A 144179-nucleotide genomic window follows, 5' to 3' on the forward strand; every position below is an offset into this window, starting at 1 on the left:
CCAGATCAAGCCATAGAAATTTCAAGACCTCAGAAGGTTTTCTTTATGGTCCCTCCCAGTCAGTAATCCCCAGCCACACCACTGTTGGACCACTCTCAGCATGGGTTGATTTCTTGAACTTCATCCACCTGGGCTCATGGGATGTATGCCACTCTTGTGCCTGCAGTGCCATGAGTCTCAGGTCAGCCCTGAGTGTATGGCTGTGGTTTGCTTGTTCTCATGCTGTTTATCACGTGAATATACCATAATTTATTTTCTCATTTTACTCTTGATGGCAGTTTTGTTTCTAAGCTGTGATCATTCTTGTATGTGAGCCCTTTTGGTGGACATATGCATTCTTTTCTGTAGGGTGTACAGTGGGAGTGACATTTTTGAATAGGATAAATTTATGTTTAGATTTAGTGGATTCCACCGCAGTCTCCTAAGTAGTTGTACCAGGTGTATGAACTTTTATTTTTTAATTTTAAAATGTTTATTATTTATTTTTGAGAGTGAGAGAGCATGCATACACTCTAGTGGGGGAGGGGCAGAGACAGAGAGGAACAGAGGATCCTAAGCAGGCTCCAGGCTGACAGCAGGGAGCCTGATACGGGACTGGAACTCATGAACTATACAAGACCATGAAGTGAGCCAAAGTCACTTAACTGACTGAGCCACCCAGGTGCCCCTGCATAAATATTAAGAGAACCATCCAAGTTGTTCCCCAATTCCATACCAAATTATACTCCTACAACACTGTATGATATTGTTACCCCCACATTCTTTCCAACTTTAAAATTTTTGACATGATGGTGAAAATATCTTGTTGTAATTTGTATTTTTTGATGGCCATAAATGTGATGAATCTCACTGCTTTTCAAGTTTTCTTTTATGTCCTTCAGAAAAATTATAGAGCTATTTTACCTGTAAAAACCTATCCTTTTTGGTTTCAGGTTTATTGAAGTCTATTATATTGTTTTTCCTTTTGTGTGTGTTTTCAGTGGGAGAACCAATCAACCGTGAGGCCTGGGAGTGGCTCCACAAGGTGGTGGGGGACGGCAGATGCACTCTGGTGGACACCTGGTGGCAAACAGGTGACAATGCTCCTGAGGAGAAGGGGACCTGATGGCAGGGCTCACTCACTGTATGTGACAGCACATGAGAACATGTGGCTAAGCCTGAGTCTTGGAGGGTCAAGTGTGAGGCTCTGTGAATACCATCCAACACCACTAACACCTCAGCCCCTCAGCATATGTGGTGGTTGAAAAATCCAGTGTCTGGAGTGAGAGGCAGAGGTGGCTGCCCTTTTGGAGCTATAAGATGTGTAATGACTTCTCTGGGCCTTGGGTTCCCCATTGGTGAAATGGGGGCGCTCCACTACAGGCCCTGGTAAAGATGGAAAGAGATGATAGTACTGCTGCATGTTGCCTACTGCTGACAGGCAGTAGGTACTTAGCAAAATGTTCATTTTCCCTGTAGGGTCCATGTGCCCAAAACAAATACATCTGATGCAGATGGGCCCTGCTGTAAGGGATCAGAGTCTAAATTTATATTTTAGTGGGAAACACATTTTTTTTCTGTGTCATTTTGTTTTTCTTTGCCCTCTCTGCTCTGGTGTATCTGACTTATTAGGGTGTTCAGAGTAAGAGATCACCACCACTGCTGCAATAAATGTAGCCAACTGGGGTCTCATTCTCCAAGAAGCCAGAGAGTGAGGTATTGCAAATAGCTCTGTTCTCCTCCATTTGGGAAGGCTCAGGATAGACACTCCCTAGAATTGAGTCTCATGAGGCATTTCCATGCAGATGGATAGAGGGAAGTACCAGAGATGTGAGAACAGAATTGTGAGCATCGCTTTTCATTGTTTGGTGTGTGTGTGTGGGTCGGGGGGAGGCACTGGCCCAGAAACAGTTCTTTTTCTCCATCTTCCTGTGCAAGTAGGTGGGTTCTGCCCTTTCCCACAGACCAAGGATGAGGGGAGGAAGCCATAGCTCCTGGGACTTACCCCTCCACCTTGGGTCTCCATCTCATTTCTGCAGATAAGAGGACTAGAACCCAAGTCTGGGCTTGCCTCAGAAAGAGGTCTGTGTGTCACTGGGATCACTTTGTTATTTCCTTATTGCAGACAGGGGCAAGAACTGGGAGAGTGCTCCCACCCTGGGAGACCACTTGTGTGTCTGTCATGGACACTTCAATGGCAGGGCCTAGATAAACATCCCAGTACATGCTAGGCCCATCTTGCATTTCTTCCCCATTCTCCCTGCAGAAACAGGTGGTATCTGCATCGCCCCACGCCCCTCAGAAGAAGGAGCAGAAATCCTCCCTGCCATGGCGATGAGGCCCTTTTATGGCATCATCCCCGTTCTCATGGACGAGAAGGTAAGGGCCTTGCAGAGGTGTCCCCGTCCTCCATGCCGAGCTTCCTCCCTACCGACTTCCCAACACTCCTGTCCGCCTTCATGGCCTCCTCTGCCCACTGTCCCACATCATGTGTGCCAGGCTCTTGTAGGTGGAGGAGGGCAAGCATTCAAAGACATGGTTGAAATTGCCCATGGCGTGAGCCCTAGGTTCTCTGGGAAGCCCATTCCAGGCTGGTTCCTTACAGAGGAGAAAGGCAGTTCCTTTTGGGGCCTCCTTGTCATTTTTCGTATTTCTGTTTTCATGCATATCTCTGACACTTCCCTCTATCATTTTTCAGAAGAATGTTAGTTTTTGCCTTCTGAAGCACAACCTGCCACTTCTCTCACATGTGTGTCTCCGGGTCTGTAGGGAAATGTTGTAGAGGGCGGTAATGTCTCTGGGGCTCTGTGCCTGTCCCAGGCCTGGCCAGGCATGGCCAGAACCATCTATGGAGACCACCAGAGATTCATGGAGGCCTACTTCAAGCCTTATCCAGGTGAGCTGGCTAAAGTGGATCATGTCATGCATTTTTACACACACTGGGAATCATAGGCTCAGAAAATGATGACTGAGTATAGAGCAGTGACACTTTGGAGTTGGAATCCTGCCCCCTTCACCTCCCTAGGCCCCTTGGTCTCTGGAATGGTAAGAATATCTGGGGGTTAAGTGGGGCTGCACGCAGAGCCCAAGGTGCCTGACTGTGGTGTGCATGCCTTAGGCTACTAAGAGAGAAGGGTGAAGAAACCACTCTGGAAAACTGCCATGATGGCTCTGAGTTTTCTTCCAGTTTACTTTTTTTTTTTCCTGCTTTGCTTTGTGCTGCTGAGTTGGAAGATTATATACACAATGTGCCTGTTGGAACCCATCATCTTCAGTCTCAAGCTTGTGTGAAAGAGACTCACTTTTGGGCACACTTGGGTGGGCTCCTTGTGTATCTTCTGTTCCCCAACGTTTGCAGTCATGACATGGTCAGAATTCTGACTCAGAGCCACTGCGCTATCTCTAGCACACAGCCAGATGGCACTATCTAGAGAAGTATCTCCACAAGGGGTTGCAAGGAGGGTGAACAGGCAGGAAGTCAGCTGAGCTGGGGCTTCAGGGCTTTCTCTTATAGAGAGAGTCAGGGTATGGGTACTACTGTGTCCCTCCTGGAGGGAAGGGAGCCCCGCCAGGTCCTGGTTCAGTGGTATTGGTGCTGAATTCTCCCATTGTGGTGCAGGCTACTACTTCACCGGAGATGGGGCTTACCGGACTGAGGGCGGCTACTACCAGATCACTGGGCGGATGGATGATGTCATCAACATTAGCGGTCATAGGCTGGGGACCGCTGAGATTGAGGATGCAATGGTGAGCATGGCCTGGCCTCCTTGGCTAGGGCACCTCTTCGAGGCCTCAGATTTACTTGTGTACTGACTCAGGGGGTTCACCTTCTGCATGTTTTGCTTTGTGTTCTGCACAGGCTACCCACCCTGCTGTGCCAGAGACTGCTGTCATTGGCTACCCCCATGACATCAAAGGAGAAGGTGAGCACCCACCAAAGGAGCTCCTCATTGTCTTACACCCATTGTGGGGGGTGGGTGGTAAGGGATTTTTATGGGTCAAGCTGTTGCTTCCTTCTGTCTCACATGGAGATATTGGGTCAGGAGACTTGATTGCACACATGTTATGTGAGGGTCAGATTTCTGAAATGTCCTAGCTGTGCCATCCTTTAAGGACATGAGGATACACATCTACAAGCAGCCAGAACCTATTTGGCCTCTACTGAGCTTGGGAGTTTCATCTATCTGTGTGCATGTGGTGGCCTAGTTACAGAGGGTTCACATGAAATGCCCTGTCATGCTCAGAGCGTCTCCTTGCCCATGCTTGGTCACAGCATGTGGTGCTGGCTTGCAGCTGCCACAGGAACTGGCAGACAGGAGTGTGCTCTGGAGTGGACTTTTGCTGCTCTGGAGGAATTTGACCTGTGGTTCCCACTGCAGAATGACATGCCAGGGGAACGCTAAATGAAGATCAGGGTGGTCTTTATTAAAGACACACATTATTCCAAAGTCTGCCAGATTCTAAGCAGGTAGGTGAGGGAAGAGACAGGATCACCTAAGTATTACAGTGTTCAGTGCACAGTGGCTATACTTGCTTGGCCTGGCATGAGCTAGACACTGCTGACCCTACACTGCACAGCTGGGCAGACCATCCTCCACTGCTCAGCCAAGCAGCCTGGGATTGGGCACTCTCCCTCTTGCTGTCAGGGACAGCCTCTGTCACAGCACGTCCCATCGTTACCTGCCTTCCTGCCACATTTGTATGCCTCTGGTCTATTATTTATGCAAACGCCTTATCTAAATTGACTCATTGTAAAATTTAACATTTATTGAAGTTCTTTAAAAACAAAGCATTTTCAGTTGCTATGAGAAGCATGTGTTCATGAGGCTGCCACCCTTTCCTTAGTAAGAAACTGGGAAGTGCCAGAATGGGGGCAGGGATAGGAAGGGAACAGAGACGGGAACAGGTCCTTGTGTGTGACACTCAGAGGCCTTGGGCCACCTCATAATCCCATCAGTAGAAGCTGCACCTAAGTAACTCTGGGGTCACCAGGCCACTTAGTGATGGGGAGGACATGTGTGTCCATGGGTATGGTGATATACATTTTTCTGATTTCTAACAAATTTGAACAGCTATCCATTTGTAATACACAAAAGCAAAAGATGTTGGGTATCTATTTGTCCCCACTCTCTGTGTTTGCACGTGATATGACTGAGGGGAGGCTCTGGGTCTTGTCTGATTAGGACCCAGACCTGGCAAGGGACAAAAGTCCCTGCTTCATAGAGCTTTCATGCTGGAAGGTGAGGGAGTAGAGGGGAAAGATGGACAACACACAGTAAACACAATCAATGAAGAAGCTGTATAGTAGGTTAGGTGGCATGTGGCATGGGGAGAATTAATTAAGATGGGATGGAATTGATGCCGGTATACACAGGCTGCCCATATATAGGAGCTTTGTTTATGACAGGGCATTGCAAATCCATGGGAAAGAGACTGTCTAAAGTGGTTCTGAGATTGCTTATGTGGAGAAACAATAGAATTGGATCCCTGGGTCCCACATATACAAGATTATCCCAGGTGGATTGAAAAGAAATGTAAAGACCTGTGGGAACCACTGTTAATCCTTTCTGGAACCTGGAAAGATACTGACAAAACTTAGTATTTATGCTAAAATATTGATTAGTCAGCACTGCCCAACAGAACTTCCTGCCAAGATGGAGTTTGCTCCTAATCTGTGCTGTCCAGGACAGTAGCCGTAGCTATAGGTGGCTCATGAGACCAAGGAACTACATTTTAACCTTAATTTCATTTACATTTTAATAGCTACTTTGGCTAGTTCCCACCATGCTATACATGTATGCACAAGATTAGTGCAACGTACTGTGTTCCCATGCACCATCTCACAGGAGAAAAATAGCATTTTCCTGACATTATGGTCTACTTCACAGATGCAGGGACAGTGGAAGGGGGTTAAGTTATGCCTCCAAGGTCACACCCCCCAGCCAGTCAACACAAGAGCCCCAGAGAGCTCTCAACTAGATGTTGGCTTTGCTAGGATGTTCAAAGGAGCTGTTAGAATTGCTTCCGCTTTGGATGAAATGGAAGTGCGTCTTTAGGGCTACAATGAAAGAAAGCAGCTGCTACAAGGTCACCAACATATGATTTAAACATCTTTAGGATTTATGGTGACTATATACAGTGGTCTGCCTCAGGAGATGGTTTGTGGTCTAATACACCCCAAACCTTTGCTTCCTTCCAGCTGCATTTGCCTTCATTGTGTTGAAGGACAACGCAGGTGACCCAGATTTGGTGGTGAAGGAGCTCAGGTCAGCAGTGGCCAACAAGATTGCCAAGTATGCCGTGCCCGATCAGATTCTGGTGAGTGGCACCTGACCCTCAGGTGTGATGGTGCTGCTTGTCGTAAGCCTCCTTTTCTGCTTCCCACAATTAACATACAACAAGTGATCACTTTCATCAGCAGAAAGTTAGCTGTTTGGCTTCCAGGGAAGTAGGTGGGGATGGTGAGTTGCCATATCCTCAGAGAGAGGGGGAGGTCAGAAGACCTGGCAGCAAACATTTACACAACTCACCTGTTCAGGGGACCATGCTGGGCAGGATTAGGCACTCTCTTACTTTGGCCTGTGGAAGCTAGTTATAGAAGCAGGTCTGAGTGGTGAAGAAAATTAAGAGATTTTATTTATTTTTTAAAAGTTTTTATTTCAATGCATTTAATTAACATACAGTGTGATACTAGTTTTAGATGTACAATATAGTGATTCAACAATTCCGTATTACTGTGTTCATCACAATAAGTGCACTCCTTAATCCCCACCACCTATTTCACCCATCCCCCTACCCCCCCTCCCCTCTGTTAAGAATCTGTTTCTTGGTTTGCCCATCTCTCTCTCTTTTTTTCCCCTTAGCTCTTTGTTTTTTTCTTAAATTCCACATATGAATGAAATCATATGGTATTTGTCTGTCTTGTGACTATATANACCCACACACATACACAGCCCACATCTTCTTTATCCACTCATCAGTTGATGAATTCTTGGGCTGTTTCCATAATTTGTCTATTGTGGATAATGCTATAAATATCAGGGTACATGTATCCCTTTGAATTAGTATTTTTGGATTCCTTGGGTAAATACCTAGTAGTGCAATTGCTGGATCATAGAGTAGTTCTATTTTTAACTTTTGGGGAACCTCCATACTGTTTTCTGCAATATCTGCACCAATTTACATTCCCAGCAACAAAGAAGGTTCCCCTTTCTCCACATCATCACCATGACATGTTGTTTCCTGTGTTGTTGATTTTAGCCATTCTGAGAGGTATGAGGTGATGTCTCATTGAAGTTTTGATTTGTACTTTCCTGATGATGAGTGATGTTGAGCAAATTTTCATGGGTCTATTGGCCATCTGGATGTCTTTTTTGAGAAAAAAAAGTTATTTGTTTTTTGGGGGGTTGTTGAGTTGTATAAGTTCTTTATAGATATTTGATATTAACCCTTTATCAGATATGTCATCTGCAAATACCTTCTTCCATTTCATTGATTGCCTTTTAGTTTTGTTGATTGTTTCCTTGATGTGCAGAAGCTTTTTATTTTGATAAAGTCCCAATAGTTTATTCTTGCTTTTGTTTCCCTTGCTTCAGGAGACATATCTAGAAAGAAGTCAATGGCTCATGTCAAAGAGGTTACTGTCTGTGTTCTCCTCTAGGAGTTTGATGATTTCAGGTCTCACATTTAGGCCTTTAATCCATTTTGAATTTATTTTTGTGTTTGGTGTAAGAAAATGGTCTAGTTTCATTCCTTTGCAAGTAATTGTACAGTTTTCCCAATACCATTTGTTGAAGAGATTGTCATTTTCCCATTGGATATTTTTTCCTGCTTTTTTGATAGTTAATTGGCCATGTAGTTGTGGGTTCATTCTGGGTTTTCTATTCTGTCCCATTGATCTGTGTGTCTATTTCTGTGCTAGTACCATACTGTTTTGATTACTACAGCTTTGTAATGTACCTTAAGTCTGGAACTGTGATGCCTCTAGCTTTGCTTTTTCAAGGTTGCTTTGGCTATTTGGGCGTTTTGAGGTTCCATACAAATTTTAGGATTGTTCTAGTTCTTGTGAAAAAGTGCTGTTGGTATTTTGATAGGGATTGCATTAAATGTGTGGATTATTTTGGGTAGTATAGACATTTTAACAGTATTTGTTCTTCTGACTCATGAGCATGGAATGTCTTTCTATTTCTTGGTGTCATCTTCAGTTCCTTTCATCAGTGATTTACAGTTTTCAGAGTACAGGTCTTTCACCTCTTTGGTCAAGTTTATTCCTCTGTATCTAATGGTTTTTGGTGCAATTGTAAATGAGATTGACTCCTTAATTTCCCTTTCTGCTGCTTCATTATTGGTTTATAGAAATTTAACGGGGGTGCCTGGGTGGCTCAGTTGTTTAAGCATCCAACTCTTGATTTCAGCTCAGATCATGATCTCACAGTTCGTAGGTTTCAGCTCCATATTGGGCTCCACGCTGACAGTGCAGAGACTGGTTGGTATTCTCTCTCTCCCTCCCTTCTGCCACTCCCTGGTGCTCTTTCTTTCTCTCTCTTTCACTCAAAATAAATAAATAAAAACTTAGATTTCTGTATGCTGAGTTTGTATTCTGTGACTTTACTGAATTTGTGTATCAGTTCTAGCAATTTTTTGGTGGAGTATTTCAGGTTTTCTATATAGAGTATCATGTCATCTGTAAATAGTGAACATTTAACTTTTTTCTTTGCCGATCTAGATGCCTTTTCTTTCTTTTTGTTGTCTGATTGCTGTTTCTAGGATTTCCAGTACCATGTTAAGTAACAGCAGTGAGAGTGTATATCCCTGTCTTGTTCTTGACCATAGAGGAAAAGCTCTCAGTTTTTCCTCATTGAGGATGATGTTAGCTTTTCATATATGCCTTTATTATGTTGATGTATGTTCCCTCTAAACCTACTTTGTTGATGGTTTTTATCATGAATAGATGCTATATTTTGTCAGATGCTTTTTCTGGATCTATTGAAATGATTATATGGTTTTTATCTTTTCTTTTGTTAATATGGTGTATCACATTGATTGATTTGCAAGTATTGAACCACCCTTGCAACCCAGGAATATATCCCACTTGATCGTGGTGAGTAATTCTTTTAATGTATTGTTGGATTTGATTTACTAGGATTTTTTTTGAGAATTTTTGTATCCATGTTCATCAGGGATATTGGCCCGTAGTTCTCTTTTTTAGTGGAGTCTTTATCTGGTTTTGGTAAGAGAGTAATGCTGGCCTCATAGAATTGGAAGTTTTCTTTCGTTTTCTATTTTTTGGAATGGTTTGAGAAGAATAGGTATTAAGTCTTCTTTAATATTTAGTAGAATTCACCTGTGAAGTCCTCTGGACTTGGGCTTTTTCTTTGTTGGGAGTTTTTTGATTACTGATTCATTTTCTTTGATGATTATTGGTCTGTTCAAGCTTTCTATTTCTTATTGTTTCAGTTTTGGTAGTTTTTATGTTTCTAGAAATGTATGCATTTTTTCCAGGTTGTCCAAATTGTTGACATATAATTTTTCATAGTATTCTTTTGTAATACTGTTTGTATTTCTGTGTTGTTGGTTGTTATTTTTCCTCTCATTTGTGATTTTATTTATTTGGATCCTTTCTCTTTTCTTTTTGATTAGTCTGGCTAGGGGTTTATCAATTTTATTAATTCTTTCAAAGAGTCAGTTCCTGATTTCATTGACCTGAGCTCCTGGTTTCATTGATCTGATCTATTGTTTATTTTGTTTTATTTTGTTTTCATTTCTATACTATTTATTTTTTCTCTAATCTTATTTCCCTTCTTATGCTGGCTTTAGGCTTCATTTATTGTTTTTTTTCTAGGTCCTTTGAGTGTAAGGTTAAGTTGTTTATTTGAGATTTTTCTTGCTTCTTGAGGTAGACCTGTATTGGTATATACTTCCCCCTTAGAACCACTTTTGCTGCATCACAAAGGTCTTGGACCAATGTGTTTTCATCTTCATTTGTTTCCATATATATTTTTTTAATACTTCTTTGATTTCCTGGTTCACTTATTCATTTTTTAGTAGCGTGTTGTTTAATCTCCATGTATTTGTGGTCTTTCCAAATTTTTTCTTGTGGTTGACTTCTGGTTTCATAGTGCTGTGATCAGAAAACATGCATTGTATGGTCTCAGTGTTTTTGTACTTGCTGAGGCATGTTTTGGGACTGAATATGTGATGTATTCTCGAGAATGTCCCATATGCACTCAAAAAGAATGTGTATTCTGCTGCTTTAAGATGAAATGTTCTAAATATATACGTTAAGTCTATCTGGTCCAGTGTGTCATTCAAAGCCATTGTTTCCTTGTTGATTTTCTGTTTAGATGATCTGTCCATTGTTGTAAGTGGGGTGTTAAAGTCCCCTATTATTATTGTATTATTATTAATTCCTTTATTTTTGTTATTATCTTATATATTTGGGTACTCCTAATATTGGGAGAATACATATTTACAATTATTATATCTTCCTGTTGGATTATCCCCTATATGATTATATAGTATCCTTGTCTCTTGTTACAGTCTTTGTTTTAAAATCTATTTTGTCTAAAATAAGTATTACTATTCTGGATTTCTTTTGACATCCATTTGCATGGTAAATGTTTCTCCATCCCCTCACTTTCAATCTGCAGGTATCTTTACCTCTAAAATGGGTCTCTTGTAAGCAGCACATAGATGGGTCTTGTATTGTTGTTTTTTTATCCATTTTGTTACTCTATGTCTTTTGATTGTTTAGTCCATTTAAATTCAAAGTAATTTTTGATAGATATGTACTTATCACCATTTTATTACTTGTTTTGTCATTTAATCTAGAGATTTTCTTTGATTCTTTTTGTCTTTGTCACTTTGGGTCCTTCTTTTCCGCTCAGAGTCCCCTTTTAATATTTCTTGCAGGGCTGGTTTAGTAGTCAAAAACTTCTTTAGTTTTTGTCTGTCTGGGAAACTCTTTATCTCTCCTTCTGCTCTGACTGATAGCCTTGCTGGATAGAGTGTTGTTGGCTACAGATTTTTCCCATTAAGTGTGTTGAATATAGCATGGCCTGCCAAGTTTCTGAGAACAGATCTGTAGCTAGCTTTATGGGTCTTCCCTTGTAAGTTGAGGACTTTTTTTAATTGCTGCTTTTAGGATTTTTCTTTCTCACTGTATTTTGCAAATTTAATTATAATATGTCTTGGTGTTGGCCTGCTTTTGTTGATTTTGGTGGGAGTTCTCTGTACCTCCTGGATCTTGATGTCTGTTTCCTTTCCTAGATTAGGAAAGTTTTCAGCTATTATTTTTTTGAAAAAATTTTCTGTCCTCTTTTCTCTTTCCTCTTCTTCTGGGACTCCTATAATATAAATGTTAATATTATTACATTTGATGCAGTCATATTTAGTCTCCTAAGTCTATTGCTGTGTTTCATAATTCTTTCTCTCTTTTGTTCAGCTTCGTTATTTTCCATTATTTTGTTTTCTAAGTCACTGATTCATTTCTCTGCTTCTTCCAGTCTGCTGTTCATTGCATCAAGCCTGTTTCTAATCTCATGTATTGAGTTCTTCATCTCTGGTTGATTCTCTTTTAACTCTGTTATCTCTGTGTTAAGGGTCACTAATGTCTTCTCTTCTCAAACCCAGTGAGTATCCTTATGATTGTTGATTTAAATTCTCCATCAGTCATGTTACTTATATCTGATCCACTTAGATCTCTGAACATGGACTTACCTTATTCTTGCATTTGGGATAAATTCCTCCATTGTTGCATTTTGTTTAAATCTCTGCCTTCTTCTGAAAATTAGAGATTTTAAATTGAGAAACATGTGGAAAGTACCAGTGTTCCCCAGCCCCAGTTGGATTCTGAACATATCTCCTGGTGTCAATGCAGGGGACACTGCCAGAACTTGTCTGAGGGGGGTCTGTGTTAGAGTCATGTCTGGGGAAGAATGGGGCCGACTCTCCAACCCTGTTAGGTTTCCACTCCTTCCTTTGTTAACATTTCCCCCCACAGCCTTCCTTGGGTCAAAGGAGGTCATCTAAGGTGAGAATGGCCCTAGCCTCCCCTGGTGTCATAGGAAATCAAGCTATTGGTCTGGTGACCAGAGATTCAGGGAGACCTGAACTCTATTTTCAAAAAATAGGTCATTGTTAAATAAGCCCCAAACTAAGCCCTTAGGATGTTGCTTTTGACATTAAAGGGACCATGGCTGTTTGAAAATGTTAAATGTTAAATTTTCAAATACTAAGCAAGACAACATTTTTCTATGAAGTAGCTCTTACCACTTATGCCAGCAAAAATCCACTTCGGGCCAGGCCAGCTGCTGGAAACAAAGTGCCATGGCATATACTTGGTTCTGTTGCTACCTGGGATCCCTCATTAATGTAGTGGATGGGAGATGGAGGTATCTGTAGCAGTGAGGCAGACCCAGGTATGGGCATACCTGACCTGGAGAAAATCTTCAACAAACCCCTGATGCATGGTTGCTTCTGCCCTTCAGGTTGATTTCAGCTTTAGGTCCAGATGGTGGAAAGATAAAACCAGAGACCACAGGTCTCCATGTCTTTAGGGCAGGCCTGGCATCTCAATCATTCATTCCTGAGTCCCCAGCAAGGGTGTCATCCCTTGCTGTTATCCCAATGCAGCTGGACACTGCTGGGAGTCTGGGCACCACCTGAACTTGAATTCCACACCCCTTCCTTGACAGGTTGTGAAGCGTCTTCCAAAAACTCGGTCTGGAAAAGTCATGCGGAGGCTCCTGAGGAAGATAATTACGGGAAGAGCTCAGGATCTGGGAGATACCACCACCCTGGAGGACCCCCATGTCATCACGGAAATACTGAAAGCCTACCAGAAGTACAAAGACAAACAAACTGCTGCTCAGTGATGGGCTTTGGCCAAGACCCAGTGCCCACACCCCTAACCATCCTTCCAGAATATAGCTCTCAGATTGGCTCATTTCCCACTGTCCCAGAAGCATTCCTCTCCCAGAGTGTAACCCACACTGCCCAAATGTGAAGTCTGTGCTAAGCTCTGCCTCCTTCTCTCTGCTGAGGACCTATGAAGAGATACTATCTGTTATGCTTAGCATATGTTTCTCTTGTCCTGAATTTCATTTCCTGGGATGAAAAGTTATTGTCATCTCCATTTCTGTGTTACCTCCAGACAGCACAGGAAGGTGAGGCGTGCCTGCTCAGATGACTGAGAACTAGAAGCAATCATATTTTTCCCCCAGTTGTTTCTAGATACAAAAGGCAGAAATTTTATTTTTATACTTTTATATTTTGGAAGAATAATATGCAAATACACAATGTAGTGTGCAGATTTACTTATACATGCTCTTTATAACATTTAGAGTTATCCTTTTGTGCCTTTGCTCATGGGGAAATGTGGAGAGGGTCAGAGGGTGCCTTTTTAGTGTTGGCATACTGGGGAATCTGAATTCAAAATGTTTGTACCTCTATCTAAATATAGCTATCTTGAGAACTTTCAAGCTTGTAGCATCATTTTTTGGTATATAGTTCTATTCACCCTGGCTTATGTATAGTGAAACCTAACTCTTAAAAGTGATGGTATGAATGTGCTCCAATTTTAGTTCTAGAACCACTCATGTATTCTGTTTCTTCAAGCTGTGATGTGGAAAGATTCCCCTTTCCACCTCAAATGTCTCTTGGTAGAAGGTCAGCATATGTGGGGATGTCCAGGGAAGCCCATGAAAACTCAGGTGGCTTGTTAGAGCACTAATTTGGCCAGAACTGGATCCTTAAAAACTGTCTGTCCTTCATTCTGTGGTTGGCGTGGGAAGAACCACAGAAGTCCATAGATGAGACTTGGAACTCTGAATCAGATCTCTCTTTTTTTTTTTTTTTTTTTTAAGTATGCCTTAAGTCATCTGAACATTAGCAAGATGACATAAACCTTTCGGTTTGTAAAAGTGTTTACTAGCTAAACAAGAGGGCCAATGGCGTGGAACACACGTGAAGGCAGCCTGCTGAGCCAGGTCCTTGGGAACAGGGAAAGGTTGTCCTTATCTTAACCCCACATTATATGTGCCTTGCAGCTATGTAGGTGTTCAAGGGATGTCTGGGGTACTGAACACCTCCTATGGGTCACAACTATGCTGGCTTCTTTCTGACGAGTCAAGTATGCCTGTGACACCAACAGGTGGCCACTGGCTATAGTCTACAGATATGCTGAGTGATGGTCTGTTCTCTGTTGCTAAGTAACAAGCAGTGCTTAGCAACAGAACCATGCACTTAGACCTGTTGCATGTGTGGTGGACTTAGAGGACTGTAGTTATGGTGCTATTTATGAAATGGCTTGGATATAAACTTGGACAGTGACCAGGGTAGTTCAAATAAAGTTTATTTTGTTCATTCTCTTCCTTCTGTTTTGATGTTTATGATCAAATAATGATATTGTTGTTGCTGAACATAATCTCGAGGACAAAACTGAAAGGACCTATTCATTCAAAAGAGAATACTGAAAAAAATTCCATTAGGGAGGAAATCCATTACAGGGAAGAAATATACACTAAGAGCTCACCTATTTTAGACTCTTATTTGGTAAACCTACCTGTGTCTAAATTGCTGTGCTATTTAGGCATAAGTAAAACATATATACAGAATAAAGTGGAATAAAATAAAATATTCAGTTTCTCAGTGGCAGTAGCCACAGTTTAAATGCTCAATAGCCATGTGGCCAATAGGTATTGGATTGGACAGCATGGACAAGAACATTTCCACCATCATGCAAGGTTCTGGTGGTGGGCACTGATCTGGAGCACAGAGGGCAGGGAAGCAAAAATGATCTCAGTGTCACAGACTGCCTCTGTGAAAAACACAGGTTTGCCTGAGAGAGACGTCCCAGGATCCAGGTTTGTCCTTTCTCTAGATGTGGGTGGATGAGGTTTCTATGAACTGGGGCCATGGGCAATGGGATGTGAAAGGCCCCAATCCAATTGTTTCCTACAAAAACTGGACCAAAGCAAGAACTGAGAACGGCTGTTCCCAAGGACAGTGCTTGTTCTTGTGCTCTGGAGGTAGGGGGCAGGGAGGCTGGGGGGATTCCCAGGGGCCTCAGCCAGGCACTGAATGCATTGGGGAAAGACACATTTTTGCACCCCAGGATGTGGTGGGAAGTCAGGGCAGGATCACTCTTTTACAGGAATGATCTATGGCTACAGACAGGATGCAGAGATGAGCTACAGTAGGATTTTGGCTTCCCTGAGCCAGGGCCTATCTCAGAACAGAACAGCACAGAAAAAAATGGAGCCTGGTGGGGAGATGTGCAGAGACTGGTCAAGTGGTACCATATCTCTCCTGACCCCAGATGTCACTTTTCACTTTGGATTTTCTGTAATAACTGAGATGTCCTAGTAAAGACTGAGTTAGGGCCACTGAGACGCAGAAAGAAGAGAAGGCAGCTACAGTGAAAGCAGAGAGGAGACATCTGAAAGTGTGGAAACAGACAGAGTTGGACTGGAATCCAGAGACAGCTAATCTTGGCATTAAGTACATCTCCAGGCCAGCATGAAATTGGTAATAACTATAAACACCAAAGGGAAATTCCATTCAGGTTCAGAAAAAAGCAGTTTGAGGTATTTTTGAAGAATAATTCTCATTTAGAGAAGCTAAAACAAAACAAAAGTTACACTTCAAGGGAAAATTCAGCTTTTCAATATAATTAATTCCCAAAGGGAAAATGTCCCTATTAAGTCTAGAAATAGAAAAATCATGGCTAATGTTCATTACAGCAGTTATCTAAAGATAAGTCATGAGCTGATTCAGATTCATGCTTATCCCAGGTTCACAGCAGTGAGTTCATAAAAAGAAAAGGGAGTGTGAATTCTCACCCGGTGTCCTGGGCCTTACTGGAGAAAGGAGATTCAGCCATGGAATGAACCTGAGCCATCAGTCCTTGCAGAGCTGACTTTCACCCACTGCACCAACTGCCCTCACAATACCCAATGTCAGCAACACGGTAGCAATGCTTACACTGCTGGGCGCTGTGTGCAAGGAGGCCCTGGGCAGGTCACTCCATCTCCTTCTCTCATTTCATTTTGCAGAAGAGGTGGGGAAAGGGGCAGAGCTGGGGTATGGATGGGGCTGGTTTGACTGTACCCTTGACCCCAAGTTCAAACCAAAGCTGTAGCCTCTTCTTGTGAGAGCTTTGAAGAATATCAACGGCATTTTAGTTTTATTATTTTATTTTATTACTCCTTTAAGGCACCTTACTGTTGACCGCTGAGTAGATCTATCTTTGATGGGGGAAGAAGCCCAAATCCAGGTTGAGAGGAAGCTTTCCTGGAGACAGTGCTTTTGGAGGGGTGGTGATGCCAACTTGAGTTTTAGTGACCTCTAATTGGAGTTATGTAAGTTTTCCCTTCATCACTGTTTGTGAATGTTGCTGCCTAACAGGATTAAACCAAGTAAATACATACTTTCTCTGCCTGTGAATACCAATGATCCTTGGTTTTTGAAGTATTACTTTCTGGTTGACTTGTTTTTATTTGTCCTGCTTGGGCTCTGTAGGGCTTCTTGGTCCGTCTTAATCAGTTCTGGAAATATTTCAATCATTATCTGTTCAAATGTAGTTTTTGCCTATTTGGTCTCTCTTTTTTTTTTTTTTTGAAGATCCTTAACTTCTCTTATGTTGGAACTTCTCACATTCTATTTTCTAGATCTCTTATTGCCTTAGTCTCCATGGTCCTGAGGCACAGCCTGAAATTATGGCTTTCGTGCAGGCGATTTGCTTAGGAGTGTGATTCTAGGGACAAGTGTGAGGAATGAGGTTGTGAAGCAGGGAAGGAGGGAAACCAGTGTAAGCAGGCTCATGTTGGGCCAGCCAGTGCTGTGAACCACTGCTCTGCTGCACATGGCTCAGTAGGACTCTTACTGGTATGTCTCTGAACCAATTGAGAACAAGCTGTCTGAAACATGGCATGGCCTCCCAACTTTCTCCTCCGGAACTTGCAGATGCTGTTGGGGAAAAGTGGTTCCCAGCAGTGGGCTCCCCTCCCTGAGTCTCTGTCTTCCCTGGCCCAGTAATTCCTTACCATGCTCAGGCTCTCTGGTGTTGGTATGCAAGTGCTGTAAATGTTTTGCTCATCATTATCCCCATGGAAAGTGTGAGTCTGTTACTGAATTTGTTATCACATGAGGAGGAAGTCTTGCATAATGTTCCTAAAATGTGACAGATTCTGATTTCCAACATACATTTCACCCAAATGTTTCACATAAGTTAGTGTGGGCTTTTCCATATTACTCTGACTTCTTTTCTCCCCTCTAGGGTCACATGACTGTCTCCCCATCGGTAGACAGGGACCCATGTTCTTTGTAATGGCTGCACATAACAAACCACTGAATTTGAGCACTTATTTAACCATTATGAATGGATACATAAGGTGATTACAAGTTGTCTACCTTAGAAACAAGACTGAAATGGAATCCTGTACATCTTTGCACCATGAATCAAAAGATACACTTAGCTACTGCAACAATGTGAATGTTTGTGCCCCCTCAAATTCATATGTTGAAATCCTCATCTTCAAGTGATGGTATCACAGGAAGTGAGGCTTTTGGTAGGTGGTTATAAGAGATTATAAGAGGTGGTTATAAGAGCAGAGTCTTTATGCATGGGATTAATGCTTTTCTAAAAGGCCACAGAGAGCTCCTTTGTTCCTTCCATAATGTGGAGACATAGTGATGACAAGATGGCCACCTCTGAAGCAGGAAGCAGGTTCTCGCCAGACACTGAATCTGTTGGCACCTTGATCTTGCACCTCCAGCCTCCAGAGCTGTGAGAAAGACATTTCTGTTGTTTATAACACCTCAGTTTATGGTGTTTTGTTATAGCAAAACTCAGACTCAGATAACTGCCAGCCTACAAATTTGGGGTGTTTTGTGGATATGGTTCATGAATATAGACTGTACAGATAATCCTATGTGTCATGTGAATCTGGTGTAGGTGAGAAATGTGGTACATATAGGAGGACCATTGTAATATAAATTAAACCTGACACAAGGTTGTCTTTACTTCGAAGCTTAAAGAGCTGGGAATTACTCATACGGCATGTTATCAATCAGTCCACAGCTGTAGAGATAGGTATTAGGCAGTGATAAAATGCAATATGATAATTTTCAAACCATGAATTTTCTAGTCATTCCCTTTTTTCTGGAACATTTTCCCTAGAGGGTTGTAGTTACTACTTAATATAACCTTTAAGATTTGTCTCTGTATGGAACTTTGATTCAGAAATAGCCTTTATGATTTGGTCATGTGAAAATATTTTGTATAAATTTCATACTTAAGGGACAAGAAAGATATTTTATGAAATTCTTTTCCATTACATGTTTTGGAAGCAACTTCTTGTGTTAATATTTTATTTCTAAACTGTTGGGTTGGGTGGACAGTTTTGGTTTTTTGAGTTCAAGTAATAAAGACACTGATAAAAATAAATTCACTTTTCTCTCAAAAGTGGATCTAAGCCATCTGCATGCTGACTGCTATTCCAGTTGTGGATTTTTGGGTCCAGAGGGCTTTCAAAGTCCAGGTCCCCACTTGAGTCTGTGTTCATGATGTGCTGCTGGCTGCAGAGCTTGTGGTGGTTCCCAGGCAAAGTTTCCAGGGACTAGTGCCAGGCTCACCTGGATGCTTGACGACAACACAGATCCCTATCTCAGAATTGTTAAGCCTGAATCTCAGGAGGCTGGGGTTGGGGAATCTGGACTTTTCACAATTATGCATATTCAACCAGGCCCTAGTGACCAGCTTTCAGAGACCACTGAATAATCCCAACATTAAATGTATGTGTTTCCATTTAAGAAAGTGACCTGGATAAAGAGAGCTTTCAAACTAGGCAATAGCTTTTTTTAAATGTCTGTTTGTATGTTTGTTTGTTTATTGAGAGAGAGGGAGAGAGTGGGAGGGAGTGCAGAGAGAGAGAATCCCAAGCAGGCTCTGCATAGTCAGCATGCAGCCCAGTGTGGGGCTTGACCTCATGAACTGTGAGATCATGACCTGAGCTGATATCAAGAGTCATATGCTTAACTGACAGAGCCACCCAGGCACCCCTAGGCAATAGCTTTTTTTAGTTTTGGATGAAACATAAAAAACATATATATATATATATATATGGGTATACAAAACGTGAATGTACAGCTTAACAAACTGACATAAAAGAAAACCCAGGTAACTCCCACTGAGGTCATGATAGGAAACATTGCCAGCATGTCAGAACCACCCAGCCTCCCATTCGTGACCACAGTCTGTGTTCCCACCAACAAATCATAGCCCCTCAGGGTCCCAGCCCAGAGGAGGGGTGCTTGGTCAGGGTCTTGCCAAATCCCTGAAGCCCCTCTCAGCCCAGAGCTTCCTCTCAGATGTTCTTGCAGGCTGGCAGTCCTCCAGGATCCCAAGGAAAATTGGTAAAAGGGGTGATTCTTTTTGTCTCCTAATCTTAGGGACACTGGATTCAGAACCCTGTCCCCTCTACCCACTAAACTGGAATACTGTATATATTTCTCTTATTTCCTCTCTAAGCAGTGATGCTCAACTTGGCTTTTAAAAGTACTGGGGAGCTTTCAAAGTTTCCAATGCACAGCCCACACCACAGACCAATTTAATTATAACTTCCGGGGTGGGACATAAGCATTGGCATGGAGTCCATGTGGGCCTGGATCTCAAGACCCTGGGATCATGACTTGAGCTGAAATCAAGAGTTGGGCGCTCAACCAATGCGGGCATCTGCATATTTTAAAGCTTCCCAGATGGTTCTAATGTACAGCCAAAGTTGAAGAACCACTGTCTTGAAATTCAGCACTCTGGGGCAACATAATTCACCAGGGACCTGCTGAGACATTTGCCACTGCTGCCTAGAATCAGCTTTATTTTTACCTTCATGTGATGCTTTTGAGTCCAGCTGTTGACACTGTGAAGGCCACACACATTATGGTGTCTGACCACTAGGATATGCCTCCTGGCACAGGTGATTTAAGAGGAAGCAAGCTGGGAGGGCAGCACTGTAGGGTGGGAAGGGAAGGAAGAAGAGCTCAACCGCTTAGTGTTATCTCTGGTGTGTAGCCTGGACAAAGAGTAGAACAAGAAAATGTCCTTGAGAAAATGTAACTACTTAAAATCAGCATATGAACTCAGGAGACCTTTTTCTCAGTGAATTTATAAATGCCTTGTGTTCAGGACTCACTTTCCTGCAAGAACTTGAGGAGGCTCAGTGACACTACAGGAATGAAAGCAAATGTGTTCACAGCCTGTGTCTGCAGCCACACTCTGATAAACAATGCAAATAACACCCAAACACCGAGACTGATCTTCCCACTCACAATCAGCTGGTGGACTTTATTCATAGCTTAGTGTCAACTGCTTTCATCTACCACCCCACACAAACAGCAACCACCCACTCCCTGCCCTCTCAACCCACTGTGCAGTATATGTGCATCTACAGCTTGCCTTCTTTCTTGAAGGTAAGCTCCCTGAGGGCAAGATCCACCTCCAAATTACCAGTGCCTAGAGTAGTGCCTAACACATGACATGGCAAGTGCTCAGCATCTGTTGAATCAATGGACGTTACACTTGCCTAGCTGGTAGCTGGTATGTATCAAGAATGGCTCTTTGGCTTGCACAGTGAGGAAAGATACTCTGGAATTCCCCAGTGGAACTAGGGGAAGGAGCCGCTGTGAAAGAATGGCACAGGCCTGTGAAGAACATAGCCCCTGTTTTGACCAAACCCTGTGGCTGCCTGTGGGACCAAGAAAACCTTGCCTCCTGCCTTGGTTTACAAGTATCGGAGATGGGAATCATTTTGTTCTCACTTACCTTGTTCTCTGGAGGGAAAGCAGTGGGAAGAAAATAAAATAAGTCTCTATTTCTACACTCTTTTGCTCAATACCTGGGATACCTCTTCTCCTTACCTTAAGGATGTGGGGAGACTGGGGGACACTCCAAACTTGTTCCCAGCCAGCTGTGCCAGAGGCAAGCTGTGACTCTCCAAGCATAGCACTTTGAGGGTTCCATCACAATGGCCTTTGCTGAACGTGAAGCTGAATTCCTGCCCGTACTAGCCTTTATTCCAAATAGCACAGAAGGAGCTAGTTAGTGCCTCTGGCACCTGCACCATAGGGTACCAACCATGGCCAAGGAAGTGATAAGCCAGAGGGCAAAACTCCAACTCTAAATAAAGTGAGAAAGAGAAAAGGGAAGAAAGCTGTGGTTGGCTCTCCTAGGACATTATTAACTAATGCCAAGTACTAAGGAGTTTAGAAAACCTGTTGGAATGGAGTAGTTGGAATGCCAACTTCTCTTGCAAATAGGGTGGGATTTTCTTAGTAAGAGCCACCAGCTGGGTAACTCTGTCTATACTCCTTGCAGACCCAAACTTCTGCCCAGAAGCGTTCTGGATGCAAGACATATTTTGTACTGATTTCTTTCACAAAGAAGGATGTTATCTCAGCCAACCATACATCTCTTTATTTTTGAGAGTCAAGGAAACATTTAACTCTTTTATTTTAATATTTTTAAAGTTTATTTTGAGAGAGAGAGTGAGCATAAGTGGGGGAGGGCCTCAAACAGAGAGTCCCTAAGCAGGCTCATGTGGAGCCTGAGGCAGGTCTTGGGATCATGACTTGAGCTGAAACCAAGAGGTGTACACTTAACTGACTGAACCCCCCAGGAGCCCTAGAAACATTTAACACTTACAAGTATGCATATGTTTGCTCAAAAAGGCAGAGTAGAAATTGTCTAAAGGGAAATAATTAGTTGCTTTCAAGAAATGGTTTCTGGGTGTAATGAAACATCTGATTTAACATGTGACTCCTGCCAGATAGGAAATGTCAGTGCTAAGATTCCCAAAGAACAATGGGGCAGATGAGTTCACTTGTCAACAGAGATAATAATGAATGTCCATGTCCATGCAGACACTGGTGAGTGTCTTTCCCACTGAGCACCTTTTCCTATCAAGTCTAGGTCGACCTTAAGAATCCTCCTCATTAGGGTAATTAAAGAAGTTTTCTTCAGTCACCTTATTTATAATCCTTACCTCTCCCCCTTACCTGCCTACCTGCTGCTCATCGGAGCAGACATCATTCAATGTGCCATCCTGTCCTGCTTATGCGTATGCCACCTAGTCCCCTCTCTCCTTCCTCCTGAAAGTTCAGTGGAACATGGGATTCTGTCCTCTAACAGAGTACCAGGCTTGGGCATCCCACCAAAGTTGGAAACATTAGAGTCTCAATCCAGGAATCTGGACTTGAGACAAAGAGACTGTAGTTAGTTGGTGGGACACCTGAAATGGGACGTATGGAGAGCTGTGCTTGAGGTAATAGTTTCCTGCCATGGACATGTCCACACAGAGAATGTTGGCATATCAGATGAGAAGCATTCAGGTGCAAGCACAAACTGCTCAGATGCACGGGGGGTTGTTTTCCTCATGTAACCTGGAAGCCCAGGCATAGATGGTTGCTGGCAGCGGTGAGCAGCCTAGGTTTTCTGTTCTCAGTGTGTTGTCTTTTAGACCTCAAGGTGTTTTCCCACGGTCACAAGACACTACTGCCACTCTAAGCATAACTCTGGGGTTCAGAGCAGAAAAAAGGGCAAGGTCTATCTCTCCCTTTTATTGGAAAAGCAAAAACTTTTCCTAGAGGTCAAAAGAAACCCTAGATTTCTGCTTTTATCTCAAGGTCAGAATCTAGCGTAGGACCACCTTAGCTTTAAGAGCTGGAAAAGTGACAATGTATCCGGCTCTAGTAGAGGGCAGCAAAAAAAAAAGGGGGGCAGCCGAATAACAGGGCTTGCCACAGAATCATGCAGGGATGGAGAGACAAATGTGGTGAGGCCCCAGGGAGGATGAAAGGAACATTTTCCTATTTTTCCAGGTCCTTGTTCCAGTCCCTGCGAGGCCTGGCTTTACCTTCTGTGATGGAGCTCTGAGAGATATCCTCATATCGTTCTAATAAATCCCTCCCTCATCTTAAGTGGGCTTTTGTGGATGTCTTTATGGCATCTGGATGATCTCTAAGATGCTTTTTCTACAGTGAACAAGTTATTCTACATTCTCTAACTTTCCACTTTCCGAGCTGACACCACAGCTTCCTATCACAACACAAGGTAGCTTGAAGCCCTGTTTGGGGAAGACCACTCCTTCTCCTCCCCTGGATTGGGGCAGGAAGAAGGGCTCTGTTTATTGCTGCTCTTCTTGACCCCTCTGAGATGGTTCATCTTCCTTGATTACTCATAACCTGGGAGTCTGCCCTGATTGTCATCCCCTTGTTGACCAATCCGTGGCAACTCCATAGTTCCCTTTGGCCTATTTCTTGTCCTCTTTCATCCCCTCAACTTGCCCATTCTAATTTCACTGATCCAAGGCCTGGTTCACATGTCACCTCCTCCATGAAACCTTCTCTGGGCACTGCTACCTGATGGCACTTGTTCCTTGTGGCCCCCAAGGTATTGTGCGGTTCTTCCATGACACTATTTTACACTAGGCTTATCTCCCCTCTGAGATTATGACATGTCTGCATGTTGGCTCACCTTATTTCACCTTTGTTAGGTCACAGTACTTAGCTGGGCACCTGGCAGGCTTTAGGGAGATATCTGTGAAAGAAATAGAAACAGTATGGGACTGGAGTATTTCTGGTTTAAGCTGTGAGGCATGCTATTGGCTGCTTGCCCAGCATCATTGCCTCTCCTTCCATGCTGGCAGAACCCGGATTTATTTATTTATTTATTTATTTATTTATTTATTTATTTATTTATTTATAAGAAATGCCTTTCTCTATTCTTTTATTTTTTTTAATGTTTATTTATTTTTGAGATAGAGACAGAGTGCGAGTGGGTGAGGAGCAGAGAGAGAGGAAGATACAGAATCTGAAACAGGCTCAAGGCTCTGAGCTGTCAGCACAGAACCTGACGCGGGGCTCAAACCCAAAAACCGCGAGATCATGACCTGAGATGAAGTCGGATGCTTAACTGACTGAGCCACCCAGGTGCCCCAAACTCTGACTTAATTAAAATAAATTGCCCTCCATGTGGGCTTAAGTTTCAATGGAAGTGGGCCTCATCCCCAGTCTTAGGGTACAAGGAAGGTGGCTTCTGGTTCGTTAACCAGAAGGGGTTCTCGACTAGGGGCTATTTTGTCTCGCAGGGGACACTTGGCAATGGCCGGAGACATTACTGATTAGCATGGCTAGGTGGGATACAATTGGCATCTGGTGGGAGAGGTCAGGGATGCTGCTAAACATTCTGCAATGCACAGGAGAACTTTTCCCTGCCACCTCCAGCAAAGAATTATCTGGCCCAAAATGTCAGTGGTGCTGAGGTTGAGAAACCTGGTTTCACCAATTATAGTGGTCCCATCTCCCTGCTGATAGCTGGGTGGCAGCTAGGCTGGGGCCTGGGGGGAGAACTGAAACCACAAACAGCAACGTGGACCTCACCATGACTTGCAAGCAGAAATATGGTACAAAACTGTACCACCCAGCACAAATGATCTAAGCTCAGACCATTTAACTGATTTAGCTCATTCAGACCATTTGCTCCAAGATAAGACAAGCTGATCTCCCAAAAACTCCACATGGACTCATGTGTCCCAGATAAGACCACTGACTCCTCCGATGACTCTCCTAGTTTATAAATTCTGACCCATCCCTGCCAAGACCATCTATTACTAACACTAGCCCTAACCCCCACGAGGACACTTCCATAACTCCCCCATTTTTTAAGGAGCCTCACAGGTCCTCTGGTGAATTCCTTTGCTGTAGCAAGTTCAATAAACCTAACTACTACTACTACTTCTTCTTTTTCTTACTTTATTTTTATAGGTATGTTCCTGGCTGCTTTTGGTAGGTGGGCTTTACCCCTGGGCATGAAATACAAATAATCCAATGCAATGAGCTAAGTCCTATAATAGGGACATGTTCAAAGTGTCTTAGATATAAAGATGTTCTGCTTGAGAAATTAGGAGAAGGGTGTTCAGCATAGGATTAGAAAGAGCAAGCAATGCTGAGTGTCTGAAACATAGGATTCAGAATAGGAGGGATAGTCCAGACAAGCAGGAAGGGGCCAGGTCATGCAGTGCTGTTTAAATTATCCTTGATACAACAGCTATACTGGTTGTATCAGAGAGGAAATGAAATAAAATATTGCCAAGGCCTTAACTATATCCCTGCCAGTCCTGGAATCCCTGCAGAACTGGATTTATGTAAAAGCTCTTCATTTCCCTCATGCTGGCTCTTTGGTCTCTTATTAAACAGTCATGTGGGGTTCTAGTGCCATCTAACACTAAAAAGGACAATGGCATGTTTGATCAGGGAAACCTCTAAATGCAATAAGGAAATTCTTTTCTTTTTTCTCATGTTTATTTATTTTGAGAGAGTGCAAGAGTGCATGAGGGGAGGAAGAGCAGAGAGAGAGGGAGAGAATCCCAAGCAGGCTCCCTGCTGTCAGCACAGAGCTGGACATGGGGCTTGAACCCACAAACTCATGAGATCATAGCCTGAGCTGAAATCAAGTCAGAGGCTTAACTGAGCCACCCAGGCACTCCGGAAATTGATACTTAATACTTCATCCTGAACAGGCCTTTTCTAAAGATGATGCACAGTAACAGGACTTGGTTTCATCTGCTTGCAAATCCTGTTTTCCCCCAAATCCTAGTCCTTCCTCAACTCCTTCATGTGTCAAATGCTCTCACAAGATCATGTTATTACCCTCTAATTCAATTATTACATTTCACATTTTACATTTATCTTGATGATGACCTGATTAAAGTCATCTCTCATTAGTTTACTTTCAGTAAGTGAGGGGGGGACTTGTCTGTGGTTTGCTCACCATCATCTCCCAGCACCTAGAGATATACCTAGCTCACTAAAATACTGCTAATGAACGAACTGATGACTGCTTCCTGCTTTCTTAAACCTCATTTGTTGCAATTAATTATAGCTTTATATCCCACTTTTACTTCCAAGGGTAACTCTTTCGCAAACTTTTTCAAATGTTCTGTTAACAAGAAGATTTAATACTCAGTGTTCCCGATCTAAAGGCAGCATATTTGTCCCCAAATTTCCCCTCAACTGGATGTTTGTAAAAGGTCACAAAAATTTCAGGTGGGCGTTACTTGCACTCGCGTGCCTCCAAAAACACGAACTCGTTATTTTTTTTAACCCGCCTATATGAACCGGGGTCTTTTGTCATTTCACAAGCAGCGCCAACCTCTACTGACACAAGAGGCCAACACCTCAGTCCAGCACCGCGGATGTGCACGATTATGAAGCATAACGTTTACTGCCTTCCCACGGCCAGCAAACTAAAACACAGGAAGCGCAGGCGCTGGGCTGGGCGGCCCCGAGGTTAGGCTACGCGCGTTCCGAGGCCTCTAAGGCGTCCGCACTGGATCGGTACCCGTTTCCGGGCCCCGCATCCCGAGCCAGGCAGGTGGCCCCAGAGCCCGCTCCCCGAGTTAGCAGTCGCCCCTAGACCTCTCCCCACTAGTCCCAGCGGAGAGGAACCTCCGAGCTACGCCCCGAAGGTCCCGCGGGCCTGCTCTCGGGAGGGGCGGTGGTAGGACGTCACTTCCGCGCGCGGCAGGGCGAGGGGCGGGGCCGAGGGCGGCGTGGCGGGATTGGGCAGCGCTGAGCTCGCGCGCGCACTCTCCTGGGTTATGGCTGGGGTGTGGACANCGCAAGTCGTCACGGACGATGGCCAGGCCCCCGAGGCCAAGGACGGCAGGTAGGCCAGGACCCCGGACGTGGGACGCTAATGACTGGGTCGACCCTCCTACCAACAGGACAGCAATAACAGCAGTTGGGTAAATGCGTTGCCAAGTGGGGTGCAGGTGCCATTCAGTTAATTCCCCTGGCTAAGTTCATTTTACCGGGGAGGAAACAGGCTCCAGCCAAGGGGATGCACCTACCGAGTTCTTGAGACTTTGGTGCATTCTGCCCCCCAATCTCAGCATTGTTTCCCGCCTCTCGGGGTCCCAAGACCGCCTTGCTTCGAATCTGCCCCTTTCTCCTTCTCACTCCCGCCCCAAGTTCTAGAGCAGTTGCTTCCTCGCCTTTCCCTCCCCCCACCCCTCCTCCGCCCTATTCTTGCTGGCTTACCTCATCCCCGGGGAAGAGCCCCCTGGCCAGGTCCAAGGTCTTCCCGGTTCCTCGCTTGCAGTGTCCGGAAGGAAGGTCTGAAATGCGCAGGTCACGTCTCGTGTTCCAGCCTGGAGCTGGCCTTTGCATCTGTTCACCTTTCGCTGCTTGACCAATCTTTACCGTGGTTTTCAGGGAAAAATAGAGAACAGAAGTGACATTTAATGTTAAGCAAATTTTGTGAGAATTCCAGCTTGCAGATTTTTCCTGATACGGACGGAGAAGCGTAGAAACTAGTTGATGCCCACCTAATGAAGAAATCTTGGATTTTTGGCCTTCGCTTCTGCCAACCTTCTAGAATTTAAGAACAGTATGTTTTTCTAGTGAAAAACCGAAGCATGACCCTTAAACATCTATTTACATATATACTAGTTAAACTTCTTTTTTTTAATTTTGTCTCCTGAGTCTCATAACTTTGAATTTTTAGGGAAAACAAAGAGGCTCCATGTAGACCAACCTCAAAGTTGTGGAACTGATTGACTTCTAAGTTGATAGACATATTTAGTGGAAATACTAGTATGCCAAGGGATGTGGTGCATACTGAATGAAGGCCAGTTTTTGTGGGGACAGACTGAATTTATTCACTGATGGTAAGAGGACCACATTTGAAGGAGAACTATAGCAGAGATGAGTATTTTGACTCTAAAAAGGCAAATTGCTGAGAAGAGATTTTAGTAATTTTTGACTCCTGGTGCCTGTAAAAAGGTCAGGAGTATGCTGAATAAACTCCGAGGTTTCCAAGGATGCAGAACTTTCAATGCTAACCCTGGGCAAACCAGGACAAGTTGGTCACCCTCCTGATTGTGGATTTTTTTTAAAAATGTTTTTTATTTATTTCTGAGAGAGAGAGACAGAGAGAGAGAGAGAGACAGCGTGAGCAGGGGAGGGTCAGAGAGAGAGAGGGGGAGACACAGAATGTGAAGCAGGCTCCAGGCTCTGAGCTAGCTGTTAGCATAGAGCCCAGCGCGGGGCTCGAACCCATTAACTGTGAGATCATGACCTGAGCAAAAGTCGTGCGCTTAACTGACTGAGCCACCCAGGCGCCCCTGATTTTGGATATTGTGAAGTCGTGGTCTCCTGATGATGGAGGAGCTTTTTAGAGTGGACCTGCAAGGACCGGCAGTGCTTTACTCCAGAAACCATGAAAATGAGACTTGCTTCATACACTTCTACATGAGAAATGAAAGAGCAGCTTGCCCTGAGTTTGCTTTGAGTTGCATGCAGTGTGTTGAAAACCAGCGCATATAGCACCTGCAGGCACTTGTGTTGGCCCATCTTAGCTGGGCTCTTGTGACACTGCTGACCGCTGGGCAGTGAGGCAGAGTTCAATTGTTTACCAGTTTCTCTGTAGGATTTCTGACTTAGTGGCAGGATAAATTGGGTGTTCCAGAATCATATCTGCTGCTGACCTTTTCCACTGTGCCTTTTACAAAAACTGTTTTTATTTAACATTTTCTTGACTTCCCTGTCCATGAACATTGTTCTTATTTTCCTGTGTTTTCTTCTTTCTCTTACGTATTTGATCCCATTTCCATATATCTGTAATGATCTCTTTTTTCAAAATGAGTTCTCACCTTCTTTCTTATATTTAGTATTGTATATTATAGATTTATAGTGGTTTTTCTTATTTTTCTCATGTGATTCCCTATTTTTCTTTTTTTGTGTGTGATCATTTCTAGTACATTGTCTCCCTGATTTACCTTAAAAATTTATGGTTCACCATAAGACAGGGAAGCATCGTGTATAGTGGGTGAAGCAAAAGAAACTGAAGGAAATAGAAATTTGACAACTATAGAATAAACTTTAGATGTGCTAAATAGGAAAAAGAAAACCTTGAATAATATGTTATTCAATTAACAGAAGTAGGACAGTAGATTTTAGTGGAAGGGATGCCTAGTGATACCTTAGCTAGTCTCTGACTCTTGACATGAAATGTGACATTGGCCCTGACTGCTAAGGTCATTGAGATCTATGTGAGTGAAGTGATTTATGTAATGGAGTCAAAAGAGAAGTAGAAATGAATGAATAAGGATAGTATTGACAGCTGGACAATGATTGAGATGCATATTTTTAAAATTATATTTTGGAAATAAGGTTTTATACCAAAGCTCTTGAATTCCTGTATTTAAGCTATGATGGGGAATGTGGTCATTAAATTCTTTTATTCAGTGTGGAATATAGATGAACTAAGCACTTTAACAATACTCATGCAAGCTTATAATTAGTTGGCACTAGTTTCTCCATGTGCTTTAAAAAACTCTGTCAGAATGATTGTAACACTGAAACGATTCCTTCTCTTTTGGAACATAGTTCAGTCTGGAAGAGAGAATAGCTGTTTAATATCTCTATGTAACTGTTAAGGACTGAAGAGTAAATACATTGAAACTTTAACAACTGCTTTTTCAATAAATTTCTAAAGGATTTTAGCTAATTAAAAATCTCTACTACATTCATTTTCCTTTTTAAGACTGAGGAATAAGGGAGGCAGGGTGGAGACACAGATGTGGCCACTATAAAGTCATGGACATGAGGAGTCAGGAATCTGTGATTTCTTCTCAGGCCTTCACCCTGAGTGTGTGTTTCAAATGGTTCTTTTAACTTGTTTCTTATTTTCAATGCTAAAATGAAGACATCTATGGCCCAGGAGTCCCAGTTTAAAGTAATGTGTGACACCAACAAATTCAAGGTGCAGTCAGTTAAAAGGCTAGGCTGGCTGCTGTTTGACATTCTCAGATTCCACGGGTCACCTTGACACCTGGGCCTCTGTCCTCCACGGATTTGTGGCTAATAGGTTTTCCACAAAATCAGAGGTTGTTTTTGATCTCATGGAGTCTTCAGTCCATGAATGATGCTTTGCCCTGATGTTGGAGAGCACCCTTCAGGTTTGCCTGGTGAAATTATAGAGGATTTTGCAGATCATGGCTGAACTAATAGTAATTGCCAAATCATGTTGTATCACCATGATTGCTCTGTTGCCCTTAGAAATGTCGGAAGTTTCAGGGTGCAGATGTCTTCAAGGAGGTGAGCATTACTCTGAGCTATTCCAAGAGACTGGGGCAAACAAATTGATTTCCCAAACTGCACCTGGAACGGAAGTTGCCAGCCTTCTTGGATGTGTCAATACAGATTGGGAAAGAGAGTGTTGTGGGAACATGTATCACTTTGTCAGTGAAAATGGATAGGGATAAATGGAGTGTCCTTTATTTAAGCTAACATAAGACAAATGTGCAGAAGCAAGGGACAGACATGGAGGAAAGGCAGAATTATAGGTGAATGTGAGTTTGCAGGAATGAATCTTGGGCTAAAATAAATGTGGTGCCCAGAGTATGGCTACAGAAGCCCCATTGCCACAGTCACAGACTCAGATGCCACCAGGGGAGCAGCATTCCTGCAACCTACCATTTAGGGAGTGCTGTTTTTTTAATTTTTAATTTTAGAGAGAGAGAGAGAGAGTGGGGGAGAGGGACAGAAGGAGAGAGAGAGAAAATCTTAAGCAGGTTCTATACTGAGTGTAGAGCCCAATGCCGGGCTCAATCCCATGACCCCTGGGACCTGAGCCAAAATCAAGAGTCAAATGCTTAGCTGACTGAGCCACCCAGACACCCCAGAGCTTTAGATGTTACAGGCCCTGGTCTTAGCACTGCACATATATTGGTCACTTTGTTTGTGGCAGGGTCTGTAGCAGGTGTGGGGTTGGGGGAAGAGAAGAGTGTGTGTCTGTCTGAAGAGTGGAAAGCCCTGTGCACCTGCCCTGTAGCCTTAGGTTTCATAGATCTCTGCTTTTTTTCCAGAGGAGCTGAAAACCCAGATTTTTATGTAAAATCTTCTTATTTTGAGTTATAGCAGTTAAAGCCATTTTGTGGAATGATTGTTATGGTTTAAACTAGAGCTTTGCTTTGAGTTCTGGCACCACTTTTTTTTTTTTTTGAGAGAGAGTGAGAGAGCAAGAGTGAGTGTGCAAGCAAGAGTGCACATGCTCATGAGAGCCGGAGGCTGTGGGGCGTGTGGGGGAAAGGGAGAGAGAATCTTAAGCCAGCTTTACGCCCTCATTTAATGGTGAATTTTGACAAACTCTGAAACAACCAGGAACGTTCTGCAAGCTCTACCATCTGAGGAACTTCTGCAGGACTGGGGATGCTTTGCCCAAGGAGGGTGGTGTGATCATGGGCATCTGGGACAGGGTTTGCTGCCCCCGAGGGCACACAGCTGGCCCAGGCAGTGCAGGCAGAGGGGAAGTTTGTTTCTCAGAACATATTGTGTGAGGTGACCCCACCAGCCAGTGTCCCCCAAGTAAAAAAAGTAGGGAAATGCTCTGTGTTGTAGCCTTTAGGGACATCCATCCTCCATGCTGGCAGGCACTTCCCTGGCCTTCAGGGCGCTGTGGGATCTGCCCCTGACTGTGTTCCAGCAGCTTCCCCTCAGTGGCTGCCTTGGTCTTCTGTCTCTGTGGTCCCCAGGTTTGGGAATGGAGCCTTAAAGTTAAACAGCCCCTTAAAGCATGTATTCTTTACTCATGCCAAGTGCTCATTGAGTTTTCCTGTGTTACCTCTGCCTATGTTGCTCTACCTCAGGTATTTGATTTTTTTTTTCCCGGCTTCACTGAAGTCTCTGTTCTGAGGTCATCTGCTTGACCCCTGTGTGTGGCCAACCTTCCTCTATCCCATCCTTCTGCATTTTCCTTCATTGTGTTTGTCATTGTTGGGCATCTGCTTATTTACTAGAATAAACAGAGGGCAGGAAACTATGTATTGCTATCCTCTCAGGGCCTTGACTAGTACTTGGCACATGTAATAGTTGGTTATTAAATGCATGTGTGGGGGTGCCGGGGGGGGGGGCGGCTCAGTTGGTTAAGCTTCTGACTTCTGCTCAGGTCATGATCTCATGGTTCGTTGGTTCAAGCCCCGCGTCGGGCTCTGTGCTGACAGCTTGGAGCCTGGAGGCTGTTTCAGATTCTGTGTCTTCCTCTCCTTCTGCCCCTTACCCTCTCATGCTCTGACTCTGTCTCTCAAAACTGAATAAACATTAAGAAAAAAATTTTTTTATAATGCTTGTGTGTGAAGGAATGTTAAATGAGCTGTCTGATGTGCTAGCCACTTGCCATATGTAGCTGTGATAATTAAATGGACTAATATTAAAAATTCAGTTCCTCCTTTGCACTGTGGAGGGAGTGTGAGGGATTTGGGAATTGTTCAAAGAAAAAGATATGACTGAGGTGGCAATGGCCCACATGAACTTTTTTGGGTGACACTTGGACAGGTTCACTTATGGCAGCAGTCCAGAGGGGGACGGGAGTGAGGAGGGAAGGAGAGGGGCCACCTGTGTCTCAATGAGTCTCTGGGCCAGAGACCCCAGTGTCTTAAAACTTCAAGGCCCTGTCTTATTAGTGGGTAAGTGCCCTCCATGAACTGTCATAGAGTATGCAAAGCAGGTGACTCTAAATGGCTAAAACTTTGCTTGTTTGGCTATTTTAAAGATAATTGAGTATGTAAATAAACAACTCGGAGCCAATACACAGAGGCTGTCTTTGGCTCATTTATATAACATGCTGGCCCCATTTCAGGTGCTTAGCTGCCGCATGTGGCTAGTGGCTGCTGTATTTCTAGCATGACAGAGAGTTCTGTTAGCTGGCACTGCTCAAGGAGTTTAAGTTTAGGCTGCTCTTTCTGAAACTTGACCACAGAACTTTCCAGTAGATGCAGAAAGTTCCAGTAGAACTTTCCATGTGTCTCATGATCAGCCAGGGGGATGTTGATGGACTTCTTTTACCTGGTAGGGAGTTGGACAAGGTTGGTGGTTCCAGTTGCACATCAGGGACAACTGGGGAGTGTGAAAACAGAAAAAGGGTTCCCAGGCCTGTGTTAGTCCTGCCCAATCAGAATGTCTGGGCTTTATTTAAAGTTGCCCTAGTCATCTTGTATAGGCCCCCCACGGACTGGCCAGCCTTGGGAGCCCAGGACTGGGTGGCCTCTGAGTCTTTCTTAGGCTTTTTAGACTGTCATTGTAAGAAGGCAGTAGCTGGGACTCTGGCAAGGATGGACTCCCAATTTCTGGCTCTGCCTTTTTAGCTGTAAGCAACTGCTTTCAGTCCTGGATGGACTTTTTGTTCTGGGGATCAGTGAGCTCTTTACTATTATGTGAAGGGGCAACCAGATATTCAAGCAGGGACTCGGATCTCTGAATTGGGTTACTAAATTAAGATTTAAAAAACTGTGAGCTATGGTGTGGTAAAGGAGAGTTTGGAGTCTGAGACAAATGGGAAGAATGTATTTTATGTAGGTAGAATCATGTTAGGGAAAAGATAAAGTAGTACTTTGACCAGAGTGTCACCATTTTTGTTAACGACAGCTCGGTGGTGAAAGATTGCACAATGCAGCTTCCCCTGTGGGACTGACTGTACCTTCAGCGGGGGCGGTGAGGAGTGATTACATGAGCCTCCTTTTAAGGACAGGCTTACCGGAATGCTCTGTGCAGAGCAGCCACATGTGTTGACCATATGCCTTTGCATTTGTTTCTCTTTGGGATTCTGCTTTTAAAAGAATCACACAATCAAAGTCATTCCTATTACTTGGACTGGTAAATAGCCCTGACTTACTGTACAGAAACATTGTTATTTCCTTGTGTTGAAAGACTTTAGGCCACTTGAAAATTACTTTGAGTTACAGTGTCCTGGCCTCAGAGTGGCACTTTTCATAGTTGGGTCATTGACTTTTTAAAAACAAGATAATTCACATACCGTAAAATTCACCCATTTTAAGTTGTCCAGATTAGAGGTTTTTAGTACATTCACAGAGTTTTGCAGCAGTCACCACAGTCTAAGTTTAGAACATTTTCATCACTATTAACATTTTAAAAAATTGAGGTGAAATTCATATAATATGAAAATAACTACTTTAGAGCGTATAGTGATACTTAGTGTTGGGCAACACTTTCTAGTTTCAAAACTTTTTCATTACCCCATAAAAACATCTTGTACCCATTCAGTAGTCACTCCTTATTTCCCCCGTCACCCGTCATTCAAACGTCCATGAGTAGATAAACAAATTGTGTTACAGGCATACCTATGAGATAGTGTGTGTTCTGTTCCAGACCAGTTTTATCTCAATAAAGTGAGTCAGATGAATTGTTTGGTGTCCCAGTGCAAATAAAAATTATGTTTAGGGGCACGTGGGTGGCTCAGTCAGTTAAGCAACGGACTTTGGCTCAGGTCGTGATCTCACAGTTTATGATTTCGAGCCTCACATCAGGCTCTGTGCTGACAGCTTGGAGCTGCTCTCCTTCTTTCTCTGCCCCTGCCCTGTTCACACTCTGTTTCCTTCAAAATAAACAAACATTAAAAAAAATTTTTTTTTAATTATATTTGTACTCTATTAAATGTGCAATAACATTATGTATAGAAAAACAATGAACATACCTTAAGTATTGCCTAAAAATGCTAACTGCTATCTGAGCTTTCAGTGAGTCAGAATCATTTTGCTGGTGGAAGGTCTTGCCTCGACGTTGATATCTGCTGCCGATCAGGATGGTGGCTGCTGAAGGCTAGGGTGGCTGTGGCAGTTTCTTCAGATAAAGCAATGAAGTTTTGATGCGTCAATTGACTCTTCCTTTCACAAATAATTTCTCTGTAGCAGGTAATGCTGTTTGATAGCATTTTATCCATGGTAGAACTTCTTTCAAATTGGAATCAATCCCCGCAAACCCTGCTGCTGCTTTATCAGCTAAGTTTGTGTAATTAGCCTTTAATATTTTATTGTGTAATAAAATCCTTCGTTGTCATTCCAACAATCTTCACAAGATCTCCAGGAGTAGATGCCATCTCAAGAAACCACTCTTCACTCATCTATAAGAGCAGCTTCTCCCCCGTTCGGGTTATCATGAGATGCACCCATTCAGTCACACTTTCAGGGTCTACTTCTGACTCCAGTTCTCTTGCTGTTTCCACTACATCTGCAGTTACTTCCCACTGAAGTCTTGAACCTTCAACTTGTAAAAAATGCAGTATCTATGAAGTGCGGTAAAAGAGGCATGCCTTTATATACTTACAATGGAATATTGTAGAGCCATAAAAAGGAATGAAGTAGTAATAACATACTGCAACCTGGATGAACCTCAAAACATATGCTGAGTGAAAGAAGCCATTTGTGAAAGGTCACATTTTTATATGATCCTGTGTATTTGAAGCATCTAGAATAGGAAAATCATCATTAAGTTGTGCAGTTTTCAAACCCCAGCTCCAAGAGCTCCAGGTTGGGCATCCTCTCCCTGTCCACTTGTCCTTGGCAGGCAGCATTGTTAGTGGTGACTGCAGCCTTCGAGCCAGATCTGGCCCTCCGTCGTGCTCTTCCAGTTCTGGCAGTGGGCTGTGGACCCACTCGTCTCTCTCTGCCTGCCTTTCTCTTTGGAAAGCAGAGAGATACATAGTTCTACCTAACTCCCCACGTGAAGCCCAGTGCATGGCACATGATTATTGTCACTGTTTTCATCATTGCTCTTTTCATGGCTCTTATTCCTTCCCTTGCTGCAAATCTCTCAGGTTGTCTTAGCCAGCTGTCATATCCGGTTCATAGCTGATCTGTGCCATATGTGCATTTTCATGTACTGTGCTCTTGCACCCTTGACGGGTGTCAGTCACATTAGAAGATTCTGTGGCCTAGGGTTTGGAGACAGGGCTGAGAAAGAGCAATTGGCCTGATTTTTCCCCTCCTGGCTACCTGTCCCATTCCAGGAGCCTGGGCACCCTTGGCCTTTCCCAGCTGGGTTCTGGGGCGGGGGGTGGGGGGGGAACCGCCTCCATTCGCAGCTAGCAAAAGGGTAAAGGCTGATGACCTGGCCTGAACTGAGGTTTGGGCTCTGAGCCCTGAATGAGTGAAGAAAAGGAATTTAGGAATAAAATTTAATTTTGGAAGGTTAATAGAAGAAAGATAAACACAGACTGGAGTTCTTATTAGCAAAGGAGGAAATGTCAAAGGTCGAAAGAAATGCTTAGTTTTGCCCTCTATGCTGTCCTGCTCTGGAGGAGAAAGGACGAGAAGAAACCAGGCCACACCTTCCACTCTGCTTGGAAAGGCCCTCAGCTCAGCGTCCTGGCTCGTCATTTACAGGTTCTACTTTCCACATTGTTGCAGGACACAATATAAGAAAGATTTGCTCTCTTCCATTTTCTAGTAACTTGTTCCTGACATCCTTCTGAGCCCCTACCAGCAGTGCCTTCACTGTCCATGTTTCTGCTAACAGTTTGTTCCCAACAATTTAGTCATTTTCTGAGATGATGTACATTTTCTCTGCCATGCTCCTCACTGCTTTCTGAGCCCTTGCTAGCAGAGTCCTTAACATCCATTTTTCTACTCTGCCTGTTCAAGGAAATACGGAGTCTTTCTGTCCTCTTCTCAAAATGTTTCCCTCTATCTACAGCCCAATTCCAAAGCCACTTCCATGTGTTTAGGTATTTGTTACAGCAGCCCCCCACTTCCAGGCAACAAAAGTAGTTTAATTAGAAAACTGTGTTTGTTTTCTATGCCTGCCATGGCAGATGACCAGACACTTAATGTCTTAAACAACACAAATGGAACTTGTGGTTCTGGATGTCAGCAGTCCTGGACAGGTCTCACTGATAAAATCAAAGTGTTAGCAGGACTGTGTTCATTTCTGGAGGCTCTAGGAAGACTCTGTTCTCTTGCCCATTCAGATTGTTGGTGGAGATTAAAACACCCTTCAGTTGTGCTGTCCATATGTCTGCAAAGTGCTACTATGGAAGCTTCTCCCTCTCTCCTTTTTTTTTTTTTTTTTAAATTTTAAAAATTTATTTCTGAGAGAGAGAGAGAGAGAGCGTGAGCAGGAGAGGATCAGAGACAGAGGGAGATACAGAATCTGAAGCAGATTCCAGGCTCTGAGCTAGCTGTCAGCAGAGAGCCCCATGCGGGGCTCAAACCCACGAACTGTGAGATCGTGACCTGAGCCGAAGTCGGATGCCCCTCCCTCTCTCCTTTTTTGTCTTCTTTCCCTTTCCCTTTCATTTCTACCCAATAGAAACAGATGCTGTATTTTCTTCCATATTTAAATCATGCATGTCCACAATTGGGGAGGACTTTGAGGTTATCTTGCCCCAAATGCTGTTTCATAGTGGGGAACCTTGCCAAAAGAAACTTGCCTGAAGTGGAGTGACTGACTGTTGGGAAAGTTAGGACTTTCCCTGAAGCCCTCACACTTCTATGCTCTACCTGGATCAGGTTTATGCAGCGGAAGACCAGCTTGTCAAAAGTCAAACAAAACATTGTCCTTAAATGAAGTGTTTGTTAAGTGTGAATCTTCATTTTTTTCTTTAAGTCAACTTTTTTTTATATATATAAAAAGATTCTCTACCTTAGGAGCTCATGGTTTTATTTGCTTTAAGTTAATCTTGATGTATTTAATAAATTTGCACTTAAAGCAAATAATGATCCTATAAAGTTTATTTAGTAGCAAGAGGTTAACCATGCTCACTTGTTTAGCAGATGAGTAGTGATGTATGCGAAGATCGTTTTGAGACTTATTTTAGTTACCGTTGGTCAGTTGTCCAAAACTGTTACACTAGATTCCCAAGGCAGCTTTTTGATCTTTCTAAGGCTTTAGTAGTGATGACTTGGACTTGTAATTGTATAGATTCTTTTTAAGTGGCCATCAGCAACTGTCAGACCAGGTAGAGAGCTGGGATGTGCTTTTGAGTTCTTGAAAGTGTGATTGGCAAAATGATTGGGGAATTGGACACTCAGCAAGTTGTCCTGTGTTCCTTTTACTTCATGAATTTGTCTCTCTTTTATCCATAAAACTGGGAATCTTAGGGACCCACAGTACCGAGTGTTGTTGCTTTGAATCCATGTACCAGGAAATAGTGGCTTTTGGGAAATGTGTCTTCTCTGTAGGTGCATGTGTCTCCATTGCCTCCTTGCACCTCTTTTCTCCCATTTTTCTGTTTATCAATTCTTTAATTTGCCCTCTTTGAGACTCTGCTAGAGGATTGAAAGTACATCCTATCATCCTATCAAACTGGTAAGTAAGAGTTTCCCACACTGCTGGAAGATTAAAAAAAAAAAAGTACAAAGGCATGTTTGCCAATCCTAGCAAACAGTCCTAACGTGTCATTGCAAGCCACAGATGTTGGCAGCCTTGTGGTGAGACAAGGCTCAGAGGCCTGCTCCTGCTTGATGGACTTGAAGACCAGCTGAGCTTGTCCTGGCTGAGCCTCTGCTGATGACCTTTGTATATTCCATCTCTGGCAGCTCCTTCAGTGGCCGTGTGTTCCGAGTGACCTTCTTGATGCTGGCCGTCTCCCTCACAGTTCCTCTGCTTGGAGCCATGCTGCTGCTGGATTCTCCCATAGACCCACAGCCTCTCAGGTGAGCTGCCTGGCCATTCTTGGGAGGGCTTGTATGGCAAATAGAGTAGGCTGGGATAGTATCTAAACCAATTTGGTTTGAAAGGTAAGTTACTAGGGGAGAGAGATTTGTGATTTCTTTAGTGCCTGTGCTTTGTGTGGATTCAGGTATTCCACAACATATGCATGGTATTGTCCACGATACTCTCAAAAACAAACCTGTACAAACCACATACAAAAACCAGAAAAATCCCGAATATGAGAAGCTTATATGTTAGAGATAATCAAAATTTGAATTCATTTGAAGTGGCAAAAGCACACACAAAGGTTAAGTTACTTTGTTTAAAATTTATAAGTAACTGATTTTTATTTTAATTTTTTAAATGTTTATTATTTATTTTTGAGAGAGAGAAACAGAGCATGAGCAGGGGAGGGACAGAGAGAGAGGGAGACACAGAATCTGAAGCAGGCTTCAGGCTTTGAGCTGTCAGCATAGAGCCCGATGTGGGGCTTGAACCCACAAACTGTGGAATCATGACCTGAGCCAAAGTCGGATGCTTAACCGACTGAGCCACCCAGGTGCTCCATATAAGTAACTGATTTTTTTTTAACTTGTGATTAGTGTTCTATTTTTCCTGTTACCTTTCATTGGTGGGCGTCTATGAGTATTGTAGTCCATTATAACTTGAAAAAAAACAGTATACATCTAGGTGCCCCATGAAATGTATTCACATTTGTAATTATAATAGTGCAGAGCCATGCTCTTACTAGTGTGATGATTTCTGACATTGATGTTGAGGGTTGTGCAGTCTGGCTCAGTAAGTAAATTCCCCTTTCCTTTTGAAACTGCCCAAAGGTGATGCTTTCTGAAGTTTATTTTAAGTAAGTTAGTCCATGTAAGGCTTTAAAAACTTCAGATAAGAACTATTGCCCATTATAGAGTCAGTATAACATATACAATGGAATAATGTGTTCGTGTTTTATAAATAAAAATTAAGACATTATATTGGACTCAATTTACTGAGAATGTATTCAGCACCTATGCTGCTTTAGGTAGGTACCCAGCTGGATTCAAGGATATAAAGCGGACACAGTTCTGACCTCAGATTGATGTCTGTATACAAGAGTCAACTTTTTGTTGTTGGATTTAGAATTAGTAAATGTATGGGGTGATGATAAAATATAAGATTGAGATTGGGTGAAGGCCAGGGCATTCTAGACTCATGAGAGTGCTGGCTTGTAATTCCTGGTGTGCCAGTGGATCCTTGCACGTGTCTTCCTGGCTGAGCTGGGCCCAAGGGCATACTGAGTGTCCTCTCTAAGGGGGCTCCCAGGACACATAGTAGGGGAAGGTGGCTCTGTCTTGCTAACCCATCTCAACCTGCAGAAGGATGTCGCTCATCCCACCCCAAATAGAAACTGATCTGGGGTTTTCTAGGTAATCCAGTTGGCTAAGGTGGGAGTGTGAACTGTGTCCACAGCAGGGGATCAAAACCTGGGCTGAGGAGCTAGCCTTGGAGAAGAGCCGGAGAGTGGAAAGAGCAGGGAAAGATGGAGCTTCGGTGACTAGAGGCCTTTGATCTCAGTAGAAGTGAATTTATGTGTGGAAAGAGTAAAGAAATTCAAAGGAAAGATAGGTGTGTGCTTCTGACCAGAAACTGAAAGGGAACATGGCCCACTAAGGATTTGAAGTTGTACAAAGCAAGTTCTGTCTGTGGAATAGAAGAGCCTAACAAGGAGGGAAGGGAAGAGAAACCCAGTGAAACCAGAGTGGCTGACAGGAATCTCTACCATACTCAGACTTCAGGAATGACTTGCTCAAAAACTGGAGTGGCCCCAAAATGGAGAACAAGAGCAGAAGACTGGCAAAGGTGTAAGAACAGAAATGAGCTGAGGTTTGGAGGAAAATGCTAGTGACAACAGCAAAAAAAAAGGCTTCTTTCAAACTCTGTTCAGAGCAAAAAGAACAAGGAAGGGGGAAACCCACTGTCTGGAATAAGTAAGTGGTTGCAATATTGATGATGATGGAAAAGCAGAGCCACCAGCTTCTGCTTAGCTTCTCTTACCTCCATGAGCCAAGGAGTGTGGGGCATGGCAGGGAGCGGGGCCAGGCCAACTGGCCAAGTGGGAGGGCTGCTGATGGAAGTACCTCAGAGATCTACCCCTGGTTACATGAGCTCCTGTGAGAACTTACACCACACTTCGCAATCTCTGAGAAATCACAAGAGAAGAATGAAGAGGGATGCAGACCCCTCCATACTGGATTATATGCAGTTGGTTTCACTTCTAAGCAGCAGTCACCAGGAAGGTTGCAGGGCTTTGTCAGAAACCTGCCCTGCAAGGTAACCTTTCCTTCCTTGTTTCGCAGATTAGAGGACCATTGTAGAAATGGCGCGTATGACATCCTGATTTCTGGATGACGTTGGTCAGGTCTTTCAGGATACATTTGATACATGGAGTTAATGGGACTTAATATGAGTTAGCAAGACTTAGTAGGAATTAATAGGAAGTTAATAAGAGTTTACAAGTTAATGGGTTTTAACAAGGTGCTATGTGGCCTGCCTGACCATAGAGCACTGATTTGGGCTTCCTGGGGCCATTCTTCCTTGATGCTTCTGCTCAGGCTGCAGGAGTGGGAGACCTTTCTTGCCCAACCTTTACATTTTTTCATTTAAGTTTTCTTTGTGTCTGCCTATTGAGGTAATACTCAGACTTCTTGTTGTCAAGACAGTGCACAATACTGATTAGGTTGATGCTACAAATATTTCTTGAGGACTACCTTTGTGTAGGGAATTAGGCAAGGTCCAAGGACTAGGTGGTAAGTGGTTGCTGAGTATCAGGTATGCTGTCCTCTATCCCTGGCTGTATGTGCTTTTTTAGTCTTCGTGCGCACTGCAGGAGGGCTGACCTTCCCAAGGTCAGAACTTGAACCCAGCCATGTCCATCTCTGTAGCCTAGGCTCTTCTCATCAAAGTATGCAGGTTGCAGCCCTGCTCTTTTCCAAGAGTGTTTTTTTTAAAGCAGGTAGAAAGCCATAATTGGGAGGCAGGGTAGAGTGAAGTTGTGGGGTGGGAGGGAGTTTAATTCAGAGGAAATTGTGAAGTGTCCTGAGTACACACCTGACTCAGAGGAGCTAGTAGGAAGTGAAGTGCTCTGCCAGGAAGACAGGGGTTGGATAAGGTAGGGAACCTTCTCCTCATTCCACAACCTCAGCCACCCCCCCTTCTTGGTTCTCACACTCTGGTGAGCTGGCTAGGAAACTGCCCAGCTTGAGGTCAAGATAGGGAACAAATTGGGAGATATTCTTCCTCTCTGCTCCATCCTTCCTTCCTTCCCCCACTCCTCCTTGCCATAGTGTGCATTAGGAGCCTCCTGTATGCCAGGTGCTTGAAATATAGCAGTGAAAAACAGAAATAAATCTCTGATCTCATGGGCCACGTGCTCTAGTGGGGAAAGACAGACAATAAATGTAACAGAGAAGTGAGAAGCCGATAAATACTATGGAAAAAATAGAGTGGGGTAGGTAGGGGCTGGGCTTTTGGGGGAGGTATGGAGTATTATATTGGGTCCTAAGAGTAGGCCTCACTGAGAAGTGAGGGCAGAGCACAGAGGAGCTGGTGCCAAGGATTTAAGGTGGGAGGTGCCTGTTATGGTCGGGGACTAGCAGGGCAGGCTAGCAGGAACAAGGAGGGGAGGAGCTGAGAGAGGTAGCTCTGGGGGGACTGGGAAGGGTGCCCCTGCAAGGCCATAGGTTCTGGGTAAGATGGGGCTGTTCCAGGGCTGTGAGAGCCAAATTCTGTGATCTGACTGTATTTCACAAGGTGCACGGGGCTGCTGGATTGAGGATACACTATAGGGAAAAAGGGAGGAAGTGGGGGTGAGAACATGGTGGCCTGGACTAGGATGGTAATATAGGACTTGGGGAGAAGGGCTTTAAACCGTGTCTGTCTTCTGAAGGTGTCACCAGCAGGGTTTGATGGCTTGGGAGAAGCATGTGTATTTGTGTGTAGATGGGAAGGATTAGTGGAGCGGGGAGGTCCCTGGAGCTGAGTTTGTTGTCTGGGGGAGGGTCCAGGGCCCAGTGGAAGCCAGTCTCGGCCCTAAGAGGGACAGGTAGGAGGCAGAATACACCTGTGCTGGACTGTGGGCTGGTGGTGCCAGCCCCAGGCCAAACTCCTCTTATTTCTTATGTCTTCTCCTTGAAGCAAGAAGCAAGTCTATCAGCTGTGAAACATCAGCACCACTCCACTCCGCCTTAGTTAAGATTTTAATAACTGGGCAGACTGGGCAGCAGCCACTGGAAAAATAAATGCCACGGTGTGTGAATCAGAGGGTGTGAGGAGGTCTAACCTGCCTTGGGGCATTGGTCTGGGACAGGAGCTCATGTAGGTGGAGGCCCCAGGTACTCAGGTGATTACCAAAGTTCTTGCATTAGCTGTAATCATATTTTAATTTTTTTGTACTATGACGTGTTTTGATATCCTAGAATATTTTTCCCCTTGACCTTCATGTTTCTGGCAGCTAAGGTTGTTATTGCAGTGTGCCATCTTTATCAAAAACTGGGGAGTTATGCATGAAGGTCCTCAGTAAACACTTTCTTCATGTATTTCTTATAGACAAATCCCTATAATTGCATTATTTTACAGCTTCAAGGAACCCCCTCTCTTGCTTGGTGTTCTGCAACCAAATACGAAGTTACGACAGGCGGAAAGGCTATTTGAAAATCAACTTATTGGGCCAGAGTCCATAGCAAATATTGGGGGTAAGTAGTAAACCCCTGGGATTTCAAGGCTCTCTGAGGGGGGTTCTGCCAGAGCAGTTGCAATGCACTGCTCCTGGGTGGGGGGGTCCTGGACGTCCTCCTCAGCTGCAGGTGCACTGTGCTTGTTGAGCAGATACCCCTCAGCTCTCTGAGTTACAGGCCATTCCAGTACTGTGTGGTTTTGAGTTCATGTCTGTGGGGCACTTTATTCTGCTCAAGGTGTCAGGTCCATCAGATTGAAGAGAAAAAGGAAAGATGGTAACTTTGATGCTTAGCTCATTTGTCAAAGTTAGGTAGGTATTACTTGATAGGACATTGTTTCTTCGTTCAGTTTGTCTTTGCACAGATTTTATTTTTATTTATTTATTTTTAAAATTTTTTTTAATATTTTATTTATTTCTGAGAGAGACAGACAGCGTGAGCAAGGGAGGGTCAGAGAGAAAGGGAGACACAGAATCCAACACAGGCTCCAGGCTCCGAGCTGTCAGCACAGAGCCCGACGCGGGGCTCGAACCCACGAACCGTGAGATCATGACCTGAGCCGAAGTCAGACGCCTAACCGACTGAGCCACCCAGGCGCCCCCAGATTTTATTTTTGAAAAGAGTACAAATGATTCTCTGTATTTCCACTGTTATGTTTGTTTTTGTTTGAAGCTGACTTTGGTGGGTATGTTTAAGGGTAACTTAGCTGAGTGCTAAGAACTAGACGTGGCTTTGGTTCTGATTCTTGAGTCTCTAGCCACAAGGCACTTTCTGGCTTTTAAAATGAAGATTAAGCTCAGGAATCAAAAGACACGGTTAATGAGAAATTGAAGAAGTTAAAATGAGATGAGGATTTCTGAGCCGCGTAATACGGCAGTATGCCCCTCATTCTGAAGGATGGTGTGTTTCCGTGAGGCGGTGGTGGACTTGTGCGTCCTGTGTGCTGCTGAACACGGGACCCAAATCTGGTGTTGGTTTGTTTGGCTGGCAGTCGAAATTGTCGTAAGAGGGATAGGCATTTCATGATAGAACCTCATGTTTCTTTTTAAAAGACAGTGATGTTTATTAATATATTTCACAAATTTTGTGTTTTTTGGTGAAAAACCAAATATTAAGATTTAAAGCTGGAGTTTCAGGGAGTTACAGTGATCTTTTTTGTTATCTTTCAAAGTGAATGGTTTTCTTATTCCCTCCCTTTTGTCTCGGGCTGACGTTGCACCTTGCCACCAGGACTCGTCTTTTTTCCTTAACGCCCTGGTGATTCTCCCTCTGACATTTCTGGTTAGGCACAGGGGGGGCCTGTTACCCGCCTACAGCTGTAACCATAGAGAGGCCCCCAGGGAGCCCCTGCTTCCAGCTTCATCTGGAAGTTGTCCCTGGGGATTGGCTGCCATGTTGCTGGCAGTGGAGGGAGGCACTAGCCTCAGGACAGTGGCAGAGGAGAGTAATCACCAATTAACATGCTTTCGTTTTTCTAAATAGATTTCATTTTTTACAGCATTTTAGATTCATAGTAAAATCGAGGGGAAGGTACAGAGATTTACCATATTCCCCTACCCCACCACCACGTATATATAGCCTCCTTAATTATCAACACCCTGCACCAGAGTGGCTCATGTATTACAGTTCATGAACCTACACTGACACGTCATTATGACCTGGAATCCATCGTTTACCTTAGGGTTCACTGCTTGGTATTGGACATTCTGTAGGTTTGGACAAATGTATAATGACATATATCCACCATTATAATATCGTACAGAGTAGTTTCACTCCCCTACAAATCCTCAGAATTCCTCTGTGCTCTACCTTTTCATCCCGCCCCACCCTGCAGCCTCAGGCACCTTTTTACTCTCTACATATTTGCCTTCAGGAATGTCATATAATTGGAATCATGTAGCACGCAGCCTTTTCAAATTGGCATTTAAGGTTCCTCCATGTCTTTTCATGGATTCATAGCTCATTCTTTTTTATTGCTGAGTAATACTCCATTTGTGAATGCAGCAGAGTTTGTCTATTTATCTACTGAAGGACATCTTGGTTGCTTCTAAATTTTGTCAGTTATGAATAAGGGTGTGTAAACATCCATGTGCAGGTTTTTATGTGGACTTATGTTGTCAACTCATTTGGGTAGATACCATGTAACACTATTGCTGGATTGTAAAAATATGTTTAATTTTATAAGAAACCATCAAACTGTCTTCCAAAATGGCTGCACCATTTTGTATTCTGATCAGCAGTGAATGAGAGTCCCTTTTGCTCTATATCTTCACCAGTATTTGGTGTTGCTTGTGTTTTAGATTTTTGGCCATTCTAATAGGTGTTTAGTGGTATTTCATTGCTTTAATTTGCAGTTCCCAAATGGACATACGATGTTGAGCAGCTTTTCATATATTCATTTTCATTTGCATACCTTCTCTGGTGAGATTTCTAAAGCTTTTGGCCACTTTGAAAATTGCGTTATTCATTTTCTTACTGTTGATTTTAAGAGTTCTTTGTATATTTTGGGTAACAGTCCTTTATCAAGTGTATATTTTACAATATTTTCTTCCAGTCGTGGCTTGTTTTCTAAATCCCTTGACAGTGTCTTTCACAGAGCAGAAATTTTTAGTTTTAATGAAGTCCAACTTACTAGCTATTTTTTTCATTGATTATGTCTTTTCTGTTGTATCCAAAAAATAATCACCACACCCAAAGTCACATAAATTTTCTCCTATGTGATCCTCTAGGAGTTTTATACTTTTATATTTTACATTCAGGTCTGTGATCCATTTTGACTTTACTGTTGTGAAGGGTGTAATGTCTGTGTCTAGATTCATTTTTTGTATGTGGATGTTCAGATGTTTTAGAACTATTTGTGGGAAATATGATCTTTGCTCCATTATATTACAATATATTATGTAAGATTGTATTGTGAAAGATCAGTTGACTATATGTGTGTGGGTCTATTTCTGAATTCTGTTCTGTTACATCAAACTATCTGTCTAATTCTTTTTGCTATTACCACAATGTCTTGGTTACTGTAGCATTATAGTAAGTCTTGAAGTCAGGAAGTGTCAGTCCTCCAGTGTTGTTGTTCTTCAATACTGTGTTGGCCATTCTGGATCTTTTGCTTCTCCATAGAGTCAGTTTTAGGATATCTATAAATAACTTGCTGGGATTTTGATTGGGATTGCTTTGAATCTATAAATCAAGTTGGGAAAAACTGAATTTTTCACAATTTTGAATCTTCCTATTCATGAACATGGAATATGTTTCGATTTATTTAGTTTTTTTATTTCTTTTTTTTTTTTTTTTTTAAATTTTTTTTTTAATGTTTTATTTATTTCTAGGAGAGAGAGAGAGACAGCGTGAGCAGGGGAGGGTCAGAGAGAAAGGGAGTCACAGACTGAAACAGGCTCCAGGCTCTGAGCTGGCAGTCAGCACAGAGCCCGATGCGGGGCTTGAACCCATGAACCACGAGATCATGACCTAAGCGAAAGTCGGACGCTTAACCGACTAAGCCACCCAGGCGCCCCAGTTTTTTTATTTCTTTCCTTAGAGTTTTGTAGTTTTCTTCTTATAGATCTTGTACATATTTTGCTATATTGAGACCTAAATATTTTATTCTTTTGGGTGTTAATGTAAATACTATTCTATTTTAATTTTATATTCCACTTATTCATTGCTGGTAAATAGGAAAGTAGTTGACTTTTGAATATTATCCTTGAATCCTGAAACCTCGCTATAATCACTTATTAGTTCTATGAGTTTGTTGTTGTTAATTCTTTGGGATTCTCTACATAGACAGTCATATCATCTGTGAACAGAGGGATTTATTTCCTCCTTCTCAGTATACCTTTTCATTCTGTCTCTTTTGCATTAGCTAGGACTTCTGATACAATATTTTGAAGGAGTTGTGGGGGGAGGGGACAGTCTTGCTTTGTTCCTTAATCTTAGTGAGAAAGTTTACAGGTTTGTCACCAATAATTATGATGTTAGCTGTAGGTTTTTGTAGATGTTCTTTATCAAGTTGAAGTGCCCTTCTATTACTAATTTGCTGAAAGTTTTTATCATGAATGGGTGTCGGGTTTTGTCAAATGCTTTCCTGCATGTGTCAATATGATCATGTGATTTTTCTTTAACCTGTTGATATTATCGATTACTTAATTGATTTTCAAATGCAAACTAACCTTGCAGATTTGGGATAAATCCCACTTGATTAGGGTGTGTGATTCTTTTCATATATTGTTGGATTTGATTTGTTAATGTTTTGTTGAGGGTTTTTGCATTTGTGTTCATGAGAGATCTTGGTCTGTAGTTTTTGGTAATGACTGTCTGGTTTTGTCATTAGCATAATGCTGGCTTCATAGAATGAGTTAGGAAGTATTCCCTCTGCTTTTATTTTCTAGAAGAGATTGTAGAGAACTGGTGTTATTTCTTCCTTAGAAATGTTTGGAAGAATTCATTGGTGAGAGCCTTGTGCTTTCTGTTTTGGAAGGTTATTAGTTATTGATTCATTGCTTCAATAGATATAGGCCTATTCAAATAGTCTATTTGTTGTGTGAATTTTAACTGATTGTTTTTTTCAAGGAATTGGTTTATTTCATCTAGGTTACCATATTTGTGAGCGTAGAGTTGTTATGATATTCCTTTTATTATCCTTTTATGTCTGTGGTCTATCATCATGTTTCATTTTTCATTTCTGACATTGATAATTTGTATCTTCTCTCTTTTTTCTTAGCCTGACTAGAGGATTGTCATTTATTGATCTTTTCAAAGAACCACCTTTTGGTTTTGTTGATTTCTCTTTTGATTTCCTGTTTTTAGTCTCATATTAATATCAGTCTCTTCTAATTTTTATTTATTCTTTCTTTCTCTGCTTACCTTGGGTTTACTTTGCTCTTTCTTTTCTAGTTTACTAAGATGGAAGCTTAAGTTATTGATTTTAGGGGTGCCTGGATGGCTCAGTCGGTTAAGCGTCTGACTTCGGCTCAGGTCATGATCTCGCGGTCCGTGGGTTCAAGCCCCGCATCAGGCTCTGTGCTGACAGCTCAGAGCCTGGACCCTGTTTCAGATTCTGTGTCTCCCTCTCTCTGCCCCTCCCCAGCTCATACTGTGTCTCTATCTCAAAAATAAATAATTGTTAAAAAAAAATGTAAGTAATTGACTTTAGTTCTTCTTTCCTAATATATGCATTCAATGGTATAAATTTCTTCTAAGCACTGCTGCATCCACAGATTTTGATAAATTGTATTTTCATTTTCATTTAGTTCAAAATGTTTTTCAGGTACTCTTGAGATTTTTCTTTGACCTCTGTGTTATTTAAAAGTGTGTTTAATCTTCAGGTATTTTAAGGATTTTCCAGCTGTCTTTCTGTATTGATTTGGATTTTAATTTCATTGTGGTCTGAGAGTAGATTTGAGAGTCTGGGAGTATGATTTATATTCTTTAAAATGAATTTTAAAATTCATAAAATTCTTTTATGACCCATATTTTGGTCTGTCTTCCTGAATGTTCCATGTGAGCTTGAGAAAAAGATGTATTCTGCTGTATTTGAATGAGTAATTGATAGATGTCAATTGTATCCAGTTGATAAATGATGCTCTTGTGTTCAACTATGTCCTTCCTGATTTTCTGTCTGCAGGACTTGTCCATTTCTGATAGAGGGATGCTGAAGTCTTCAGTTCTTATGGAGTATTTATCTCTTTGTCCTTGCATTTCTATCAGTGTTACCGCATGGGTTTTGATGATTTGTTATTAGGCATGTACATATTAAAGCTTGTTATATCTTCTTAGAAGATCGATGCTTTATTATATGTAATGTTCTTCTTTATCCCTAATAATATCCTTTTCTCTGAAGTTGGCTCTGTCAACATTTGACTTGGTATATCTTCTTGGTGTATCTTTATAAGTGAAGTGGGTTTCCTGTGGACAACATGTATTTGGGTCTTGTGTTTTGATTTCTTCTGAGAGTCTCTGTATTTTTAATTGGTGTATTTAGACCATTTATGTTTAAAGTGATCATTGATATAGTTGGATTAATATTTACCATAATCGTTACTGTTTTCTATTTGTTCCTTTGTTTTTTGTTCCTACTTTTGTCTTTACCCTCTTTCTGGCTTTAATGTTTTTTTGTTTGTTTGTCTTAGTATAGATGACACAGTGTTATATTAGTTTCTGGTATACAACTTAGTGATTTAATAACTTTATACATTATGCTATATTCACCACAAGTATAGCTACTTTTATAGTTTTATTGACCATTTTATATGATTCCATTTTATCTTCTTGCTTAGCATATCAATCTTACCTTTTCTAAAGAATTGTTTTAGTGGTTGCTCTAGAGTTTACCTGTCTATATTTAAAAACTATGGAATGTTTATTTGTATGTCATCCTTGCACAGAGGCCATGCTAATCTCTGCATTGTTCTAATTGTATATGTGCTGATGAAGTGAGCAGTCAGTGTGCTTTAGTTTTATCCTGAGGGACTTTCTTGCAGTTTTTTCCCTTCAGTTGGATATAATCCACATCAGTGGCAGACACTCATTGGAGGTAGACATGAACACATACCCCTGAGTGCTGAGCATTAGCCCAAGAATCCTTATTCTTTTGAGGGTAGAAAATCCTCATGTTTCTTTTCACTGACTGGTGTCTGCTGGCCTCACCCTTGCTCCAATGTCAGGTTCAAGCCCACATTGTTTTATCACTGCTTGCTTTAAGAACTTTTGAAGGACTCAGACAACAGTTCTTCATCTTCATAACTGCCATTTTCTCTCTAGAGATGAAAAATACAAACAAGTCACCTCTGTTGTAGATGGCTACAACAGTTCTTAGGCTAATCTAGTAACTTTCTTATTCCTTTTTATTTTTTAAACAGATGTGATGTTTACTGGTACAGCAGATGGCCGGATTGTAAAACTTGAAAATGGTGAAGTAGAGACCATTGCTCGGTTTGGTTCAGGCCCATGCAGTAAGTCAGTGATCATCCTCCCTGATATATGTCTCTTGTTACTGAGAAAAGTGCTGAATGGCTGTGTGGAGCTAACTCTCCCTAGAAGTCAGGTTCACTCTTGGAGAAAAGAGCCCCTGACCACCTGGCAGATCAAGCCTGACCTGGGCATTACCACTAGCTCTGCCTTTGCCATGTGGTCCCTTGACTTCACAGTACCTGATCTTATAGGCAGTGGCCCTGGCACCTCCAGTTACCTCATGGGCCCTACCCCCCACCATTCCATAGTGGCCTATGTTCACCCTTGAGGCATCTTTGGAGAAGATTATAGCCATTGTCACAGTGCTGCTATGGAAGTGCAGTTGACTCTGTTGTTACTTGGAGACTTAAATGTCATTCCTACATTAGCTTCCCAGGAATTTCAGCAGTGTCATTCAAAGTGGAAACACCCTGAAGTCACTCAGGTTTTGGGAAATGAAAGTAGAAGAATCTTACCATTAAAAACTAGTAGCCCACAGATTTTTTACTAGTTATTTTTTTTTAAATGTTTATTTATTTTTGAGAGAGACAGTGGCAGACACCGACTAGAGGCAGACATGAACACATGCCCCTGAGTGCTGAGTATCAGCCCGAGAGTCCTTGCTCTTTTGAAAGTAGAAAATCCTCGTTTTTTTTTTCACTGTCTGGTGTCTGCCCAGAGAATGAGCAGTGTGAGCGGGGGAAGGGCAGAGAGAAAGGGAGACACAGAATCCGAAGCAGGCTCCAGGCTCTAAGCTAGCTGTCAGCAGAGAGCACAATGCAGGGCTTGAACCCACAAACCGTGAGATCATGACCTGAGCTGAAGTTGGACACTTAACCCACTGAGCCACCCAGGCGCCCCAAGGTATTGTTTTTTAATAGGTAGAATGTTTTTATAAAAATGATGCATTTTCATTGTAAAATGCAAACCACACAAAGGTACAAAGAAGGAAGTTAAAAATCACCTCAGAGTCTTCACAGGTGTGACTGTTAACATTCTAGTGCATAGCTTTTCAGATATCTCTCTGTTCATGGATACTCTGGTTTTGTGATGGAATCAAACTCTACATCCAGTTTTTTAACCTGACTTTTCCACTCCATATTTTGTCAGTAAGTGATCCTGCAGTAAGTGTCCTGAAGTAAGGATTCTTGTAATAAGCACCCTGGAGTAAGGACCCCACAGAAAGCATCCTGCAATAAGCAACCCTGTAGAAAGCACCCTGCACTAAGCAACCCTGCAGTAAGCAACCCTGCACTAAGCACCCTGCAGTAAGCAACCCTACATGCATTAAGCACCCTGCGATAAGCAGACCTGCATGCAGTAAGCACCCCTGCAGAAAGCACCCTGTGGTAAGCATCCTCTGGTAAACAACCCTGCAGTAAGCAATCCTGCAGAGAGCACCCTGCAGTGAGCAACCCTGCATGCAATAAACACCCTGCGGGAAGCACCCCATAATAAACACCCCACAGTAAACAACCCTGCAGTAAGCACCCTGAACTAAGAACCCTATAGTAAGCAACCCTACACTAAGCACCCTACAGTAAGTAGCCCTGCAGAGAGCACCCTGCAGTAAGCAGCCCTGCAGAGAGCACCCTGCAGTGAGCACCCTACAGTGAGCACCCTGCAGTAAGCAACCCTGCAGTAAGTACCCTGCAGTAAACAACCCTGCAGAGAGCACCCTAGAGTAAGCACCCTGTAGTAAGCCACCCTGCAGAGAGCACCTTGCAGTAAGCATGTTATATAAGCTCTCCTGCAGTGAGAATCCTTGCAGTAAGTGCTCCTGCATAAGGAACCTGCAGTGAACACCACTGCAATAAATATACATTGCCTCAGGTTTAAAAAAGGTATGGGTATTAATCTGAGGAATAAAATAGTAGCTCTCCCTTTGAGCCAGCTGGAGGGACAACTGGCAGTGCCATCGATGGGCACAGTGTTCCTATCAGGCTATTGGGATTAAACTCACAGTTCCTGAGATTCAGGGGGGAGTCTAAGGTTGGGGTCTGGCTCCTGATGATGTCCCTGAGTTAACTGACCAAGTCTCAGGATGCTGATATGAATGTGATTCTTGGGTACCAGCTGTTGTTCATATGTTCACATCCATGTTCTCAGTTGGTCTCTGGATACGCCAGACAGGTGTCATAACTTCTGAGGGAGTTGGAACACCAGGAGATGGGTCTGTCTCTAAAGCTGTGGTCTTTTTTGTGCTGAACAGCTTGATATATATTTAGGAGGAGATGCTTAGAGACACAGGTAGAACTTGGGAGCGCCACTGATTCCGGCATTTGCTTTCTTAGAAACCCGAGATGATGAGCCTGCTTGTGGGAGGCCCCTGGGCATCCGGGCAGGGCCCAATGGAACCCTTTTTGTGGCTGATGCGTATAAGGGACTCTTTGAAGTAAATCCGTGGACACGTACGTAACAGTGTCTTCTTTCTGTGATGATTTCAGATGTTTTAAACAATATGTACATAAGTGGATTTAATGGTTTTTGTTCAGTAAAACTACTGGAAACTTTGTAATATTTTCTTATTCATTGAATAGTACTGCAAGTAATGCCTACCTGTATCATGCATCAGCTACATGATGGTATTTGTCATGTACCCTAAGTTTCTATTTGTGTTTTAGCTGCAGGGTCTTACCCTCAAAAAGTTAGAACTCCTCTATCTTTATTTTTCTGTGTCTCTCTCTGTCTTGTCTTCCTGCCTGTTTTCTGTGTCTGTCTTTTCATTTGTTTGTCCACCTCCTCCTCCTGTCTTTCTCTATGTGCTTCAGCAGGGGAGTTTGTACGATGGAGAAATTTGTTATTGTGGGTAGTACCTGGGGCCTGTTTGCTGGCTGTGTGACTATGCAGGTGCCTCAGCCTCTCTGTGAAGTTTACCCATCCATGAAACAGGGCTAATGGTAGTGCCTACCTTGAGGGATCATGTGAGGGTTTAAATGAGATTATACAAAGAGAGAGCTTATTCCATAAATGGTTGTTTTCCTGCTTTCAAAAGTTTACCACCATCACTATTTCTGTACTTAAAACCAGATGAATGGAACATTTTATATTTCTCTCAAGCAAATGAAAAGAAAGTTGCCTTTTATCTAAGACTCGTAATAGATTATTATTTTTTCTTTTCTTTTGGGGGGGGAGAAAGAGAGAGAGGAAGAGAAACGGGGAGAAAGGCAGAGAGCGAGGAGGATAGAGGATCCAAAATAGGCCCTGTGCTGATAGCGGTGAGCTCGACATGGGGCTTGAACTAACAAACCATGAGATTATGACCTGAGCTGAAGTCGACTGCTCAACCAATTGAGCCACCCAGGCACCCCAATAGATTTTTAAAAGTCAGTTTGTCTTGATAAAAGGAAGAGGTCCTCATCCTTAGAGGGAGGATTCTCCCTTTAATGAAGTTAATTAAAAAAAAATTATCACCGGGGCGCCTGTGTGGCTCAGTCGGTTAAGCATCCAACTTTGGCTCAGGTCATGATCTCACGGTTCGTGGGTTCAAACCCTGCATCGGGCTCTGTGCTGACAGCCGGCTCAGAGACTGGAGACTGTTTCGGATTCTGTGTCTCCCTCTCTCTCTGACCCTCCCCTGCTCACGCTGTCTCTCTCTCTCTCTCAGAAATAAATAAAAAACTTAAAAAAAAATTTATCACCTAACACATGAAAGAAAGGAAAACAGTGGTTTTTAACTGTAAGAGGGAATAAATCTACTGGCCTATGAGAGAAGCTCATTTTAGTTTTTCCTTTTAAATCAGGTAGGCTGATTGATATTTTGAAATCATTGAGATATAGTTTCTTGGAATTAAAACAGGTCTTCTCTCCTTCCCTCCCTCCTTTTCTTCCTTCCTGCCTCAGGTGAAGTGAAGCTCCTGGTCTCCTCTGAGACACCGATAGAGGGGAGGAAAATGTCCTTTGTGAATGATCTTACAGTAACTCAGGATGGCAGGAAGATTTATTTTACAGATTCTAGCAGCAAATGGCAGAGACGAGATTATCTGCTTCTGGTTATGGAGGGAACAGATGATGGGCGGTGAGTGTTTATTTCCGATCTTCTGCTCAGTGAGATCATCAGTCAGGCAGGGTGACTTCACAGAGCTTATTTGTGAGAGTCATTGGAGTGTTTCTGAGCATAATATTGCAGCTTTTGAGATAGGACCTTAATGGCTTCTGGAAACAGGTGATGGATGCAACACAACAGAGCAAGATGTTCTCACTTTCTCCTTGAAAAATGAAATTAAAACAGGCCAGTCCATCTGAGCATGTGGTCAGTTGGCACTCTAGGCGGGACCGTGTAGGCTGGCCTGGGTTTCAGGTCATCCCTCCAAAGGGGGACTCCTTTGAGGCTGGAGCCATGGGGGCCCTCCCTGGTGCTGAGCCAACTCCCAGCTCAGTGAGAGAACTGAGTAGGGGGTTCTCAGGAAGAGGATGCCTGGGTCTGCTTCAGATGGGAAGGCCTCCAGGGGCAGCCTGGAGCCAGGCCTGGGCGGAGGACCACCAGGGGCCTTGTCACTGCAACGTGAGGAGGATCCCCTTCTGCAGGCCTCTGCTCCAGGCTCAGAGGGGAGCGAGGCTCCAGCGGGGCAGGGCCATGGACTCTCCCACATGAGCCTTAGCTGTTGGCGCCCTGCAGCCTGCTAGAGTACGACACCAAGACCCAGGAAGTGAAGGTTTTACTGGACCAGTTGCGGTTCCCCAATGGAGTGCAGCTTTCTCCTGCAGAGGACTTTGTCCTGGTGGCCGAGTTGACAATGGCAAGGATAAGAAGGTATGTGTGGTGGCCAGAGCTCACTCTGGCCTGGCCTGGGATGGGCTGGGAGATGTCAACCTACGTGATCTGAGATGCTGCAGGTCGCCTTCTCCTTTGGTGAAAGCAGTAAAATTCAGGGGTACGTTTTCCTTCTCCCCCATCTTACCCTACTTGAAAAGTTGCAGCATTGGAGAGTCTCAATTTAATGCCGACTGCATGCATCCTGGGCCCTTGTACCCATTAGATGGGCCTTCTCCCTGCAGCTGCATCGAGCTGGGCTCAGGGCAAGTGCGGGCCCCTATCAGCTACTGTGCCTTTGTTCACGATGGACAGGTTTATAGTTGTTTCCATAAATTTATTGGGACCAAGACCATTTTTGTGCTTGGCTAAAATTTTTCCTTAAATTGGGGGGCTGCTGCTCATTACCTGCTTGGGTGGATTTTTCAGATTCTATGTGTCTGGCCTGATGAAGGGAGGGGCTGATCTGTTCGTGGAGAACCTGCCTGGATTTCCAGACAACATCCGACCTAGCAGCTCTGGCGGGTACTGGGTCGGCATGGGGACCATTCGCTCCAACCCTGGGTTTTCTATGTTGGATTTCTTATCCGAGAGACCCTATATTAAAAGAATGATTTTTAAGGTAACTATGAAAACGATAATTCCAAAAAACAAAATGAAAATGCATCTAATTATGATCTTTTTTGATCTTTTTAGCTCTAAAAATTCTCGCTCTGGTTGTATTTCGTACTGTTAGTGACTTCTTTATAACACATTTTATTCTTTAGCCTGAAATGTAAATTGAAACATTTGAGCCCTTTGATGTTTTCTTTCTGGTTTTGTCACCTCACCATCATGGCCTGTCAGTCATGCCTGCCCCCTCTGTGTTTTAGGCCTTCTCCTCTCTCCACAGACCCTGGAACTAGGCCTTCATATGGGGCCCCTGCAGACCACATCGCTGCTTCTCAGATGGTCATCAGGCACACACTTACTTCAGCCCCATCCCACCCTGCGCCCTCCTACCTTCTGGAACTTTCTGTCGTGAAACTTTCTGTCTTCACACCCCATCCCCTGCACACTGTACTAGATCCCTTTGACCTTAGCACACAAACTTTTTCATTAAAAAAAAAAAAAATCCCCTACCTCCTGCCAATGACCAGCCACAGATCCTTTACAAAAGCCTTTTTCCCCAGTGAGCTCCATGAAATGCCCTCAGTGTAATTCAATATGTTTTATACTGGATGAGAAACCTGCTGATATAGGTGCTTCCATCATCCAGAAACATGCATATCTAACAAGCTCCATTTCACAGGCTGAATAGATGTTTGAAATTGATACTGGATATTGAATAGATATTAAAATGATTGTAATTTAAGGTCCTGCAAGGTACTAGGCAGCAATTACTGAGTCTGTGTACTGCTGGGCTTTGTGTCTGGACTCTGCTGAGGAGCTGTGGGCACCTGCTCTTTTGGGCTGGTCCATGGCCTTCAGTTTTGTTCCAAGTTCAGTGGGTCACTGTGTATAATCCTGATCTGTTTAAAAATAACACATTCCTCCTCTTCACTTCTTTGGTTCCAGAGGCAGCATCTGTTCTACCTGAGCTGAGTTTTGAAGAAGGCCAGATCAGTTTTGGGGCCCTGGGCAGATGATATGATGTCTCTGCCTCAATTCCTTCATCTTTTAGGGGAAAGAATGATAGCCTTGTTCTATTTCATTAAGTACTGACAAAATGTAATGAGAATATGGACATAATGCCTGTGGCTGACTTTAGTGAGTGCTCCAATTCTGTACCTTTCCGTTTCTCCAAAGCAAGAATGTGATGTGGTGGTGGTGGTGGTGGTGGTGATGGTTTGTCTCTCCCCATGATGCATGCTCCATCTTTAGTTCGCACCTGTGTTCACAGCACCTAGAGCAGTGTCTGGCACACAGTAAGCGCTCAGAATTACTGTGGAAGGAATGTGTGCTCAGAGAGCTGAAACCACAGGTGTGAGAAGGAGCCGGAGTAGTGACATATGTTACTGGTATGGAGAGCTCAGCACCTTCGTGTGGCCAGAGGGATGGCAGATTGAGTGCAGGGTGAGAGGACCACAGGCCTTGCAGGTGTGAAAAAGAGGCTAGATTTTACTGTAAATGTGATTGAAGTCATCAAGGATTTTTGTGTGTTTTTAGTTTTGAGATAATATCAGACTTAGAAGAGCAGCAAAGGACTTTTGTCCTTGAACTATTTGCAGTATGTTGCTGACCTGATATCCTGTCATCCTCAGATACTTTTGTGATTTTCTTGTAATAAGGACACTCTCCCCAGTGACCAGCCACTGAAACAGGAAACTCACATGGATAGTGGTAACCCTCCAATGCACAGACCCCATTCAGGTTTTGGCAGTTGCTCTGGTGATATCATAACAGAGGGTTCAGCTCAGGACGAGGAGTGGCCTTGACTTGTCACGTCTCTTTATTCTCCTTCAGTCTGGAACAGTGCCTTAGCCTTGATCTTTTTGAGAATTACAGGTCAGTTATGTTGCAGAATATACTTCCATTTGGGTCATCAGGCATTTCTCATGATTAGATTTAGGTTATGCATCTTTGGCAGGAAGACTATGAGGTGAAGTTGTGTTCTCAGTGTGTTTCAGGAGGCACATGTCCCATGGGCCAGCCTGTCCCATGCTGATGGTAGCAGTGTTGGCCACCTGATTCTGTGGTGAATGCCAGGCTTCTCCATTGCTAAGTCACTCTTTTTCCACTTGTAATTAACACATATTTTGTGGAGAAGTACTTTCTAAGCAAGTAAACATCAGTATGATTTCATGGTTGCATATTTTATTCAATGAGTTATAGTCTGTTACTATCATTATTTATTTTGAGGCTCAAATTGTCTGGCTGTGGCCAATGAGAGCCACTTCAGTGTGGCTCGCTGGACTTTGCACATGTCCCTAAAATTTTTGGAGTGGTTCCTTGCTTTCGGGAACCACACAATGTTTAGGCTAATCTTGTATTTTCCATGTTCCAGCTCTGTAATCAACTATTTCTCCAAGGAGCCCTGGTTCTTTCTAGAGGGGATGTGGTGTTGCATGTGCTCATTGCTTTTGGTGTGTCACTGCCACCAGGCCCCCTGAATGACAAGGCTGGGGAATATATGCATGTGTATTCATACATATATCAATACATTTGACTGTTGAACCATATGGGGGCTAGGGACGCTGGCCCCTGTGCAGCTGAAAATCTGCCTATAACCTTTGACTCCCCAAAGACTTAACTACTAACAGCCTACTGTTGACCAGAAGCCTCACTGATAACAAACAAGTGATTAACCCATAATTTGTATGTTATATGTATTATATACTTATATAATGTATTATGTACTGTATTCTTACAATAAACTAAGCTAGAGAAAAAAATATCAAAATTGTAAGGAAGAGAAAATACATTTACAGCACTATATTTATCAAAACAAATATAGGTGGGCCTGCTGCAGTTGAAACTGATGTTGTTCAGGGTCAACTGTATATATGGTATACATACCCATGTTCGCATGAATGTTTGTTTACTATTTATTTACATTGAAAACGGTAAGTAATGTTGGCATTCCTGCTTCCAGTCTCATACCATAGGATTTATTGTAGTATTTTCCACTTCCATATTTGTACTTCCCTTCTCTAGTAGTGAGAAACCTGGACCCTATTATCTTTTCTATCTATTTGATCAGATTCCCCAGATATCACTGATCTGTGGCCATTGCCCCCCATCACAGCTCCTGCTAGAGCTCTAGCATCCCACACTGGACCTTCTTCCTCCTCCCAGCCATGTGAGGGGCCTACCTTTCCCTCTCAGGGGCTCTGGTACCTGCACCAAGCTGTCCCCAGGTAAACATCCTCCTCACTCTGCCTAAGCTCTGTCAGCCTGTGCCTGATTACCCCACTGTGGGAACATGTCTCACTCTGCCTGATTTCTGTTTACCTGCTCCGTGCCACTGCCCTCTCCTTACCCACATGTGGACTCTCCCTCATCCTGCTAAAACTGACTCTTGATCTAGGCCACTGTGGTTCCAGCCTCTGTACACACCTACCCTGTTGGGCTCCACAAGGCGCTTCTTGACTGACTTGTTCAAGTGGGGAGTGATATAGCACAAAGGAAGTTTTAAGGTGATAACTGCAGCTGCGGTGTGAAGAGCAGCCTGTGGCAGGGCTCCACTGGCTGTGAGGGGCCTAGCGTGGAGGAGGATGTAGCAGCCAGGAAGGGTAGGGCAGAGCCTGGGGTGGGGGGGTACGTACACAGCAGGTGACAAGACCCCACAGAGCCTGGCTAGCATGGCCTAGAGAGAAGGGACCAGGCATGAGGGCAGGGTTCTTGGCATCAGTAGCTGGTGCCAGGGACCTGGTTTCCTCTGCTGGGGTGTCTGTCAAGTTTGAAGAGCTTTTAGAAAGTCTGCATGGGTAACGTTCATAGCAGCACTCTCAACAATAGCCAAAACACGGAAAGAGCCTAAGTGTCCATCCACGGACGAATGGATCAAGAAGATGTGGTTTATCTATACCATGGAATACTACATGGCAATGAGAAAGAATGAAATCTGGCCTTGTGTAGCAACATGGATGGACCTTGAGGGTGTTATGCTGAGCGAAATAAGTCAGGCAGAGAAGGACAANTCTGGGTGGGGAAGTGTCAGCACCGGGTGTTGGAAATTGCAGCGGAGATTTGAGAGCTTTGTGGGAAAGCAACTTAAACCAGAGAGAAGGTGAGAGGTCTTAGAGATAAGATGGAAAGAGCAGAGAAGGGAGGACCTAGCACTGAAGTGAGGTGGCATTTCACGGGCCGTGGGAAGTATTATGGAGTATTTTAACCCATAGAGCAACTTTGGTTGCCATAGAACTTTTTATTTCTTTCTTTATTATTTATTTATTTATCTTTATTTATTGTTTTAAAAAAGTTTTTTATTGTTTGTTTGTTTGTTTTTAGAGAGAGAGACACATAGTGTGAGCTGGGGAGAATCAGAGAGAGAAGAAGACACAGAATCCGAAGCAGGCTGCAGGCACTGAGCTATCAGCACAGAGCCCGACACGGGGTTCAAACTCACGAACTGTGAGATCATGACCTGAGCTGAAGTCGGCCACTTAACCAACTGAGCCACCCAGGCTCCCCAAGAACTTTTTAGAACATAGTCAACTTGTATGTCTGTTTGGACCTTTGCAAGTGCTCCATTGTCTAGGAGACATTATGCACTGGACACGTGCAGGTGTTTGGCTGTTTCCCCTTATATTAAGAGGGAGATAGGGGCACCTGGATGGCTCAGTTGCTTAAGCATCCAACTCTTGGTTCTGGCTCAGGTCATGATCTCATGGTTTTGTGAGTTTGAGCCCTATGTTGGGCTCTGCACTGACAGTGCAGAGTCTGTTTGGGATTTTCTCTCCCTTTCTCTGCCTCTTCCCCACTCCTCTTTCTCTCTCTCAAAGATGAATAAATTTAAAAAAATAAAAATAAAAAGAGGTAGACATCTGCCTATTAATTTGCACTCATTGACCTTATGCAGTGACATACTGACATGATTTCCTCCCTAGTGTCCTGCTCCGCCAGAAACTGCATGTCTCATCCTCTGGTTTCTCTACTTAAAACCCTTCAGTAGCCTCGTGTGGCCCTTTACCTGGCTGAGTCAGTGGACTCTTAGAGGGTGCCTTAGAGGGTGGAGGGGTTTTCCTCCATCTGTACGCTGGCCTTAAGCAGAGCTGCCAGGGCTCAGGGGGTAGGGAGATGCTCATTTAACCTGCCCAGGTCTTTTCTCATCAACACAAACTGCTCTCATGTGGGCAGAGCTGTGTAAGTAAAGACCTTAGAGCCATATTCTAAGTCATTTGCACCTTGCATGTTTGAAATGTTTTAAACTTAGTCGGAGAGCTTGGCGTTTATTCTAATTAGACTATGCAGGTTTTAACCCAGCATTCTGGAGTCCGTGTCAGTCTGGGTATTGGCTTCAATGTTGTGTCTTCCTAAGATGTGGGGAGCCTGGAACCCTTCTCTGGGTCCAGCTGGGTCGTCTGGAGCAGCGCCTGCATTGGGTCTAGCAGACACCATGCCGAGGGCTGTTGGAAAGCTGTAATCCTTGTGCTGGGCTAGCCTTGGCTCTGAGTGCATGTGACAGGAGGCCCCTTGGCCTAATCTGCATGAGGGCAGAGGTAGGGATGCCTGTGGAGTGGCAGGCCCTGTGCTGTGGGCAGGGAGCTGGTTTATTCTATGTGGCTTCCCTGTCACTGGAAGAGATGGGTCCTTATGAGATGGCAAGGGGCTGTGGCATCTGTTAAAAGTAAAATTCAACTGAGTAAATGCCAAAGAGCTTATTGGCTTTGATCAGTGACTGCTGAGTCAGGCAGCATCCAGTCCAGCACATAGGAGTTTGGAGGAGCTGTACAAAATGAAAGACTTATAGGCAGGAAGAGATGGGAACAAGGGGGTTACTTTGGGCAAAAATAACCAGGTTGATTATCACTAGACTATTTTCCTTTAGGAGATGGCAGGGGTCTGTCAGGCACATTACCTTGCTAGTGCTGATCAGGAGATTTCTTATTGACTCACGTAAGATTCTATTTCTGGGAGAGCCCAATCTGTAAATAAGTTAGGTCTGGTTTGGTGATGTGACTCTGAGCATAAGTGACTCCATTTGGGGCCTGTGGTCTTGTGTTTAGAAAATTGGATCTGCTTATACCACTCCCTTGGTCAGAAGTTAACCTCTCCTCATACTGTGTTTCCTTCCCAGCTGTTTAGTCAGGAGACTGTGATGAAGTTTGTGCCGCGGTACAGCCTTGTTCTAGAACTCAGCGACAGCGGGGCGTTCCGGAGAAGCTTGCACGATCCCGATGGGCAGGTGGCCTCCTACATCAGTGAAGTGCACGAGCATGATGGGCACCTATACCTGGGGTCCTTCAGGGCCCCCTTCCTCTGCAGACTCAACCTCCAGTCTGTTTAGCCAGCCTGACTGTGACTGTGCCAGGAATCCTCACACTGGGCACCACTCCTGGTCCAGGAGGTACCATGCACACAGCCCTTTCCATTTGCTGGCCCTTGGAAGTGGACAGTGAGACCCTGTGGATGTCTGGGCCCCTGTGGGATACCCCTCTCCTGGCTTTGACATTGCATTTAGAGGGAAGCATAACTTACCATAGGGAGGATAAGTCCATGTTAAATCATTTTCTCTTAAAAAAACCTTTCTAAGTTCAGTGATTCTCAGGATACTTTGTGCATTTATAACAGGCCTCAGGGTTTAGTGGATAGAGCAGTAGATGAGCTGTCTAGGGATCTTGTTTTTGCTAATGGCTGTCCTGCCAGCCGCAGTGTCTTTACTATTAAATGGGGTCATACCTGTCTTTGGGGGAGGGCCATGGGAGGAACAAAGAGAGCTTAGTGCAAACATGTGTTGAGGCCAGTGGGTGGAGCTGTGTAAGCAAAAACTTAGAGCCTTATTCTAACTCTAGATGTAGAGTTGTGTGGGACTTGGGACCTTGATCCTGGGCGTTCTTTTCCATAGCTCACACCCTCCAGCCTGCTCTGGTTCAGCCCCACTCTGAACCAGAGGCTTTTAAGACTCCTGAGTCCCCATAACCATTTAAAGGCAAGGACCCAAGTAAATGGATAGAAGCAGCAGCTCAGGAGTCCCTGGGCTCTTCTCTGTGAACAACCTATCACGTTGATGGAATGATCTAGCAGCTAGGTACTGCAGGAAAGAATTTAGGGAAGTCCTGTTTACACACCTTTGTTCCTTACCTCTAGACCCACAGATGAATAGTTCACATGCTAGTTTCATTTGTTAGAGTGTCACAAGCCTGAGGTTGCTGTATATCCTGACAGGTATGCCTATACACTGGTCCTAATTTTGTCAGGGGGACCCATGTAATAATGATAATTAAATTGACTTTTCTGCTGATTAATCTTTTTTGATGGTGTTGCCTGGGAGTTTTTCCTCTAATAAAATTATGTTAATAGGGACTGGAATTTGATTCCATTGAGAGCTAATAAGAGGGTCATTTTGGCTAGGACCTTGTTTAGGGTTAAACAGTCCATCTGGCTGGCTCGAGTCCCCCACCCCACCCTCCCAACAGGGCAGCCATCTCTAGCCATTGCCTCCTGGCAGTGGTTTATTCTTGGGCTAGTTGATGTGATACTGTGTTCCTGTTTCCAGCCTACAAAATGGGTCTAATATCTGTACCTTTCTGTCCTGTTTGTGAGAATCCATAAGAGGTCATGTCTTTGGAATTGTTTTCAATAATTTAACAAAGGAAATGTTTTCAATAGGTAATGATATTAAAATCCAAAGAGGATTGATAGCTGTGGTAAAACCTGAACAATTTGTGTGGTATTGCACTGGCTGGCACTAACCCCTTCATTCCTTTTCCTGACAGTGGCCACCCCCCTCCCATGTGCTGGGCTGGCCTCATTTTAGGGGAAAGAGGCAGGATCTGGTTGTTGGCTCATCTTGTATTGCCTGTTCAGGGATGGCTTTATGTGCAGCAGTAGTAGCACAGGGTCAGAGATTCGCTTCAGTCCAGTTAATGCAACCCAGAATGTATTAGTTGAATGACTTAATGTTATTTATATTACTTGATAGGAAAGAAAATTGAGTAGTGATTGTTAAATATTTCATAATAGATAATGGTGTACCCCATATATCAGCTCTACAGGAATAAGGTAAAGCCTGATCATTCTGCCATAAAAAGCAATTTAAATGTGAGGAGCATATATAAGTTGACTTCTTGATTGAGAACAGAGGGCTTTGCTTTCAGTGCTTACTTTTTAGCAATGCAAAGAATCTGGCAAGCTGCTTTTCAGGGTTTTCAGCAAAGGAGTCTTGAATTTGACTCAGATTTTTATTTTCTGTCTCAAAGTGTGACTTCCTGTGTTTTATCTGGTAATTTGCCATGGTGAGGTACAAAATATAGCCTTGTTAGGTTTAAATTTGTGGTATGCTTTTGTTGTAAACATGAAGTAGATTTGCTCTAATGTGAATTACTAACATGCTTTTAAAATTAAATTAAGTGATTCATTCATTGTGTGCTTCTTTATTATCTATTACAAAAATTCCATCAGGATTCAGCTATTGCCTTTCATAGGACAGAGGCCCTGTTTTGAGATTTTTATCATCAACATTCATTTGCAGAGTGGTCTGTAGTTTAGAAAGTGTTTTCACAGTGGCTCCTGGGTGGCTCAGTTAAGTGTACAACTCTTGATTTCTGCTCAGGTCATGATCTCATGGTTCCTGAGTTGGGGTTAGCCCTGTGTTGGGTGCTGTGCTGACAGCATGGTGCCTGCTTGGGATTCTGTCTCTCCATGTTTTTGTCTCTCCCCCAGTGAATGATTGTTCTCTCTCAAAATAGGTAATTTTTTTAAAAGGCTTTTCACATACACTAATCTTTTACTGATGGAAAGAGATGTGGCCTCATTTTTTAGGGGAACTGAGGCTGTAGGGAGTGATTTGCCCCAAGTCAGTGTGGGGCTGGCACACTGCTGGGCCAGGACCCATGCTCTGATTGTAGAATCTGCTGGGGAAGCTGGGAGATGAGGACGCAGAAAGGCATTCCCAGGACCTGGACTTTTGGTGGTCACCACCCACCCCAAGGGTTGGACTTTGGCTGCACATCAGAGTCCTCTGGGGTTCTTGGTCTTCTGGAGTGGCCTGGCATCATCATAGTTTCAAGCTTCACAGGTGGCCCCCAGGGCAGTTGGGGGGCACCCATCATGGCCAGGACCTGTCTGCACGCCTGGAGCAGGGGCAGTAGAGCTGAATCCCTTAGAGTCTATATAACTAGTGAGGAGGCATGGCTGGGGAAAGCTCTAGAACACTCAGGGCAAGACTGTTAGAATTTTGACTGGTTTTGCTCAGTTTTGAGATCTTGAGCAATTAGTATTTCTTCTCTTTAGTCCTAATTCTGGTATGTCATAGAATCTCAGGTACTTAACTTTACATTTTCTCAGTTACAATAACATTAGATGGTGTCACAGCTTCCCTCTGTGTCAGTCATTCCCTCCTAATCAGAGTAAAGCTCTAAGTTTAAAAAAGCAGGTAAAATTGGGGTGGCAAGATGAGACTTCAGGTCATCACTGGCTGACATCTGCTCCCTGTGGTAAGTTATACTATCTCTGTGTGGGTGTTTGAATCCTACCAGATGGCTCTCTGGTAGTCCCTTCCCAGGTTGGTCTGCAGAGAAGTCTTTCACAAGAGGCAAAGTGAATTCATGGAAAAAGCAGTGTGCCCGAAGGGCCTGCTCAGGGGCAGCTGGAGCAAAAACGTCTGCGGTAGTATAATTGGTAGACATGTCTCTATGGAGGACAGAGGTATGCCAGCTCTTGGCTTCCAATAATCAGAATAGCCTCACACTGGCTCACTGATCCAGACTCTTCCCTTCTGGTGTAACCATGGCTGGTATAAGAGTTATTCAAAGCATTGTTTTCTATGAGATGTAGTACATAATGCAGATTGGAAATGATAAAGCAGCAGTTGTATTATAAAGAGCCCCTTACCACCTGGAGTTTGGGCCCTGAGGCTCCCTAAGTAGAGAAGGTTTGCAGAAACCTGAGGTTGGGGGCCACGTGGCCAACTGGCTTCTATGGTGGCTAGTTTGGTTTAGTTCTAAGATTTCTCTTTGCTTACTTTATAGGAAGAGATTTTATTTATTAAAAAAAATTTTTTAACCTTTATTCATTTTTGAGAGACAGAGTGCGATAGGGGAGGGGCAGAGAGAGAGAGAAGGAAACACAGAATCTGAAGCAGGCTTCAGGCTCTGAGCTGTCAGTACAGAGCCCGACACAGGGCTCAAACCCACCAACTGTGAGATGATGACCTGAGCCAAAGTCAGACACTTAACCGACTGAGCCCTCAGGCACCCTATAGGAAGAGATTTTAAATACCTGGCCCCAAATGATGTTTTGAAAACTGTGGGGATAGGTTAGTATTGAAACCTGAGAGTTTAAGATGTGAGGCTTTCCTTCTCTGTCCCCAGAGGTAAGTTCAGCCCTGGCTCCTGGCTGGGCAGAGGGGGAGTTCAAGTGCAGCTCAGCTTGGAGCAGTGGTACTATGAGGCTGCTGTACCCCAGTCATGTGCATATTCTCATGTCTGCCCTTGAGGCCAGGTGAGACCACACTGGCCAGCGGGGCTGGAGGCTTAGTAATAATTTTCAGGAGAGGCCCTGGCCTTCTGTGGTCTGATCCGTATTTAAATGTAAATGAGGACTGACTGGGAGCTAGCAGGAGGTCCTCCCTTCATTTGCTGCGTCTTCTTGCTCCTTCGGCTGTGTCCAAGGCCCATCTGACTCCGAAGCTCTGACTCCCGGTGTTCCTGCCACCTCGTTAATGTATGTATGGGATCAAAAGGGCTGGGTGCACTCCTTTATCTTTATGAAAGGATGGCCTTCAGAATCATCGAATAAATTAAATGTCTTGTGGCATAGTTGTCATCACTGTCCCTGAATTAAATGACTAGAAGGCAGCAAGCCAGCAAAAATGAATAAGGATTTGGATTAAAGTAGTTCTCTCCTCAACTGACAGAAGCCAAAGAGTAATTCATTATGGTTGTTCACACTGATCAAGTTTATGACTATGTACTAAACTGTCATACATATGTAATGTAGATTTTCTGTTTCCTGTGAATTATCATATCTGTATTTTTTTTAAGGCAACAGTGTGTATTTTGCACTAATCTGTAGTTTGAAGAGACCTGGAGAAGAAGTCCAAAGTGAGAGGCTCTGCATTTGAACCCAGGCTTACAAAAGGTGGCTGGGGAGCTGTCTTCTCTGAGTGAAGCCTCTGTCTGCAAGTTCCTGGGTGTATCCGTGCCCCAGCCTTGCACTTTCCAACGCCAGCTCAAGCCATTTTATGAGGACCCCCAGTGGCTCCCAGCTCACAGTGGTCCCCTCCGTCCCCCGGCTCCCCAACACAGCACCTCCATCCCTAATCTGGACTCCCTTCTGACGGGCTGTGTGTGGTGGTCCAAGCACTCTGCCTCACCCTACCTGCCCAGGTGGTGCTGTGAATCCTGAGCCTCAGAGGCAGCGGAGAGAATTGGGTGTATGGCTCCTGGTCAGAAGAAAGCCTATCTGGGGAGTGAGTGCCCTCCAAAATGGGGTGCTGTCTGTCCTGCCAGTTCTTGATATGGACACAGGCTGGCTTGTTTATTGCTGCTTTGGTCTTCAGTATATTTTAGCTAGCAGTGAGTGGCTGGAAAAGCCTCCAAGGGGCTTTATGGAAGTCACCTAGACTCATTAGACCACTCAGTGAGGGGGTCCCCTCACAATACTCACATCACCTTTCTGACTGTCCCTTTAACAGGTAAAGCAGCATCCATTGCTTTGAGATGGTAAGTTCTTTATTCCTATTTATTCATGACTTTATTCATCTACAAAAGGTCAAGATGCTCAATAGCAGAATTGGGCCCCCTGCCCAGTGCTGTAATGGTTATTTAGTCAGAGGGATGGATCTCTGGGCTTTCACTGGTGAGCATGGGACCACAGGGTAATTTGAGTGTGCAAGAGCAGGGAGGGCATTGCTCAAGGGTCCAAAACCTGAAAAATTCCCAGCAGAGGACTGAGTCCTGTATGTCCAGACCCCAGATCTAGGGGCACAGCATCAGTAAAATGAGGTTTAGAAGAAAATGCAAAATACTTAATCTTGCCATGGGCAGTGTCTTTTTTCTTCCACCCCAGCTACTCTGCAGTGAACCCATGGGCACTTCTCTCACTGCTGAGATATTACAGAAGGTCTGAGGGTCTGTGACAGCCAGGGCAGGGCTGTGACTGAGCACAGTAAACAGCACAAGTGCAGTCTTGTTGAGAGGTGGAAGTCACTGACAGTGGAGGACGGACACCTCGAATCTCTGGAGCCAGGGGATGACCCAAACTTCAGAGTAGCAACTGAAGGTCTGAAACAAAGAAGGGCACACTGAGAATCCTCCTGTGGCAGAGGCTGCCCTCCCGACATGCTCCACAAAGGTTACGTTCTGGCGCTGCTGCCTGTGGGCTGTTAACGTGCACATATGCCTGTGTGTGCATGCATTTTCCTTATTAAGCTCTCTCCCTGCCCCAAGTTGTTTTGAGGAATTTCACATCTACAGAGAAGTTGAAAGAGTGATTCAAGAATATATACTTTTTACTTTCATTTGCAAATTAAGTTTTGCCACATTTGTTCTCTCCCTGCATGTATATGTGTGTATATAATTTCTGAATTGTTTGAAAGCTCTTTTTGCTCTAACCACCCCTGTCCCCAAGCCCATGGTATTTTCAGGAGCTGTGCCCCTCAGGGAGGAGGAAGTGTCGGGTGGGGGAGTTGAGTTGCTGTCTTGCAAATCTCCCCTCTGTGTTCTCCCAGGTCTGTGAGTGAGATTTGGAACCTTGCAGGCAGAGAGGTGATGAAGGGGGTGTTTTGCAAAGTCCTGGGGAGCGGGTGGAGGCTAGGACAGCAGTGAGTGAGTGTGAGGAGGCGAGACCCCTTTGTTTTACCCGTTGTAAGGTATGGTTGGTCTGGAAGTCACAGTTGTCTAGACTAGGGTGCTGGGTCTTCTTACAAGAAGTTCTGCCAATCTCCATGTCCAGCATGTACTTCAGGCCCTTCACAATCTAAGGGGAAAACAGGCCCAGTCGGTGTTACTTGGTCCACACCAGCAGAAGGCATGGAGACAAGGAGGAGAGGTGCTTGGACATGCCCCCTGGAAAGGGGCTGAGGGTATGCAGGCCTGTCTGGGACTGGGAGGGAAGAGAGAGCTCTGGGAGGGAAGCTGCCGCCTGGACCCCAGAGCCCTCCCTTCTTACCCATTCATGTTGTTCCTGCTCATGGCATCAGTTCTCAGTCCCCAGGCAGGACTGTCTGTGTCCTAGGACATTTCCTTCCTGCCCAGAGCTCTCCATCAGCAGGGACAGGCCCTGCACCTGTGAAGGTAAAGTGATGCCCCTCCACGCCCAACACCCACCTGCGGCCTGTGCTGACCTACCGGTTAGTCCCTGCCCTGCATGCCAACAGTGGTTAATTTTTTTTCCCAGTTTCTCCACTTGCATGTGGCAACAACCTGGTTCATTCTCCTTGTTTGTGGTCTCTCAACAAAGCCTCAGCTTCACCAAGAACCAGGTGAAATAAAGTCCCCAACATCACCTAGGGATAACCTCCCATCCACCGGCTCCCATTGTCCTTGAGCACCAGCAGAAGCACCACAAGCTTGTGGAGGTGAGAGCCAGGCTTGGGAAGATCCCACAGCCCCTCAGGTGGAGTCCCTGCAGAGATGACACTTTGGCTGTTTCCATGGCACAGCTTTTAAAGCCCACCCCACACCAGACTGCCTTTCTACAATATACTTTCTGATCATAAAAATATGCTGCTCTTTAAGAAGTTTGCAATTTTGGAGCACCTGGGTGGCTCAGTCAGTTGAGTGTCCAACTTTGGTTCAGATCACGATCTCATGGTTTGGGAGTTCAAGCCCCACATCAAGCTCTTTGCTGTTCACATGAAGCCTGCTTGGGATTCTGTCTCTCTGTCTCTGTGCTCCTCCCCTGCTCACACTCTTTCTCAAAAATAAACATTAAAAAATAAAAAGTTTGCAATTTTCAAAAAGTATAAAGATGATAAGAATTTCCAGGGGCACCTGGGTGGCCCAGTCAGTTGAGCGTCCGGCTTTGTCTCAGATCATGATCTCACGGTTCGTGGATTCGAGCCCCTCATCAGGCTCTGTGCTGACAGCTCGCTCAGAACCTGGAGCCTGTCCTCAGATTCTGTGTCTCCCTCTCTCTCTGACCCTCTCCTGCTCGTGCTATCTCTCTCTCTCTCTCTCAAAAATAAATAAAACATTAAAAAATAAAAATGAAAAAAAAAAGAATTTCCAATAATCTTATCACACAGGGGTAACCATTATTAGTATGTGTAAAAACTGTTAGACTAGGACTACTTCAGCTTTCCCTGGGGTTTGTATGTGGAGATGGGGCAGTGGTTCGGGCAAAGCTCTGAGTGAAAGAACATGACCCAGATGGAGAATGGCAAGATGTCCTTTGGGGCTGCAGTGGGGGCGAGGCAGGGCAGGGGCTCTGAGGGGCAGTGCAAGTGTGTGCACTCTGCAAGGGCAATGACCTCCTCACTTTGTTTCCACCAGGGCGGCTTTCTGCTTCTCCCCATTACCCACCCCCTCCTCCCACCCGGCAGCCTTCAGCACGCCCAGCACCAGTTGCCCGGTTCCACCCCTGCCCTCCTTGGTTCAGCTCCAAATGTGCTGTGGGCCACAGCCTGATGGCTCCACCGTGCTTTCCTAAGAGGTGGCACAGGGCCTTCCGGCTGTGCCCTGGGTGACTGTGGCTTTGACTGCTCATGGGTTGTTAGGGGCTGCTACTGTCAGCCTCCTGGCCTGCCTGGGCCTGTGTTCTAGATGGACAGGCATTAGGTGGGCCAGCCCCTGGTAAGACCGGAGTCATGGCAACCTGGCCTCTTAGGGGTGTCCTTGATGGCTGGTGGCGAGACCCAGACCTCACCTGGACCAGGGCTCTGCTGATGTGGGACTCCTTGAATAAGAATATGTCATTTGTGCAGTTGTTGAACCTTTCAACACTGTGTCTGGCCGCTTTGAGGACTGCTGGGTCTTTGGGGCTTATTGTTTTAGGAAATCCTGGTTTCACATCTGAGTTAAGGGTCTGAGAACAAAAATCTGAAAGAGAAGCACAGAACCAGACAAGAACATTACTGTTAGCAGAGCCCTCGGGCCCAGTGTTGCACCTCGTACCTTGGTTCTCCTGTCCACTCCCAGTGTGGCCTCCAGCCGTCCACCTGCCCCCTCAACCAGCCACCCCACACCCCACTGTGCATTTATCATGCATCCCCACAGTTGCTGCCTACTCAGAGCTGAGGACCACGTGCAGTGAGTGGTCTGGTGATGAATAAAATGTAGTCCCGTCACATGTAGAGCCTGCCCACACAGCCTCTTTCAGAACCCAGGTTCATTTCTAACATGTTAAAGAAAACCCAAACATGTCTCCAGGTGGCAGAGCCTCTGGGCAGGATGCAGCCCCAGGTGGCCCCCGCTCCTCAGCTTGTCCCCGACAAGTGGACCACGGGGAAGTGCTCAAAGGCCCTTCCTGCTTTCTCACTTGTGACACCGCTACTGCCCTCTGCCTCAGTGACTCTTGTCGGAATCTGCCCAGCTTCCAGGCTCTGGGTTGGCCTTCCCAGGGGCCCCAGCTCCCAGAGGCACCCCTTACCAGGCCCAGCTCCTGGCAGCAGCATAGGACCCAGTGCCCTTCAAATGCTGCCTCCTTCCATGCTGTTCTGGATACAAGTGTGAGGACCGGGGTCAGGCCTGGGCGACTCTCCCCGACCGCTCCACTGCAGAGCTGGTGCATGGTGGAGGGAGGGATGAATGGCTTGCTTTCATCCTTCCATGCTCTTCCTATTCTGGGGAGGCCCATCTTTGGATACAAGATGGGATAAACAACATGAGGGGCTTCTCCCCCAGCAGCCGCGTCTCAGTGCCTGACAAAGCCAGGCAGAACTAGGGACCCCCACACCTCTTCCTTGCTCTCCACATCCTCTGCTTCCAGCTCCCACAGAAGCAGAGCCAGGCCACACCCTGATGAAGGACCTGATTTTATATCTTTGCCCTTCTGGAACCCTCATCCTCCAGGCTCAGGGGCTGCAGAACCTGTGTTCACTGGAGCTCATATTCTGTAAGTAAACAGGCAAGACAAACACCAGAGCAGCAGGTGAAGCAAGGCAGAAGCTGTGCAGGGGTCTGTCCAGAGGAGATGCAGGATCAGGCTGTGCCATCTGCACAGAGAGGCCGGGGGCAAGCTGTGGGCCAGGAGGGCAGAGGTGTCTGAGGGCCCAGGACCCCAGAGTGGTCGAAGCGAGGAGGGTATGTGGAGAAGGGCTGAGAAGTGAGGTGTGGGTGTGTGCTAATTCGGGTTACAAACTTTGGACTTTATTATAAAGGAAACAGGGATATATTGGGTGGCTGAGCCGGTTGAGCATCCAATTCTTGATTTTGGTTCAGGTCATGATTTCACAGTTTTGTGAGTTCGAGTCCTGCATCTGTCTCTGCGCTGACAGTCTGGAGCCTGCTTTAGATCCTCTGTCCCTCTCTATCTCTGCCCCTTCCCTGCTCATGCTCTGTCTAAATAAATAAATAAACTAAAAAAAAAAAAAGCCTCACAGGCTCTGTATCACAACAAGCCAATGGTGGACTTTTCTGGTTGGTGGCTCATTTTATGGTGGATTTAGGTTTCTCTGTGATTGTCAATTTTTCTACAATATTAGTTTTTCTACAGTAGACAACTGGTGTATTAAAATAACAAAAAGTCAAAAGTTTTGGGGTAGGAAATCTAAATAAACTGGTGGGAGGGAGAATGGGAAAGAGGGTTTTATATTTGTAAATTGCTTTACTAAGACTTTCTCCCAGGTTTCCCTGAATATTAGCATGCCAGAGATGATCCTGAGCTGAGCAGTTTTATGTCATTAACTAAATTAAGCAGAGTGTGACATTCAGCTCCTCAGTAGCATGGTCACATGTCAGGTGCTCAGTAGCTACACGTGGTTGTGGCTGTGGGTACAGATAGGGAGGGACATGGTGTCCTGTGCTGCCCTGAGATTTCACTTCCCTCTGCTGTGACCTTGGGGGGCACTGTGGTGCAGGCAGCCGTGTCCAATTGGGAGGCTGAGTTTAGCATTAGGCAGAGGTGCCGAGACAGCAGGAAGTCAAGACTCGGGATGTGTAGGTAACGGCAGCACTAACCAGGCTTCCGGGCTGAGCATATGTAAGGTGGAGAGATTAGTCCTGACCTGTCCCCAGCCCACCCCGTCCCCTCCTGAGAGACAAAGTCTGCCTCAGGTCAGACACATCCAAGGGTATTTGGGTTGAGGAGGATAATGATGACAAGGCATTCAGGCTTTCAGGGAGTCAATATACTTGCTGGTTCCCTGGGTTGTCAAGAAATCTCAACTTTAGGGGAGTAAGCAGCAGTGTGAATTCAACAGAACTTTAATAGAAGCTCTGGGAGCTATATTCTAGAATGGGAGCTTTAATGGAAGCTGGGATGTTCCACTGGCGACAAGGAGTCCCCGACTCATGGGGACTGACAGAAGGGGACTGAGGGAAATGCCTGTTACCTTGTTTGGGGGGTAGGGGTTAGATAGGGCCAGTGGGCTGGCTGGGCCAAGGAACTGCTGAGCAGAATGGCGCCTTGTGCGCTGTATACCTCCTTGTGTACATGAGACCCCCATCAAGTGTGAGAACCAGGACGGGTGGGATGGGGAGTGGGTGCTGGCTGGCTGGTCTCCCTTCCGCTGTGTGTAGTACAGTGGAAGGAGCACAGTCACTGGACAGAGAAGATGTGGGTCTGTGTGTTCTGTGGCCCTGGGCGTCCCGCTGTCTGGGAAGGGAGGGCCAGCACTGCCTGATCAAGCAGGACCCCGCCTGGCAAGTGGGTCTTCCCCAGCTGGTTCCTTCGGCCCAAAGGCGAAACATCAAAAGTAAGCTCATGATTCCTTTGCAAGGCTCCCTAAGCTTTAGCAGCCCCAAGGACCTGGCCCTCTGTCCCCCGTGAAAACAGCATACTGCTGCTGTCCTTCCCAACACAGGGTTATGGCCATCTGCTGGCCTCAGTTTCCCTCGTAGCTTTTTTCCCTACAAGCGGTGGGATTCTCCTTTGCAGGAATCCAGCCCTCACAGGACACTCTTCGATTAAAGTCTCCAAAGATGGAAACTAGGAAAACTACTTGTGATCCTTGGGCGCCAGCAGCTGGGCTGGTCAGGCTGGGTCAGACCTTGGAACCTGTGTTTCCCCAGGCTGCCCACATGGTTGTGACTCATGTGGTGGTACTGGGGGGGCCTCCTGGCCCCTGCACACATGCATGCTAATGTGAGGAGGGAGGGGCCTGGCCCAGGGCTGCTCCTCCAGCACCTGTGCCTGTTGACCACAGGAAGTACAGCATGATTTTTAGTTTAAACAAAAAAACATTTTGATAGCTTGATTTCTGCTCATCAATGTAGTCTAGATGGCGAGAAAGAAAGAAGCCACCTTGGCAGAAGGATTGAAGCTCTAGTGTATTCCTTCCCTCAGAGATTAGAGGACCCCCCCCCCCCGCTTGCTGTGGATCAATGACTTCTATTTTTGCTTTGTACAAATTACATTTATCGCTTTTTCTGATTATAAGCTTACCTATTTTTGGTGGGACATTTGAAAAATACAGAATATAAGAAACAAATTAGAAGTAACTCATGGGGACTGACAGAGGGGGGCTGAGGGAAATGCCTGTTACCTTGTTTGGGGGTAGGGGTTAGCTAGGGCCAGTGGGCTGGCTGGGCCAAGGAACTGCTGAGCAGGATGGCGCCTCGTGCGCTGTACACCTCCTTGTGTACATGAGTGTGAGAACCAGGACGGGTGGGATGGGGAGTGGGTGCTGGCTGGCTGGTCTCCCCTCCCCTGTGTGTAGTACAGTGGAAAGAGCACGGGCACTGGGCAGAGAAGGTGTGGGTCTGTGAGTTCTGTGGTAACCTTTAAAAACTGCCAATGGTTTTTAAAATAAAATGTATTTAATTTTCCTTGAACAGGATTAAAAAATGAAGTGAAAATAGGTGCGGTCCAACCTCAGATAAGTGTCCTGTTCGAACATGTGATGTTAGTTCCTAAGCGATTTCAGTAATGTTACAAAAAGTTTAGGGAAAACACTGAAGTCGGGTTATTTTTATTTAACCACATGTTTTCCTAAAATGTAGGCTTCGAGTCAGTAAAGCTTCATCAGCACAGTTGTCTAAACAGTTTTTAATTAAAAAACAGAAGTTGGAAAGTCAAATCTATATTTAGGATCCTTAAAGAGAAATCAACAGAGAAAGGCTTTTCATGGAGAATCAACTTCCCAAAGAGGCAGTGGTCCTTCAGGGAAGAACAGAAACCACCGTGTGATTTCTGAGCAAGAGATGACAGGGTAGCCTGGGTGGCCTGGGCCAGGGGTCAGCCCCTCCCACACTAAGGGGGCCCTGGGCTGTCATGAGGGATGGGGCATCTAGGTGTGTGCTGCACAGCTGAAGTTTGGGGATCAGGAGAGCCAGAGGTGTTCTGTTCTTGTCACAACTGAGGGCAGCTTGTGTCCCCATTCCACCCAGGAGACTGACGTCCCAGAGGAGTGCAGAGTGGGTTTAAACCAGGTTCAACTAATTATAAAGACCAACCTTTTTTTTTTTCTCACTCAGGAAGTATTTCTTGTAGGTGCTATGCTACAGGCAATGCCAAATGACTCAGAGCCTGGGGAGCCCACAGTCCTGCGGGAGAGGCTGGGAGGGGAGATGCGCAAGCCAGGAGGCTCCCAGGAAGCTGACTCTGGGCAAGAAGAGAGTGCTAGGGAAGGGGGCTGGCAGGTGGGAGGCCACTAAGAAAGCTGTGGAGGTGACCCTGGTGAAGAGGACAGGGCTGTGCTGAGACAGGACTGCAGGGCAGCTGGAGGCTGGGGGGCAGTGAGTAAAGGCTGATCCATGCTTCAGACAATTGAACCCCCCAGCAGAGGGTGCTACCCCTGCCCAAGCAGGCAGGCCTTCCCCAGGGAGCGCAGTCCCGGAGCCTGCATCACAGCCTGAGTGGCTCTGATGCCAGCTGAGGAGTAAGTGGGGGCATGCCCAGAAGGGTATGAAGCTTGTGGGAACAGTGAGGATGGAGGAGGGCAGATGTCCCTTCGTGGGGCTTGGCCAGGGTGGCCAAGTACAGAAGGAGGGCATGCAGGCTCTGCCAGAGCAGCCCCAGAAGCAGGATGCCCCAAAAGGGACCCTTCCTGCTCTTGGGAGAGGAATAACTGTAGTTGGTCTTGAAGAAAATGACTCAGAGACTAGGCAAGGGGTTAGGGTCACACCTCTGAAGGAAAAGGTGTGGAGGCAGATAGAGAACTGGACAGGATGTTGGAGTAGGAATCATTTGGGATTTATATGGAAGGTTACATTTTTAAGCGAGGAACAGAACATTTCCTTGAAGCCCTGCCTGCCTCCCATTCTGATCAGAGGGAGAGATTTCTAGACTCCTCTGGGTGTTGAATGAAGACGAGGGCTGGTTTATAGAAGAGGATAGCAGGAGATCCATTGGGGCAGGCTGAGCAGCTGCAGAGCAGCAGCTTCTGAGCTGTCAGCACAGAGCCTGATGCAGGACTCAAACTCACAAGCAGTGAGATCATGACCTGAACTGAAGTCAGACACTTAACCGACTGAGCCACCCAGACGTCCAAGCTCAGTCTTGAAGGCTGTGCCTAAGAACTGGGGTGGTAAGTGGTGAATGTCAGGCTCATGGGTGCTGGGGTCCACTCTGCCCACCGGAAGATGTCACCCTGAGCCCCATATCCCTGTGCTCTTCTCATAAGACACCAAATTTAGTAAGTCTGGGTCACTGCCATGAATTCCATGGGGTTGGACCCACCCAGCTGTGTTCTGAGGGCTCTCAGTAAGGATGAACCCATCATTTTGAGGCCACATGTGTCCTCCTGGCACAAATTGGATGCTGGTTAGTCCTGAATTTAACCCACTGAGGCATGCTCAGAGTTTGAATCCCAGCTCTGCCTCTCTAAGCCTCTGTATCCTTCTCTGTAAAATAGGGATGTTAATGGCACTGGCCTCACAGAGCAGTGATGAGAAGACAGGAGACAGTACACATGAAGCTCTAGGGACAAATGACATGCAATATTGTAATGATTATCAAATATCAAATATGCAATATGGCAACAGCAGGGGTCTCTGAAGGTAAATAGGTGACCCCCCCATGGGGCCAGATGCAGCCTATATCACTTCCCAGGGCCCCTCCCCAAGATGCTGGGGACTCTGGACTCCNCCAGTAATGAGGACTGATGTCATCTTACAGGTGGAAAGAGTGGTGGCTGTTGGTCTCCGGGGCCTCTGTTCAGGCAGCCCTGTAATGGGCCACTGCAAGCCTGGCTAGGGGCAGGGGAGGGAGACAAAGTATGACATGGCAGCCCAGTGGAGCTTCACAGGAGACATAACAGGTGGGCTACGGACAGTGATGCAGCAATTTCCTAAGTCCTTAAGGGCTCAGCGAGAGAAGCTGCAATGGGCCTCTGCATTTAGGTCAGTGCAGTTTAGTGTCTAGGTGTGGGGAGGTCATATGCTAGATGGCACCATCATTGGGGGCCCTGTCTCACCACACTCCCCCATGGGAAGGCTCTGGAATCTGTTCTCGGAGAAGGGAAGGGAAAAGTCTTTTCGGAGCCATGGGGGCAGAATCAGGGTTGGGCTGAGTTCCTGTCTCTGTCCTTCCACTAGACAGGCCTCCAAGCCCCTTTCTGAGGTCCTTGCTGGGCCTTCATCTGGCAAATGAAGGAAGCACCAGAAGGGAGTACATCAGAGAGACAGGGGTTGGGGAGGCCACCAGCATGGCAGAGACATGGCAGAGACTCAGAGCAGGGATGTGGGTGGGTGGCTCCCAAGCACCCCAGAGCCAGTGAGAGCGCTTTCCATGGGCCACCACAGTCAGGCCTCTCCAAGGTGATGCAGTTATTTACCCATCTCATAGATGGTGACACTGAAGCTTAGGGAGGCTGCAAGTTCCACAGCTAGTAGGTTTGGGGAGCCTGTGGTGCCCCAAGTCTCTCTGCATGTAAATGTAGGCTCTCTACTTTCCAGCTGCTGTTTAGTGGCAGAGAGTAGGTCTCACAGGGGAGGGCTACTGTTGTGGGAGAGCCCATCCCCCCCACCTCCCAAGGGGGCAGGTGGCTCTGGTGTGGGTGTGGATTGGAGAGGGTTTGGTCCAGCAGTAAGCAGCAGCAGACGGAGCACCTGCCAGCAAGAGGCCATGACTAGTCAGCCAGTGCTGCCTGTCTCTGGATTCCCCATGCAACCCTGTTCCCACCCCTGCTTTGCGCAGTGAGGAAACAAGCAGAAGGAACTTGGTAAAAACAGTGGACAATGAATGTGAATAATTAAATCCCAGTATAGTTAAGGCAGCAGGCTCCACATCTCTCCAGCAGACCCTTCAGTAAGGTTTTGAGAAGTGTGTTGCTCTGTTCAGAACATCCAGCCTCTCTCCTGACTTACCCCTGGGATGGGCACTAATTAGGGGGCACAGGAAGACAGTGGTACCCTGGGGAGAAGGGGTCTCAACCATGAGAGCTAAGAAGGAGGGTTGGGGAGAAAGAGGAAGCAGAGTGTCCTGTCCCTGATGTCCCCAAGTGCAGAACCCACCTGAGACAGGCCAGAGGCAGTGTCACCATGAGGGCATGTGAGGCCTCCACCATCTGAGAAGTTAAAGGCGGTGTGGTGGGGGCCCTCTACGTCTCCACCAGCAACCCTGGCCTATGATTCCAGTGACGGGAGGGCATCGCCTGCTCCTCTGTGCTCTCGTGAGGACAGGTGCTCACTGGCTGTGTAACTTGGGCAAGTCACCCAGTCTCCTGCCTCAGCTGACAGAAGTACAGCAGCGACTCCCTGCCACCCCTTCTCCCCCAGAGCTGGCCTTGGCAGGAAGTGTCTGAGCTTTAGGCTTCCTGGAGCCAAGTCGAAGGACAGCAGCAGGAAGGGCAGACATCAGGTAGAAACTGCCTAATCAGGGACATCCTGGGGCTAGGTCCCCGTGGAGGGGCCACAGGAGGACTTCCCTTGGGCGAACGGTGTCAGTCCCGGGTCTCCCGAGGCGGAAAACACAGGACGCATCCCTGCCCCCGCCCGCACTCAGGCAGGCCCCTGGGGCTGGGAAGCCAGCAACGTGCCTTGGGCACCTGAGCTGGAAGGTCCTAGCGCGTCCCGGTCGGGCAATTTCGAGACCTCGCCACGGGGAACGACCAGGGCCCCAGAGTCCTGACACGAAGCAGCCCAGGGGACACCCGCCCTTACCTCGCGAAGGGCGTCCGGTGGTGCTCCAGATGAGGCCGCAGAGGGCGAGCAGCGCCCCAGCTCGCCGCATGGCTGCCTGAGCAGAGGGCGGTGCACAATGCGGGAGCCGGGTTGCAGGGTCGGAGAGCAAGGGCGGTGCCCCGCCCTGCAAACCGCCCCCTGGCTGGGGTGGGGGCTGCCTGACTCCGGCTGGGGCGGCGGGGGGCGGTGGTGGTTTCTTGCTGAATCATTTTGCCCAGAAACTCCTCACCTCCACATCTATGGGCTACCAAGTCAACCGCTTCCTTTATAAAAGTTTCCAAACAGCGATTATTTGCAAGAGGAGGAGGAAGATAAATGAGAGGCTGAACAGAACCTTTGTGATTTTTCTATCTTCAGAACATACATGGAAGGGACAACGCATTAAAAAAATAATGGGAAGGGGCGCCTGAGGGTGGCTGCGTTGTTTAAGGGGTGGACTTTGGCTCAGGTCGTGATCTCACCGTTCCTGAGTTGGAGCCCCACATTGGGCTCTGCACTTACAGTGCGGAGCCTGTTTGGGATTCTCTGTCTCTGTCTCTGTCTCTGTCTCTGTCTCTCTCTCTCTCTCTCTCTCTCTTACTCTCTCCCCCTCTCTCTGCCCCTCCCCGACTTGTGATCTCTTTCTCGCGCCACAAAATAAATAAATAAACTTAAAAAAAAAGTAACAGATTTTCAGAAGCAGAATCATCTGAGTATCCTTCTCCAAAGAAGACACTTCTCAGGCCCATGCTTCCAGCGCTCTGAGTGGCCCCTTGCAGAGACTACCCTGTTGGTGTGAGTGGGCTTCTCACAGATGGGGCGCAGACTACAGTTTCAGAGAATGAGCATCGCCAGGAAACATGCTCCCTTTGGGTAATTACTGCATCTGGAAATTGGCAGACGGAGGTGTTTGCTGGTTAAGGATGTGATCACTTCCCAACTTTGGCTCCACACTGGCAAAGAAGGAAGAACGGAATCTGACCCAGAGGTTTCCCTTTACATTCCCAGCACAGTGGTTAGAGTGGGAGCTCTGCAGCCACATGGCCTGAATTTGTTTGAATTCAACTCTGCCTCTTATCACGTGGGGACCTTTGGTGAGGAACAGCCTTTCCGTGCCCTGATGATTGTGGTGAGGGTTTGGGGACTTCCTCAGTGTAAATGCTCAAGGCTGGGCTAGAGCACATTGTATGGTCTTAGCCTCAGGGCTAGAGCACATTGTATGGTCTTAGCCTCAGGGTTTGCACACCCCCCTAGACTTCAGGACTACTCTACGAGGAGGAAGGAGATGCCTGAGCCTTCCTGGATGGCTCTTGCTGGGTCATACAGACTTTTAGGAGGAGATCAGACAAGGCACGTCAACTCTTGGGGCCTCCTGGGTTCCTGGCTACCCAGATTTGTTGTAATGACTGTTATTAGCAAAGCTCATTTGGCACAGTGTGTAGATGGTAGATGGTGGCATTCAACAAGGGCCCCCACATTCTGCTGGGTCTGCTCTGTCGGTCCTGGATGCTCACCCTATGGCTGTCGGTGGCCATGACACAAGGGCTCCAAGGCGGTGTCTCCTTGCCAGGCTCTGTGCCCTGATCATGTGTGCCCTGTTTGGTATTCATCCTCAGCAGGGGGCTGAGCTATAGGAGAGGTGGGTGTTATGGAATTGGTGTCTGTGCCCAACTCAGGTGACAGGTTACCATTACTACTTATTGGTAGTGTTGTGGGTTATTCTCCCTTTCAGAAGCACTGGGAGAAGCTCAGAGCAGTTTTGACACTTGCCTCATTTACTGCATCTTTTCTGGGGCTCAACCCTTTCATCTGTGAATGTGGCTCACCATCACCACCCCCAGGCTGGTGGTTCAAGGCAAGGAACAAAGAGACCCTGTGATGTCACTAAGTGCCACATCAGGGAGGAGCTGTTTTACAACAGCATTATTTCAGGGTTCTCTGGGGAAAAGTGTTCATGTGTATGTGTGCGCGTGTTACATGTGTAAATGTGTATGTCTGTGTCTGTTTGTACTCTGTGTGTATGTGTGTGTGTGTCTACGAGTCTGTTTCAGTCTTTGTATATGTTTGCATATGAATGTACACAGGTGTGTTTTTCTGATTGTGTACAAAAGGAGAGTGTGTATGTGCCTATGTGCATAGTGCATACATGTGTAAATCTGTGTGTGTTTGTATATGTATGTTGTGATGGTTAATTTTATGTGTCAACTTGACCAGGTCATAGGGTGCCCAGGTATTTGGTTAAACATTTCTGGGTGTTCCTGTGAGGGTGCTTCTGGATGCAGTAAGCATTTGAGTCGGTAGACTGAGTACAGCAGATGGCCCTCTGCAATGTGGTGGGCCTTGTCAAATCAGTTGAAGTCTTGAGTAGAATAAAAGGCTGAGGAAGAATTTTCTATTTGTGTGACTGCCTTCAACCTGGGGCATTAGTCTTCTTCTCCTTCTTTAAGCACTAAGATTTTGACTGGAACTTGTAATATCAGCTTTCTTGGGTCTGGATTTCTCAGCCTCCATTATCATGTAAGCCAATTTCTTTTAATAAATCTCTTTACACACATGGACACAACCCCCCCCCCCTGAAAAAACCACACACCCTATTTGTCCTGTTTCTCTGGGGAACCCTGTATAATACATTTGTGCATATGTCTGTACCTACAGGTCTCTGTGTGTGTTAGCGTATAGCATTCATATTTCTGTGCCTCTGTGCTTGCATGTCTTTGTGTCCATGTGTCTGTGTGTCTCTATATGTTTCTGTGAGTCTGGATGAAAGGCTTTGTATATGTGTCTCTGTGCACATGTGCATGTGTGTGGTCATGTGTATGTGTGTTGCATGTACTATTTCTATCCCATCCAAGACATGCCTGAACTTCTACAGAGGTGATAGGCTCTACTGAGTCCCATTCGCCCATCCACCCATCCATCCATCATTCATTCATCCTTCAGCCCCTTGCTACTGGAAGTGTGGTCCCTAGAGTTCCCGGGTCAGCATCCCTTGGGAACCTGAGAGAAATGCAGTTCTTCCAGGCCCCACCCCAGACCTTCTGAATCAGACTCTCTGTGGGTGAGGCCCAGGAAACTCCCCAGGGGAATTTTGGCCTCTAAGGTCTGGGAAGCACTGATTGAACCCTTTGTCACCCCTCCTGTCTTCTTGTCTCATTGACTACATAACATCCTCTGACCCCCACATGACGCCCACTGCTGGCCTTGGCCATGCATCATCCCACCATGTGAAGAACAGTTTTGCCCACCAACACAGAGCAAGGCTCCTTTAAGAATTCCCTGTGTGAATGGATGTGGGACAGACATGGGGCAGGCCAGGGAAGCCTGGCTTAGTGAAGCCCAGGCTGTATGCTCTTCCTCCCTGAGCAGATGTGGCCATGCCATGCTCCCACATCCATCCCTCTGCTGGGTGTGAAGCTGTGGAGTCTAGATTTGCTAGAACCTCCGGAGCCAGGACTTCTGAGGCCCAGTTTGCACAGCTGGGGAGCCTCATATCTCTGGGTGGGCAGGAAGTACTATCTGTCTAATTTGGGTGATTATGGATGTTAGTGGGGACCTAGGTTTGGGTCCCTCTCTTCCAAGATCTCCTGAGAGCTCTTCCTTGCCTCCCGTTGGGATACAAATGAGGGAGGTGGACCTTAGGTGGCATGACCCGTGGGTGGTCCAGTTTCCCCAACCGGTTTCATCATTCCGCCTTCCTGTACCCCAGCTTCTGCAGTGCAGGGACACAACTGGCAGCCTCAAAGCAATTCAAACACATTGAATTTTATTGCAAGGGTGTGTCTCGGCACGCACAGATGGCATGAACTTCCGGGCAGGCCATGCTCTCAGAGTGCTTTGCTCCACTGTGGCTCCCTTTGCAAGTTTGCAAGAAAAAATCCAATGGTATGCCTCTAGCTATTGGATTTGTTGCCTATTACTGCATAACAACAACTACAAACTTAGCAGATTGAAACACATGTTTACTGTCTCACAGTAATTGCAGGTCAGGATAGGGCACAGCTTAGCTGGGTTCTCTGCTTCAAGGTTTCACCAGGCTACAATTCTAGTGCCAACTGGGACTGAGTCCCATTTAAGGGCTCAACTGGAGAAGGATCCTCTTTCAAGCTTGTGTGCTTGTTGGCCATCCTCAGTTTCTAGCCATGTGGGCCTTCCCAACCCGGCCACTTGCTTCCTTAAAGCCAGCAAGGGAAAGAGAATATCTAAAAAATGACTTCAGGTTCTCTGAGCCTTGAGAGTCTCATGTGCACAAAAGGCACAAGCTGGGCTTTTTGTGGTGTGTAAGGGCCCAGTCTCAGCATGTGTGAAGGTAGCCCCTGAGGCTGTTGACCTACCTGAAGACAAATGGCAATGAAGCATACCCCTCACAGAATCCATGGGAGAATATATGGGACAATGTCTGTTGGACACTTGGCAATGTTGTAAAAGCCACATCCCTTGAAAAATATGCTAAAGGTTTGTCCATAGCTGTCAGACCAGTGGCCTTCTCCCTACTCTCTGGGAGGTCAGCTGATCTGGAGTTCTGGAGGGCAGGGCTGCCTGGTGGAGGCAGAACAAGTCTGAGGCTCCCTGAGGTTGGTGTGTTGAGGGGATGGAAATAATCAGAAGAGCTGACGTTTGTTGATCACCTCCTAGATGCACAATAGCAAATTGGCTCAGTTAGTTATCATAGCTCTTTACAATAGATATCGGTGTCTCCACTTTGAAGATGAGAAAACTGAGGTTCAGGGAGGGAAGTCACTTCCTAGGGTCACACAGCTTGCTTATTCTAGGGCTGAGCTTGATACTCTCTCTCAGACTCCGCCTGAGGTCTGGACTGTGAAGATCAATAAAGGAAACCTCACTAAAGTGGTGTGGAGAGGCTAGAAGGGGGAACCCTACCTCTTGACACCAATTACAGGAAGAGTTGTAAATTACCGACCCTGACAGAAGAGTCCCCTACAGGAAAAAATAATCAATTACAGGCCCCCATAGGGACAAGATATACATTGCATCTCCTGAAAGAAATCTACTACTGCAACTCTGCCCAAGAAAAACCGTCATCACCCTGAATTCTTGCTTTTCTCCAATATGCATTGGTTCCAAATAACCACTTCCAACTTCCTCCTTCTTCTCCATTAATGTTCCTCTGCTTTGTTGGACTTGCCTATGGTTTTGCAGGAGTGTGGCTGTCCCAAGTTACAATTCTCTCCTATTCCTAGATAAACCCATTTTTGCTGTTAAAATAAGTGACTGTTCTGTTTTTAAGCTTAACAGAACTTTCTATAGTGGTCTTTCCAGCAGAGGAGGCTGCTTGCAGATTCACCTGCATAGCAACACGGTGATATTACACTGAATTCTGGGAATATTCTGGAATCCTGGTATCCTAGAAGACACGGTTGAATGCCACAGCCTTGTCCAGAAGAGAAGAGGCTGGCAGACCCCTTTGGGATACTTTCAAGGTCTGACATTTGATGTTACTTCACATATCTGTTGTTTCCACAGAGGAGAGAATGAGTGTAGACCAGTTTGGGTTGATTCTGGGCTTGGATTTTTGCGCCCTGTGACCTGAGCAAGTGCATTTAATCCCAGGAAAGGTGACCTTCTGTTCTTGTACCCAATATCCTCTGTCAGTCCGTGACACTCACTCCAGGGGGCTGGGAGTTGGGAGGCCCAGCCTCAAGGAGAAAAGGTTGAAGGTGAGGGGGATGCAGAGGCCTGGGGGTGAGCAGCGGGGGGACAGGGGGAACTCCATGGTGCAGGCCAGGATCCTAGGAGGAAGACGTGACTCCAGAGTGGAGCTCTGAGAGGCTGAATGAAGCCCATTGGCTTTATGGCTGAGGACCTGTCCTGGACTCAGCTTGCATTTGTGCCTACTGGGGCTCAGTTGAACTGAACCAATCAGTTCTAACACTGTCCTGACCCCAACCACCTAGCCACACAGCTGAGAAGCCAAAGAGACATCTGAACCATCCTGCTCTGTCCAAATCCTGAGCTTCCCTGCCTCATACTGCCTGTCTCACCCACAGCCAGGCCCAGGGCTCCATTAGTTAGTGATAGAAATGATGATAGTGAGAGGGAGCTTGTTGACAGCATTTACTACTTGGTAGGTACTTTCTCAGCATGTTATGACTACTTCCTCATTTAATCCCTGCACCATCACTGTAGAGGCAGGAGACTGAGGCACAGTGAGGATAAGAAGTTGCAGGATGTCCTACAGAGCAGGGTCTTGGCTATGGAAGTGTAGCTCTGGCTCTGGGTCCTTGCTGCTGTCCTCCACCTTTTCCCTGCTTGGCTGAGTGCCTGGCCCTAGGATGTCTGTGCCAGCCACATTGGCAATGGCCCATCTGGCACGGGCAGGGTGTGAGTCCGAGCTCTGATCAGCCTGCAGACGCCAGTTTGGCAATGGTGGCCCAAGTGTACTGGGGCAGATACAGAAGGACAGGTGGTGCTAATACACCATCCAGGAAGACTGTTAGCCAAAACATCACAAAGCTTTGTGGAGCAGGGAGTGAAGTGGCCTCAGGACTCTCGTGTGTTGTGTGAGTGAGAGAGATTTTTGTGTACCTAAACCAGGTATGGAAGAAACAAGAATCACTTGCCCCTGAGGAGGATTACCTGATGGGCTTCTGATACCTTTATGTTCTACTTGTACTTTCTTTTTTAAGGTCAGTGGAGGTCATCTGAGTAGTGAGGCTACAAGGCCCTTTGTTGTCCTTGTACACATTTGTCCAACACAGGGCTGTTGGGAGTGTGAGGAGAATTTTATCCACATGCTGGCGCTGTGATCCAAGAAATGAGTGCAGCATTCCTTCTGCCATAACCACAGACCCATTTAGATTCAGATAGGAAACAAAGCAGATCCCACCACTCAGTGAGACAGTGTCACTATCACATCATAAGAAAAGCATGTGGGAGGGGATACATAGATATGGGCATCTTTGGAAAGTTATCTGCTTCAAGTGGGTCCAGGAAGAACTCAGGTCTAAACCTCCCCAAAAGGGACCCTGTCTCCCTGACTTAACCTACCCAGTGAAGGTGCCACCTGTTGCTATAATGCTGGGCATGGACAGGGCAGGGCAGTGGGGCAATAGGCATGCTGGCCTTGCAGCCAAAAGGTTCAGGAGAGGCTGACACCACCTCCCTCATGGAATGGATTCTGATTGGCCCACATCAACTCAGGTTTTTCAGGTGGGCAGGTGACTGAAAGTGGCTCAGTTAGAGTTCATTTAAGGACCTATTTCCTATAGTTGAAGGAGGAAAAGCTATCTCCCATTCTTCCATCCTGCTCCCTCTCTTTCCTTCTCTCTTCTTCCCTTAGATGAATAAAGCAGTTCATAGCCCCACGGGCTGCTGTCTTGTAAGGGCAGAGCAAGCTGAAGAGGAAGCCATAAGAGGAGAGAATTATAGAGATTCAGGATGCCAACCCCTGAATCAAACCCATACTGAAGCTCACATACTGCTAAATTTTTCGGGCATGACTTCCTATAAAATCCCTTACTGTGTAAGACCATTCAAGTTGGATTTTCAAGTGTTGTGTTTTTTTTTTTCTTAGAATACAAAGGCCCCAGCTGATACAGGGAAGCAGGTTTGTGGCTGGGTCAGTATCAAGGGTATGTGCTTGCCAGTGGCCAGCAAACCAGGGAGTGGGCAGAAGGTGGCAATGCTGTTTACCAGGAGAACTGAGACAGTTTCTAGTGGTGACAGAAGTCCAGCTCTAAGGGTGGAACTGAATTCCGGTGCCACAAGCATGGCCAGTTTTCAGCAGACTGAAGTGGAGTTGGTTCTTTTAGGCTGGACACAAACTGTCTTTCTTGGGTTTTTTTGTTTTTTGTTTTTTCAAACTGTCTTTCTTGTTGCCAGTGCTGTGGCATCTATACACAGGTGACTTAGAGGCCTAGCATGGCGTCTGATGTCCTATTACCCAAGGTTGCCAGTTAAAATACACAGCACCGAGCTAAATCTGAATTTCATAGAAACAACAGATGAATTATTGGTATAAGCATATCATACATATTGCATGGGACATACTTGAAATAAAAATTATTCACTATCTGAAATTCAAATTTAACTGGGCATTTGTATTTTACTTGCCAAATCTGGCAAACTCTACTTTCTGTAGCCTGGTGAACTTTGTAGGACAGAGTTGCCAGCTCTCTACACATGATTCTCCTGTGTGGAATGGGGGAGCTCTCAGCTCAGGGCTTCAGAGTTCAGCACCTTGGTGGGTCAGCCTGATCAGCTGACACACTGGCCAGCTTCAAGGTTCTGCTTTGGTCACCAGAGCAGGAACAGAACCTGGTATTGACATGGCAGCATGTGTTAACTTTGCTCCTCTCAACCTTATGTTTTGTAGGTAAGTATCCTCAGAAACCCTAATACACACTCACCTGTGTGGGGACTAGACTCCCCATCTGGTTGTGTCACTATGACAATGACTCATGACATTGGTTGTGAGCATTTTCAAGAAGGCTGCATCCCTTCAGTCAGATCTAGGTGATGTCTGAGAACAGAGCTCTGTCAGCAGAACCATCTTTGCCTGCCTGAGGCCCAGGCTTGGTTCCAAGGAGCTCATCTGGAGGGGAGAATAGGTATCACTCAGATAGCCAGTGTTTCCTGGCAAGAGCAGAGAGTGGAGCTGCTCACTCTGCCTGAGCTGCTTGGTGGGCACAGGGAAGTGCTGGGCCCTAAGGCAGGACCAGAGTGCTCGCTTCCCCAGCTGCTGGGAAGGTTGTCCTTGGCTGAAGAGAGCTACCTGTGCTAGGGTCATACCCTTTCCCAGGGGCAGCCTGAATCCCCTTGGTTTATGGCAGGATATGTCTGCATGCCCACTGCTGCTCGAGTTTCAGCTGCCCTGACTTCCCACCAGGCTCCTGCTCACCCAGAGCCATCTCATTTGCTCTCTGGGGAACTCATCCATAACAGGTGGGATGCACTGTCTCCAGAGAAGGGATATTTAATTTGGGTTGTGATGAATAGGTAGGAGTGTCCTTGGATGGAAAGGAGAGGGGCAAGAGCTGAAGGAAGAGCTCGAGTAAGGGCATGGCATGCAGGGGTGGGGGGCTCTTTTTTAGGACAGCCATTCTGCTTCCATGTGGCTACAGCTGGGGACAGCGGAGGCCAGTCCAGCCCTTGTCATGTGTTCTTGGATCTTTGAGTCATTCTTGGAGCTGCCTGACCCTAGAAAGGTGTGCTTGAGGGGAATAAGTAGTGGTGTTAAGAGTGAGCTTTGTTTTATAGTCATCAGCAAGGCTATGTAAGCCTCTCCCTGCAGAACAGTGACAGCAATGTGACCTGTGACATGGCATGGTGAGAGCCAAGGGCCATGTGTAGACTGACTGTGTGTTCACCCTAAATTGTCCCTCACCTGCGCTGCTGACATGCCCCCATGAGCTACAGCCTCGTGAATTGGGCTTTCAGATCTAAGGTTATGAAAGGGTAACCTCTTCTCAGGGGGTTTGGAGATGGGACTCTAGGCAATCCCTGCGAGAGGCAGGGGCCAGAGAGGATGAAGAGGTAAAAGTACAGGGCAGGAATACTTGGTGTCCAGATTCTAGTGCAACCCGAGACATGGGGACTGCTGATGGCTGAAGGAAGACACTCTGACCGACCTCCCCTGTTCACATCTTTCTGTCCAAAACCAGGTTTTTTGCTCTTTAAGGATTCATGTGATTACATTGAGGGATCACCTGGGTAACCAGGGTAATTCCCCCACCTCAGTGTCCTTAATCACATCTGCAGAGTCCCTTTTTGCCCTGTAAAGTGCCATATTAACAGGTCTCAGGGTCAGGGCATGGGCATCTCTGGGACCACTATTGTGTTAACCAAAGGGTGTGTCAGAAAGAGGAATACCCCCTTTTATGACTGCCAAGCTTAGGGCTGACCCCCACACTGGATGGGCACCTTTTTGGCCTGCAAGGGGGAAGACAAAGACCTGGTGGGCCTCTGGGGGCATGTCCCCAGGCTCAGCTGTCTCACAGGCCACTTGAATTTCATCCTTATCTCTTGGGAAAGGTCTTGTGCTAAGTCCCCTGGAAAAGACCTGAGACAAAGGTTGGAGTGTATCCAGCATATCAGGGAGGAATTCCAGGGAGAGACACACACATAACAGACAGCGGCCAGACCATAAATGACAATAGAATCTGACCCAAAACTTGCAGCACCACCCCAGGAAGTGAGACCACAACCTCTGTAGCAATTGGACCAACGGTCAGGCTTGGTCAATAACTGCCAGCTTCCCTAATTTTTGTCCCTGTATCCAACTTAGTATCAACCAGAGAAAAAAGCAAATATGCTTCCCTAACCAGTCACATGGAATGCCCTGCATCTGATCATCTGCCTGCAGTGCCCTCAGGCCAACTTGAAGCCTTCCCTTTTTCCTGTTATAGAGCATTCCCACTCTCCAGCCGGCACTCCAGGCTCTGCTACATGCAGGAGATGGTGGCTCACCTCCCTTGGTATCACAAGTTCTGAAAAAGTAGCATTTGCCTGTTCTCATTTGGGTGGTCTTTGTTTATTTCCACACCAGGAGATGTGGGTGGAAGAGTGAGGCAGGGACAGAGCATACAGGGTGGGCTAATGAGCAGGTTCTCACTGGGGATCTGGGGATCTCAGAGCTAGTGCCCTGGAGGGTGGGGAAGCTGTAGGGTCATAGGCTGAGGGTTCTTCTGGGACTGGTGAGAGTCCCACCTGGCAGAGTTGGTGCTTGCTGTGTCCCTTGCCAGCACTGAGACACTGGGATGTGGGTGGGGCCTCAAGAGCATCTGCTTCCAGTACAGGTAGCTTTCAGGGTGATTCTTGGTTTTCATGGTGGCTGCTTATCAGAGTAGCCCCGCAAACTTGGTAAAAATGCACCCTGTTTGCCCCTTAGTGCACTCCCATTCTGTGGATCTGAGTGTGGAGCTGGAAATGAGCATGTTAAAAGCTCCTAAGGATCCAAGTAGAACTTCCTGCTCACCTGTGTCTCCCCACGGTTCTCGGGCAGACTGCTTGCCCCATGGCCCTGATTTGCCTCCGTGTTTACACGCCTTGTTTTTCACAGAATGATTGCTGACTTAAATGGATGGAGATAGCATCTCTGCTTCAAACCCCCTTCTGGGCTGGTGACCCATTTATTACTGCATTAATTAAGCGCCCCGGGTATATCATTCCTTGGGCATCTGTAACTCTTTTAACATCTGTAAAATCTCTTAACTCATCTGTAACTGTAATGACATCTGTAACTGTCACTCATTTGGCTCTATGCTGACATGGAACCATGAATAACATCTCACTGGTTTACTTCTATTTTTTAAAGTTTCTTTAATGTTTTATTTATTTCTGAGAGAGAGAGAGACAGCATGAGCAAGGGAGGGTCAGAGAGAGAGGGAGACACAGAATGTGAAACAGACTCCAGGCTCTGAGCTGGCTGTCAGGACAGAGCCTGATGCAGGGCTCGAACCCATGAACCGTGAGATCATGACCTGAGCCAAAGTTGGACTAATGACTGAGCCACCCAGGTGCCCCTCACTGATTTACTTCTACCGTTAGTTTCTATTGCTCTTGTATAAAATTTCCAGATTGCAATTCCAGGACTCTAATTTGGTCCATCTTGACCTAAGCCCCTTCATGTAGGAGAATCTAGGGTTGGTTCTACCACTTCCCTCCCTCACTTTTGTCTGATCTTTAGTAATCATTTACTCTTGCAGGGGAATCTGCTGAGGTGTGCACCCTTCCAGTGCCTCTGGTATTGATCCCACCCTAGGGCTGGCTGGATTTACATTTGTTGTGTGTGCTAAGACTTCATGTCAGAGAACCACAAGTCCAGGGTCAAAGGATGGTTATTAAATGAAGTTCTTCACTTGACTTCTTCCCACAACATTTTATTAGAAGTTTTTTTCAGAAATGTTGAACAAATTGTTCAGCAGATGCTCATATGCCCACCCTGTAGTTAATCCACAATTACCTTTTTATACATTTGCTCTATAACCCATCTATCCATCTATCAGTTTGTCTTACTATTTTTGTCCATTACAAAGCAAGCCATGCTTCAGTTGATGTTGAGTTCTGGGGACTCCACTCTGCCCAGTGACTGTCTGGATGCTGTTTAAACTCCCCTGGAGATGGGAAACTCACCACTACCTGTTATGGTTCCCCATTACATCTACTCTGGCTGTCACCAAGTTCTCTTCTGTGCGAGGGGCCCAATGGCAAGCCTTCCCAGATGTGAATATTCAAAATAAAAGCATTGAGGGGAACAAAGAGTCAGAATTCACTGGAGTTGTTAGCAAGCTCCCAAGTGTGGCTGACTTGGCTCATCTAGGACCTCACTTTGAACACTGATGGTCTAAGCTTACACAGCAACCTGGAGGTACAATTATCCCTAAAATATCAGGGTATCCAGAGTCTTGGGTGTCCCTTGGAATGGGTCTGGAAACACGCTTCTGCTCTGAGAGTGCCACAGTCTTTACCCCCAGGGAAGCCATGCCACCCCACTTCTGGTGGCCTCAAATACACTTGGTTGCTGGCCGGGGGATGGGGCAGGTGCTTTTACTGTTGCAACTTGCTCCTGACCTGTGTGTGGTTCCCTTGCAGGTTGCATGTCTATAGGCTCTGGCGTGGGTCCCCCCAGTGGCTTCTCTGGTTTTCTTCTCTACTTGTGTGCCCACTGGCTCCACTGACCATCCAGGGATGGGAACCTGCCCAAGGAGAGGCATCATCATTCGATCTGGATGAACTGGTGCACCCAATAACCTTTCTTTGCTTTATTTATTTTATCTCTTTCCAAAGCTAAATGTTCTGTAAAAATAAGTATGTCTCCAAGGCCGCCTTTCCCTCTCTATAGACCAGGGATGCTGTCTTTCACACTCCACTTTTGCAAATTAAGTCATTTAGGAAAGAGTAAACTTGTGTTAATTGTCGATGGTTTATTAGTACCCTACCCACCTAGATGGCCTGGCTGGGGATAGGTGTGAATTTCATTAATTCCCCCATGCTTTTGGGGTTTGGCTTGAACTCAAAGGCCCTTCTTGAGCGAACTCTTGTGAAAGCTTTAATTAACTCTTGCCAGTGTCAATATGTTTTATTACCTCTGCAGCCTGCAGCTTTCCCCCGTGACTAATTTACTTAGATGTTTGGGGCCATGATAATGAAGGCAGGAGCTCTGTGCAGAAGCTGGAGTGGATTAAATCACTTCATGGGCTCCAGGCCTAGAGCAGTTCCTCTCCATCCAGAGGTGATGATGGAAGGTCGCTCTTCTCTAGGTGAGGGTGTGCACCCCTGCAGACTCTAAGCCTAGGGTGAGTAATGCTCCCATCAGGCCAGAGAAAATTCCTGGAGGCAGCAGTCAAGGCATAGGTTTATTGGGGAACTTACATATAAGCCCCCAGGAGCAGCCGGCTGGATAAAGCTGCTGGGATCCTTACAGTAAGCTTTTATAGCACAGCCACTGAACCTAATGACTGTGTGTAGCCCCTCCTTCCTTGCACCACCAGGACTTTAGGGAGATCAAGTTCTGCCGCTAGGGCACTCTTTGTCACAAGGGAGAAACTCCGGGTTGTTCGTCCCAGGTAGCCCCTGGCCTTGAATGCTGAAAAACATGTTCTTTGGCACATTCTGCTTGATGGGAATATAGAGGGAGGACAGGATCTCTACGTTCTCAAGATAGTGAGTAACAGGGACATTCAGGGTATGTTTCCACCAATGAGCAATCCAGCGTGTTCCATACAAGAGGGCACCCTGAAGTTTTAGTCAGTTTTGTTGCATCAGAAATAGAGGGGCTGAGCTGGTCATGACCTTGGCAGTGGCCTTCGAGATCACAGATGTGGGATCTGGGACTTGAGTTCAGGTCCCCACCATCACTTAAAAGCTGTAGGGTGAGGTGTATTCACCCATGCCTCAGGTCCCCTTTCCTTCCATTTGGAAGTGTGGGCAGGAATCTTGCCCCTCAGAAGACCAGGTGTAGGGGGCATCTTTGCAACCACAGTGGATGTGGAGCAGCTGACCTCCATTGGTCAGGCAGGTTGGGGTCTGTGGAGGTGTGGCCTCTGGGGTAGCACTAAGGAGCTGGCTGTCATACCCCCTCCAGAGGCCACATTCTGGAGTATACCCGCAGCTTCTTGTGTCTCTGCCTGCAGGACAGGAAGGGCTGGGGGACAACACCCTTCTGAGGAGGACCTTCCCTAGTCTTAGAGCCCCAGAGATGGAGCCTTGGGGTCCATGGTAGTCATCAATCTGCCTCTTTCCTGGCCTCTCCTCCTGACCTCACACTCCTGAAAACTACTGGCTGTCATGTCCTTTCAACATCTGCTGAAACAACATCCTTTCATGGAGAAATCCATGAAGGACAAGTGTCAGAGGTGGGGCAAGGGTGGGACAGCATGAGATTAGGAGGTTGGGACAGGGGTGGGAGATTGTGGAGAAAATGAGAAAAGAAATATTGAAAGCTTCATTGACAATCCAGACATGTAACGAACAATACTCAGAACCCAGATGACAAAACCCAGGACCGTAGGCCAGGAGGCAAGTAGTCACTGCCCTGCAGACATAGGCTCGTGTAGCGGGTAGGGACCTGCAGGGTTGGGGTACCTCAGCCCTCTGAGGCTGCATGCCCAAATCCAAGTTAATCCAAATGTTGATCTTTGAGGCTTGTTATTTGGATTTGATTGAGGTAAATTCACCTATGGTGAATTGAATGTAAGGCTGTAAGTAAATGATTCCATGAACCTTGAGAAATACATACACTTGGGTACCTGGCACCCAGTGGAGACAGCAAGCATTCCACCCTCTGGAAGCCCCTGCGGTGTCTGCCCACTCCCTTGGCACCTGGCATTCTGGTTCCTCACCACAGACCAGCCTTACCCATCAGCTCCACCTCCAATGGAATTGCAGAGGTGACACTCCTGTCCTACTACTTTTGTGTCATAATGTTCTTGAGGTTGAAGGTGCTTGCTTGTATGGCTTGTCCATTCCTTTTTAATGGGGGATATTCCATTCTGTGAACAGACCACATCTTTTTTGTTCATTTGCTTGTTGATGTACATGACATTTTTTCCAGGTGTTAGCTATAAATGTTCTTGTACAATTTGTTCATTATGTAGACATATGATTTCATTTCCCTTGGGAACATTGTTGAGTCATTGGGTGGGTTTAGGTTTATTAAATAACTGCCAGACACTCCTCCAAATTGGCTGTAACACTTTTCACTCTCTAGAAAGGTGCATTGAGTTCCTGGTACTCCACATCCTCACCAGCACTCACTACTGTCATATTTTCAATTTTAGCCATTTGGTGGGTGCAGAACATCATCTCATTGTGGTTACAATTTGCAATTTTCTGACAACTAACAGTGTTGAGCATCTTTTTATATACTTATTCTCTGTATCTTATTTTGTGAAGCATTTGTTTATGTTTTTTGCTCATATTTAAAAACTGTGCATTTATTTATTTTGAGGGAGAGAGGAAGAGAGGGGTTGTGGGGGAGAGGCAGAGAGAGAGAGAGAGAGAGAGAGAGAGAAAGAGAGATATCAAGCATGTTCCATGCTACTAGCACAGGACCCAATGCAGGGCTTGATCTCATGAACCATGAGATGGTGACCTGAGCTAAAATCAAGAGTCAGATGCTTAACTGACTGAGCCACCCAAGTCCTTTGTTATTTGCTCCTTTTAAGATTTGATTGTCTTCTGGAAAACAGCATGGAAGTTCCTCAAAAAATTAAAAATAGAACTACCCTATGACCCAGCAATTTTGCTACTAAGGTATTTATCCAAGAGATAGAGGTGTGCTGTTTCGAAGGGGCACATGCACCCCAATGTTTATAGCAGTGCTATTGACAATAGCTAAAGTATGGAAAGAGCCCAAGTATCCATTGACAGATGAATGGATAAAGAAGATATATATATATATATATGTGTGTGTGTGTGTGTGTGTATGTGTGTGTGTATATATATATATATATATACACACACACATACATACATACATACAAGGGAGTATCACTTAGCAATCAAAAAGAATGAAATCTTGCCATTTGCAACTATGCAGATTGTACTACAGAGTATTATGCTAAGTGAAATTAGAGAAAGACAAATATCATATGACTTCAGTTATATGATACAAAAGATACAAGACAGATGAACATAAGGGAAGAGAAGCAAAAACAATATAAAAACAGAGAGGGGGACAAAACGTAAGAGACTCTTAAATATACAGAACAAATGGAAGCTTGCTGGAGAAGTTTTGGGAGGGGAGATGGGTTAAATGGATAAGGGGCATTAAGGAATCTATTCCTGAAATCATTGTTGCACTATATGCTAACTAACTTGGATATTAATTAATTAATTAATTAAAAAAATAAAATTGGATTGTCTTTTTAATTACTTATTTGTACTTCTTTATATAAATCATTTACTAAGTATACATAGTACATAGTTTCTCTGAACCTGTGGTTTGTCTTTTCATCATCTAAATGTTACTTTCATAAACTGAAGCTTTTAATTTTGTTGAGCGTGTTCTACTTTTTTGATGGAGGTGTAATTAGACTCTTGGTGCTGGGATTGTAACTTTAGGATTTTAAATTATTTTCATCACACACACACACACACACACACACACACACACACCCTTTACCCCAAGGTAACTTATGTTGGCAGTTTCCTAAGTATCTTTCCACATCTGTTTCCATGCTGTTACCAACATATACTTATGTATGAAATTTTTTTTTTAACTTAAATGGGAGCACACTATAGACCCTGGAAACTATTCTACTCATTTAGCAGTACATTGACCAACAGGGGCATGAAAAGATCTGTCAGAATGGCTATTATAAAAAGGACAAGAAGTAACAAGTGTTGAGGATGTAGAGAAAAGGGAACCCCTATGCATTGTTGGTGGGAACATAAATTGGTGCAACAACTATGGAAATGGTATTGTGGTTCCTCAAAAAATTAAAAATAGAATTACCGGGGCGCCTGGGTGGCTTAGTGGGTTAAGCGTCGGACTTTCGCTTAGGTCATGATCTCGCGGTTCGTGGGTTCCCCGCGTCGGGCTCTGTGCTGACTGCCAGCTCAGAGCCTGGAGCCTGTTTCAGTCTGTGACTCCTTCTCTCTCTGACCCTCCCCTGCTCACGCTGTCTCTCTCTCTCTCCTAGAAATAAATAAAACATTTTAAAAAATTAAAAAAAATAGAATTACCATATGGCTCCATAATTCCACTTCCAGTAATTTATCTAAAGAAAAAAAAAACACTGAACACTAACTCAAAAAGATATCTACACGCCTATGCTCACTGTAGCATTATTTACAATCTCCAGGACATGGAAGCTACCCAAGTGTCCACTGATAGATGAATGGATTGTGTGTGTGTGTGTGTGTGTGTGTGTGTGTTATTCTGCCACAAAGAAGAAGGAAATCTTGCCATTAGCAATAACAAGGATGAACCCTAATCAGTTAAGTGAAATAGGCAGAACAAACAAATATTGTCTGATTTCACTTATATGTAAAATATGAAAGGAAAAAATAAAAATAAAACCAACTTCATAGATATAGAAAATAGATTGGTGTTTGTCAGAGGTATGTGGTGCGATGAAAGAAATGGGTAAATAAATGGGTAAATGTGCACCTCTGCACATCATATCCACTCCAGGGACATATTCCTTGTGCAAAAATATCAAAAATAAAAAAACACATTTTCCTCCAATCATTTTTTATGCCATTTTAAATTATATTCAAGGCTGTGCTGCTTTAGAAATACTTCTGTTAGTGACATGATACTTTACGTAGAAAACCCAACAGACTCCACCAGAAGCCTACTAGAACCGATCCATGAATTCAGCAAAGTTACAGGGTACAAAATCAATGTACACAAATCAGTTGCATTTCTATACACTAATACTGAAGCAGCAGAAAGAGAAATCAAGAAACTGATCCCATTCACAATTGCACAAAAAACCTTAAAATACCTAGGAATAAACCTAATCAAAGATATAAAAGATCTGTATGATGAAAATTATAGAAAACTTAAGAAGGGAATTGAAGAAGACACGAAGAAATAGAAAAACATTCCATGCTCATGGATTGGAAGAATAAATATTGTTAAAATGTCATTACTACCCAAAGCAATCTACACATTCAGTGCAACCCCAATCAAAATTGCATCAGCATTCTTCTCAAAACTAGAACAAACTATCCTAAAATTTGTATGGAACCACAAAAGATCCCGAATAGCCAAAGTAATATCGAAGAAGAAAACCAAAACTGGAGGCATCACCATCCCAGACTTTAGCCTCTACTACAAAGCTGTCATCATCAAGACAGTATGATATTGGCACAAAAACAGACACATAGACCCATGGAAGAGAATAGAGAATTCAGAATTGTATGGCCAATTAATGTATGGCCAACTAATCTTTGACAAAGCAGGAAAGAGTAGCCAATGGAAAAAAGACAGCCTCTTTAACAGATGGTGCTGGGAGAACTGGACGGCAACATGAAAGAATGAAACTAGATCACTTTCTTACACCATACACAAAAGTAAACTCAAAATGGATAAAGGACCTGAATGTGAGACAGGAAACGATCAAAACCCTAGATGACAAAGCAGGAAACAATCTCCTTGACCTCCACCGCAGCAATTTCTTACTTGACACATCCCCAAAGGCAAGGAATCAAGAGCAAAAATGAACTATTGGGACCTCATCAAGATAAAAAGCTTCTGCACGGCAAAGGAAACAATCCATAAAACTAATAGGCAACCAACGGAATGGGAAAAGATAGTTGCAAATGACATATCAGATAAAGGGCTAGTATCCAAAATGTATAAGGAACTCGCCAAATTCCACACCTGAAAAACAAATAATCCAGTGAAGAAATTGGCAGAAGACATGAACAGACACTTCTCCAAAGAGGGCATCCAGATGGCCAACAGACACATGAAATGATGCCCAGTGTCCCTCATCATCAGAGAAATGCAGATCAAAACCATACAGAGATACCACCTCACGCCAGTCAGAGTGGTGAAAATGAACAAATCAGNTACTACATGGCAATGAGAAAGAATGCAATCTGACCATGTGTAGCAACATGGATGGAACTTGAGGGTGTTATGCTGAGTTATGTTATAAATCAGGCAGAGAAGGACAGATACCATATGTTTGCACGTATAGGAGGATTAGGAGGAACTTAAAGGAAGACCGTGGGGGAGAAAAAGGTGGGGGAAATAGTGGGTGAGAAGGAGGGAGGCAAACCATGAGAGACTCTTGAATGCTGATAACAAACTGAGGACTGATGNTGCATACTGATTGAATCTGAACTTCCTGTGTGGAGGTTGAGCTGGTTTCTGAGCATTTCTTCTGGTGGCTGGGAGAGGCTCCTGGCCTATGTGGAAGCAGCACCGCCCACTGCAGCACTGTGATATCCAGCCAACTACCAGTGGGGTCTCTGTGCCCTGTGAGGGCAACAGACCCTTAGATGACAGTGAGCAGGTGTGCAGGTTGGGTCATGCTACCCTGTTCACAGGGAGACAGGCAACCACTACCACGTTGCTGGCCACAGGCAAATGGAAATTTGGGGACAGAAGTCTTGGACCTTCTGGACTTTCTTTCTCATCGACTCTCCTCATCAACTCTGGAGAACTTTTGAAGAAATGCAGAGAAAACCAAAGCACAGAAGTTTCTTTCAGTGTTACTGAGATGTAGTTAACATGAAGAACTGTGTAAATTTAAGGTATACAGCAAGGTGTAATGTCTTAGCTTACATGTGTCATGAAATGATGACCATAGTAAGTTTAGTTAACACCATTCATCTATACAGAGGCAAGAAAGAAAGGAAGAAAGAAAGAGAGAGAGAGAGAGAGAGAGAGAAAGAAAGAAAGAAAGAAAGAAAGAAAGAAAGAAAGAAAGAAAGAAAGAAAGAAAGAAAGAACAATTTAAAAAATGTTTTTTTCCTTGAGATGAGAATTTTTAAGATCTACTCTCATAGCAACTTTAAAATATACCAACAGCAGTGTTAACTATAGTCCTCATGTTGTATGTTACATCCACAGTAATTATCACTGGAAATTTTTACCTTTTGACCCCCTTCATCTGGTCCCCCACCTCCCCTACTTCTGGTAACCACATGTCTGATCTCATTTATATGAGGCTTTATTGTTGTTGTTGTTTTAACAGTCCATGTATAAATGAAATCATACAGTATTTGTCTTTCTCTGACTTATTTTGATGAAGAGAACAAAGGCAAGAAAAAGGTAGCTAAAATTAAATTTCCTTACAGCTGGCTGATACTTGAAACATGCAGAGTGTGACATTCCACAAGAAACTCATGGCTGCCCTAGTGCCTTAATGGTTATGTTTTCTTAAAGACTAAGAGTAACCTTATCTTAGCAACTAGCCCCTCAGGGTCCTGAAAGCCTTGCTTCCAAATTCTTTAGAGATTTACACTATCCCTAACTTCCACTAATTAAAAAGTATATAATCAGTCACTCCTCACAACTCTTTCTGCCCGTGGGTCCTGTCATCATGCTATAATAAAATCATCTTTTTGCATCAAAAAGGTCTTAAGAATTCTTTCTTGACCATTTGCTATCTAACCCAAACTTCAAATCACATCAATTTCATTTAGCTCAGTACCCTCAACGTCCACCCATGCTGCCACAAATGGCAGTGTTTCCTTCTTGTTTAGGATGAATAGTATTCCATCCTGTGGTGTCTGTCGGTCTGTCTCTGTCTCTGTCTCTCATCTATCTATCTATCTATCTATCTATCTATCTATCTATCTATCTATCATCTATCATCTATCAACTATCTACCTATCACCTACCTATCTCTCTATATCTATCATCTATCTGTATCAATCATCTATCTATCTATGTATCTATCTATCCATCTATCTTTCTATCTGTCATCTGATAATGTTTTATGTAGAAAATTTGAATTGTTATACCAGAGAATATAACAACTGGGAGAAAACTTGTGTATAATCTCACTATCCACATATATCCCACTGTATTTCTGTGGTTTTCTTTCAGTAATGAACAAACACACATATATATATATATATATATATATATATATATATATACACATATATATNTTTTTAAAGTATTTTATACATATTTAAAACTTGTCTCACACTGTATGTGCAATTCCCTTTAAATAAAAAAATCATGTGCATGATTTTCACCCTAGTGAAGTAAATAGCAGAATGCAGAAACTCTGACAAGGGCCAGGTTCACGTACCCTCTGTTCCCAACTAAATTCAGAGCCCAGTCATGCCCATAGATGATGTGCCCTGATCTTGCCCTCTACCCAAATGTGGGGCTCATTAACCCCCAAACCTCCAGAGCTCCAGAGATGCCTCTGGGTGGCCCTCAATGTTCTGATAGACAAGACAGAGAGAAGAAGGTGATGCAAGCAAGCCCACAGTGGTCATGAAGGGATTTGATACAGTAGCTACAAGTGCAAGTTACAGACTCAGATATCCTGGGTTCAGGGGTCCTGCTTTGCCACCACTGGCTCCTGACCTCAGGCAGGTTACATGACCATTTTGTGCTGTGGTGTTCGCAGCCATAAAATGGAGGTAATCATAACACCTACCTCATGAGATGGAAATATTGTGAGGGTTGACATGAGCTTAAATTGTATAGAAGGGGATCCAAATATATCAAGTGCTCAATAAACCAGTGGTCATCATAATCCCAATTGGGAGATGAGAGACAGGGCTGCCTTCTCTGGGAAAGGCACAGAGACCCAGCAAACCCTCAACTTTTCAGGCTGGCTGTGTCCTGTAAGAAGGGGACACGACAGGGCAGAGTTAAGGAGTCAGGGTTCCCAGGGAGCAACATTCTCAAGGAGTCTCACCACTGGGTGAGAAGACAGCCCTGGGCCCCTCCTTTAAGAGTGACATTGCAGGGCGCCTGGGTGGCTCAGTCCGTTAAGTGTCCGACTTCAGCTCAGGTCATTATCTCACAATTCGTGGGTTCAAGCCCCACGTCAGGCTCTGTGCTGACAGCTAGCTCAGAGTCTGGAGCCTGCTTCAGGTTCTGTGTCTCCCTCTCTCTCTGACCCTCCCCTGTTCATGCTGTCTCTCTCTCTCTCAGAAATAAATAAAACATTTAAAAATTTTATTATAAAAAAGAGTGACATTGACTAAATCAACCAAGAAAGCAATCCCAAAGCCAAACCAAGCATGGAGTGACAATCGATTTCCAGTCCACTGAAAAGAAGATCTGCCAACCAAGATGAGGTAGTCAAAGGCAATAACTCAAATTTAGAAATATCATGGAAGGGAAGTTGGGGCAGCCAACTCCTGGGACCCTGTCAGACATGCAGATTCAGGGACTCTAGTCACAGAGCCTGTGATTCACACTGGGGACAGTGTGTTTCCTGAGTGTGTCCTGCAACCACCCTATCTTTCCCATGGGTTCTGCTCCTAATGCAGTCAACACTCAGTGTGGGAAACGTGTGGAGCCAGATCTGGACAAACCAGTTATGAAAGCTCTTGTTGAAATTACATCTCCCCATGGAGGGAATCAGGTGGTATTAGGACTTAGCATGGAGTAGCATGGTGGGCATGTGTCCCCAAGTCATCCTCAGAGAGCCTCAAGTCCATGGCACCCTGCAAAGATCCCAGCTCCTCCTAATTTCCTCTTTGCTAAACTAACTAGGGTTGGGATTGTCCCCCTTGAATGAAGTGTCCTTGAAAAGCACTAAGGCCTTGGGGGAAGGAGCTGGCTTTAGAGGTACTCCATTCTCCTTGTTGCCTGGACTTGCATAGTCCCCATGGAAAGAATTAGCATTTGTGGAGCACCAGACAGACTTGGTTCTTGATACCCTGTGGCCAGTCCTCAGAAGAATCTGTGAAGGTAGCTGTGTTGTACACTTTACAGTCAGGCCAGGGAGAATGAATGATGGAGCAGACCTCAGGATTGGCACCTTTCTTCAAAAAAAATTGAAATTTTAAAGAATACTTAATGACATAGATAAATAGTGATGATATAATGTTAAGTAAGAGAATTCCCAGAAAAGGCTGTAAAACTCGGAGGGAGGAATGCTGATTCTAAATGACCCCAAATTCCTTCTGGGCTGAAAAAGCACACCTGTGGGGTCTCACAGGGGCTGAGTGGGGGACCATGGAAGCGGAGATTCAGGCTCAAGGGGGATCAGGTTGCACGCGTGGAACCAGACTCTGGCCTCTGGCCCTCTCCCTTCTGAGACTCCCTGGATAGTGGATGCACCGACACCACCCTCTGGCCTTCTGTGCTCTCACTCTGGAGTTGCAGCTGTTCCCAGTGCTGGGCTTGCCTGATGGAAGCTGTGGGTCTGGAAAGTCATGGTGCACCTCCTCCTGCAGGTATCAGTGCCCAGCTGTCATCTTCCTACCCTGGTGCCACCAGCGGTTGATTTTGCATTTTAACCTGATGTAGCTGCTGTAGCCCATGGGAAGGTCTGTCTGATAAGTGCTTGCTTGGCATCACCAGGAGCGGGGTTTTGGATTCAGAGGATTTGTCTATACAGCCTAAGGTATGCTAAGTTTTCCCACGCAAGTGGGTATCATCCAGTACTCTTGGCCCTTCCAGTCCTCCCCGTTTCTGACCTACATTCCAGCACACATCTTTACTCTCCAGCTTTCTCTCCCTTCCTACATGTCATCCCTGTGGGAGCCCGACAGTGACCACAAGAAAGCGTGGTTAGGGACGCGGGGATGTGCCTGCACACGGGGCTCCCTGCCTGGGCAAAGCATCCCTGCAAACAGGATGCTCTGCCAGGAGGCCTGCACACAATATCCAAGTTTTATGGTCTGCTCGCAAACGAGGGAACATGCCCTCCTTAGAACTAGGGAGGAGGCTGGAATTGTGAGCAGGCCTCTTAGTAAACATGTTGTGGTCGCTTCCTCCCTTTGCTCCCCCCGTCCTTGAAATGTGTTTGGCTACTTGCCCTTAAGTGGTAAAGGAATGCATCTTGTAGATTTCAGTTTGTATCCAGTTACCGGGTATAAAATAAACCGCAAGAGGGGCTTGCATAGAATTGTTCCTCCGGCCGGAGTTGTGTCTCTGTCTGTCTTTTGTGTGTGTCTTGTCCTCTGTGTCATTTTGTCCGCAACAATCCCCTTACTGTCTCCCCTCAAAGCCACTCTGCACCCTCACCACCCTTACATTTGGATATGCATTCCCACTGGCATGGGGGGAGGGCCCTGAGCCAGTGGTTCTCAAACCTGGCCTATATCCACAGTGACCACATCAGGCTCTCTGGGGTGATCCCAGGCTCACCAGGTGATCCCACTGTGTAGCTGAGGCCAAGAACCACTTCTAGGAGGAAGAGGTCTGTAGGACACCTGCTTTTGTTGCTTCTTGGTAATAAAACACAGTGTTATGTCCAAAATGGTTGCTTGAGGGGTGTTACTTCCTGTGGACTACATCCTAACTGTGCAGAGACACCTGAGGTGGCCACACCACCCAGTCAGACCTGTGGGACATCCCACAAATGGGCCAGAGATGGCCACACATCTGGGGCTGCTGTCCATCCCCTTCTGTCCCCTCCACTCTCTGCCTTCCATCCCAGCTAGCTAAGCTCATTCTCAGAAAAGCTGGTGCTCAGGCTGTAGGGGCATCAGAGATCTTGGAGAAGGGCCCCATACAATGAGAAAATGTACTGTCTGTCAGATGACCCTTTCAGGACAATGGTGCTGGGAAGCTGAGAGCTTAATGAGAAAAGAAAAGTGAGCCTGTACGAGGCCAAGGAAGACAGGAGGTACTCCTGGGTCTGAGCAAAGCCTGAGACAGAGAAGGTGTGACTGTCAGCAGGGAAGATGCTTCTGCAAGGAGGGGACATTACACTTTGGTGGCCCCTCATTACCTTGCTGGACCAGCTGCCCTGGAGTCATTATGAATCAGCTGAAGTCATGTGAGGGGATGAGTGTTCCTAATTGCTACCATTCTTGGAGACTTGTGGCATTTGGAATTGTTTTGACATTTCTGTTGTGTTGCAGAGCCTCTTTGGAAATGCAGGTGTTGTTGTGACCCAGCCCCTGTCTCCTGTTGATGTATTGGTGCCTCAGGGCTAGCTGCTGAGATCCATCCTGTCCTGGCAGACTGTGTGCAGATGGTTGGCTCCCTCATGGCCAACGCAAAAGCACCAGGAAGGAACAAATCACAAGATAGGGAGGCGAGCAGGGAGTCCTCAATCCTGAGGATCTTAAGGTGCCCTAAGATATTGGGCTGGCTAGAAGCAAAGTTCATGACAGAAAATGGATTTTGGAGCCAACCATGCTTCATCCATTCCTCTGTCATCTGCTCTACAAATGTTTATTGAGCACCTACTGAGTGTTCCAAAAAGCAACAGGCATATGTGGGTCTGGAGTTTCACAGGAGGTGTAGGAGAAATCCAGGCCTGTGATCCACCCAGGATATACTTCAGGAAAGTCCCTCAGCCTCGGTTTTCTCATCTGTGAAACTGGCTCCCAGTCCAGCCTGTATGTCACGACAATGTAAGAGGTCATTGAGATCCTATCAATAACTTCTGTAGGGCTTATCTGTGCCAGAGCCTGTTCTCAAGGAACCCACGGGTCCTGGGGGGTGGCTGACCTACAAGCAGACAAGAATGTTCCAGAAACCCCTGCCCTTGGAACAGCAGGCAAATGGTTCCTGATAGCTGGACTCTGGGAACTCCTTCCTTCAGAGGGACCAACTTTCTATTAATAAGCAAGAACTCCTCTACATTACAGGAGTAATTGACTGAAAGGAGAGGGCTTTTAGGGCTCAGAGTTCACATAGATGTTCCCAGATTTTGAGCCAAGATGTTCCTGTTTTGATTTGAGATAGCAACAGGGGCTGTGTTTGGGGTGGCACTGACATCTGCCTTTCTAGGAGTTAGTTTTTAGACATCACAGATTCCTTGTTATACCCATAAGAACCAAATATGCAGGAGCAGGCTCTCTCTGCCACTGTCGAGGTTAGTGGGATTGTTGAGTTATGAGAACCTCAGGGCTGTTTGGAAGCAGAATTACTGAGGGCAAACATTCATTGGCTTTGAGAAAGATAAGACAAATAGATCAACGGAACAGAATAGAGAGCCTAGAAATAGAGCTTCATAAGTAGTCAGCTGATCTTTGACAAAGGAGCAAAGGTAATCAAATGAGATAAAGATAGTGTCTTTAGCAACTGGTGTTAGAACAACTGAACATCAATATGCAAATAAATAAATCTAGACACAGACCTTAAACCCTTCACAAAAGTTAACTCAAGATGGATCACGGACCTGAATGTAAAGTAAAAACTATAAAACTCCTAGAAGACACTATAAAAAACCCAGATGACCTTAGATATGATGATGACTATCTATATACAACACCAAAGGCATGATCCATGAAAGAAATAATTGATAAGGTGAACTTCATTAAAGTTAGAAACTTCTGCTCTGTGAAACACACCATCAAGAGAATGAGAAGTCATAGACTAGGAGAAAATATTTGTGAAAGATACATCTGATAAAGGGTTGTAATCCAAAATATGCAAAGAACTCTTCCAACTCAACAATAAGACAACAAATAACCTAAGTAAAAAATGGACCAAAGACCTTAACAGACACCTCACTGAAGAAGGTGTACTGATGTCAAATAAGCATATGAAAAGATGCTTCACATTATACTCATCAGACAAATGCAGATGAAAACAACAATGGGATACCACTGCACTCCTTTTAGAACGGTCAAAACCCAGTAGACAGACAGCGCCAAGTACTGGAAGGGATGTGGAGCAATAGGAACTCTCACTGCTGGTGTGGATGCAAAATGGTGCAACCATATGGGAAGACAGTTTGGTAGTTTCTTACAAAACTAGAAATATTTTTATCATATGATCATTTGTGCTCCTTGGTATTTACCCAAGGAAGTTTAAAACTTATGTCTGCACCAAAACTTGCACATGGATGTTTAGAGCAACTTTATTCATCATTGCCAAAACTTAGGACAGCCAGGATGTCCTTCAGTAGGTGAATGGATAAATAAACTGTGGTGCATCTAGACGATGGAATATTATTCAGCAATAAAAAGAAATGAGCTATCAAACCATGAAAATACAGGGATGAAATTCAGATGCATATTATTAAGTGAAAGAAATCAATCTGAAAGGCTACATGCTGTGTAATTCCAACTATATGACATTCTGGAAAAGGCAAAACTGCAGAGACAGTAAAAGGATCAGTGGTTTGCAAGGGTGAGATAGGGGAAGGAGAGATGAATAGTAAGAGTGCAGAGGATTTTTAGGGCAGTATAACTACTTTGTATGATGCTATAATGGTGGATATATGTCATACGTTTGTCCAAACACTGAGGATGAACCATGATGTAATCCCTTTGGAGAGGAGGCTGTGTATGTCTGAGGGCAGGAGATGTTTGGAAAATCTCTGTACTTTCTTTCAATTTTGCTTTAAAGTCTTTAAATAACTTTAATTTTGTATATTTATTTTTTTGAGAGACAGAGTGAACACGAGTTGGGGAGGGGCAGAGAGAGACAGGGACAGAAGATCTGAAGTAGGCTCTATGCTGACAGCAGAGGGCCTGATGTGGGGCTTGAACCCATGAACCATGAGACCATGACCTGACCCAAAGTCAGATGTTCCACTAACTGAGCCACCCAGGTGCCCCTAAATAACTTGAGATAAAGTCTTTAAACACTTCATTGGCTCAATCAAGCCCAGTTACCATTCCTGTTGAATTACAGGTGTTGCCAATGTTGTGTAAGAGCATGATATCCTCTCACTCCCACCCTTGAGGATGAGGTTGCTTTCTGAAAACCTGTATTAGACAGTGAAGGGTGGGGATGTCTCAGAGCACATGATTGGCAGGCAGTTCAGGATGGGGGCTGCTGGCTATCAGGCTGCCCTCTGGACCTTCCAGCAGAGGACCCTGGAACTGGGGCTAGTTTGAGTTGAATGGGTAGAGCAAACTCATTTCAGATGGAAGAAGTTCTTTCTTGGGCTGGCCCAGGACAGGCTGTAGGTATCAGCTGAAGGGAGCTGCCAAGGGTTTCTTCTCTTGCCTAGCCCCTCATTAGCACTGGTGGAACATCTGTGAATTGTGTAGGGCAGCCCATTCTCCAGCACCTCCCAAGTGGATCCCTGGGGCAGGTGTTACAGGAGCAGTCCGCAGTCATTCTACTGTCACAGGATTGGTTCTGGGGTCATATACAGCTGACCAGTTGACCAGTGCTTCTCCAACCAGCATCAGTTGCCCCTGGGAGCTGGTCAGAAATTCAAATCCTACTGAATCAAACACTGTAGGAGTGGGAATGCCGATGATCCTTGCTCAAGTCTGAGATCCTCTGCTGTGAACCAAGGGTGGCAGAGCCCTTCAGACCAAATCCAGCTGAGGCTGTTTTGTAAATAAAGTTTTATTGGAACACAGCCCCCACCCACTCGCTTACATGTCATCTGCTGCCACTTTCACTCTTCAACCACAGAGTGGTTGTGACAGAGCCTGTATGACACACAACACAAAAATATTTACTATTTGGTCCTTTACAGAAAAACATGGCTAACCTTGGTTATCAGCCTAAGCTGCACATCAGGATCACCCAGGCAGTGAAAAAACCCCACTGAAACCAGTACCCAAGCCCAGAGATCCTGATTTGGTTGGTGTGGGGATGACCTGGATGCTGGGATTCTGAAAACCTCCCCAGCTGATGAAATGCTCAGCCATACTTGTGAGACCCATGGCTTCAGATCAGTGTTTGTTTTCAAGGTTTGCAATCTGCTCAGCCTTTCTCAGCCAGCTTTGCTCACATCCCATCTCAGCAAGCTCGCTCTTCCCAACAAAGGCTGGGGAGAGATGGTGGTTTCCTTTCCTTATCTTGGAGTTGTGCCAGTTCTTAAGCATGGTGAGTGCTTGAGCTCATACGCTGCACTCCAGCAGTGCCTGCACTCATGAAAGCATTTGAGTGGCTCTCCTGCAGGAAGGGCCACCTTGTAGGTGTTCTCTATAATGGATGGAAGGGGTGGCTTGACAGCAACATGGGTGCTGGTGGAAGCATGGTACCTGGATGTGCTTCTACTCGAGGGTTCCAGCAAACAGGGAATAGCAGTGCACCAGAAGCCAGGAGGCCTGGGAGCTGGAAGCAGGTCACGACTTACAGCTGGGGAAGCTGAGCAGGTGGCTCCCAGGCCCAGCAGTTTACACAGGTAGTAAGTGCAACAGGTTGTCCAAGAGGAATTTAGCATTTCTTATGCTCTATTAGTTGAGGTTCACACTTACTCGTTTTTAAAATAAACTATCCCTTTTATGGTGATGATAGAAGAAAAGGGTTCAGTGCATAAAATTTAAAAACTAAAATTTAGATCAAATAAGAAACGAGAAATCACTTGTTTAGGAAATCACTAATCCTAGTCCTTATTCCAAAATTAAACGCTGTACAAAATTCAGTTACTTTGCAATAGCTCTGGGAGGTTGGTGGGGGTGGGTGATGCCATCTTAGCAGGTTCAGGAGGAGAGTCAGCCCTGAGGGTAAAAGTGAAGGTGAAGCTAGCAGGGTTACTTAGGTATGTGGGTATTTGACTTTGGCAGATATAAAATCACTCATCTGTGATCTAACCTCCCCCAGGGACTTGCTAATATGTAGATTCTGGCCTCTGGGCTGGGCCTGAGAGTGTGCATTTCTAACCAGCTCCCAGGGAAGCTGCTGGCCTGTGGGCCACATTTGAGTACCAGGGACTAGAGATGAACTAAGAAAATACAGCTGAGCTGTGTGCTCCATGCTCTAGTGATGCTATCATGTGAGATGGGGAGGGAGTTCATGTCTCTTAAATGTCTGCTCTTGACCTTCCAATACAGAACTTGCAAAATGTTTAATTAGGAAAAATGCTTCATGCAAGAATTTCCCGGTTTTCAAACTAGAATACTGGCTCTCTGGGAAAAATCCTTCTTTGTCAAGGATAAATGTATCAGGCTGCTCACTCTGAAGCATCTTCTCAGCTTCTAGGGTGCCTGTTCTCCCACAGAAGTGGGAGAAGTGCACCTGTCCCCAAGCCAGGCAGGGAGGCCCATTTTCTCTCCCCATAGGCCTTCATGTAGCCTCTGATCTTGAGAGGAGAAGGAATGAGCCTGCAAAAGAAAAGCTATGGTTTTCTGACTTGAAAAGTCAGAAGGTGAGTGCAGGCAGGCAAAGTTGGCTGCCACAGCAAAAGGCCTCACCCCAGCAAGTGGCAGGCACTGTGCGGCCCCCTCTGCAGCTTGCAGCCGCAGGTGAGGAGTCCCTCTAGTCGCCTCTATGGGAGAACGAGCTCAGGAGGTGAAGTGCAGGGCAGCTTCATAAACAGGGTCTGAAATGTCTTTTCCTCCAGCAAATACATTTTCTGAGAAAACATAATTATGCTGCCAAAACCACTCCAAGCAGCTTGAATATAAGAGCACCACAAAATGGAATGAGGCCGTTGGTTTTATCTAAAGAAAAATCTGGAGAATTCATAATGGCTTAATTGCACAGCTATGAAACAGCTCCTAAATCTGGGAAGTTAGAGCTATTTTGTTACCAAATTTCCTTTCAGTGTGCTGAGCCCCTTTCCTCATTGTGGGTGGTGTGTGTGAGGTTTGGCTGTCTTTTTTCCTGTAGTTTGATGGTGACCATTTTCAGCCTGGCTGCAGGAGCATGACTCCTGCCCGCCTGGGTTTATGCAGCAGCTTTCCCAGGATGGAATCTGCCCTGGAGATGCTGCTCCTGGTCTGGGGGAGGGATTCTGTTCCCCACGGACCCTGAACCCCTGAGGGTCCTGCCAGCCAGTCCAGCCCCAGTGCCTCTGCTATAACAAACAGGCTTAGCATGGAAGACAAATGGGGACTTGGGTATATGTAATGCCTGAGGCCATGTGAGTGGGGACAGCAATTTACCCCAGGAGCATCAAGCTTCAGAGTCTGACGTAGCCAAGTCCTCTGTTTTCCTTGTCATCTCTTGAGTGGGCTCTGGCCAAGAGGCCTGGTCATAGAGGTCGCAGGGATCCTTCTGGAGCCTTTTGTGTTCTTACCCATCAGTTTGGGTGGGTAACAAGTATACCCACCATATCGATCATTTTATCAATGCTTTCAATAAGCAAGAAACTCAGGGCACCTGGATAGCTCAGGCGGTTAAGTGTCTGACTTCTACTAAGGTCATGATCTCACAATTTCATGAGTTCGAGCCCTGTGTTGGGGTCTGTGCTGACAGCACAGAGCCTGGAGCCTGCTTCAAGTTCTATGTCTCTTTCTCTCTCTCTGCCCCTCCCCTGCTCACATTCTCTCTCTCTCTCTCTAAAATAAATAAACATTAAAAATTAAAAAAATAAAAGTCAACTTGAGTAAAAAATAAACAAGAAACTGATCAGTGCACCCCTCTGGTTTTTCTGGTATGGAAGCCCCCTCTGTTCTTATACCATTATATTTAGGAGAGTTGACGATATTCCTAAAATACTCAACGTTGAGTCCAAATTGGCAAACCTGTGGAGTCAGCACTGAAGACACCACACTGCCTCTTGTCATTCTGCTTTATCCTATGGACTTGTACTTTTCCTGGTCCTAACACAGTATCATCTTTTTGAAGATTTTGTTTCTTGCTCATAACTTTTAGGACAGTCTTTGACTCTAAGGAAGAGGGATCAACCACTCTGAAGGGATTACAAACCTAACTGAGATTTTATTCTTTACAATTGGTACTAATTTTTAAGATTATGAAATATTTCAAATGTACAGAAAATCAATTGACTGCCATAAGCACCTGTACATCTACCACCCAGACTCAAGCAATGGACATTATTTGCTTCAGATTACATATCTAAAATTTTTAAATGTTTATTTATTTTTGAGAGAGAGAGAGAGGCAGAGTGCAAGTGAAGGAGGGGCAGAGAGAGGGAGACACAGAATCCGAAGCAGGCTCCAGGGTCTGACCTGTAAGTACAGAGCCCAACATGGAGCTCGAACTCATGAACTGCAAGATCATGAACTGAACCAAAGTTAGACGCTTAACCAATTGAGCCACCCAGGTGTGCCTGCATCACATATTTTTTTTTTTACAAATAGTTTATTGTCAAATTAGTTTCCACATAACACTCAGTGCTCATCCCCACAAGTGTCCTCCTCCATGCCCATCCCCCCCTCCCCCCACATCCATCAGTCCTCAGTTTTTGTCAGCATTCAAGAGTCTCTCATGGTTTGCCTCTCTCCCTTTCCCCCACCATTTCCGCCCTTCTTCTCCCCCTTGTTCCTCCGTCAAGTTCCTCCTAATCCTCCTATACGTGCAAACATATGATATTTGTCCTTCTCTGCCTGACTTATTTCACTCAGCATAACACCCTCAAGGTCCATCCATATTTTTAAAGAAATAAAACATCACAGCTGAAAGGCAACCTATAGAATAGGAGAATATATTTGCAAACAGTATGTCCAATATGGGATTAATATCCAAAATATATAAATAACTTACATAACTCAACGCCAAAAAAATAAATAATCCAATTTAAAAATCCAAATTAAAAAATTCAATGAAAATGACATGAATGGACATTTTTCCAAAGAAGACATACAGATGGCCAACAGACAACATGAAAAGAAGCTAACCACAACAAGCTATCATCACCTTACACCTATCAAAAGGCTGGAATAAAAAAGACAAGAAATAACACATGTTGGTGAGGATATGGAGAAAAAGTCACCCTCATGTACTGTTGGTGGGAATGCCACTGTAGAAAACAATATGGAAGTTTCTTTAAAAATTAAAAATAGAAGTACCATATGATTCAGTAATTCCATTACTGGGCATTTACCCAAAGCAAACAAAAATGCTAATTTGAAAAGATATATACAGCCCTATGTTTATTTCAGCATTACCTTATAATAGCCAAGCCATGAAATCAGTGATATAGAAGATAAAATTACAGAAAATAATGAAGCTGAAAAGAAGAGAAAAAGAAAGGTATTGGATCATAAATGTACACTTGGAGAACTTAACAACTCCTTAAAGTATAATAATATACCTATCATAGGAGTCCCAGAAGAAGAATAAGGGAGAAAAAGGGCAGTTTTATCTGAGCAAGTTATAACTGAAAACTTCCCTAACCTGGGGAAGGAAACAGACATCAAAATCCAAGAGCCATAGAGAACTCCCATCAAGTTCAACAAAAGCTGATCCACATCAAAATATATCATATTCAAATTCACAGAATACACAGACAAGAAAAGAATGCTGAAAACAACCAAGGAAAAAGAGTCTTTAACTACAATAGAAGACAAATCAGGTTCACAGCAGGTCTGTCCACAGAAACTTCACAGGCCAAAAGGGAGTGGCATGATATATTCAATGTGCTGAATGGGGAAAATATGCAGACAAGATGGCGGAGAAGTAGGGAGCTCTGTACATTTCACTTACCCCCATCTCTCAAACCAAGAAGGCCTGAAGCCATAGGACATTGAACCACAGGCGTTTGGGAGGAAAAGAGACAGAGTCCGCTGAGAAAACAACCTCATAGGTGCGTGAGTGCTAACTGGGAAAGATAAAAATGGGCCGGGACCTGGAGACACAAAGGAAGGGAGAGAACCCCCTTCGCGGGGAGCCGCTGGGAGTCGAGGGGAAAAGCAAGAGCGGCTGAAACTGCTCATAGAACTGTCCCTGGAGAAGAGAAAAACCTCAGCTCAGGACAGAGAGGGATCCTGATTCCTGCTGTGGTGCTGACTTTGGGCTGGGTGTCCCGGTCCCAAATGGTGCCATGAGAAACTGCTCTGCTGCTCTCCTGGCTCAATCTTCAGCAGGGAAGCAGCTTGAAACTGCTCTACTGCCTCCTGGCTCGATTCCCAGCTGGGAAGGACCCGGTCTGTGGGTTTATATTTCAGGCAGTATCAGTAAAGCACACGGACTAAGATCTGGAAATGAGGTGTGGCTTGGGACATAAAACACAGTCCACCTTGGATACACCCTCGGCACAGGGAGATCGGACCCAAAAGAGTGATTTGCAATGCTTGGTTCAAGAAGGGACTGGGGCGCTGCCATTTTTCTCCTTACAACCACCAAGCTGGGACCTCAGGGAGAAGACCGTGGGATGCAGTGGAGGCTAAGACCTGCTTACGACAATCCATGCCTGTCCCCGCTAGAGAGATGCTTATATTTTTACCAGAGCCCAGGGCAAGACCAACATGGATGCATTGCCGTGTTGAATTCTAGATCAATTCTTTCTATTCATATGTATTTTCCCTTGCCTCATTTGTATATCTCCCCTCTGCTGGACTGGGCACTCTTGTCGTTGGTTTGCTTAAACAGTCTCATTTAATCCATTCTCTAGATGTATATTCTACACTTCCACCACTACCTTTCTATCTCTCTCTCTCTGCAGTAATCAGACTATATAGTTTCTCTTAGTAACGTTATCTTCATTTCTTTCTCCTTGCCTGCTACCATATACTCCTTTTTCTCTCCCCGAATTAAGCCTCTTAGTCTGTCTGCCTGGTCATTGTCCAATTTCGCTTTCTCCCTGCCCTGACATTTCTCTCTGTGCATATGCTCTTACATCAGCCCTGAATACACCCTGCTTTCTATTTGTAGCTGGGAATTCTGGTTTTAGGCTTTTAGAATATCCTTTGTCTTTTGGGTTTCCTTTTTCGGCCTTTTTTCCTTTCCTTTCCTTTCCTTTCCTTTCCTTTCCTTTCCTTTCCTTTCCTTTCCTTCCCTTCCCTTCCCTTCCCTTCCCTTCCCTTCCCTTCCCTTCCCTTCCCTTTCCTGTCCTTTGCTTTGCTTTCTCTTTTCTTCCTCTTTTTCTTATTTTCTATTTCTTTTTCCCTTTTTGTTTGTTCGTTTGTTGGATTGTCTGTGCATTTGCGTGCCTTTGTTCCTTGTGTGTTTGTCCGTTTTCTTTTCCAGGGCTACCTCAAGAAACAAGCCAAAATACACATGGTGCAGAGTTCCAAATACCACTAGGTAGTATGGAACCCCTAATCAAAGAGAACAATAACTGTATCAGAGGAATTGTAGAAGAGGAAGAAAGAGGGAAAGGAGCTGAAGGAGTCCTTGAACAAATTATAGCTGAGAACTTCCTCAATCTGGGAAAGGAAACAGACATTGAATTCCAAGAGGCACAGAAAACTCCCCTCAGATGTAACTTGAATCAATCTTCTGCACGACANTTCTATTTCTTTTTCCCTTTTTGTTTGTTCGTTTGTTGGATTGTCTGTGCATTTGCGTGCCTTTGTTCCTTGTGTGTTTGTCCGTTTTCTTTTCCAGGGCTACCTCAAGAAACAAGCCAAAATACACATGGTGGAGAGTTCCAAATACCACTAGGTAGTATGGAACCCCTAATCAAAGAGAACAATAACTGTATCAGAGGAATTGTAGAAGAGGAAGAAAGAGGGAAAGGAGCTGAAGGAGTCCTTGAACAAATTATAGCTGAGAACTTCCTCAATCTGGGAAAGGAAACAGACATTGAATTCCAAGAGGCACAGAAAACTCCCCTCAGATGTAACTTGAATCAATCTTCTGCACGACATATCATAGTGAAGTTGGCAAAATATAAGGACAAAGAGAGAATTCTGAAAGTAGCTACGAATAAAAGGGCCCTAACGTACAAAGGGAAACCTATCAGAGTGATGACAGAACTATCTACTGAAACTTGGCAGGCCAGAAAAGAATGGCAGGAAATCTTCAATGTGATGAACAGAAAAAATATGCAGCCAAGAATCCTCTATCCAGCAAGCCTGTTATTTAGAATAGAAGGAGAGATAAAAGTCTTCCCAAATAAACAGAAATTGAAAGAATTTGTCACCATTAAACCAGCCCTACAAGAAATCCTGAGGGGGACTCTATGAGGGAAATGTTGCAAGGAACACAAGGTACCAGAGACACCACCACAAGCATGAATCCTACAAAGAACACAATGATTCTAAACCCATATTTTAAAATAATAACACTGAATGTAAATGGACTAAATGCCCCAATCAAAAGACATAGGTAGCAGAACGAATAAAAAAAACAAAATCCATCCATTTGCTATCTACAAGAAACTCATTTTAGACCTGAGAACATCTTCAGATTGAAAGTAAGGGGATGGAGAAATATTTATCATGCTACTAGAAGTCAAAAGAAAGCTAGAGTAGCTATACTTATATCAGACAAACTGGACTTTAAAGTAAAGGCAGTAACAAGGGATGAGAAGAGCATTATATAATAATTACAGGGTCTATCCATCAGGAAGAGCTAACAATTATAAATGTCTACACACCGAATATGGGAGCACCCAAATACATAAAACAATCACAAATGGAAACACTCTTATGGATAAGAATGTGCTAATAGCAGGGGACTTTAATACTCCACTTACAGCAATGGATAGATCAACTGGACAGAAAATGACTAAAGAAACAATGGACTTGAATGACATATTGGACCAGATGGATTTGAAGGATACATTTATTCTGAGGCCATGGAATTCACTTTCTTCTCAAGTGCGCATAGCACATTCTCCAAGATAGATCACATACTGGGACATAAAGCAGCCCTCAATAAACATAAAAGAATTGAGATCATACCATGCACACTTTCAGATCAAAATGCTATGAGACTTGAAATCAACCACAGGAAGAAGTCTGGAAAATCTCCAAAAACATGGAGGTTAAAGAACACCCAGAGTGAATGGGCCAATCAGAACCATTAGAGAAGGGCCAATTAGAGAAGAAATTAAAAATATATGGAAACAAATTAAAATGAAAATACATTTAGGCTCTTTCCATGATTTGGCTATTGTTGAAAAATAAATAAATAAATAAATAAATAAATAAATAAATAAATAAATAATAAATAAATGAAATGAAATGAAAATACCACAATCCAAACGTTATCGGATGCGGCAAAGGCAATCCTAAAGAACATTGCACTCCACTACTATTTCAAGAAAGTAGAAAAAGCATAAATACAAACTCTAACAGCGCACCTAAAGGAACTAGAAGGAGAGCAACAAGAGCACCCCAAACCCAGTAGGAGAAGAGAAATAATAAAAATCAGGGCAGAAATAAACAATATAAGTCCCCAAAAAACAGTTGAACAGATCAATGAAACCAAGAGTTGGCTTTTTGAAAAAATAAACAAAATTGTCAAACCTCAATAGCCAGCCTTCTCAGAAAGAAAAGAGAGAGCACCCAAATAGACAGAATCATGAATGAAACTTGATTTATTACAATCAGTCCCTCAGAAATACAAGCAATTATCATGGAATACTATGAAAAATTTTACACCAACAAACTGGACAACTCAGTAGAAATGGACAAATTCCTAAACACACACTCACTACCAAAACTCACATGGGAAGAGAAAGAAAATCTGAACAGACCCATAAATAGTGAAGAAATTGAATCATTTATCAAAAATATTCCAACAAATAAGAGCCTTAGGCCAGATGGCTTCCCTGGGGAATTCTACCAGACTTTTAAGTCAGAGTTAATACCCATTCTTCTCAAGCTATTCCAAATAATAGAAATCGAAGGAAAACTTCCAGACTCATTCTACGAAGCCAGCATCACTTTGATTCTCAGGCCAGACAGAGATCCAGCAAAAAAAGAGAACTACAGGCCAATATCCTTGATGAATACGGATGCAAAAATCCTCAGCCAGATACATGCAAATCGAATGCAACAGCACATAAAAAGAAATATCCACCAAGATCAAGTGGGATTCATTCCTGGGTTACAAAGCTGGTTCAATATTTGCAAATCAATCAATGTGATATATCACATTAACAAAATAAAAGATAAAAACCATATGATCCTGTCGATAGATGCAGAAAAAGTATTTGGCAAAATACAGCATCCCTTCTTAATAAAGACCCTTGAGAAAGTCGGGATAGAAGGAACTTTACTTAAACATCATAAAAGCCATTTATGAGAAGCCCTCAGCTAACATCGTCCTTAACGGGAAAAAGTGAGAGCTTTCCCCTGAAATCGGGAACATGACAGAGACGTCCACTGTCACCACTGTTGTTTAACATAGTTCTGGAAGTCCTAGCATCAGCAATCAGACAACAAAATGTTTATTTATTTTTGAAAGAGGGAGAGTCAGAGTGCAGGCAGGGTAGGGGCAGAGAGAGGGAGAGACACAGAATCTGAAGCTGGCTCCAGGCTTTGAGCTGTTAACATAGAGCCTGATATGGGCCTCGATCTTATGAACCATGTGATCATAACCTGAGCCAAAGTCTCATGTTTATCTAACTGAGGTCATCAGGCACCCCCATGAAAGAAGTATCAAAGGGTAATCTTTGGGAAAGAAATACTATAAGCAACAAAATGTAGAAAGGAAAAGAGAGTGTCATTGGAAAAACCAGTTTTACAGGTAACACAATGGCACTAAATTCATATCTTTAAATAATCACTCTGAATGTAAATGGACTAAATGCCCCAATCAAAAGACATAATGTATCAGAATGGATATAAAACCAAGATCCATCTATATATTGCCTACAAGAGACTCATTTTAGACCTAAAGACACCTGCATAGTGAAAGTGAGGGGACGGAGAACCAACAACCAAGCTAATGGATGTCAAAAGAAAGCTGGAATGCCATATTCATATCAGACAAGCTAGATCTTAAACCAAAGGCTGTAACAAGAGATGAGGAAGGGCACTATATCATAATTGAGGGTCTATCCATCAAGATCCAATAATTATAAATATTTATGCCCACAACTTGAGACACCCAAATTTATAAATTAATAACAAACATAAAGAAACTCATTGATAATTATACAATAATAGTAGCGGACTTTAACACACAAGTTATAGCAATGGACAGATCATCTAAGCAGAAAATAAACAAGGAAGCAATGACTTTGAATGACACACTGGATTGGATGAACTTAACAGATATTATTCAAAACATTTCATCCTAAAGCAGAAGAATACACTTCCCTTTTTTTTTTTTTTTACAAATAGTTTACTGTCAAGTTGGTTTCCATATAATACCCAGTGCTCATCCCCACAAGTGCCCCCTTTCATGCCCATCTCCCCCCTCCCTCCCCACATCCATCAGTCTTCAGTTTGTTCTCAGCATTCAAGAGTCTCTCATGGTTTGTCTCTCTCCCTTTCCCCCACCATTTCCCCCCTTCTTCTCCCCCATGGTCCTCCATTAAGTTCCTCCTAATCCTCCTATACATGCAAACATATGATATTTGTTTTTCTCTGCCTGACTTATTTCGCTCAGCATAACACCCTCAAGGTCCATCCATGTTGCTACACATGGTCAGATTTCATTCTTTCTCATTGTCATGTAGTATTCCATTCTATAGATAAACCACATCTTCTTGATTCATTCGTCCGTTGATGGACACTTAGGCTCTTTCCATGTTTTGGCTATTGTTGAGAGTGCTGCTATGAACATTGGGGTACATGTGCTCCTATGCATCAATACACTTCCTTTTTGAGTGCACATGGAACAGTGTCCAGAATGGATCACATGCTGGGTTACAAATCAGTCCTCAACAGGTACAAAAAGATTGAAGTCATACCATGCATATTTTCAGACCACAGTGCTATGAAATTTGAAGTTAACCACAAGAAAAAATTTGGAAAGACCACAAATACGTGGAGGTTAAAGAACATCCCACTAAATATGAATGAGTTGACAAGGAAATTAAAGAAGAAATAAAAATATACATGGAAGCAAATGAAAATGAAAACATAACAGTCGAATACCTTTGGGATGCACGAAAGGTGGCCCTAAGTGGAAAGTATATTGCAATACATGTCTACATAAGAAGCAAGAAAAGTCTGAAATACATAACCAAACCTTACCCCTAAAGGAGCTAGAAAAGGAACAGCTAATAAAGTTTAAAGCCAGCAGAAGAAGGGAAATAATAATGATCAGAGCAGAAATAAACAACAGAGAAACAAAGAGACCAGTAGAGTAGGTTAACAAAACTAAGAGCTGATTCTTTGAAAGAGTTAATAAAATTGATAAACTCCTAGCCAGACTTATCACAAAGAGAGGAGGACCCAAATAAATAAAATAATGAATGAAAGAACAGAGGTCACAACTAACACCATAGAAATACAAACAATTACAAGAGAATACTATGAAAAATTAAATGCCAACAATCTGGACAATCTGAAAGAAATTGACAAATTCCTAGAAAAATACAAACTAGAAAAAACTGAAAAAGGAAGAAATAGAAAATTTGAACAGATCCATAACCAGGAAAGAAATTGAATCAGTAATCAAACAAAGAGAAGTCCAGGGCCAGAGGGCTTCCCAGGAGAATTCTGCCAGACATTTAAAGAAGATTTAATGCCTATTCTTCCCAAACTTTTCCAAAAAATATAAGTGGGAGGAAAGCTTCCAATTTCCTTCTACAAGGTCAGCATTACCTTAATTCCCAAACCAGCCAAAGACCTCACTAAAAATGAGAATTACCGGCCAATATCTCTGATGAACCCGGTTGCAGAAATTCTTAATAAGACGCTAGCAAATCAAATTCCACAGTACATTAAAAAAATTATTCACCATGATCTAGTGGGACTTATTCCTGGGCTGCAGAGCTGGTTTGATATTCACAAATCAATCAAAGTGATATACCACATTAATAACAGAAATGATAAGAACCGTATGATCCTGTCAATAGATGAAGGAAAAGCATTTGACAAAATACAGCATACATTCCTGATAAAAAACCCTCAACAAAGTCATGGTAGATGGAACATACCTCAATATCATAAAGATACACCAAAGATCCACAGCTAATATCATCCTCAGTGGGGAAAAACTGAGAGCTATTCCTCTATAGTCAGGAACAAGACAGGGATGCCCACTCTCACAATTGTTATTTAACATAGTACTGAAAGTCTTAGCCTCAGCAGTCAGACAACAAAAAGAAATAAGAGGCATCCAAATTGGCAAGGGAGAAGTCAAACTTTCAGCATCTTCAGATGATATGCTACTCTATGTAGAAAACCTGAAAGACTCCACCAAAAAATTGCTAGAGCTAATACATGAATTCAGCAAAATTGCAGGATAAAAAAATCAATGTACATAAATCTATTGCATTTCTGTACACCAATAACAAAGTAGAAGAAAAAGAAAGGAATCAAACCCATTTACAATTGTACCAAAACCCACGAAATATATAGGAATAAACCTAACCAAAGAGCTAAAAAATCTGTACTCTGAAAACTATAGAAAATTTATGAAGGAAACTAAATAGGATATAATGAAATGGTAAAACATTCCACGGTCATGGATTGGAAGAACAAACATTGCTAAAATGTCTACAGTATAAAAAAAAATCTACACATTTAGTGCAATTCCTATCAAAATACCAGCAGCATTTTTCACAGAACTAAAACAAACTATTTTAAAATTTCTATGGAACCTCACATTGGAGATTTCCTGCCATTCCTTTCTGGCCTGCCAAGTTTTGGTAGATAGTTCTGTCACCACTCTGATAGGTTTTCTTTTATATGTTATGGCCTTTTTATCCCTAGCTGCTTTCAGAATCCTCTCCTTGTCCTTATATTTAGCCAGTTTCACTATGATATGTCGTGCCGAAGATTGATTCAAGTTACGTCTGAGGGGCGTTCTCTGTGCCTCTTGGATTTGAACGTCTGTTTCCTCCCCCAGATTGGGGAAGTTCTCTGCTATAATATGTTCAAGGACTCTTTCAGCGCCTTTCCCTCTCTATTCCTCTTCTGGAATTCCTATGATATGGAAAGAAAACACGACAGACTGCACCAGAAGCCTACTAGAACTGATCCATGAATTCAGCAAAGTTGGAGGGTACAAAATCAATGTACAGAAATCTGTTGCATTTTTATACACCAACAATGTAGCAACAGAAAGAGAAATCAAGAAAGTGATCCCATTCACAATTGCACAAAACACCATAAAATACCTAGGAATAAACCTAACCAAGGATACAAGAGATGATGAAAACTATAGAAAACTTATGAAGGAAATTGAAGAAGACACAAAGAAATGGAAAAACATTTCATGCTCATGGATAAGAAGAACAAATATTGTTTAAATGTCAATACTACCCAGGGCGCCTGGGTGGCTTAGTCGGTTAAGTGTCCGACTTTCGCNAGGCAGAAAAAGACAGATATCATATGTTTGCACGTATAGGAGGATTAGGAGGAACTAAATGGAGGACTGTGGGGGAGAAGAAGGGGGAAAATTAGTGGGGAACAGGTAGGGAGGCAATCCATGAGAGACTCTTGAATGCTGATAGCAAACTGAGGACTGATGGGGGTGGGGGGAGGGGAAGGCGGGTGATGGGCATGGAGGAGGGCACTTGTGGGGATGAGCACTGGGTGTTATATGGAAACCAACTTGACAATAAATTATTTGTAAAAAAAAATAAGACAATAAACTAATTGTAAATAAGTAAATAAATTTTAAAAAATATAATTTCTGTGGAACACAAAAGATGCCAAATAGCTGAAGCATTTCTGAAAAAGAAAAGTAAAGCTGGAGATATCACAGTTCCAGACTTTGAGCTATATTACAAATATGCAGTCACAAAATAGTATGGTGTTGAGACAAAACCAGACACATAGATCAGTGGAACAGAATAGAAAACCTAGAAATGGACCCAGAACTATATGATCAATTCATCTTCAGCAAAGCAGGAAAAAAATATTCAATGTTAAAATGACAGTCTCATCAACAAACGGTGTTGCAAAAACTGGATGGCAGCATGCAGAAGAATAAAACTGGACCATTTACACCATACATACAAATAAATGAATAATAGATGAAAGACCTAAATATGAAACAAGAAGCCATCAAAATCTTATAGTAGAACACAGGTAGCAACTCTTTGATTTTGGCGGGAACAGCTTCTTACTAGGCATGTTGCCAGAGGTAAGGGAAACTAAAGCAAAAATGAACTATTGGGATTTCATGAAGGTAAAAATCTTCTGCACAGTGAAGGAAACATTCAACAAAACTAAAAGGCAGCCTATAGAATGGGAGAAGATATTTTCAGATGACATGTCTGATAAAGGGTTAGTATCCAAAATTTATAAAGAACTTATCAAACTCAACACCCCCAAAACAAATAATGTAGTTATGAAATGGGCAGAATACATGAATTCAAATTTTTCCAAAGAAGACATCCAGATGGCTAAGACACATGAAAAAAATGCTCAACATCACTCATCTTCAGGGAAATACAAATCAAACCCATGAGGAGATAGTACCTCACACCTGTCAGAATGGCTACAATTAAGAACACAGGGAAAAACAGATGTTGGCAAGGATGTGGGAAGAGGGGACTCTTTTTACATATTGGTGGGAATGCAAACTGATGCAGCCACTCTGGAAAACAGTACGAAGTTTCCTCAAAAAGTTAAAAATGAAACTACCCTATGACCCAGCAATTGAATGACTAGGTATTTACCAAATAGACATAAAAATACAGACGACGTTTATAGCAACATTATTAAAAATAGGCAAACTATGCGAAAACCCCAAATGTCCACTGGCTGATGAATGGATAAAGAAGGTTAGTGGAATATTATTCAGCCATCAAAAAATGAAATCTTGCCATTTGCAATGATGTGGATGGAGCTAGAGTGCATGATGCTAAAGGAATTAAGTCAGTCAGAGAAAGACAAATGCCATATGATTTCACCCATATGTAGAATTTAAGAAACAAAACAGATGAATATTTGAGAGGGGGAAAAAGAGAGAGAGAGAGGGAAACAAACCATAAGAGACTCTTGAAGATAGAGAACAAACTGGGGGTTGATGGAAGGAGGTAGGTGGGGGATGGGTATTAAGAAGGGCACTTGTTATGCTGAGCACTGGGTGTTATGTGTACATGGTGAATAAATAAATAAATTCTACTCCTAAAGGCAATTTTGAACTATGTTAACTAACTAGACTTTAAATAAAAATTTGCAAAAAAAATCCAAAACTCACCTCCTTTATTTTCCATCCCTATTCTTCCAATTGTTGATTTCTTCAAATTGCATCTTTATACATCATGTGTCCAAAATGTAAATTAATATATTGTTCAATGCATTAGTATCTAAAAACATGTAGAAAACAAAATGTGCAGTTTAAATTCAAAATAATATTGGTTTTTAGACTAATAATTGTTTTTGTGTAGAAAACAAAATCTGGAGTTATACATCATTGTTATAATACAAACTTATATTTGCCCATGTATTTACATTTACTAAGATACTTATTTTTTTATGTAGACTTTGAGTTATTGTTTAGTATGTCTTCATTTCAATCTGCAGGACTGTCTTTAACATTTCTTGCAGAGCATGTAGAGGACAGTTTTCTCAGGTATAGATGGAATCCTTGGTTGATTGTTTTCCTTTCCTTTTTTTGTTAAATTTTATTTGAGAGAAGGGCACCTGGGTGGCTCAGTCAGTTAGGCTTCCGACTTTGGCTCAGGTCATGATCTCAGTTCATGGGTTTGAGCCCCACGTCAGGCTCTCTGCTGATAGCTCAGAGCCTGGAGTCTGCTTCAGATTCTGTTTCACTCTCTGTACCTCCCCTGCTTGTGCTCTGTCTCCCTCTCTCTCTCTCAAAATAAATAAATACACTTAAAAAAATAAATTTTATTTGAGAGCGAGATAGAAGATCTAAGGCAGGCTCTGTGCTGTCAGCAGAGAGCCCGATGCAGAGCTCAATGTCGTGAATGGTGAGATCATGACCCGAGTTGAAGTCAGACACTTAACCAACTGAGTCAGCCAGGAACTCCTGGCCTCCAAACTTTTTTTAAAAATGTTTTATTTATTTCTGAGAGAGAGAGAGAGAGAGAGAGAGACAGCGCAAGCAGGGGAGGGTCAGAGAGAGAGGGAGACACAGAATCTGAAACAGGCTCCAGGCTCTGAGCTAGCTGTCAGCACAGAGCCCGATGCGGGGCTCGAACCCACAAACCATGAGATCATGACCTGAGTCAAAGTCAGACGCTTAACCGACTGAGCCACCCAGGCGCCCCTGGCCTCCAAATTTTTTGACAAGAAATCTTCTGGTAATCTTATTGTGGACTTCTTGTTTGTGATGAGTCACAATTCTCTTCCTGCTTTCAAAATATTATTGTTGCCTTTTGAAAGTTTGATTATAATGTGTCTAGGTGTGGGTCTCTTTGAGTTCATCCTTTAGGAGTTGCATTTCTCACATGTTTATACATTATTTCATCAGATTTATTAAATTTTTGGCTATTATTCCTTCAAATATTCTCTCTGACCCTTTCTCTCTCCCTCTCTGCCTTCTGGGACTCCAACAATGCATTTGCTGGTCTGCTTGATGATGCCCACAGTTGCTTTAGGCTCTATTCACTTTTCTTTAATTTTTTTCTCAGAGTCAATATTCTCATTTAGTGATTCTTTCTTCTGCCTGCTCAAACCTTAGAATTAGTCTAGTAAATTTTTCATTTCAAGTATTGTGTTTTTCAGTTCCAGAATTTCTTTTTTAGTATCTTTTTAGGTTTATTTATTGGTATTTCCACTTTGTTAACACATTTTTTTCTTGACTTTTCCCACATCTTTCTTTAGTTCTTTGAGTATCTTTAGATAGTTGTCTTTCTCAAGTAGATCTGCCAGCAAGTTTTCTTTGGGGATAGTTTCTGTTTATTTATTTATTTTTTTTGTTTTTAATGAGCCATACTGTTCTATTTCTTTCTATGACTTGTTATTTTTGTTGTTGTTGTTGAAAACTAGACATTTGAATCTAATAATGTGGTAACTCCAGAAATCTGATTCTTTCCCATCCCCAGAGTTTGCCGGTTTTTTTTTTTAATTTATTTTTGATCTGTTGCCCAATCTTTTTTTCTTTTTCTTTTTTTTTTAATTTTTTTGTTTTATTTCTGAGAGAGCTCAGAGAGAGAGAGAGGCAGCGGGAGCAGGGGAGAGTCAGAGAAAGAGGCAGACACAGAATCTGAAACAGGCTCCAGGCTCTGAGCTGGCTGTCAGCACAGAGCCCAACGCGGGGCTCGAACCCACAAACTGTGAGATCATGACCTGAGCCGAAGTCGGACGCTTAACCAACTGAGCCACCCAGGCGCCCCCCAATCTGTTGTTCTGACTGTGCTTAAGATCAGACAGAAGTATAAACTTAAGATATTTTCTGGTCTTTTCTGAGCTTTCACCCACCCCACCCCCCCTGGCATGTGTGGTGACATTATAAATTCCCCTGTATATGCAGTTGCTTTTAAATGTCCTAGTTTTTAATGTGTCTCCCAAAAATGGAAAAAGAAAAAGACAAAAGGCAGGGGAAAGATGTTGGCCCTTTACAATCCTTAGAAGTTACTTCTGCCTGGGGCGCCTGGGTGGCTCAGTCGGTTGAGTATCCAACTTCGGCTCAGGTCATGATCTCACGGATCGTGGGTTCGAGCAGCGTGTCGGGCTCTGTGCTGACAGCTAGCTCAGAGCCTGGAGCCTGCTTCAGATTCTATCTCCCTCTCTCTCTGACCCTCCCCTGCTCATGCTCTCAATCTCTCTCTCTCTCTCTCAGAAATAAATAAAACATTTTTAAAATTTTAAGAAATTACTTCTGCCAGAGGGAAATGAACATGCAACAGTGAATGCCCTCCTCTTTGTCTGCATTTCTGAGAGCAGAAGCAGCACTGATCAGAGCACAATCCTCAATGTTTGGAGGACAAGTTTCTTCTTCCCCACTCTTGCTCCCGCAAGGTGTGTGCAAGCTGCTCTAGGAGCACATGTACAGTTGTCTGCCATGTGGCTGGGGTTGGGGGATGAGTAGGTACTCTGTGCTAAAAGCTGAAATTGACCAAAATTAACCATAGTTTACTGCCCAAGCTTTCCTTCTGGAAGTTACAAGCCTTCAATAGACTCCGGAGTTCCAAAATAGCTACATCAGGGGATTCTGCCAGTGCAATTGTCTTGACTCTGTGGAGATTCGGATTCCTGGTGCTTTCTACTCTGCCAGCTTCCCACTGTGTTTGTTAAGAGTTTTTAACTTGTATGAGGTACTGAATTTTATCAAATGCCTTTTCTACAACTATTCATAATCTTGATATTTCTTTTTTAAAAATCTATTATGTGATAAACCACATCCCACAATTTTAAGCCAACTTTGCGTTTCTGAGATAAACTCTTTTTGATCAAGGTAATAGTTGTTGTTGTTTTTTCCTGCAACAAAGTTTATTGATTCCACTTGGCCCATGGCTTGGGAGAAGGCTCCAAGATGGTTAAAAAGATGCATACTGCATCTTCAGGGAGAGGAACAGGCCCTGGCACCAGGGAGATGCTAGAGGGGCCCCTCAAAGACTTCTGGGCCTCAGAGGCTCCTAGTCATGCTTGAAGGTGAGCTTTTTGAAAACATTCTTACCCAACCAAGTCTGAGGTTGGTCAGGTGGTTGCCCATCTTTCTGATGAGTTTTACCTCCTCATCTAGGAAGTTGTTCTCCAGGAAGTCACAGAGACGGTAGTCTGCATGGGTAGAACTCAGGGCATGCATAGTCAAAAGGGCTTGGTTAAGGTTCTCCAGAACCAGGGCAGCTTCTGTGGCACCTAGGGTTTTTTTTTTTTTAATTTTTAATGTTTTTATTTATTCTTTTTTTTCTTTTTTTTAATTTCAGGTTTTTATTTATTTTATTTTTTAATAGTTTATTGTCAAGTTGGTTTCCATGTAACACCCAGTGCTCATCCCCAAAATGTTTTATTTATTCTTGAGAGAGAGAGGGAGAGAGAGACAGAAACAGAGCATGAGCAAGGGAGGGGCAGAGTAAGAGAGGGACACAGAATCCAAAGCAGGCTCCAGGCTCTGAGCTGTCAGCATAGAGCCTGAAATGGGGCTCAAACTCACAAGCTGTGAGATCACGACCTAAGTCGAAGTCAAATGCCCAGGTGCCCCTGAGCCACCCAGACGCCCCTGTGGCATCTAGGATTTTACCCCACTCATCTTGAGATAGATTCTGTATATCCTGGAAGAGTGTATGGCTGCTTGCTGAGCTTATTTTTCATCTTTAAGGGATACTCAGTGCCCTTGCACTTCTCAATTTGTGGAAGAAGTGTCTACACCCTACATAGCCCACTCATTGTGGTAAAAATAGAAGCCCAGAGAGGTAGATATGGAACCCTACAGGTGCATATTGACCAGGTGGTTGATGGCAGCCTTCACCTTGGTGGAATAATTCTGATGAATCTGGGAGCTCATGGTTGATTGGTAATATGGAGCTAAGCTCAAAATAAAGTGTTGGCTGGTCCCAGAGGCAGAAGGTGGCTGAGAAGATGGCTTCAAAGGTTCAAACTGGAAAAAAATTTGGTGAGTGGTCAGAGGCTGGTAGAAGGGACATCCCTGGGTCTGTTCTAACAGACTGGGTCTCCAAATAGTGTTGAAGCAAGAGATAGATCTGTAAGATCTCCGGGTGTACTGCCAAGGTACCAGTTTTTGAGTGCTATATTCAAGTTCCTAAAATTTGCATGGGATTTTGAATTTATGTTTGTGAGTGAGCTTATTTTGTAAGTCATTTGGGTTTGGTATCAAGGTTTTACCACCCCCATGAATCAAGCTCTTTTTTTAAATGTTTATTTTTGAGAGAGAGAGAGAGAGAGAGAGAGAGAGAGCACAAGATGCTTGAGGGCAGAGAGAGAAGTAGACAGAGGATCCAAGGCAGGCTCCATGATGACAACAGAAAGCCCAATACAGAGCTTAAACAGGACTAAGATCTGAGTCAAGTTGGATGCTTAACCAACTGAGCCACCGAGGTGCCTCATCAAGCTTTTTTTTTTTTTTTAAAGGTAATGTATTTATTTTGAGAGAGAGATAGGGAGAGAGAGAGAGAAAATGCTTGAGTGAGGAAGAGGCAGAGAGAGGAAAAGAGAGAATCCCAAGCAGGCTGTGTACTGTAAGCCTGATGTGGGGCTCAGTCTCATGAACCATGAGATCAAGAGTTAGACACCTAACCTACTGAGCTACCCAGGCATCCCTAAATCAAAGATCTTTTTACATGCTCTGGAGAGGTAATGTGATTGCAGAGTTCTGTCATCTGATTCTGTCATCTGACCTATTCAGCTGACTTTAAAACCATCTGGACCTGGTGCTTTCTATGTGGAAAGATTTTAACTTCTTATTCAATTTTTTATTCAATTTTTAAAAATTGTTATGAGGAAATTTGGGCCATCTGTTAATTAAGTTTTTCATTTTGAGTGTAACATACATAAAAAATGCCCAGTTTGAGTTACAACTTGATGAATTTTTGCGGTAAACACATGCATAAAACATCCATCCAAATCAGCCATTCATGTCCCCATGTGGGTGTTTTATCAAATTTGACTACATCTATTGAAATGATTATGTTTTCTCTTTTATTCTGTTAATGTGGTAAAATAGTATAAGTGACTTTCAAATGATAGAACAACCTTGCATTTCTGGGATCAATGCAATATGGACATTCTCTTACTCTTTAAATATATTGCCAGATTTGATTTGCCAATATTTCCTTTAAGATATTTGCATCTATGCTTATGAGAAAATTAAGCTGTAATTTTCCATTTTCAAAATGTCCTTTTCAGGTTTGGGAATCAAGATTATGACAGTTTCATAAAACAAGTTGCTGCATCTATGTGTCAGTTTATTGCTTTCAACTGCAAGGAATTGATCATCAGTTTAGCAGTGGCTTAAAAAGCCACATAATTATGATGTCACATTAGAGAGAGTAGTGAGGGAGATGGTTGGAGGGCTGATTTGGGGCTCATCATTGTCATCTAGGATGCAAACTCTTTCCATCTTTCTGCCATCTTCATCCTGTTGACTCTTTGTCTTCAGGCTTATTGCCTCAGGGTTACAAGATGGCTGCCAAAGCTCCAGGCCATACTATCTCATCACATTATCTTGTTCAAAGTGGAAAGCCAAGTGGAAAGCCTGAGAGGTGAGATAATAGATAGGTAGATAGATAGATAGAGATAGATAGATAGATAGATAGATAGATAGATAGATAGATAGATAGATAATCTTGGCCTCTCCTTTTTATCTCAGAGGAAAAATGTCTTCCTTCAAAATCAACGGAGGATAACTCCTAATGACTCATTGTATGGGTCACATGCCCATACATGAAACAAGCACTACTGAAGGAATTGCGTTCCAAAGTCTGCTTTTGACAAGTTATGACTCCCTGCCAACCCTCCCTGCTCCCCATTAGGGTTGGGTCACTGTTGTCCAAATACCAGTGAGATTTGTTGGCCATGAAACGGAGAAATATCTGTTGACTAACTTTATTTGATACACTTGTGTCCAAGAAATTTAGTAGTTTGGTAACTGTCCATAGAGGAGCATTGGCCCATGTTTTAAGAACTGATTTGTGCCTATGAACTGGACTTCCATACAGAAAAGGATGGAGAAACTTATGACTATGAGGAAATATGGAGCATGCACGCTGAGCAAACATATGTAACATACGTCCCATATTCACTTGCAGTGGACACTTAGCATCGCACCAAGGCAAAATTCAGTCCCTGATGTGAGGAGGTTATCTTAGGACAAGGAGAAGGGGCTGTGGGCATTTTCTGAGAGCCTGTATGAATCGGATGGGTTCTAGAGCTTCTTATCGCAGGTAAGAAATGCAGGACTTTGCTCGTTCCTAACCTGGAACCATATCAGTTAATCTTGAGTCCAGCCTTCTGCAGAGACAGCTAATGGGCTTCTTGTGGGGTCTGAAAAGACACAACAGCTGATTATGGTGACACAGTTTTCTGACAAACTTTAAATTTTCTTCTAGTCAACCTCAATAACCCTGTGGGGCACAGTTTCACTTCCACATTGGACTCTGGCTGGGTCAGCGTCTGCTGTCCAGTCCTACACGGGGCCATCAGAATAATCTGTTTCCTCTTCCCTCCGCTGATGATTCTAGTCAAGAGCTCACAGTGCTTATTATATCAGGTCCAGATTTCTCATTCAGTTTGAGCTCTGTGCATAAGCAATGCTGATAATGTCCAGAAGAGAATGTGCATGTAAAGAAATGAGGCCCTTTTGCTCTTCAAAAAAGCAATAAATAATATATAATGCTTTAAGTAGATTGCTAACAATAAAATTAAGTTGATAGTTCGCATGTGTACTTTGATTCATAATTGTTGACTACTTATAATGAGATTGATTATGAAATAGAGATGGCAAGGAGTGGGATAGAGGACTTCAGACTGGCTGACGCCTTTCCCAGAACTCCCCACATGTGGGGCTTTGTAACACTGTGCAGGTGCACAAGCGGTTCCCTTGGCCCTTGGCCTCCCAAGGTGTTGACTCTGCTGCACAAACATGGCTTCATACTTGTGCACATCATTGGTCTGTAAACAGGACATGGTGGGGACTGTCCATTTTCATTTCTGGTACAAAAAATCGGAATCTTTGAGGTTTTTTGTGGGTCTCATTATTAACGACAGATAATGGCTTCACAATGCTGTGTCTAGCGTCAAAGGCCAAGGGCATCGGCCTTCCCCATGTTCCAAGTCAGGTGGTGTTTACCACTAAGTTTCTCATTTCTCTCTTTCTTGTTCTCACTCTCTCTCTCCCCCTTCTCTTCCTCTCTTTTAAAATAACTTTATTGATGTATAATTACGTACCATACAATTCACTTATTTACAATTCTTCTTTTATATATTACATTATTTTAAAAAAATAGTAAAAAATATATAACATATATTTGCCATTTTAAACATTTTAAGTGTACAATTCAGTGACATTAATTACATTCACAATGTTATGCAACTATTACCACTGACTATTCCAACAATTCTTTCATCATCTCAAACAGAAATTCTGTAACCACTCAGCAGTGACTCTCCACTCTCTTTCCCCCAGCCCCTGGCAACTGTCATCTATTTTCTATCTCTACAAACCTGCCTACTCTAGATGAATCATATAAGTAGAATCATAAAATATGTGTCCCTTTGTGTCTGGCTTATTTCACTTAGCATTGTGTTTTTGAGGTTCATATATGTTGTAGAATGTATCAAATCCCAGTCCTTTTTGTGGCTTACTAATATTAAATACCACATTTTGTTCTAGTGATAGGTTGTTTCCAGTTTTCAGTTATTGCGAATAACGCTTCTGTGAACAGGGAGGTACAAATGTCTGCTTGAATCCACGTTTTCAATTCTTTCCCACAAATACGAGCGGAGTTGCTGGATTACATGTAATTCTATTTTTATTTCTTTGAGGAATTGCCAGACTGCTTTCTGCAGCAGCTGTGCCATCTTACATTCTCACCAGCAATGGGCAAGGTTCCAGTTTCCCCACATTCCCACTAACACTTGTTATTTTCTTTTTTAAAAATTTTAATAATTAATAATAGCTATCCTAATGGGTGTGAAATGATATCTCATTGTGGTTTTCATTTACATTTCTCTAATGATTTAATGATGTTGAGCATCTTTTCATGTGTCTATTGATTTTTGTGTATTTTCTTTGAAGCAATGTCTATTCAAATCCTTCCATTAAAAAAATTCCTTTTTTTTCGTTAAGTTGTAGGAGTTCTTTATATATATATTGGGTATTAATCTCTTATGAGGCATGTAATTTGCAAACATTTTTCTCCCATTTTGTGAGGTGACCTTTTATTTTGTTGATAATCCCTTTGATGCAGAAAAGGTTTTACTTTTGATTAAGTACAATCTAGTGATATGTTGCTGTCCTTAGGTTACTTGTGTTTTTGGTGTCATATCTAAGAAATTGTCATGAAGTCCAATGGCACGAAGATTTCCCCTGAAGTTTTCCTCTAAGGATTTTATAGTTCTGGTTGTTACATTTGGATCATGAATCTATTTTGAGTTAATTTTTGTAGATTGTATGAGGTGAGAGCCCCACTTCATTCTCTTGCACATGGATACCATGCCAAGTGATGATCACTGTTCATCTTTGACAGGTAGGAAAGAGAAGATGTGGAGAGTCATATGCTCTGGGGCTTAGTGAATCTTTGTGCAGTTTTTCATTCAATCTGAGCCTGGCTAGCACCTAATTTGATTCTAGTTGTGTGGAGTCATGTGTCAAAACCTATTCTATGCTTTCATCACCTACACGTTTTCTGTCTCCATTCAAGTTGCCCCCAGACTCCAGGGCTCATGGCTGTAGGATTGGGTAAAGTCCTGGATACCATCATGCTTGTCCTTAAAAACGTGTTGCTGGTAGAGAAATGGAGCTCAGCAGCTTCCAGAGGTTGGGATTGGGGGTGAAGCTGTCCCCAAAATGGCAGCATGAGGGAGTTTTGGGGGTGATGAGACTGTTCTGAATCTTGATTTTTGTGTTGGTTCTATGACTGTATACAGTTTCCCACACTTATAGAATTGTATTCCAAAGCAATGACTTTTACTGTATATTAATGTAAAACAGAAATTAGATAGCAATGGTGCAGTTGAGAGGCAGCAGAGCATGGGAAGAGAGTGCCCCCTGGGGGCAGATGGCCTGGGTTCAAGTCTAGGTTCCCCTGCTTCCCAGCTTCCTGACCTTGGTGACCACTGAGTACTGTGTCTCCTGTTCTGTGAAAGAAAGATGGTGGTCGTTATCGCATAGAGCTGGATTAAGAATTAATTATGTGTGGTCATATAAAGTTCATAGGTCAGGTTGGTGTTTCATGTAAGGGACTGTTATCATCACATGCATCTTCAGATCCCAAGGGAAGATATCTGTCTGTGGGGGAAGAAGATGATGGGGTGAAAATTTCTAGCCCTTGTACTCTATTGTCGTTCGACTTTATTTGTCCATGTCACACTGTACCACATTTGAGTGGGATGCTCTGTGTCACCCATGGCATCTCTCATGTCCTGGACTTGTGGCCTGCGGAGGCAGCTGTGCTGCCCTGGACTGTCCCTCCTGAGCCCTGGTGGTGGCAGGAGGCTGATGACCCTGACCCCCAGCCCTTGCTGCCTCAGCCCCATGGCCCCACTTAGATGGGACTGTTTCTGGACATCAGTGCTGCTTTTCTTATAGCGTAACCTGTTTTGCTGATCATTGGTCACAAGGAAGAGGGAACGAGGCAAAGGAGGTGAGAGTGGTCACCTCGATTTGAAAAAGGTTCACTCTGCTTTATGCTATCCCAGGTGCTGTACAGTCCAAGGAAAGAAAATGCAACCTGTTCTGGCTTGATAGGAGCTGTTCCTTATGGATTTTCGTGAGTAAAGGTCAGGAAGCCAGAATCCACAACCTGTTGGGTGTGTCTGTGGTGTTCTTTCCAGATACCTCTTCTCAGATTTACTCTCTCCCTTTGGGCTGGGGCCTCTCTGGGTCTTTTCAGGCATGCTCACCCCTGTCTGCCTGTATTTTGGGATGAGGCTCCCCACCCTGTTTCATCTACCAACGCATTTCCATCTGCTTTCTGTCTCTCAGAAATTGATTGAAATCTCATGCCTGCTCACTGATGGTCTGCTTCCAATTCTTTTTGTGGTAACAAGTTTATACTCCATTTTAAATTTATTTTCTGGATTGGAAGGGAGGAGACACAAGCATGTGTGGTAAGACTGGGACCAGAATGGTCTTCTTAAAAGGCAAATATACATGGGAGTCAGGAAGCCAGGTAGTCATTATATTCTAGCATGAATGATGCTGATCAGTGTCTTTGAAAGGGCATTTTAGAGCCTGGAGAGCTAGAGAGGGCCAGCTGTGTCTGAAAAGGAAGTTAGGAGGCAGTGTGAGGGCCATGGAGGAAAATGCTGAGAAAATGCTGGGAGGTGGAGGTGGCATTGGTGCAGGAGCGGCAGATGAGACCCAGGATTACCTTGTAAATGAGACCCAGAGCTTGCTTCATTCTCAATGGGACATTTAGGGGCAGCCTTGCACTGTTGGGACAGCATTTGAAGGTATTATAGAGGAGCTTTTGGCCAGACATCAAGGCATTTTTTTTTTCTCCTTGCCCCTCTCTATTCTGGCCTAAGACTCCTGGCCAGGCAGAGTCTCCTCTCAGTCTGGCCCATGCACGTTTTTGGCCCCATATTTCCTTCAGCCCACAAGGCCGTGTTGTCAGTTTGGATCCTCAGAGCCTGGGGATCATGGCTCTCCTGGTGGCCCTGGAGACTGAATCTCCCTTTTCCCAATGTGCTCTGCTTCGCTCTGTGGCCCTGGCTGCATAAGCCTCTGTGGGGGGTCATTTGGGCCCTGTGCACTCCAGTGAGTTGTTAATTTTATTTCAATCCTCTGTGTGCTGCCAGCAGGACAGGAGAATAGCCACCCATGCCACACAGACCCCTGCTACGGGAGCCACAGATGCTGTTGATGCCACATGGCTGTTGACCATAGAAGCCCTGCAGGTATTTATTTGGCCTGGGTGGCCACCATCTCCCCTCACTTTGCTTTCCATGGTGGCAGTTGGTGGCGTCTCTACTTCCTTCCTTGCCCAGGCCAAGCACAGGCTTTGCTGAGCCCCAACAGCACACAGTACCCTCCACCTCTTCCCCATGCTGGCTCAGGTACTGGATGCCCCCACAGCACTGGGACAGCTGTTCTTATACCCAAATGCCCTGGACCCCACTCAGCTTCATGCCAGCTTTCACGAGAGAGGGACAAGAGAGAAGTCAAGTGGGGGCCCAGCCCCAAGCTGAAGGGTTCACCCTCTGCCAGTAGGTGGTAGGAGTGGCCAGGTCTTTCTGGTCTGAATGGCTGGGGCTGGCTGCCAACCCCTTGCCCCCACAGTGTGGATTACTAGACAAAAAAAGCCAAGGTCACCATGCTGCTCCCTCCCACTGGGCTCCCCAGGCCACAATGTGGCCTAGGCCTGAGCACTCATCCCCAGGAACAGGGAGTTGCCCGCCTCTGCTGGACCTCAGAGGAACTTGACCCCAATCGCTGTGCCTTGCTGGGGGGTAAATTTCATGTTATGTGAATTATAGATCAATAAAAAGTTGTTTCAGAAAAATATTTTTTTTTAATTTATTTCTAGGAGAGAGAGAGAGACAGCATGAGCAGTGGAAGGTCAGAGAGAGGGAGTCACAGACTGAAACAGGCTCCAGGCTCTGAGCTGGCAGTCAGCACAGAGCCCGACGTGGGGCTCGAACCACGAACCGCAAGATCATGACCTAAGCGAAAGTCGGACGCTTAACCGACTAAGCCACCCAGGCTCCCCCAGAAAAATATTTTTTAAAATGAGTTGTAAGATAACTGTTGTATGAACTGGGTGTTAGAATCCAGTGCCTCTCTACTGGGAGGGTGTAAACTGGGAAGACTTCTTCAGGCACAGTTGTGAACAAAGGCTGCCATTTGTGCATGGGTTTCTCTGCAGGAAGATGAGCTAAAGGTGTAGCTTATGCTGACAGCCAAGTGGACCTTCTCTCTCCAATTCAAGTATGAATCTTGGGACCAGTTTGCTCAGCCAAGTCTTCTGGGTGGGGTGAGGGGGTGAGGGAAAGGATGAGAAGGACAGGAAGCAGGCAGGAAAGCTCATGGCCCTACAAGGGTGGTGATTTTTTTTTTTTAATTTTTAAGGTTTATTTATTTTTGAGAGAGAGAGGGACAGAAAAAGTGAGAGAGAGAGTGAGAGAGAGGCAGAGAGAGGGAGACACAGAATCCGAAGCAGGCTCCAGGCCCTGGGTTGTCAGCACAAAGCCTCACGAACCTGAGCTGAAGTCAGACATTTAAGCTACTGAGCCACTAAGGCACCCCAAGGGTGGTGATTTTGAAGACATGGTGGTTCTGCCCTTTGGTAAATGAGGTCTAGCAAATGCCTGACTCAGTTGGTAAGATCAGCTGTTCCTTCTCTGTGTGGGGAACTGGGGGGCAGTGGGTGTTTGGTGGAACCAAGAGCCACAGTGGAGCAGAAGCCCGGGGTCAGGTGAGACTCACTACAGGCAGAGCCACAGCCACTATCCCCTGGGAGAACATAGTTGGCAAGATCTAGATTGGGCATTAGCATCCCAGAGTGGCCTGAAGTTGAGGGTACAACTTCTACCCAAAGGAGAGGAGAAATGCTGGGCAGGGGTACAAGGAAGGAGCCTGGGATAGATTGGCTGCCACCATGGGGAGAGGGGAAAGCGGTGCTACAAATTTGGGGACATGCTTTGTGGTAGTCTGTAACATGGGGGTCCCCAGTGAAGGAAGCTTGCTGGTATACATGGCCTGTGTGGTACCCTGCCCTATGACTTGCTTTAACCAATAAATTGCAGAGGAAATGACACCACAGCAGTTCCAGGCTTAAGCTACAAAGGGGCCTCTGCTTTCGTGCTCAGAGAACCCTGATTCCAGTGGAGGAAGTGAGGTCCAGCTGTCTCAACATCCAGCTGAGATCCAGCCCCCAGCCATACAAATGACCACTGGTGAGGCCAGCAGGAAAGCCTACCTCAGTGCGCAGAACCATGAGCAATGAAACCATGGTTTAAAGTCACTGAGTTTTGGGCTTGCTAGACCTGCCCACTCCATGTATGCCTCTCTGACTCCTGACTGGTGGGCAGAGGCAGCTTGTCTTCCTGCTGCTTTGGATGGGACTGTCCCAGGCCCTGGAAGGGGGTGATGCAGCAGGTAGAGAGAATCAGTGAGAAGCCAGCTGGAAGGGTGCCTGCAGAAACTACTTGAGCTCAAACTGCATCCCTGGGATGGGGCTGCTGTGCCCATGATGTCCAGGGAGGGTGCAGCTTCCCAGGTGAGCTAATATGACACATGCCAGATGACCCCTTAAAGATCAGCTGACTTTTTCCCCCAGACTGTGGCCCAATCTACAGTCGTCCAAAGAGCAGTGCCAATGTTACCTGTCACAGGCATGGTATGTGACATCCTGTTCCTCACTGAATCAGCATCAAGCACAGTGTCTGACACAGACCCTCACCCCATGGTCTGTCCCCTTCCCAGAGGTGACTTCTGTTGGAAGATACATCTTTCAATCTGCCTTTTCTCTAACTCCCCTTTCTGAGCAACAAAAATGAGATTACACTCTTCTGCAATTTGCCTTTGTCCACTTCATAGCATACTGTCTAAATCTTTCCATGTTTATATAAGGGTCAATCCCATCCTTTTTTTAAACATCTTTATTGAAATATAACTGGCATATGATAAACTGCACATATTTAATATATATGCAATCTCATTTTAAAAATCACCTCAACCATTTAAAAGTGTATGGTAAGTATTTGGCATTATTGACTATATCTGTTTATCTATTCCCATTTTATTAACTTATTCTCTTCCTTCCGTTTTTTGCATTTATCTGTTGTTGTCAACTCCCTAAGTGGGAGGCTTAGCTAATACTCCCCTAAACATTTAAGGCATAAGCTTTCTTATAAGTGTCACTGTGTCTGCATGATGCAGGACTTGCTCTGCAGTAATTTTGTTATTCAATGTTAAGTGATTTATTATGTCCATGATGATGTCTTCTTGGACTTATTACTTCTTTTCTCCATGAGTAATTTAGAAGATGTTTTTTAAAATTTCCAAACATATGGTGTTGTTGTGGATATCTTTTATTCAATTCTTATAACAATAAGGATGCATATTCTGAATGTACAAAAATCATCTCCAAGCTATAAAGAATCTAATAGAGAAATAAACAGTGGGTTTGAACTGATAACTCCAAGAAGTGGAAGCTAGTACACATATGGACAAGTAGTTAACTTTGTGGGTCATCATGTAATATGAATAAACTCTCAAGAAATAAATTCATCCATCTGATTTGCAGCAATAAGTGATAAATACAAAGTATTGACCGGGTGTAGAGAAATGGAAATTCTTTTTCTTTAATTTGTTTATTTAAATTCAAGTTAGTTAACATACAGTCTAGTATTGGTTTCAGAAGTAGAACCCAGTGAGTCACCACTTATATACAACACCGAATGCTCATCCCAATAAGTGCCCTCCTTAATGCCCATCACGCAGTAAATCTAATCCCCACACCCTTCTCCCCTCCAGTAACTCAGTTTGTTATCTGTATTTAAGAGTCTTTGATGGTTTGCCTTCCTCTCTGTTTTTACCTTATTTTGCTTCTTTTCCCTTATATTCATCTGTTTTGTTTCTTAACTTCAACATATGAGTGAAATCATATGATATTTGTCTTTCTCTGATTGACTTATTTCACTAGGCATAATACATGCTAGTTCCACCCATGTTGTCGCAAATGGCAAGATTTCATTGTTTTTGATCACTGAGTAATATGCCATTGTATATGTATAACATATCTTCTTTATCCATTCATCAGTTGATGGACTTTTGGGGAAATGGAAATTCTTACACATGATTGTTGAGGTTAGTACAAATGTTTAGAGATCGTTTTGGCAATCTGAACTAATTCATTGACTCATGTGTTATTTAAAAGTGTATTACTTCTGCCAATTTCTTCACTGGATTGTTTTTTTTTTTGGGGGGGTGTGGAGTTTGGTGAGTTCCTTATAGATTTTGGATACTAGCCCTTTATGTGATATGTCATTTGCAACTATCTTTTCCCATTCCATCGGTTGCCTATTAGTTTTATGGATTGTTTCCTTTGCCGTGCAGAAGCCTTTAATCTTGATGAGGTCCCAATAGTTCATTTTTGCTCTTGATTCTCTTGCCTTTGGGGATGTGTCAAGGAAGAAATTGCTGCGGTTGAAGTCAAGGAGGTTGTTTCCTGCTTTGTCCTCTAGGGTTTTGATGGTTTCCTGTCTCACATTCAGGTCCTTTATCCATTTTGAGTTCATTTTTGTGTATGGTGTGAGAAAATGATCTGGTTTCATTCTTCTGCATGTTGCTGTCCAGTTCCCCCAACACCATCTGTTAAAGAATTGTATTTTTTCCATTAGATACTCTTTCCTGCTTTGTCAAAGATTAATTGACCATACACTTGTGGGTCCAATTCTGAGCTCTCTATCGTATTCCATTGGTCTATGTGTCTGTTTTTGTGCCAATACCATACTGTCTTGATGATGGCAGCTTTGTAGTAGAGGCTAAAGTCTGGGATGGTGATGTCTCTTGTTTTGATTTTCTTCTTCAATATGACTTTGGCTATTCGGGGTCTTTTGTGGTTCCATACAAATTTTAGGATAGTTTGTTCTAGTTTTGAGAAGAATGCTGGTGCAATTTTGATTGGGATTACATTGAATATGTAGATTGCTTTGGGTATTATTGACACTTTAAACAATATTTGTTCTTCTTATTCATGAGCATGGAATGTTTTTCCATTTCTTTCTGTCTTCTTCAATTTCCTTCATAAGTTTTCTATAGTTTTCATCATACCGATCCTTTACATCTTTGGTTAGGTTTATTCCTATGTTTTTTTTTTTTTCTTTTTGGTGTGTGTATGCAATTGTGAATGCAATTTGGTGTGTGAATCAATTGTGATTGATTTCTTGATTTCTCTTTCTGTTGCTTCATTATTGGTGTATAAAAAATGCAACTGATTTCTGTACGTTGATTTTGTACCCTGCAACTTTGCTGAATTCATGGATCAGTTCTAGTAGGCTTCTGGTGGAGTCTGTTGGGTTTTCTATGTAGAGTATCATGTGTCTGCAAAAAGTGAAAGTTCGACTTCTTTGCCAATTCTGATGCCTTTTATTTCCTTTTGTTGTCTGATGGTTGATGCTGGGACTTCCAGCACTATGTTAAACAACAGTGGTGAGAGTGGGCATCCCTGTCGTGTTCCTGATCTCAGGGGGAAAGTTCTCAGTTTTTCCTCGTTGAGGATGATGTTAGCTGAGGGCTTCTCATAGATGGCTTTTATAATGTTCAAGTAAGTTCCTTCATCCCGACTTTCTCAAGGGTCTTTATTAAGAAGGGATGCTATATTTTGTCAAATGCTTTTTCTGCATCTATCGACAGGATCATATGGTTTTTATCTTTTCTTTTGCTGATATGATGTATCATATTGATTGATTTGCAAATATTGAACCAGCCCTGTAACCCAGGAATGAATCCCACGTGATCTTTGTGGATAATTCTTTTTTATGTGCTGTTGTAATATGATGTGCAAGTATTTTGTTGAGGATTTTTGCATCCATATCCATCAAGGAAATTGGCCTGTAGTTTTCTTTTTTTGCTGGGTCTCTGTCTGGCTTGAGAATCAAAGTGATGCTGGCTTCATAAAATGAGTCTGGAAGTTTTCCTTTGATTTCTATGTTTTGGAATAGCTTGAGAAGAATGGGTATTAACTCTGACTTAAATGTCTGGTAGAATTTTTCAAAAACCCCACTCTTGGTTTCATTGATCTATTCAACTGTTTTTTGGTGTCTATATTGTTTATTTCTGCCCCCCCCTTTTTTTTTAATTTCTTTTCTCCTACTGGGTTTGGGATGCTCTTGTTGCTCTCCCTCTAGTTCCTTTCGGTGTGCTGTTAGATTTTGCACTTAAGCTTTTTCTAATTTCTTGAAATAGGTCTGGAGTGCAACGTACTTTTCTCTTAGGACTGCCTTTGCCACATCCCATAGAGTTTGGATTGTTGTATTTTCGTTTTCATTTGTTTCCATATATTTTTAAATTTCTTCTCTAATTGCCTGATTAGCCCATTCATTCTTTAGTAGGGTGTTCGTTAACCTCCATCTTTTTTCTTTGGAGAAGACTTCTTCCGTTTTGTCATTTTGGTTAGCTTTCTATCTCTTGTTTTTTCTGAAAGCTTGTTATGCACTCTGCCCCTGCAGGTGCTGCTGTACCAAAGAAGGCTCTTTGACTGCCCAGGGCCTTTCCATTCAGAAAGTGTTCTTTGAATGGTGTCTCTTGATCTCTTTTGTTGAGACCTTGGTTATTTTATTTTCTGACTGGTAGTGGTATTTGAGAATCTCCACCATGTGTACTTTGGTTTGTTTCTTGAGGTAGCCCTGAAAAAAGGAAAACAGACAGACAAACACACAGGGAACAAAGACACACAAACGCAGAGACAAATCCAACAAACACGCAATCCAAAGGGGAAAAAGAAGAAGAAAAAAAGGAAGGGACACATACAAAAAAAAAAAAGAGGAAGGAGGGAAGACAAAGAATAAAATTAAAAATACATAAAAAAGAAAAAAGAAGGAAAAAGAAAAAAAACCCAAAAGACAAAGGACAGTCCAAAGCATAGAACTAGAATTTCCAGCTACAAATAAAGAGCCGGTTGTATTTTGTGCTGAAGGAAGAGCATATACAAAGAGAGAAAAGACTGGGCGGGGAAGAAGCGAAATTGGAAATGAAATCAGCAGGCAGAAAGACTAAGAGAGGAATATGTTTGGAGAGGAGGCGAAAGAAATGACGATAATGCTACTCAGAGAAACTATATAGTCTGATTACTCCAGAGAGTGAGAGAAATAGGTAGCAGTGGAGGTAGAATATACATCTAAAGAATGGATTAAATGTGACTGTTTAAGCAAGCCAATGACCAGAATTAATCAGGGCAGCGCATCCATGTTGGTCTTTCCTCAGCTCCATTAAAAAAAAAAAAAAAGGCAGCTCTCTAGTGGAGATGGGCGTGGTTTGGTCCAGTGCGGCCCACCGGTATCCTGCCTTGGTGGTTGTGGAGAGAAAAGTGGCAGCGCCCCAGTCCCTTCTCGAATCAAGCGTTGCAATTTACTCTTTTGTGTCTGATCTCCCTGTGTCAGGGGCGTAGCCAAGGTGGGCTCTGCTCAATATCCCAAGCCAGGCCTCCTTTCCAGATTTTAGTCCGTGCACCCCATTGATATTGCCCAAAATATAAACTCGCAGGCCAGTCCCTCAGAGGAGTTTCAAGCTTCTCTCCCCACTGCAGGTACAGTCAAGCCAGAAGCACAAAGGCGCGGCCGCCGTGCGTCCCCTCCAGGTCTAGCTGGCGAGTGGGGCGCAGTTTCCCTGGTAGTCTCCTGGGATGAGTGTGTCCCACTCAGGGGCAGCTGGACAGCAGGAAGCTGGATTTCTCTGTGTCCTGAGCGGAGGTTTTTCCATTCTCCAGTGACAGGGACAGTGTCTTGAGCAGTTTCGGCCACTCTTTTTTTCCCCTAGACTCACCGCAGCTCCCCACAAAGGGGGATTCCCCCCCCTTCTCTCTGTGTCTCTGGTCCCGGCCTGATTTTATCTTCCCCAGTTAGCACTCACGGTATAAGGTTTTCTCAGCAGACTCTGTCTCCTTTTCCTCCCAAACTCCTGGATTCTGTAAGGGTTCCTATGGCTTCAGGCCTTCTCCGTTTGAGAGATGGGGGCGAGTGAGATGTACAGAGCTCCCTACTTCTATGCCATCTTGCTTCTCCACTCTGTTTTTCTATATGGATGACCTATCCATTGATGGCAGTGGAGCATTAAATTCCCCTACTATTACTGTATTACTGTCAATTTCTCCCTTTATATCTGTTAATACTTATGGTATGTATTTAAGTGCTCCTATTTATAATTTTCATAGTCTCTTGTTGGATTGATTATTTTACCATTATGTAATGTCCTTCCTTGACTCATTATAGTCTTTGCTTTAAAGTCTATTTTGTATGATGTAATTATTGCTACCCGAGGTATGATTTTTTTTCATTTCTATATGCATGGAATATATTTTTCCATCCCTTCACTTTCAGTCTGTATGTGTTTGAGGTGTCTCTTGTATTCAGTATATATTTGGGTCATGTTTTTTATTCATTCAGTCACCCTATGTCTTTGAGTGGAGCATTCAGGTAATTTATTTTTAATTTTATTTTACTGTTTTTTATTATTTAATTTATACTTTTAATTTACATCCAAGTTAGTTAGCATATAGTGCAACAATGATTTCAGGAGTAGATTCCTTAATGACCCCTACCCATTTAGCCCATCTCCCTTCCCACAACCCCTCCAAAAACCCTCTGCTTGTTCTCCATATTTAAGAGTCTCTTATGTTTTGTCCCTGTCCTTGTTTTATATTATTTTTGCTTCTCTTCCCTTATGTTTATCTGTTTTGTATCTTAAAGGCCTCATATGAGTGAGGTCATATGATATTCATCTTTCTGTGACTAATTTCGTTTAGCATAATACCCTCTAATCCATCCACGAAGTTGCAAGTGGCAAGATTTCATTCTTTTTGATTGCCAAGTAATACTCCATTGTATTTAATTACCATATCTTCTTTATTCATTCATCCATCGATGGACATTTGGGCTTTTTCCATACTTTGGCTATTGCTCATAGTGCTGCTATAAATATTGGGGTGCATGTGCCTCTTTAAAACAGCATACCTGTATCCTTTGGATAAATACCTTATAGTGCAATTGTCATATTTTTAATTTTTTGAGGAACCCCCACATTGTTTTCCAGAGTGACTGCGTCAGTTTGCATTCCCATAAGCAGTGCAAAAGAGATCCTCTTTCTTCGCTTTCTCACCAATATCTGTCGTTCCCTGAGTCATTAATGTTAGTCATTTTGACAGGTGTGAGGTGGCATCTCATTGTGGTTTGGATTTGCATTTCCCCGATGATGAGTGATGTTCAGCATTTTTTTATGTGTCGGTGGCCATCTTGATGTCTTCTTTGAAGAAGTGTCTATTCATCTCTTTTGCCCATTTCTTCACTGGATTATTTGTTTTTTGGATATTGCATTTGATAAGTGTTTTATAGATTTTGGATACTAACTCTTTATCTGATATGTCGTTTGCAAGTATCTTCTCCCATTCCGTTGGTTGCCTTTTAGTTTTGCTGATCATTTCCTTTGCTGTACAGAAGCTTTTTATTTTTATGGGGTCCCAATAGTTCAGTTTTGCTTTTGTTTCCCTTCCCTCTGTAGATGTGTTAAGTAAGAAGTTGTTGCGGCCAAGATCAGAGATTTTTGCCGCCCCTCTCCTCCAGGCTTTTGATGGCTTCTTGTATTACATTTAGGTCTTTCATCCAGTTTGAGTTTATTTTTGTGAATGGTGTAAGAAAGTGGCTCCGGTTCATTTTTCTGCATGTCTTTGTCCAGTTTTCCCAGCACCACTTGTTGAAGAGACTGTCTTTATTCCACTCGATATTCTTTTCTGCTTTGTCAAAGATTAGTTGGCCATACTGTTTGTGGGTCCATTTCTGGGATCTATATTCTGTTCCATTGATCTAAGTGCCTGTTTTTGTTCCAGTACCATACCCTCTTGATGATTACAGCTTTGTAATACAGCCTGAAATCCGGGATTGTGATGCCTCCAGCTTTGGTTTTCTTTTTCAAGATTGCTTTGGCTATTCGGGGTCTTTTCTGGTTACACACAAATTTTAGGATTTTTTTTTGTTCTAGTTCTGTGAATAATGCTGGTGTTATTTTGATAGGGATTGCATTGAATATGCAGATTGCTTTCGGTAGTATTGACATTTTAACAATATTTGTTCTTCGTATCCAAGAGCATGGGATATTTTTCCATTTTATGTGACTTCTTCAGTTTCTTTCATAAACTTTCTATACCTTTCAGTGCATAGATTTTTCACCTCTTTGTTAAATTTATTCCTAGGTATTTTGAGGGTTTTGGTGCAATTGTAAATGAGATTGATTCCTTGATTTCTCTTTCTGTTGCTTCATTGTTGGTGTATAGGAATGCAGCCGATTTCTGTGCATTGATTTTATATCCTGCAACTTTGTTGAATTCATGGGTCACTTCTAGCAGGTTTTTGGTGAAATCTTTTGAGTTTTCCATATAGAGTATCATATCATCTCTGAAGAATGAAAGTTTGATCTCCTGACCAATTTGGAGGCCATTTTTCTTTGTGTTGTCTGATTGTTGAGGCTAAGACTTCTAATACTATGTTGAATAACAGTAGCAAAAGTGGATGTCCCTGTCTTGTTCGTGACCT

The 144179-nt window shown here is 44.0% G+C and overlaps 3 protein-coding genes, 1 long non-coding RNA gene and 1 pseudogene across 4 annotated transcripts in view; 2 read left to right on the plus strand and 3 right to left on the minus strand.

Annotated features, from left to right (window-relative positions):
* The window catches only part of ACSS1 (acyl-CoA synthetase short chain family member 1), a 64896-nt gene extending 51436 nt beyond the window's left edge, over nucleotides 1–13460 (plus strand). The window contains exons 8-14 of the mRNA XM_077760158.1: nucleotides 981–1073; nucleotides 2246–2358; nucleotides 2749–2875; nucleotides 3599–3726; nucleotides 3839–3902; nucleotides 6179–6297; nucleotides 12675–13460. Of these exons, the coding sequence (XP_077616284.1) occupies nucleotides 981–1073; nucleotides 2246–2358; nucleotides 2749–2875; nucleotides 3599–3726; nucleotides 3839–3902; nucleotides 6179–6297; nucleotides 12675–12854 (824 nt within the window). The 3' untranslated portion in view covers nucleotides 12855–13460. The remainder of the gene's footprint in view (nucleotides 1–980; nucleotides 1074–2245; nucleotides 2359–2748; nucleotides 2876–3598; nucleotides 3727–3838; nucleotides 3903–6178; nucleotides 6298–12674) is intronic.
* A 4034-nt stretch (nucleotides 13461–17494) lies between these two features.
* On the minus strand, nucleotides 17495–20957 carry LOC144228326 (uncharacterized). Its single transcript, XR_013334163.1, has 3 exons — nucleotides 20896–20957; nucleotides 19865–20051; nucleotides 17495–17765 (listed from the first exon to the last, which is right to left on the minus strand). It is a non-coding gene; the product is annotated as an uncharacterized LOC144228326 (long non-coding RNA).
* Nucleotides 20958–26633: 5676 nt separating this feature from the next.
* On the plus strand, nucleotides 26634–63914 carry APMAP (adipocyte plasma membrane associated protein). Its single transcript, XM_077760149.1, has 9 exons — nucleotides 26634–26701; nucleotides 38367–38483; nucleotides 43108–43223; nucleotides 50066–50158; nucleotides 52451–52567; nucleotides 54000–54174; nucleotides 54775–54909; nucleotides 55339–55531; nucleotides 61631–63914. Exons 1-9 carry the CDS (start codon nucleotides 26634–26636, stop codon nucleotides 61838–61840), a joined length of 1224 nt encoding a protein of 407 aa, XP_077616275.1. The 3' UTR covers nucleotides 61841–63914.
* On the minus strand, nucleotides 49552–49645 carry LOC144228330 (U6 spliceosomal RNA; annotated as a pseudogene).
* Nucleotides 63915–67222: 3308 nt separating the features above from the next.
* Nucleotides 67223–78774, minus strand: CST7 (cystatin F). Its single transcript, XM_077760151.1, has 4 exons — nucleotides 78699–78774; nucleotides 70363–70535; nucleotides 68356–68472; nucleotides 67223–67778 (listed from the first exon to the last, which is right to left on the minus strand). The coding sequence occupies exons 1-4, from the start codon at nucleotides 78766–78768 to the stop codon at nucleotides 67701–67703; spliced, it is 438 nt and encodes a 145-aa protein (XP_077616277.1). The 5' UTR covers nucleotides 78769–78774; the 3' UTR covers nucleotides 67223–67700.
* Nucleotides 78775–144179: the final 65405 nt, after the last annotated feature.

This window comes from Crocuta crocuta, unplaced genomic scaffold (assembly GCF_008692635.1).
Source record: "Crocuta crocuta isolate KB4526 unplaced genomic scaffold, BGI_CrCroc_1.0 scaffold23, whole genome shotgun sequence".
NCBI classification, from domain to species: domain Eukaryota; kingdom Metazoa; phylum Chordata; class Mammalia; order Carnivora; family Hyaenidae; genus Crocuta; species Crocuta crocuta.

Excerpts from the sequence above, each read along its gene's own strand:
- CST7 (XM_077760151.1), bottom strand. The coding sequence starts at position 78,768 with ATGCGGCGAGCTGGGGCGCTGCTCGCCCTCTGCGGCCTCATCTGGAGC. Across the intron at positions 70,536-78,698 it reads CACCGGACGCCCTTCGCGAG|ATTTTTGTTCTCAGACCCTT; the intron begins GTAAGGGCGGGT and ends CTTCTCTTTCAG. Across the intron at positions 68,473-70,362 it reads TCAGCAGAGCCCTGGTCCAG|ATTGTGAAGGGCCTGAAGTA; the intron begins GTGAGGTCTGGG and ends TTTTCCCCTTAG.